This window comes from Oryx dammah, unplaced genomic scaffold (assembly GCF_014754425.2).
Source record: "Oryx dammah isolate SB20612 unplaced genomic scaffold, SCBI_Odam_1.1 HiC_scaffold_11, whole genome shotgun sequence".
NCBI lineage: Eukaryota > Metazoa > Chordata > Mammalia > Artiodactyla > Bovidae > Oryx > Oryx dammah.
Genome location: NW_024070195.1, coordinates 26159566 through 26303202, shown reverse-complemented (window position 1 = coordinate 26303202; position 143637 = coordinate 26159566). Strand labels below are relative to the sequence as shown.

Here is a 143637-nt window from a genome sequence, read left to right as displayed (position 1 = left end):
ACCCTCCCTGTGGACTCAAAATTTCTCACCAGAGTGAAAGCTCCCTGCCCTGGAGAGCAGTTGATCTCCACCCGTCACAGACTAAGATGTGTGTCGTTCCGCCACGGTTCTGTGGGTGTTTTGGTGAGAGTTCCTCCTTCCACCCTCTGCACATCACAGACTGTGACAGGCATCGGTGGAGAAACTTCCTGCAGTGCTCAGGCCCATCCTGACAGGCTGGAAGCCTGATCCTTTCATGTATGTGGCTCCCAGGTTCTCAGCCTGTGGAGGAAACCCCACTGCTCCACTCACTCATTTATTGCTTCTTTTTTAAATTGGCATATAGTTGGATCAGTCCTGAGTGTTCTTTGGAAGGAATGATGCTAAAGCTGAAACTCCAATATTTTGGCCACCTGATGCGAAGAGTTGACTCATTGGAAAAGACTCTGATGCTGGGAGGGATTGCGGGCAGGAGGAGAAGGGGATGACAGAGGATGAGATGGCTGGATGGCATCACCGACTCGATGGACATGAATTTGAGTGAACTCCGGGAGCTGGTGATGGACAGGGAGGCCTGGAGTGCTGCAATTCATGGGGTCGCAAAGAGTCGGACACAACTGAGGGGCTGAACTGAACTGAACTGAACTGATTTATAATGTTATACAGCAAAGTGAATCAGTTAGACATATATCCACTCTTTTAGGTTCTTTTCCCATATAGGCCATTACAGAGTACTGAGTCGGGCTCCCTGTGCTATATAATAGGTCCTTAGTGGAAGTCACTCAGTCGTGTCCGACTCTTTGCGACCCCACGGACTGTGCAGTCCATGGAATTCTCCAGGCCAGAATACTGGCGTGGGTAGCCTTTCCTTTCTCCAGGGGAATCTTCCTAACCCAGCGATTGAATCCAGGTCTCCCACATTGCAGGCGGATTCTTTACCAGTTGAAGCACCAGGGAAGCCCTTGTCCTTCTCAGTTATCTATTTTATATATAGTAGTATGTATATGTCAACCCCAACCCCCCCGTTTATCCCCCTCTTCGTTTTTGCTTCTTGATTCACATCTATTACAGCTTGAATTATGTCTCCCACGTATAACTCCCCCAAAGATATGTTGATGTCCTAATCCCCAGGATCTCAGAAAGCGACCGCCTTTGGAAGTGAGAGCTGCAGATGTGAGTGATTGGGAAGTGATACTGAAGTAGGGTGACCCCTTAGCCCAGTGTGACTGATGCCCTTATAGAAGAGAGAGACACGGAGAGAAGGTGAGGATGCAGGGCCCCGGGATGGAGCACAGAGACACGCGGGAGGAGCAGCGGAGATGACGGAGGCCGAGGCTGGAGGGGTGGTGGGAACACCCAGAGGCCAGGAGGGGAGGGGCGACCCTGCTGGGACAGTGATGTCTGACTTCCGGCCTCCAGAAAGGTTGGAGCATAATGTGTGCGTTCTAAGCACCTCGGTTGTGCTGCTGTGTGATGGCTGCCTTAGGATGTTAACACCTGTTCAGGTGATCTCAGCTTTTACCTCTATCAGCTGACACAGTCTGGCCGCCCAGTGGCGTGGATCTCTCAGCTCAGCAGGCTCGGGAGGGGCTGGGGGAGACAAGAACAGGGAGAACCACCCCCCCTCGCCACCCACACCCACTAAAGGAAGGCGCAGATCTGTAGTCTCACGTGTAAACTCAGTGGAGATACTCTGGGAAGCTTATCACGCGTGTGGTGGGAGGATAAATACAGAGAAGACATTCCGAACAGCCGGTCCCAGTGCTGCTAAAGGAGTTCCCACGCATCCGACCCCAGCCCGGTGAAGCCAGGGCACCTGGGCCACCTTGGCGAGTTCCCTCTGGGGTCCTGGCCTCTTCTTATCTCCCACAGCCACCCATCCACCTGCCACGGCTGCAAAGTCACAGCCTACTCACCATCCCCGTGGTGTCAAAAGGAGGTGGTGACTGCGGGAACTGAACACCGGTCCAGGGCGCTGAGGGAGACCCTGATCCCCGGCCTCCTCCACAGCACACAGGGGAAACGGGTGCCTTTCCGTAACCCAGACTCAGAGTTTGGGGTCCCTCCTACCTGCTCGAGGGATGCGGGATGTGTAGGTGTTTGTGTGTGTGTCTGTTCTGTGTGCATCTGTCCATGTGTGTATCTGTGTGTCTTTGTGTATCTATGAGATGCTTTTTGAGAGTTTGGCGAGTCCAAGAGGAAAGCGGAAAGAAAGACGTAATAGCTACCAAGCTTCCTAAATGTTACACAGGCTTTAAAATGCCTAACACACGTGCCCCTCTCTCTGTCTTCAGTTGATAATCCATCATTTTTCCAGTTCCCTGTCTCTCTCCAAACAGACCATTCAGAAGAGTCCCCCAGACCACACGAATGGCAGTCACTGGGCACTTCCCACAGATCTCAGAGCTGGTAAGTGGTAGAATCAGGGCCCAGCCCCAGGCCATCTGGCTCCAGAGTCCATACTTTTTAAAAAAAATTTTAACTTTTCATTATAGAAAATTTCAATATATTCAAAAGTAGACAGAAGTATTTAGTGAAGTGTTTAACCATGTCAACAAAGGTCAACTAATGGGCAATCTGGCTTCATCTACCCTGACTCACTTCTCACATTATTTTAAAGCAAATAGCAGACATGTTATCATTTTCTCCATCATACACACTTGGGTATGTATCTCTAAAAGTTTTTAGAGAAGATGAAGACATTCTTGCAAAACCACCATACCAATCATTTCTAAAATACTGGAGAACAATTCCTTAACATTCTCATGTTCAAATTCCCAGCAGTCTCATTAATGCCATCGTTATTTTTAAAGTGCATTTGTTTACATAGAATCTCAACAGGGCCCACACATTGCAGCTGGTTGATTTGTTACTGAAGACTTTTAATCTATTGGTTTCCCTTTCCCTTCCATTTCACTCTTTGTTCCCTTCCCTGCAATTCATTTGTTGACAAAAAAGGGTTGTCTGTTCTGAAGAGCTTTCTACAGTCAATACTTTCAACCAACACATCGTTCTGCTTCCGGGGAGCTATGATACGGACTCCTCCTTAAGTAAGATTTCAGAGAAGGGACAGCTCTAGACCCGAGACCCACTGAGGCTCCCAACTCCATAAAGTCATAGCTGAAATCTATACCTGTGAGTGTGTGCTTTTGGGGAAGGCAGGACAGCTTTTGCTAGGTTTTCAAAGCAATTAATGATCACTAATTCTGGCCCAGCCTTCTCAATGTAGAGATGGAAAAAACCAAAAACACATGTAAGGGGAAAAAACTCATGTAAGTTGTCCAAGTTCATAGAAATATTCATGACTCAGGGAGGATGTGAACGTGGCTCTCAGCACTCTCAACACGGCTTGTTACTTTCCGTCTCATGCTGCGTACATTCTGTTCCATGCTGTGTACATTCTGTTCCATGCTGCACATGTGAGAGGAGAGAAAGATGAAGAATGGATCGAGATGTTGAGTGGGAGAGGAGGAGCCAAAGACATCTCCCCACGTTCAAGGTTGCCATTTACCTGAATCAGCGGATTCACGTCCTGTCTGCATTTGGAATTCAAACCTGTAATCAACATTACTGTCCCATCACTCTAACACATCTCTTTCTCCATCCTGTGAAATACCAAGGCAGAGAGGTCTCAAAAACAGGATGCCAGAATCAATGATCCCTCACTTGCTGAAGGAGGAATATCTTTCCCAGCTGTGCGAGGATTGGGATTAAGTGTAAGAGATACCCACTTAGTAACCAGTCATTCACCCATGTTTCCTTAATCTCTTTTGACCTGGGGATTTTGCATCAGTAAAATGAGGGGCTGGGTGGTGTTAATCACTTTCCAAGTTTTTTGACTCTGACCACAGTAATACCCACAATACCAATGGGTGTATTTAAATACATCTTAAAATGTTTTTCCACTGAATTTCACCCATTCAACATTTGATGCATCCTGATGATTAATATTCTATTTCTTTTTTAAAAATAAATTCTGGTTGTCATGATCATTAAGATGATTTACAGACCTAGTAAAGGGGATACACTGGCAGTTTGAAAAGTATTGGGTGATTTTCAAGTATTCATTTACTTGGTCAATCATTTTATAACTGTTTACTGAGTATTTATGAGGTGCCAGACACTGATGGAAGCTGAGAAAATGCCACTGAACAAAGGACTTATCCTTGGGAAACTTACATACTGTGGAATCTCTAACTCTGTGAAGTTGTGTTTGATAGAATTTTTCATAGGGAAGGGAATTCCAAGTGAATCAGTTAAGATAATAGAATGGGTTTGACTTAGAGGAAAAAGCATCAGAAGCACAATTTTTTTCAACCCTCTAGAAGGAACTCACTGCAAGACTAAAATAGTCTAAACTTAAATTGTGTGATTTTTGTGTCAAATGAAGATTTCCTGTGTGTCCTAAACCTTCAGAATCAGCTTGGAAATCACTGGGTGTGTTTCACTCTTTTTTTTTTTTTTTTTCATACTTAGCAAAGATCAAAGTGGTTGACCAGAATGTTTTGGTAGATTCCAGAGACCATGGAGTGATAGAAATGAAGGATAGAGAGCATCTGACCGAGGTACATGCCCTTGCAAGATGTCACCTCCATCAGTTCAGTTCAGTCACTCAGTCGTGTTCGACTCTTTTCGACCCCATGGACTGCACCATGCCAGCCCCACTGTCCATCACCAACTCCCGGAGCTTGCTCAAACTCATGTCCATTGCATCGGTGATGCCATCCAACCATCTCATCCTCTGTCATCCCCTTCTTCTCCTGCCTTCAATCTTTCCCAGTGTCAGGGTCTTCTCCAAACAGTCAGCTCTAAGCATCAGGTGGCCAAAGTATTGGAGCATCAGCTTCAGCATCAGTCCTTTCAATGAATATTCAGGACTGATTTCCTTAGAATTGACTGGTTTGATCACCTTGCAGTCCAAGGAACTCTCAAGAGTCTTCTTCAACACCACAGTTCAAAAGTGTCAATTCTTTGGCGCTCAGCTTTCTTTATAGTCCAACTCTCACATCCATATATGACAACTGGAAAAACCATAGGTTTGACTAGACGGAAACTTGTTGGCAAAGTAGTGTGTCTGCTTTTTAATATGCTGTCTAGGTTGGTCATAGCTTTTCTTCCAAGGAACAACCGTCTTTTAATTTCATGGCTTCACTCACCGTCTGCAATGATTTTGAAGCCCAAGTCATCTCCGGGGCCACTCACTAGCAACACCACCAGTACTTCCAAACCTCACTGAGTTTGCTTTTCACACACCATGCTGTACCTCTTTTATCCAGCAGAGGGCAGTAGTGCATCACAGTTATTGCAGAAAGCCTGCTGGATATTAATCCTGTGATGTTAGGTACTAAAAAATAACGATGTCCCAGGATTGTAAACAAATTCTGGGTTAAAGCCAGCTCTGGGCAAAATGCTGGAAAAGGAGATTTATTTAGGCAACTGCTTTGCTCTGCTGTCCAACCTCTCCCATCAAGAGTCCCTGAGAGATGTCATCCTGCCCAAGATGCCCTCTTTCAGCTTTGGCCTCCTGGGAGTCTGATCTTCCCTAATTTTTCCATCCCCCAAGTTTCGTAGCACCCTGTAAGGTCATGCAACATCCTCGTGGCCTTCTGAGTCCAGGCTTTATGTTCAGCCTTCCTAACACAGCACTTTCCACTTTAGCTGCCTGGGATGGTCAGGCTCCGACCCTCTCCTGTATATTCCACAAGGTGAGAAATGATGAAGGCAATCCATGCTGAATCATCATGTTTAGGAGAAATGGGATATAAACTCTTAATCACACCCCACCTTTCTCAGGTTTCATGCAGTTTTCTGAAGCCCTGTCTTACCTACTCCTCCCAACCTTCTTCACAGACCTGTACCTGTGCTTCTTAACACAGATGCAGTACTGCCTAGCTCCACCTCCTCAGAGGTGAAGTCATTTTTATGAGGCCACAGACCAAGAGAAGTTTCCTTCACCATGCATGTCTAGGTCTGAAAGTAGTTAAAACACTCTATTAGGGGTATCATAGTGTGCCCTTCTGGGAAAGAAAGGCATTTGACCAGAAGGCACTGCCCCAATAGGAACAGATGCCATAAAGGATAAGAAACTTAGGAAGGATTCACCCTTTCCAAGCCCTGTAGGCTCTTTCCCTACCCAGCCCAGGGAATACAGACCCAAGTGCAACTCTGCAGAGTCCAGGGGGGCTCTTCCAAGTGTATCCTAATGCCATGGGTTTACTTTAATTAAGAGAAAGGGTGGTGGCAGGGTTGGGGGGATGGATCGTATAACTAGAAACAGTGTAAGTTTATCATGAAGAGTCAGCAAGGATCGTGGTTTCCAGTGATTCTGAGGCTGAACTTGCCATCTTGAAATATTCTCCCAGTGGCTGACTTCTGTCAAATGAGAAAAAAAAAAAGCAAAACCTAAAAGTTGAGAATTATGTTTTATTCGGTGGACTTTTTGAGGACTCAAACCAGGAAGACAGCCTCTCAGCTCCAAGCAACAACCATAAAGAGGTAAGGGAGGAGCCAGGAGCTTTTGCAACAAAAAACAGGGGTTCAGAACATTAAAAAAAAAGTACTGTTAATTAAAACCAGACATCTCAAGTTAATGAATGAGTGCTTTTCTTTGTATAAGAAGATGCAAGAGTCTGGGCTCACTGAACTCATTCCTTTGATAGGCGCCTTACCATCCAGGACTAGTATCCTGCTTTTCTCCATCCTAAATCCCCTCAGCATGCACAGCTGTGGATGACTTCTGTGACTGATGGCTTAATGGCTGCAACATCTTTTCATTTACTGATATGGCAGGTGACATCCTTTGTCCACACTGCCCTTCTAGGTCAGTGGCTAAGATAAAATGTAATGGTCAGATACTTGTAAAGTCTTTAGTGTCATTACAATGCATTGATTCAAAAAATGTATTAAACACCTACATTAGGGCACTACACCAATAAAAAATAAAAATCTGGAAAGGTGAAAAAAGGAGTGGGGGACAAAAATGGGAAATAGAAGTAGTTAGGGGATAGCAAGTGTTATCAGAAAAGAAACTCTGGGCAAGGTGTGGAGACAGCCACCAATAACTGCTTCACTGCCACTAGTGGACTGATGTCCTGGGCCCCCTGAGGTTTATGCCTGTTAGTGAAACCCATCAGGGGGATTTACTCTGACAAGCAGCAGTAAAACTAAAGCCTTTGTCTGTATTGGCAGTAAACCACCCATGACATGGATGCCTTTGGCGTGAAGCTTGCTACTCTATTGCACTCCGTTAAACTGGCTCATTCTCAGAAACAGCTGTTATAAAAATCAGATGCCTGGGCCCCATTTCAAACCCAGTGAATCCAATGTCCAGGCATCTGGGTTTTGTTTTTCTTTTTAAGCTCCTCAGCGCTTCTGATAGCTTGTTTTTTCTTTCTTGAAGATGTTTCAAGAACAGGATTACATTTTTTTAAGGGATAATAATTTAAAGTTTTGTAAAAAGAGTACCTACGGTTTTGACAATTTATCACCGCACTTATTTGCTTTTCTCCTATGACAAATTTTTCTTGGCAGATGTATTTCCCCTCGTGGGTCTGATCTTTTTATTGCAACTGTAGGTAGTGATACCAGAGACTCGGAGAATTGACAGGGCGCCGTGTAGCTGTCTAGTCAACAAATACCGAGTGTCCTGCGGTGAATATGTAAGAACCCCCGCCCCCAAGGCCTGTGAAGGAGGGTGTAGAAATAGAATGTGCTGCGCTTAGTCGCTCAGTCGTGTCCGACTCTTGGCAACCCCATGGACTGTATGTAGCCCGCCAGGCTTCTCTGTCCATGAGATTCTCCAGGCAAGAATACTGGAGTGGGTTGCCATTTCCTTCAAAGGTAAAGTAGGAAAAAACTTGAATGAGGTAGTTGGAGGATTAGGCACCAGTCAGTTGCTTCTGTTTATTGAACATCATGAATAATTCTCAGTCCCTGGCCCCAGGGAAGCATGGGTTCAGAAGTAACACTTTCAACCGGAACCAACCAGTGACACTTCCGTGTGAACTGGCACAACAGCCTTTTTCCCACAGGTGGGAGAACAGCGAGCGGGCAGGGCGAGGTGAGGTGAGGATTGGGATGGAGCGAAGGAATGACCTTTCCCCTGTAACTGATCTAAGGACCCGCCCGAACCCGGACCCTCAAGAGGAGAACCATCACGTCATCCCACAATCACCTCGTCCCGCCCCGCGTTCTCACGTGACTGCGAGGGGCGGGGCCAGCTCCCCTCGGCCACACTCCCGCGAGAACGTCTAGTCCACGGGCTGCGCATGCGCAGGCCGGGCACGCCTGCGTCTCAGGCCCCGCCCCTCTTCCGCTAGCGCTCGGCGTGTTTGGCGTTACCATGGAGCTGCCGGGCCGCCCAGAACGCCGCTGGTTCCCCTGGCAACCCGGGAGGACCAAACCCGACCCGGTGGTTGCGGCAAGAGCGGCCGCTATGGTGTCTAACCCCGTGCATGGCCTGCCTTTTCTCCCAGGCACGTCCTTTAAGGACTTAACGGTGAGGACTTCTCCGGCCAAACCCCTGTCCCCACCTCCTGGCAGCCTCGGAGAGGTCGCAGCAGGTTGCGTCTCTGCTCGTCCACGCGAGTTTGGCCTTTTCCCCCCACCCTCACCCTCTTTCTCCAGTTCGCTCTCAGCCCATCCCTCCCTGGTTTTTCCACTCCATCCTGGCAGTCTGCTGGCCTCCCAGCGTTCTTCCTTGCTGCTCTGCTCTTGCTGGTTTTCCCCACCTGGTTCCCGAGCTCCCTCGGCCTTCTCCCTAGCTCATTCTCCCTTCTGCATACCCCTCTCTGCCCAGTTCCATCCTTAAACTCTTCTTCCCTCAACCTGGGCCCCTTCCCCAAGTCAATCTCTATACGCCTTCGCCCTTATTTCCAAAGCCCCATCCCGCTCACTCTCCCCAAGCCCATCATTGCCGCCCGCATTTTCCTCTTCTGAATCCTAGACCCAGTAATCGCTCCCACTCCCAACTCCATTTCCATCTGTTGGCTTCTTTCTGTCAGGTCCTTTTCCTCGGTCTCATTTATGCTTCTACCAAGCCCCATCTCCTTTTCTGTCCCAGCACGTCGACTTTTTCTGCAGTCTTGTTTAATCTTTTCCCCAAAATCCTCTTGCTTGGAAAGTTAAATTTTCAACACTTGGCCATCTTCCTCCCAAATCATCCTCAGGTGCTTTATGGGAGATAATTGCACTCTAGTTTCCTCTGCCACAATTGATGTGTTCTTGTTTTTTCTTCTCTAGCCCTTTTCTTTTCGCTTGTAACATTTTTATAAAAGATTCCTGTTTGGATTTTGTTTCACTCTCCCCCTACCTTAGGTGTTGTTAGTTGTATCTTCTAGACAAAACTGAAGGGGGAAAAAAAAATAGGCTTGTGGTTTTTTTCTCTGACACAGTTTAGCCCTTGACAAAATGATTTTAATACTGAAATTTCAGGGTTGCTGAAATATGTGTTGGAAGGTCAGCATTAAGATTCAATAGGCTGATTTTCAAAGATGAGACAATAATCATTTATGTAGTTTAACAATTTAAAACAATAAGTTCCTCTCCTTGGTCGTGAATGTAAGGTAAAAAGACTGGAGACGACTGCTCACTTGGCTCTTCCTTTCCTGTTGAGGGGAAGTTGTCTCCTGGCACTGAACAGTGCTGGTTTGGAGAATGGGATGATGCAGACAAAATGAGGTAGTCTTCCTTCTTTTCTTGTACGAATATCCTTGGTTTTTTTATTCCACTGTGTTGCTGAAACCTACTACATGGACCTCTTCCAGAGCTCTTATTTGTGGATAGCTGTCTGACGGTTGATCTTTGTGGAGTGGTGGGGAGGCTGAGTCCCTGTGCCACTGTTTTGATCTCCTTCCTTCAAAAATATTTCCTTTTCACTTTTTTTTAATATAATCTTTTGTTTTTTCCAGTTATCAAAAAAAAATGTGTTGATTGTAAAAAAGAACAACAACATGATTCAGAAATGTATAGAACAGAGAACATTCTCCAAAGCAGTCTTTTTGTGCACGTGTTTGCACGCTTGTAATTGTAGTATGTGTATAATTTTATAAACTGCTTTTCTGGGTTTATTAAATCATAAACATTTTCCCCAGATTGCTACGTGGTCTTCAAAACAAGTATTTTAATAGCTGCATAATAGCCCATTAAGTGAGCTTTCCATCATTTGCTCCTGCTTGTCTTTTAGATTGCTTCTCATGTTTTGGTATATTGTAATTAACATTGTAATTGTCAGCCTTAGGCATATTGTTCTTTCCCATGATTTTGGATTATATCCTTAAAGGATGGAGGGTGGAATTATTGAGTTTGACTTTAAATCCATAAAATCCATTTGCTTTCCAAAGAGTTACAATGAATATATTAGTGTCACTGTAGCAAGAGGGCCTTTCATTTCAGGTAAGAATTCATTTCACGGATTTGGATTGTTTTGGTTCCGTGACTTATGACCACCAGATAAGAGTACAAAGTTAGGAGTCTACATAAAGATATTTTAGGTTTTTGTGGCAGGTGAGCTGATAATTAAAATTGGATGCTCAGTAACAGGGCTTTAAATTTTATTTTAAGCTCAGGCTGCTGCCTCCCTCCTTGTTCCTGGCCACGTGTTTTAGCTTAAAATACAAGAACCTTCTCATGTAGGTAAAATTTTTGATACAGGGTTTGTGGATGTTTGTAAGTAAAGGTCGAATCTGATACCTTTGGAAGTTAGCTCTTCTACCTAACAAATATTTGTTATATCATGACACACTTCTTTTTTCCTTCAGAAAACAGCATTTCATAGAAGCCAGACACTGGGCTACAGGAATGGCTATGCAGTTGTTCGACGTCCAACTGTTGGGATTGGTGGGAACAGGCTCCAGGTCAACCAGCTGTCCCAGGCTGATCTGGACGAGCTGGCCAACAGCATCCCAATCCTCACATATGGACAGCCCAGGCAGGCCCCGCCTGCAGCGTTTATTCCTGCTCATGTGGCTTTCGACAAAAAGGTATCATCTGGGATCAAAGGGTACCCCTCAAATTCAGATTTCTGAGAGCCAGCTGTTTGCAGAAAAGTCAGTAGTAAACCATAGACTTTCCAGATTCTCTGAGGAAAAAAATTGTTCAAATGCCTCAACCCTTAGTCATAGACAGCTGGACTCAGGATTGAAAGACTCTTTCTTTATTCAGGAAGCTGATTACAGAAAATAATTCCCTGTAGATGTCACTGAAATATTTTCTAAATACTGTTTTAAAAAGTTGGATGGGGTGGTTTTGAATTCTTGAGTTCATATTGCTGTGTTTACCTGTTTGATGTGTTTTCCACATTTTAAAAGTCCTATATTCTGCAGTAATGACAAATTCTTAATCTCTGTGAAATACAAAATATCATGAAAATGACTTCATCTGTTGTCGGTTTTGTCTAGGCTGTTTCTGTAAGTTTTTGTTTTTCAGGGAACATTTCAGCTTTGTCATAACTGAACCAAAGGGTAGTATAACATTTTTGTTTTATTTATTCTCATGCTTTTGTAATGTGAGTTTTATTTCCATCTATTAACATTTCCATATCATTCTTGATTTTCCTTATCAGTGAGCTTTCTCTTTTCACTAAAGTAAGGTTGTCCTAACCCTGGCCATGCAGCAGCATTACTGACGGGACTTTTAAGAAACTTGGGTGTCACCCCAACCCTTCATTGATTCTAATTTCCCAGTGATGTCTATATATAACTGAATGTGACAACTACTAATCAGGAGTTAACTGTCTTACTCGTGGCCTATATTCAGTTCAGTTCAGTTCAGTCTCTCAGTCATGTCCGACTCTTTGCGACCCCATGAATCGTAGCACGCCAGGCCTCCCTGTCCATCACCAACTCCTGGAGTTCACTCAGACTCATATCCATTGAGTCAGTGATGCCATCCAGCCATCTCATCCTCTGTCGTCCCCTTTTCCTCCTGCCCCCAATCCCTCCCAGCATCAGAGTCTTTTCCAATGAGTCAACTCTTCTCATGAGGTGGCCAAAGTACTGGAGTTTCAGCCTTAGCATCATTTCTTCCAAAGAAATCCCAGGGCTGATCTCCTTCAGAATAGACTGGTTGGATCTCCTTGCAATCCAAGGGACTCTCAAGAGTCTTTTCCAACACCACAGTTCAAAGGCATCAATTCTTCAGTGCTCAGCTTTCTTCACAGTCCAACTCTCACATCCATACATGACCACTGGAAAAACCATAGCCTTGACTAGACGGACCTTTGTTGGCAAAGTAATGTCTCTGCTTTTGAATATGCTATTTAGGTTGGTCATAACTTTTCTTCCAAGGAGTAAGTGTCTTTTAATTTCATGGCTGCAGTCACCATCTGCAGTGATTTTGGAGCCCCCCAAAATAAAGTCTGACACTGTTTCCACTGTTTCCCCATCTATTTCCCATGAAGTGATGGGACCAAATGCCATGGTCTTCATTTTCTGAATGTTGAGCTTTAAGCCAACTTTTTCACTCTCCACTTTTGCTTTCATCAGGAGGCTTTTTAGTTCCTCTTCACTTTCTGCCATAAAGGTGGTGTCACCTGCATATCTGAAGTTATTGATATTTCTCTCAGCAATCTTGATTCCAGCTTGTGCTTCTTCCAGCCCAGCATTTCTCATGATGTACTCTGCATAGAAGTTAAATAAGCCTATATTACTTGTCTGTTTTCTTGGTCTTACAGAGTACTTATTGAAGCTAGAGGCAGAAAGGTACAAAATAATCTTGTGGAAATTTGTCATTTGCACTGGTAATCACTTAATTAGAAGCAAGTATTTTTTACTGTATCAGCCATAATCTGTATCATCTCCCCTTCCCCATCTCAGCTAACTCATTTAATACAAACACATTAACATGTGCTTTCCTAGGTTGAACCTAAACATCCATTATCAGTGATACATGATTTTGTATGTCTTAACTTTGTTCTTGTGTCTCCTGTTTATTTACAGCTGTGATAGGCACTGCAAAGCCAATAGAAAAGGGAGAGGGCTGAAAATACAAGGGAGGAGTGACAGGCATTTTTAACAATTTGTGCTGTGTTAAGTCGTTTCAGCTGTGTCCGACTCTTTGTGACCCTATGGACTGGGGCCCACCAGGCTCCTCTGTCCATGAGATTCTCCAGGCAAAAATACTGGAGTAGCCTGCCATTCCCTCCTCCAGGGGATCTTCCCGACCTAGGGATCAAACCTGCATCTCTTATGTCTTTGGCATTTACAGGCAGGTTTTAACAGTTTATCAAGATATAAATGGTTATGTTCAGTTTTTACTGAAAACAATAGCAAATAACTATTGTAAACTAGAAAGTGAAAAAGTATTAATGAAATTCAAAGAGAGAAAATTGTGTCTAATAGGAAATAAGCTTCTTATTTTTTGTTTTTCTATGTAATTTTATGCTAATTGTCATTACTTAATTTATACTTTTTAAATACTACAATTCATTTCTTTTTTTTTAATTTTACTTTTACTTTATTTTACTTTACAATACTGTATTGGTTTTGCCATACATTGACATGAATCAACCACGGGTGTATACAAGCTCCCAATCCTGAATCCCCCTCCCACCTCCCACCCCATATCATCTCTCTGGATCATCCCCATGCATTTCTTTAAAGATAATTATTGTGAAAAGAATATTTGCATTTTTCCTGTTTATGTTACTTGGATCATCATAATTTCTTGATAAATAATTCTTACCATAGATTATGAAGTAGAGTAGTTCAGTGCATGGTTTTGAACCTAAGGTGTTTTTTTTTGTTTTTGTTTTTTGCAGTAAGGAAATTACTGGTTCTGTGAATTAAATCAGAGTTTAAATTTTTTGAGAATACCCGGAAATCCACTTCATAGCCAAGATATGTGTCCATATTTTGGACATTCTTCATGCCATTCCTCATGATTAGAATATAACTGAATATAATGATCTCTTACATAGATGATAAAGACCAGGACTTCTCCAGGGAGTGCCTGCATCTTCCCCTTTGCTCCTGTACCATTTTCATCATTCCCCAGGCTGACTTCAACTGTTTGTGGTGTTCTTCTTTCATCTTTTTCATCCTTCATCCTACTGCCGTTTCATTCAGGGGACTGCTTCTCTACCTAGGGTCATACCATCCTGTCTTAAAAAAAAAAAAGAAAACCTGCCTTCTTTCTGCTTGGTTTATTCCTCAAAGCACAGCTCTGAGAATATCACTTCTTTAGGAAAATGTAACCACTACCCAGCTACTCTAGCCTACAGTGGTCACAATTCACAACTGTAAATGCACAAAGATAGATTAGGATTCGTTTGTACTGATCACGTGACATAATTTTATAAGGTTTGCTTTTAAATAACTCATTAACTTTTTTAAAAATAGAATGCATAAAATCCTGATTATTTGAGCCTTTAAAATGTGGGGTGTGTGTATGTATCTTTTTCCTGCCTCCCATTCTGAGGCCAGCTTTCTGTTGCCAAAGCTATCTGTATCCCCTCCACCATAGAAGACAGATGGCTTAGGAAGCTGGGTATGCTCCAGGGTTCAATATTTGTTCTTCTCCTTTGTCTTTGCTCACTCCTTGACTCCAGACTCTCACCTTGAAATGTTCTTTACATGATGAACTGTGTCCTGAATTCTAGATGAGTTACCCATTTGACATCTCCTCTTAAATGTTTAATGAATATCTCAAAAGTAAACATGTTCAAAACCAAACCCCTAATTTTGTTTCCTCATCCCCAAAATATGCTCCACTACAGTCTCCCCCATATCAATTTGATTGTAGTTCCATTTTTTTCAGTTGCTCAGGTCAAAATGTTTGAGTCATTTTGATTTTTTTCTAATGCTGACTTCTTTCCCCAAACCCAGCTCTACATCTCAAGTCGCCTCCTTTGGTATTAACTGTGCCGTCACTTAAATTCTGTAAGCCTAAATTCGAGCCCCCCAAATAAGGCTAGTAGAGTTAAGTCTTTAAGGAACACATTAGTAAACTGTCTACCCCTATTTTGAGTATTTAGTTCAGAAGTCAGCAAGCTTTTTCTGTAAAGGGCCAAATAATAAATATTTGGGGCTTTACGACTGACTTAGTCTGCTTGAGCTGCCATAATAAAATACAGACAGACAGGTGGCTTAAACAGTAGAAATTAATTTTCCCACAGTTCTGGAGGCTTCACGTCCAAGATTGCTGTTGATTTGGTTTCTGGTGAAGGCTTTCTTCCTGCCTTTCAGACAGCTGGCTTCTTGCTGTGTCCTCGTATGGCCTTTCCCTAGTGCATATGTGCTGAGAGGGAGGGAGAGAGCTCTCTTCCTCTTCTTAGAAGGCCACCAGTTCTGTTGGATTGGGGCTCTACCCTCAGGACTCATGTAATCTTACTTAGCTCCTTAGAACCTTATCTCCGAATATAGTCACGTTGAAGGTTAAATTTCCAACACTGCATATTGTGGAGGTTGGGACATAATTCAGTCCATAGCAGCAGTCCAACTTCTGAACTCTGCCCTTATCATGGGAAAGCAGCCATTAGCAATTTTATGTTGTATAGTTCCCATGTGTTTTGAAATTTTGTTCTCCTTTTGATTTTTCGACCATTTAAATATATTAAAACCTGTTCTCAGTTGTGGGTTCTATAGAAATAGACAGCAGGGGTAGATTTGTCCCATGTTTGTAGTTTGGCAGCCTTGGAATTACAAGGTGGGAATGATGAGTATTTGAACCTCCCTGAGTGATTCTCGGCATGAGAAGAGACTTGTTATTTTTCGATGAGACACTAACACACCATTTCTCCCACCCTTCTGTATTACAGGTGCTTAAATTTGATGCCTATTTCCAAGAAGATGTTCCTATGTCAAGTGAGGAACATTACAGGATCCGCCAAGTACACATTTACTACTATCTAGAAGATGACAGCATGTCTGTCGTAGAGCCTGTTGTGGAAAACTCTGGGATCCCTCAAGGAAAGTTAATCAAACGCCAGCGCCTCTCCAAGAATGACCGGGGAGACCATTACCATTGGAAGGACCTAAACCGAGGGATAAACATCACAATTTATGGCAAGACTTTCCGCATTGTTGACTGTGACAAGTTCACACAGGTATAGCATGTGTTTTTGGAAGTTTGGGTGTCTGAGGCATTGTTCTAATCTGTGAGAGAATACATGTCACTTGTTAGGGTAAGAGGAGGGCAGTGATCCTCTGTCCTGAGTGGGTTAATATGTAGGTTAACTTGGCATTTGTGTATGTCATATGTGGCATCGTGGGCTTCCCAGGTGGCACTAGTGGTAAGAGCCTGCCTGCCAGTTCAGGAGCTGTAAGAGATGCAGGTTCGATCCCTGGGTTGGAAAGATGCCCTGGAGGAGGGCATGGCAACCCACTCCAGAGTGCTTGCTTGGAGAATCCCATGGACAGAGGAACCTGGCGGGCTACAATCTATAGAGTCTCACAGAGTCAGACACGACTGAAGCGACTTAGCACATGTACCATCACTGCATGGTGACATCATTTTTTTCATGATGATATTGGTACATATCCTAAACGGATATTTGAGTAATAAAGTTAAACTCCCATTGTGGCTGAATCATTTGGTTAGAAATCAGTTCACATGCCAGTTCAGATAGAGAGTAGTGGAGCTGGGACCCTTGAAGGGATAGAAATAAGAAAGAGACCTTGGGCAATTTAGCTTAAGTCTGAATTTACAAAAATAGCACTATCTCTACTAGCAGATATGAGCCAAAAGTTTTTTGTGCAATTTGTATTTTTTTGAAATTCATACTTGCTATATACTAGGGAAACTTGCTATCTAAAAAGTGCTGGAATAAAACCATTTTTAAAGAAAAACACATATTGGGGAAAATCTTCATTTCTCTATTTCGTATGTAATGAATTTTTGACAGCTTTAATTGTAGAGAGAGGGAAAAAAAGCGAACGAGAGCAACTTCTTTAGCACAAAGTGTAGGAATTAGTAAATAATTGCAAATTTGCTTTAGCAAAGATACAGTTACTAAATTTTTTATGCCTTTAATCCCATGTGACATAATGCCAAATGTGATTAAGTTTTACCATGCACCGAGCCCCTATGAGTTCACTCATTTATTATTTTTTTAATTAGTAATTTATTTAGCAAAATGCCTGCTGAATGCCAGGCACTGTTCTAGCTGCCAGGTATAAAGATTTGCCCTTATGGAACTTATTACATTCTGGTTGGAGGAGACAAATAATAATCAAGCAAATGTTTGTCAGATGCTGCAAAGAGCTATGGAAGAAACTAAAGAGGGCAAAGGGGTTGGAGTTGGAGGGGGTGCGGTATGTGAAGGCTGGCCAGGGAAGGCCTCACTGATGAGATGTCTCAGGGCCAGGACCTCAGGGCAGTGAGGGAGGGAGCCATGACATCCGTGCTGCCCCGAGAGCAGCCAAGAAAACCGTATAGAAGGTGGAGGTACCAGACCATCTTTGAGAGACCGTCCCCCTCAAATGGGTCTTGATATCTCTTTTTAGGTTTTGAAGTCCTTTTTATCATAGGCAGTTCCAGGATTCTGCCACCAATGAAAAATTATGACGTGTTGTATGAATTTGAGGTATCACAATTGTTTTTACAGTCACATCTTTACAGTTTGAACATGTGCAAGTTGATCCCTGAGCTGTTGATCTAAGCCAGTTATAGTCACTTCTTATTATTAATGGTAGTTATGTGCAGTACAGTCTTCACAGACACTGAATTAACAAATACTGAACCATTGCTCCTAAGAGAAGTGCAGAGTTGGGTTCCTACAAGCCTATGGTCAAAACATGGTCTTGTTCTGTGCGTTGTTTCTGTTTACAGATTACTGTTGATTCATTAATATTGAGGTCATGACCAACAGCGCTGTAAGTCATGCCTGAATGAAGCTTGGCTGACTCTTGTAATTTTTCCTTAAGGTACATCACAGCTGCCTTTTGTTTTTTTGTGGTAAAATGTAGGTAACATGAAATTTAGCACTTTCACCATTTTCAGATGTACTGAGTACTTAGCGATCCTCTTGTATTGAGAACGTGAGACAGCACCGTAGCACTAAGGTTGGGGGCCACTTCAAACTGCAGAATCGCCTACAGAAAGCACATAAGTGAGAAAAAGTGGCTGGCTCCAAACAGACTGAAAAGGACGCTCGAGGAAAAGGACTGAAACAGGCAGAACTTCCCAGTGTTCGACCTCAGCTGAGAGTGTGCATCAGACAACTCAGAATCCCCACTGCTCCATGCTCGGCTGAAAAGGACCACAAAAGCTCCACAAGGGTTGATTAAGTTGATAAGGTTGAGCAGGTAGACAAATTTGCAAATACAGAAATTTGTGGAAGCTGAAGATCTAATGACTGATAGACAAGAGCTGAGTGTTTCAGGCATTGATGATTAGATTATGCTTTCAATAACTGATCTGTTAGAAGTTGGCTCCTATAATAGTTTAAAGTTTGTCCACATCTTACCTAATTTGATGGTTTTTGCTGCGGCTGGACCTATGAGTGAATAAGAAAGGAAACTGTCTTTGCAGTGTGATTTGGACAAGGCACCATCTCTATTCACACACATCATCATCACCATCCATTCTCACGCCCTCCTCAGGGATCTGCAGAAATGGCCCCATAGACAGAGTGAGCTGCACATGAGATTCCGGGCCCTAGGAATAGCAAGGAAGCAGCAGCATTCCCAGACCTAACGGGGTCATCCAGGGTCCACAGGTTGTCTGGTGACCAAGGGCACTTTCCTGGAGCATGGTGCCGAGTAAGAGACTAGACTCTGAACTCCTGTGTTGGCGGGCTGCACCTGGGCTTCAAGCATCTGTGCAGAGACGTGGCGAGCCTTGCTCTGTTCAGGCCCACCAGTCTGTGTCTTAGTTTCCTGTCTGGGGGAATTCCCTCCCCCACTTCTCTCTTCTGCTCTCAGACACTCCCTTCTCTCTGCTCCTCCAGGGACACTTTAGAATAACCACTTCAAAGAGCTTAGGCTTTTTTCTAAGAGACAGGAAGAATAGACAACTTCAGGAAGCTTCTACATTCCTGCCAAAACTTTAAATACTGAGATTACAAGCTAGTTAGCAGAACTGATACTAGAGCCCATATATTCTGGCCCTGAATTCTGTACATTTTGTATGGAATTGTCCAAAAGCAAACCACACAATTCCCCAAAGAAACCCACATTAATTTCCAGTTCCAGAATGTAAACAGATCCCAGGAAATTGTTTTTGTGTGTGTGTGTGTGCTCAACAAAAAAGTTAGTTTGTTGTGCTTTTAAGAAAAACTGAGTTGCATTAAATATATGGTGACTTAAAATAATACATATTTGCTCATAATCAGCAAAGAAATTCAAGATCACATTGAGTTCAGATGGCTTTCTTTAACTTTTTCTAGTGAGATTTGAGCCCTTGATTCATCTTTCCTGTTTGATTGAAATATTTTTTGGTCTGAAATAACCAGTGGGTTTGCTTTCTTTTCCTTTTTTTTTTTTTTTGGTGGGAAGTACTTAATCATATATTTGTTTTCATTGAGGTGGAAAGCTGGGAATTTGATTTCAGCTTAACTTTCCCTTGTGCAGCTTACTGCCATGTGCTCTATGATGGGCTCAGTCCCGTCCGACTCTCTGGGACCTATGGACTGTAGCCCCAAAGGCTTCTCTTTCTGTGGAACTTTCCATGCAAGAACACTGGAGTGGGTTGCCATTTCCTACTCCAGGAGATCTTCCTGATGCAGGAATCGAACCTCCGTCTCTTGGGTCTTCTTTATTGGCAGGCGGATTCTTTACCACTGTGCCACCTAGAAACCCCAGCTTGGCCCCATACCTGACATGAATTACATACTGTTCAGACTATGATTAGGTTTCCAATGTGTAAGCATTATATAAGTGTGTATAAGCAATCCTAGTTTTTCCTCTGTTCCTGGGCACCTAAATCTAGTTGATCTGAATTCATATTTGGAGCCAGTTACCTTGCCACCACGTCTTCCATTTTTACTTAAGATAATTGTCAGTTGTTGTCTGCATTACAGAATTGGGTCAGTCGGAGGCTTGGTACTGCTAAGACATGCTCAAGCTTTAAACTAATGGTTAATGTGGACAGTGGCTTAGAAATTCTTATTATATTAGTGTTTATTTTTACAGCATCACTTAGCACTTACTTTAAGAAGCTTCAAGAAGGATAATCATTATTAATTTTGAATTACATAGGTATTTTTGGAAAGTCAAGGAATTGAGCTAAATCCCCCAGAGAAGATGGTGCTCGATCCTTACACTGAACTCCGGAAACAGCCTCTCCGTAAATATGTGACCCCAAAGGACTTTGATCAACTCAAGCAGTTTCTCACCTTTGACAAACAGGTAGGTGAGTGACCCAGTAAGTTTGTTCCCAAAAGTGGCACTGCTTATTAACAAGCTGTCTTGGTAGGTGTGTATTGTGAAACATTACATCTGTATTTTGCCTGGTCAGGTACAGTGCTGTCTTTCTGGGGTTACAGGTACAGGAATCCCTAAGTTTCATGTCAGAGATTCAAAGAAGATTGTGAAGTTAAGTCTTGTGAGTTCCACCAAACTTCTCTCTTAAAGTAATTCCTGAGCACCATCTGCTCCCTAACTTTACATTTCCAGCCGCCCACTTCTTTTCGTAAATATGAATTAATCTCCAAGAATCCTTTGAGAAACCTTGAGTGAATTATATTGGGATGTTTTAAAGCCGTTGCATATATGTAGGTTTCTAATGTTAAAATAGTAATTTCAAAGCCTTCCCATTGCAGATGCTTCCTTGTTAAATGTTATAATATGTTGATGTTTGAGTACAGAATGTTCTGGGTATTTTCCAACTCTGTTCCAGCCTGTCTTCCCCCTTGTGAGATGGTGTATAGAGCAGATCCGAGTCTTGTCTTCTCTGTACTAAAGGGAAACAGAAAACAGCGAGATCACCCTCAGTGCTTCTCTGCTGCTGTTTCTCTCAGAAATGTAATTCTGTTTAGTACAGAAAATTTTACCTAGCACTACCAAATTCTTTTAAGAACATCCTTTAAACCAGTCATATGACTGTTACTCTTTTGTAAAGATTCTGTTTTTGAGGTTGAAAGAACTAAAATACTGATTAATAAATGAAAATTCTTTCCATACTAATTATATACAAACCATTCACGTGTATCTTTATTAATACGTATAAACCACTGAATGAAGGGCCCACTGCTCTTTTAATTCAGCTTCTCTTTCACTGACTAATATTTTGGATCAAAATGAATCCTTTCTCAGCACAAGCTTATAAGCCTATTACTTAATACTTTCCAGCTGTTGACATCTGGCTTATAATTTCAGATGTTTTTGTATCTTTGGTGAATACTTTTTTTTAAAATAACCATCTGAGATTACTTCATAGTCTTTCTAGCTAATCTTTTCATCATTGATACATAAATGCCAAAGTAGCTAAGTTAAACTCTCCCCTTGTGGAATTTTTTCTTTAAGTCACTGCTTTGGGTTCTTGAAAGGTTCTTCGATTCTATGCCATCTGGGATGACACAGGCAGCATGTTCGGTGAATGTCGGACCTACATCATCCATTACTATCTTATGGATGACACGGTGGAAATTCGAGAGGTCCACGAACGGAATGACGGGCGAGATCCCTTCCCCCTCCTGATGAACCGCCAGCGCATGCCCAAGGTTTTGGTGGAGAATGCAGGTATGTGTGATTCAATTTATCCTCTATTAATGGGGACCTTTCCTGGATCTCAGAGGAGTTACTCAGCCACGTGATCATTCCCTTTACACTTGGGAGGTGCCTGCTGGGTTCTGTAGGCTTTCCCGTAACTTCCCTCCGTTACTGGCCCCTCAGTCCAAGCTAGTCTCTGAAATGGTCTGGCAGAGATGATTGATACCCAGATCAAGGGACCAGAACCAAAACAGCAGTAGGAGATTTATTTAAGTGTGGAAGGGCAAGGCTCCTGAACCATTTCATGTCAAGTTTTTAGAGCTTTTCTGAAACAGTCTTGTTTTCATTCAGAGGTGCAGCTTACCATTTCCTTATGTGTGCTTTGGACTTTGCTTCTCACCTCAACCACTTCCTAATCAATCAGGAAGTTTCTGTGTGGAATAACTTGAGGTGGTAAAGACACATCTGTTATTCGTAAAGGTGGATCCCCATCTTACCAGCCCCTGGTCTGTCTTTGCTCGTATAAAATAACCTTGTGAACTGGAGTAAGAATGCAGACAGAATGCAGCTGAGACATGCTGTCTGTCACTACTTCTCTGGAATAAGTGGACTTGCTTTAGTTATTGACTTAAGAGTTTAAGAATGTTCTCTTGCAAGAGTGTCATCTTGGTCACATGTACTGACCAATGTTTGGATGGATGACAGAACTCTGTAAATACTTTCATTGTTTTTTTCTTTTTTTAACTCTGTTTTTTTGGAACTCAAAGATAAGAAATTCCAGGTATTGAGCAAGAGGTTTGTATCAGGTTATAAACAAATCAGCCATCTGAAAGCTAAATCCAGCCCACCCACATGTATTGCTGGGTCTGCGGAGTGTGTTTTAAAAATGCAGAGTTGTTTAGGGGCAAGGAGGTAGAGATTTCCATCACTTGGAGAGCGAATAGTCAAAATGTGGTGAAAATACACCTTGATAAATAGGTAGTTGTTAGAAACAATAAACAAAATATACAAGAAAGCGAATGGGTGCATCTTAAATGCATACTGCTGTGTAGAAAAAAAAAAGAAACAAGATGCATAGTGCAATACCATTTACATAAAGTAAAACACAAAACAGTGTAAACAGTACACACAAAACCAGAAAGCAGGACATTAGAATGGTTGCCTGGGATGCAGAGGAGAATGAGATTGGGGAAAGGGGGATAAAAATTGTCATCATTTTTAAATTAAGAGTTAACTTTAAAACCCTCTTATCTTAAGAAGTGAGAATAAGTGCTTTAACAGCTTCCATTCTCAAATAGCAATAACTGGATTGGTGCCCTTGTTCAGCTTAGTCCAGCTGCTGCCTGCTCTGTTCTACTTAGCTCCCATAGAACCCTCCTAGGGTTCCATGACAATGCACTGTGTACTAATTTTGGCCTTCCAGGTGCTTAAATGAGCTGAAATGCCTGCCATCTGGAGCTGACAAGCGTTAGAGTTATGATTGAGAGGAAGAATGGGAATGTATTCAGGGTGGCATGAAGAAGGGTCAGTAAATCTCATGAAGTCACTCTTAGGTTCCTTGTTTGTCTGCCTTATCAATGTGACCTATGTTTAAACTTTTCAACATGTAATCATCCTCTCCTATAACTTCCCAAATTTTAACAAAATTTCCATCAGAGGTAGATGGAGAGGTAGCCAGGTGACCTATGTATGGTCCTTTGAAAAGATAGGAGATATATGTTTTTGTGAAAGTTACAATTAGTCTTGTGGTAGCAGGACAGAAAAAGCTAAGCTCCCATCAGCTAAATAATTTATTTAACTGGAAAAAGAGATGGTGTTAAAGCATATGATCGACTTCCAGAGGCCTTTATCTAGTGGGTAGTTCTTGTTGAATTCAGTTAAACAAGAGTTAAATATCTGCTCTGAGAACCATGTCATGTGCTAAGTGCTGTGGAAGATAAGATAAAGCTGCTGCCAGACCTAGAATGCCTGTCCTTCAGTCACTTTCAGTGGCTGGAGAGACAAGTCATATACACATTCAGAGTGCTTAAACAGTAACCCAGGTGCACCAGGTGATCTGATTCCTGATTCGCGTGTCATGTAGACAGAGCTCAGAACAACGGGTGTGAGCTAGAAAGACCGAAGAAGCCTTTACAGGAGAGCCTTTACAGGGTTAGGTTAGTAAGACCTACCCCTAACTTGGAAAAATCTTGTATACAGAAAGAAAATGATTCCAGAAGTAAAAATCTGAGATGTAAGAAGCAGTAAAGAAAGAAAATAGTAAAATGTAGGTGAATCTAAATAAACATTGACTATACAAGTTGAAGGAATAATGTTGAATTTAAAGTGAAAGTGAAAGTTGCTCAGTTGTGTCTGACTCTTTGCGTCCCCATGGACTGTACAGTCCATACAGTTTTCCAGGCTGGAATATTGGAGGTACTGTTCCCTCCTCCAGGAGATCTTCCCAACCCAGGGATTAAACTCAGGTCTCCTTCATTGCAGGTGGATTCTTTACCAGCTGCCACCAGGATTGAATTTAAGGGGGTTAAGAATATCAAGGTAAAATTAAAGTGTATTACAATGATGATATTGGAGCAGTGGTAGGATTAAGAAAACAACAAATTTTGAAAAGTGGGTATTTTTGTGGATTATTTATTTTCATCAAAATAGAATTAACTTACAGTACTGTGTTGGTTTCAGGTGACCTGATGCTTGTATACATTACAGAATGATCACCAGGATCTGTCTAGCTACCGTCTGTCACCATACAGACTGATTATTGACTGTATCCCTGTGCTGTACATTCCATCCTGTGACTCAGTTTACAGCTGAAGTTTGTATCCTTTAGTCTTCCTCCTCTGTTTTACACTCATCCTATCACCCCGCTCCCCTCTGGCAACCACCAGTTAGTCCTCTGTATCTCTAAGTCTGTTCCTGTTTTGTTAAGTTTATTCTTTTATTTTACTTCTTGTTGTTGTTGTTCAGTCACTGAGTCTTGTCCAACTCTTTGTGACTCCATGGACTGCAGCACACCAGGCTCCCCTGTCCTTCACTATCTCCTGGAGTTTGCTCAAAGTCATGTCCATTGAGTCAGTGATACTGTCTAAACCTCTCATCCTCTGCCTCCCCTTCTCCTTTTACCTTCAGTCTTTCCCAGCATCAGATTCTTTTCCAACGAGTTGACTCTTTGCATCAGGTGGCCAAAGTATTGGAGCTTCAGCTTCAGCATCAGTGCTTCCAGGGAGTATTCAGGGGTGATTTCCTTTAGGATTGACTGGTTTGATTCCTTGCAGTGCAAGGGACTCTCAAGAGTTTCCTCTGGCACCACAGTTTGAAAGCATCAATTCTTTCGTGCTTGGCCTTCTTTATGGTCCAACTCTCAATAGCTTTGGCTTTATGCACCTTTGCTTTCTAGGTTTGTCATAGCTTTCCCTCCAAGGAGCAAACATCTTTTAATTTTGTGGCTTCAGTCACTGTCCACAGTGATTTTGGAGCCCAAGAAAATAAAATCTGTTACTACTTCCCCATCTATTTGCTATCCGCTGGATCATGGAAAAAGCAAGAAAGTTCCAGAAAAACATCTCTTTCTGCTTTATTGACCATGCCAAAGCCTTTGACTGTGTGGATCACAATAAACTGTGGAAAATTCTGAAAGAGATGGGAATACCAGACCACTTGACCTGCCTCTTGAGAAATCTGTATGCAGGTCAGGAAGCAACAGTTAGAACTGGACATGGAACAACAGACTGGTTCCAAATGGGAAAAGGAGTACGTCAAGGCTGTATATTGTCACCCTGCTTATTTAATGTCTATGCACAGTACATCATGAGAAACGCTGGACTGGAAGAAACACAAGCTGGAATCAAGATTGTCGGGAGAAATATCAATAACCTCAGATATGCAGATGACACCACCCTTACGGCAGAAAGTGAAGAGGAACTAAAAAGCCTCTTGATGAAAGTGAAAGAGGAGAGTGAAAAAGTTGGCTTAAAGCTCAACATTCAGAAAATGAAGACCATGGCATCCAGTCCCATCACTTCATGGGAAATAGATGGGGAAACAGTGGAAACAGTGTCAGACTTTATTTTGGGGGGCTCAAAAATCACTGCAGATGGTGATTGAAGCCATGAAATTAAAAGACGCTTACTCCTTGGAAGAAAAGTTATGACCCACCTAGATAGAATATTCAAAAGCAGGGACATTAGTTTGCCGACTAAGGTCCCTCTAGTCAAGGCTATGGTTTTCCTGTGGTCATGTATGGATGTGAGAGTTGGACTGTGAAGAAGGCAGAGCACCGAATAATTGATGCTTTTGAACTGTGGTGTTCGAGAAGACTCTTGAGAGTCGCTTGGACTGCAAAGAGATGCAACCAGTCCATTCTGAAGGAGATCAGCCCTGGGATTTCTTTGGAAGGAATGATGCTAAGGCTGAAACTCCAGTACTTTGGCCACCTCATGTGAAGAGCTGACTCATTGGAAAAGACTCTGATGCTGGGAGGGATTGGGGGCAGGAGGAGAAGGGGACGACAGAGGATGAGATGACTGGATGGCATCACGGACTCGATGTACGTGAGTCTGAGTGAACTCTGGGAGTTGGTGATGGACAGGGAGCCCTGGTGTGCTGTGATTCATGGGGTCGCAAAGAGTAGGACATGACTGAGCGACTGAACTGAACTGAATGGGACCAGATGTCATGATCTTAGTTTTTTGAGTGTTGAATTTTAAGCCAGCATTTTCATTCACCTCTTTCACCCTCCTGAAGAGGCTCTTTAGTTCCTCTTCACTTTTGACCATTAGAGTGATATTATCTGCATATCTGAGGTTGTTGATATTTCTTCTAGCAGTCTTGATTGCAGCTTGTGATTCATCCAGTCTGGCATTTCACATGATGTACTTTACATATAAGTTAAATAAGCAGGGTTCCAGTATATAGCCTTGATGTATTCTTTCCCCAGGTTTGAACCAGTCAGTTTTTCCATGTCTACTTTTTAGATCCCACATGTACGTGAAATCGTACCGTATTTGTCTTTTTCCAACTTAATTCACTTAGCCTAATAACTCTTTAGGTCTCGCCATGTCGTGGAAAATGGCAAGATTTCATTCTTTTTTATGGCTGAGTATATTCATTGTATGAATGGATAACGAAAGAGAAAGACAAATATCATATGATATCATTTATATGTGGAATCTAAAATAAGACACAAGTGAACGTATTTATGAAATAGAAACAGACTTACAGACATAGTGAAGGCTGATTCTGTGTTTGGAAATCTGTTGATTTTCCCGGATGAACAGAGTACTGGAACCATCCACACTGACAGTCCCTGCCTTCTGCCACAGGATCACACTGGCCTCATAGCATTGATCACAATTGTAATGAAACCATTTTTTATGTGTTTAGAGTGTTGCCCCAAACAGTGTTGCCTCCATCAAGCCAAGAATTTTATCCATATTATTAACTGTGGTCACTAATAATTTGTTAGATGAGTGGATAAATGAGTGGGTGAAAGTGAAAGTTGCTCAGTCGTGCCCAGTTCTTCGGGGACCCCATGGACTATAAAGTCCATGGAATTCTCCAGGCCAGAATACTAGAGTGGGTAGCCATTCTCTTCTCCAGGGGATCTTCCCAACCCAGGGATCAAACCCAGGTCTCCCGCTTTGCAGGTGGATTCTTTACCAGCTGAGCCACAACAGAAGCCCAAGAAAACTGGAGTGGGTAGCCTATCCCTTCTCCATTGAATCTTTCCAACCCAGGAATCAAAGTGGGTTCTTGTGCATTGCAGGCGGATTCTTTACCAACTGAACTATCAGGGAAGCCCCCAAATGGGTGGGCAGTTGAACTAAATGACTTGGATCCCCCCCACCCTAGACCCAGTACTCTGTCTTTATAGAAGGATGTTTATTCTTTTCTCTTGTGATGATTCCTTCCAAGCCTGAATTCTGCTGAGACTAGTGACCCATGGACAGAGGAGCTTGCCTGTCCATTGGGTTGCAAAGAGTCAGACACAACTGAGTGACTAACACACACCCAACAGGGATATTGGAAGCCTAATATGGGAGAGAGACTTTACAGAAACCATCTGGGCTATTATTTATGGGTCCCTTTCACAGATAGAAATACACAGCCCTGTGTTCTGCTGGGAGCGTGGAGGAGTCACTGACCCTCCGTCAGAGCTGAAGCCCACACCCGCTTTGTTCTCAGGATTGCCTGGCTGTTGTGTGCCTATCTTTCTTCCCATCTTCACTCCTTTTTCTCTCTCCTCTTTCTGCTGTTTTTTGTTAGAGAACTTCCCTCGGTGCGTGCTGGAGATCTCCGATAAGGAGGTGTTGGAATGGTACACGGCCAAAGACTTCATCGTCGGGAAGCCGCTCACTATACTCGGGAGAACTTTCTTCATTTATGACTGTGACCCATTTACTCGGCAGTATTACCAAGAAAAATTTGGAGTCTCCGATTTACCACGCATTGATATGAGCAAGAAGGAACCCCCTCCTATGAAACAGGTAATGGGACACTGGCTCTGAGGGTAGTGAGGGAGTTCGTCTTCTGATCGAGGACTTCAAGGACAAAAAGGGCTCTTATATGAACACCCAATTAAAAATGGGCAAAGCATATGCAATAGAGCAGTTCACAAAAGCAGAAATACAAATGGCTAAAGAACATATGGAAAGACCCTCAACTCATCATTGAAGAAATAGAAATTAAAATACGAGGTTTGGGATTTTTGATTTAAAAAGACTCAACAGCATCCAATGTTTGCCCTGATGTGATGAAATAAGCTTTTTGCTGGACTGCTAATAGGTGACCCAGTGAGGAAAGCTCTGAAAGACCGTTTGTTATCATTTTAACTTTTCCAAAATAAAATATTACCTATCTCTTGACCCAGAAAATCTGGTTTGGGGATTATAAAAAGATAGGTGTAAGGACCTGTATTGTAGCAATTATTTATAATAAGGTGTTAGAACATTGGCTGAATAAATTATAATATATCTATCCATACAATCAGAAGACTGTAAGTCTCGTTAAAAAAAGGAGGAAGTCTGTGCATACTAGCATGGGAAAAATGTCCATAACGTTTTTAAGGGAGTGTGAATACATGATGTGGCACTAATTTCTGTAGATTACTATATACAACATCTGCTTCCGTCACTGAGGAAAAGACCTGGAGGAATGTTTCCCCAGACGATCTACAGTTGATAGTTCTCCAGTGGGCAGAAGGGAGGGAAAGAGGGAAGTGGGAGATGACCAGGGACCTGTTTTTTATACTGTGTGGTTTTAATTTCACTTTCTATACCAAGCTGTGTATTACTTTAATAATTTTTTTAAATTTTTGATTAAATTCCAGACCCCTAAGGCATTTCTTTCTTTTTATTTTTTAATTTGCCTATTTATCAAACCTTTCACTTAAAAAGTGATTGAGAGCAAAAAAAAAAAAACCCTAATTAATTGAAGATGTTGGAAGATGGTGTTCTTTAATTGCAGTATTGCTGTCCTTAAAAATCAGGCAGAACCCCAGAATTCAGTTCTGTGCACCTCAAAGCCCACTGTGATCTGAGAGTAAGTTCATGGTGTCTTTAATGCACCAAAATAGTAATCTAGTAAACTTGGGCCTTCAGAATGGCTTAGCCACGTATTTTAGAGTTTGAAGTAACAACTGCATGTTTTCAGAATTACACAGCCACTTCCAGAAGCATCTCAGGTATCAGGGCCCACAGTGTCATAGACCAAAGGCACTGGTGCTATTACACCTGTCTAGGGGAAGAACAATTCACACAACCTCTTTGTGTGTTGCTTGTGTATAAAACAGTGTGTGAGCATCCAAGGCCCATCTTTATTTTGCCAGCATGTATGTAAAATTTGTCAGCGGCCTCTTTTCAAAAGACAATGATTGGAAAGATGAAATGATTGAGTTCCTCCAGCCTGGCCCCGACTTTACCCACATCTCTTGGCCCAAGCCGCTTGCATATCTGCTGAGTTACAAGGGTTCTGTGTCCTGTTTTATCCCCCGGACTTCTGCTAATGCTCCTTCTCCTGCTTGAACCACTTTTGTATCACTTCTTTACATGGCTCTCTTACTTCTCACAACTTAGTGTAGGCCTTCTTTCTTCCAAGAAGCAAGTACCTTTAAGCTCTCCTCAGTCATCACCCCTTGGCCGTCGAAACTCTACACAATGAAGTGGGGACACAGGGATGGGAGGCTAGCAGTTTCTAGAGGCACCAAGCCAGAGTCAAGCCAATGGACAGGGACAGAGCTGGATATGAATTGCATATATTTGATTTGAGAATCATGACCCTCAGATCAGGAGTAAGTCCACATGGATCCAGAGGCCACATGAGCTAGATCTCAGACTCGTTCCATCTGGAGACATGCTGGTAGGGAGGAGGAAGAAGCCAGGGCCAGGAGGGCCCATCTGCCATGGAGCTAGCCTCTGAACACAGCGTTTAAAGGATGAGGGGCTCTCAGACTTTGTGTATGTATGTGTACATGTTAAAAAAAAAAAAAAAAAAACACCCTGGGCAGGAACTCTGGAGCGTAGGTCATTGGAACAGGGGTATCTAGGAATGGTGATGTCCACAGAGGAATCGCTCTAGTTTGGAACAGGACCCATGCAGCAGCTTGGTGTATAATGGAGTGTGAGAAGCATAGTACCAAGGCCCCAGGCAGAAGGGCTGATATTTAGAGAAGGCCTGCATCCCAAGAAGGGAAATGAGATTCAATTTGAGGGAAATAGGTGGAAGCCTGTTAAAACACAAAAGGAATTTGGCAGAAAGGTGCTCAGAAGCTTACCTCCCTATTTCAAAACCCCTTAACCTCCCCTGCTCCCCGCCCCCCCAACCAGGTTGCTCTCACTGTGTATTGATATTAGATTGTGCCATTGCATTTCTGCTGCTTACAGGTAAGTTAGAGCTTAGCATGTGGGCAGTGCTATGGGCAGCTTAGCATGAGGGACTTTCAACCAGAGTTTCTCTGTCCATGGCAACTTACGTATTCCCTGCCTACTGGCTTCGAATTTGGGACAAACTAGTCATTGTCCATCTACTGGATCCACTAATCACACTTTCTTGGTGGCTCAGACGGTAAAACCATCTGCCTACAATGCGGGAGACCAGGGTTCAATCCCTGGGTTGGGAAGATCCCCTGGAGAAGGCAGTGGCAACCCTCTCCAGCATTCTTGCCTGGAATATCCCATGGATGGAGGAGCCTGGCAGGCTGCAGTCCATGGGGTCGCAAAGAGTCGGACACGACTGAGCAACTTCACTTAACTTAGTCACATCCCAGCCATGCAGATCATATTAATCACATACAGCCCAGAGGTGGGTGAAGGATCAGTGTTCTAAGCACTTCACCTTGAATGAGCATAACAGAGTCCATGGTTTTTGAGGGAATCCCCATTATAGATGGATCAGGGCTCATACAGACTAATTTGTTAAACTTGCTGAATACAATATGTTTGAAGATTTGGGGAAGGTATTTACAGGTAAAAGCATGGTACGAGCAAGTTTGCTGAGAAAGCAGCGCAAAAAGGATTCAGAGAAAAAGAATTCAGCTGCAGTCTGCCTGGCATTGACGAGAGGGAGGAAACCTCTGAATTATTAATACTTAGGCTTTTGACAAATCCCTGCATCCTGTAGTGGTACCTGCAGCCCTTTATGGAACCTAAGTTCATGACAAACGTAAGTTCACCCTGTACTTCCGCACTCCCCGAATAATCTTTGCATCTGGAATTCAGCTCCCTGAGTTTACTTCTTCACCAGGAAAGGGGAGTCCTGTGTGGACACTGAGGGTTCTGAGTTCTCAGTAAAGTATGACTGTCTTTCAGTTCAGTTCAGTCGCTCGGTCGTGTCCAACTCTCTGCGACCCCATGAACCGCAGCACGCCAGGCCTCCCTGTCCATCACCATCTCCCGGAGTTCACTCAGACTCACGTCCATCGAGTCCGTGATGCCATCCAGCCATCTCATCCTCAGTCGTCCCCTTCTCCTCCCGCCCCCAATCAGTTTTTTCCAATGAGTCAACTCTTCGCATGAGGTGGCCAAAGTACTGGAGTTCCAGCTTTAGCATCATTCCTTCCAAAGAAATCCCAGGGCTGATCTCCTTCAGAATGGACTGGTTGGATCTCCTTGCAGTCCAAGGGACTCTCAAGAGTCTTCTCCAACACCACAGTTCAAAAGCATCAATTCTTCGGCGCTCAGCCTTCTTCACAGTCCAACTCTCATATCCATACATGACCACAGGAAAAACCATAGCCTTGACTAGACAGACCTTAGTCGGCAAAGTAATGTCTCTGCTTTTGAATATGCTGTCTAGGTTGGTCATAACTTTTCTTCCAAGGAGTAAGCGTCTTTTAATTTCATGGCTGCAGTCACCATCTGCTGTGATTCTGGAGCCCAAAAAAATAAAGTCTGATGACTGTCATTACTATGAGGCAAAAATCAAGAAATAAAAATATCAAAAGTCTGGAGGTGAACAGGGAAAAAAAGGAGCATGAACCAAGCCCTGACGCCTCCACTCCAGCCCAGGTCCGACACACAGATGTGCACACTGTGGGTGAACTGAGAAAATGGTTTCCAGATCTACCAGGTGGAGACCTACACCCCAGAGCAAAGAAGTCACAGGCCCCTGGGCCACACCATGCTCCAAATCCATGAGTACCAGGGCTGGGGAGCAGGGCAAGGCTCTGCTGTGGTGGTAAGGGGCCAGTGGAAGTCAGCGATGTCTCAGTCCAGTCTGGAGGGTTACTTTGTAGCATCATGCGTCACTTGTGTGAGCAGTGACTAAGGGCGTAAAATCTATAAAGAGGAACGGAATATGTCTGATATGTTGTGCTTTCCGATTGCATTTGAATATGTAGAAGTTACTTTTAAATATTTTCCAGAATGTATGGTGGATTCATGTTGATGTATGGCAAAACCAATACAATATTGTAAAGTAATTAGCCTCCAATTAAAATAAATAAATTTAAATTTAAAAAAATAAAAAGAAACTTACAGTTACCTTTAATGAAATTTTAAAAACAAGCAGCATCTGCTTTAATTCTTGCTTCCTTTTTTTCTTCAGGAGTTGCCTCCCTATAATGGTTTTGGCCTAATTGAAGACTCTGCTCAAAATTGCTTTGCTCTCATTCCAAAAGCTCCCCAAAAAGATGTTATTAAAATGCTGATGAACGAGAACAAGGTGCTTCGTTATTTGGCCACGATGGTGAGGACAGTTTTTCTATCCTGAGATTCTGTTGTGTCTCAGTACTGTGCACAGTTGTCCATTTTGTCTGTAAGCTAGAGAGTAACAGCTGTCGGAGTTACATTGAACTCCAGCCTTCAGGCAGGGTGGATGACCTTAAGCATGGTGCTCCCAAACCAAGACCTAGCTCAAGTCTGCATTCAGAATCTCTCTGAAATCATTAATCTCTCCTCTCTAGCCCTCACATTTTGACCGACTGGCCTTTTTTATTAAGCAATTATGAAAGCTTTGACTTATATTCAAAGTATCTGTCTCTCTGTATGCCTTTCCAGTGAACTGTCATTTTCTTGACAGTAGGGACCATGTCTTTTGTATTCATTAAATGTAACAAATGGAATTGTACTAATTTAATAGGTAACTTTGGGAGGTCATATGTTTAGTGGCTAAGAGGTTTGGAAAGAGACAAATTTAGATCCTGAATGTTCCACTCAGTGGCTGAATTGCCTGAAGCAAATTACTGATAAGAATTCAAAGGGTAATGTCTTTAAAAATAGAAAAAAAAAACAGAAATAGAAATATAAGTATTTAGAAATGTAGACATAAATAGCAGAAATTGACATGTTACTCTGGCAATAGAAATGTGTTTGAAAAATGAGAACATAGTTAACTGATATATTTTTTGAAATGTTGAACAAAGCTTTGAAATGAGAGTTCTAGCAAATTCTAGGCCAATTAGAACACTCCACACCATAAGAATTCTGGTAGGGCAGAAACCAACACAACATTGTAAAGCAGTTTTCCTCTGATTGAAAAATAAAAGAATTCTGATTAATGAAGGTTTGCATTGTTGGCTAAGTTCTTTGAGTTACTATTAAAGTTCAAGAGGTTTGTTGAATTATAACATAGTAATTGTGAATTCCTTGAGGGCAGGGGTAGTGTCTCTTTAGACCTTTGTAGGCACTCGATAATTATTGGTTGAGTTGGTAAATGAATTTATTTACACATACACTGTCCGTGAGTCAGGCAAAATAATGTTATACTCATTTTATGTTTTGAAATATAAGAATCAGAGGTTAATTGGCGTGTCCCAGGTCTTAGTGCTTAGACAGAGGCAGAACTGGAACTCAACCTAATGAAAACTCTTAAGTTGAAAAGATACATGCACCCCAGTGTTCATAGCAGTACTGTTTAAAATAGCCAAGACATGGGAGCAACCTAAATGTCCATCAACAGAGGAATGGATATAAAGAAGCTGTGTGGAAGGGGGTGTGTGTGTGTGTGTAAGGAAATATTACTCAGCCATAAGAAAACTGGAATAATTTGCAGCAACATGGCTTGACCTAGAGATTATCATATAGTAGAATTTCAGTGAACAAGCCTGGAAGAAAAGAATGAAGTAGAAAATTAGCATTATGCACACACCACAGTAAACTTGTTGCTGACCAGATCCATCAACAGATGCTAAAATTAGTGGGAAACCCTTTGGGGAAAAACACGATTTCCATAGTTTGCAAGCATCTCCCTCAAAATATTTATTAACTGCAGAGGGAAAGATGGTGACTTCCTAGGAGAGAAACCTACCAGGCATCTTCTTAACCAAGTGATCAAGATCAGCGTCACCAATAAAAAGATGTTTTGACATCATGGACTCCTTGATACGCACAGAAAACGATCTTCATAAATTTTCCTCTCCTTTAAAATTTTCTTTTTTTAAATTATATATAGAAATGGATTTGTGTAAAGGCATAGACTTTGCATAGTTACTTTAGTGTCCTTGAAGCTGAACATAATGTCAGCTGAGAGATTTCAGACTAGCCACCTTTGGGTAGAATATAGCCCATATGTTATCTCTGGCCTGCCTGGTGCTTTTAAAGAGTTGAAGTCAACATGTTAAAGTCAGGGATTTAATATAGTAATCCATATTTCTATCTTCTCATGAAAAATTGGAAGATCTAGCAACATTGGGCCTGCGTTCATTCCCACAGGCAACAGTCAACTGGTGTGAGTTGGGGGAGCTTCCCTTAGGTGAAATGTACCCTGTCCAGGCCTCCAGAGTCCCCCTCTACTGTTCACTCATGTTATATTCCATATGTTAGGTTTATATTGTAGCCTAGTCCCCGTAGGTATTTTAGTTGGCAGCATCTGCATAGATCGTGTATCTTCATAATGTCCTCTTTTCTTCACCTTTCCAGGAATCCCCCATCCCAGAAGACAAAGACCGCCAGTTTGTCTTGTCTTATTTTCTAGCCACTGACACGATCAGTATCTTTGAGCCTCCTGTTCGCAATTCTGGTATCATTGGGGGCAAGTATCTCAGCAGAACTAAAGTTATCAAACCAGGTTCCTCGGTGGAAAACCCTGTCTACTATAGCCCCAGTGACTTCTTCATTGGTGCTGTGATTGAGGGTAGGTCTCAGCAGAGTTCAGGCTTTCCTGCTGGCTTTATTGGGGATTTAACTGAGTGAACACTTAGAGAAGGCATTAGTCTGCAGTCCAGAAGTACATGTGGTTCAATGTCTTAATGTCCTCCTTTATCAATTAAACTGTAAATTGGTTGCATTTGTTGGCTGTAGATGGAGACTCGGAGCTCCCTAAGCACTGAGCAAACTAGTGCATATTAGTTTGGAGAGCTATTTAAGGTTCATTAGTCTAGGTCATAAATACATGTCTGTGAATTTTTACTCTTGGTTGCCTGATAAAAACATAACCAGGCTAAGGTATTTCTACCTTCTCCCCAGTGTTTGGCCGCCGGTTCGTCATCCTTGATACAGACGACTACGTTTTGAAATACATGGAGAGCAACGCTGCCCAGTATTCACCAGAAGCACTCCTGTCGATTCAGAACCGCATTCAAAAGCAAGAGGCTCCCGCACCAGAATTGGATGGGTATGTCTGACCATCTGAGATCCATTTTGGCTTTGGCATAATGGGATATTCAGGAAACAGTTCTTAACAAAATGAATGGGTAATCACATTTTAGCTTTTCAGGTTTCCCTCACCAGTGGAAATTCTTACACACGGGTGGTGGTGGTTTAGTTACTAAGTCGTGTCCTACTCCTTTGTGACCCAGGAGCCTGCCAGGCTCCTCTGTCTGTGGGATTTCTCAGGAAAGAATACTGGAGTGGGTTGCCATTTCCTTCTCCAGGGGATCTTCCTGACCCAGAGATGGAACCTATGTTTCCTGCTTGGCAGGTAGTTTACACAGGTTACCTAGGTCTAATATAATAACTTGGGTTTCCTTGGTGCCTCAGTGGTAAAGACTCTGCCTGCCAATGCAGGAGACACTGGTTCAGTTCCTGGGTCGGGAAGATCCCCTGGAGAAGGAAAAGGCAACCCACTCCAGTATTAATGCCTGGAAAATCTCATGGACAGAGGAGCCTGGTGGGCTGCAGTCTGTTTTGGGTCTCAAAGAGTCAGACATGACTTAGTGACTAAACAACAATGATTAAGACAGTGGCTATAGCGGAGATGAGAGGAGGAGGAGGTAAGAATGATGAATGTTTTTGACCTGAGCAGCTGGAAAGGAGGAGTTGCCGCCAGCTGGGATGGAGACGTATATTGTAGGTAGAGGAGGGTTTTTTGGAGGCGGTGGGGTGGTGGAGATGTTTCAGTGTTGGACATACTAGGGTTTAAGATACCTTTAGATATTAAAGTAGAGTGATCAAACAGGCGGTTGGACATATAAATCTGGAGTTCTGGTGAGAGGCCTAGGCTGTGGGAGTTGTGGGCATATAAATGATATTTTAAGCCACGAGACTGGGTGAAATCTCTAAGGTAGCAGTTATAGACAGAGAAGAAAGAATAGCTCCAAGGATTTCAGTGTGGAGTCCTCCAGCAGTAAGAGTTGGGAAGAGAAACCAGAGAACAGCTAGTGAGGCAGGAAGAAAGCTAGGCAGGTGTGGTGTCCTGGAATCCAAGTGGAGGGTCCAGGCATCCCCTTTTGCCCAGAAGTTTATAGTGGGATTATAAATGTGACCACGCAGACAATCTTTGTGCCAATGGGAAAATTCACTCTTGTTCTGCAACTTCAAAAACTTTTTGTCGAAACATGAAAAACCCTGATGGTTACAAATGTATAGGGAGATTAAAAAATAGTGAAATTGATTTTTATTTAGTCCCCTGTAGTTTTAAGACATTGCCAACGCTGAGGATTAAAAATGTTTCATTTCTTTGTAAAGAACAATTAAGAGTAGTTGGAATAGTGCTTGCCTTCTTGTCACACAATCTGTGATTCAGAACGAGTATCTTTTCTGTGCCTCCGCAAATCATCAGATTCTTTTCCAAGTTTGAATCAACTTCCAGTGTTTTTTTATTTTCACTTTTAGTGTTGTGAATACATCCTAGAGTTCCTTTAATGACAGTGAAATATCTCAGAGTCCTTTTAATGTGAAGTTTTTGAGCTTCCCAGGTGGCTCAGATGGTAAAGAACCCGCCTGCGCATGGGAGACCTGGGTTGGGAAGATCGCCTGGAGGAGGAACTGGCATCCCACTCCAGTGTTCTTCCCTGGAGAAGTCCATGGACAGAGAAGCCTGGCAGGCTGCAGTCCACGGGGTCACAGAGAGTCGGACACGACTGAGTGACTTTCGCTTCATGTCTTGCTGGCGTCTGGGATATCATGATTCTTTTTGTCCTGATCATTTCCTCCTTTTGCATCAGTGAGCTGGCCTTTGCTGGGGTCCTCTGGCTGCACATCGAGTTTCTCGAACAGCAGTGGTATCCACATTCCCACAGTCAGCTAGTTCTTCTCTAACTCTCCTGTGTTTGACCTGAATTCTCCTTTCTAGCTCTATCACTTTTGGTTTTATGCTGCACTCTCATCTTTGCTGGCCAGAGTTCTCTCTTTCATTGTCCATTTTTGCAAACAGTCACTTGAGTTTATCCTTTAGAGAAAAGGAGGCAATGCAGCTATAGACTTTACTATCTGTGTCTGGCTTCAAAAACACATGCCTGGTTACTAGTTACTGACAGATTTTGAAGAGAAGATATGCTTGTCGTTGATTGTGACACACATCTGCTATTTATACAGTGACTTGTGGGCTAGAAATCTGACAGTGAGTTTTCACTTTAGGCAGTAATTCACAGTTAATGAACTGTGGTAACTGAAAGTCGAACCATGTTGTTGAAGGACGGGTTATTTAAACAGTAAACTGTGGTAACTAAAATTCATGCATATCTGAGCCATGCCAAGTCGTAATTGTCTGCACATCATTGAAGACAGTGATTCGCTGTCTCAGGTGAGGATTTAGCAACAAGTAGGGGGTACTGGAAGAAGCACAAGCTGGTATCAAGATTGCCAGGAGAAATATCAATCACCTCAGATATGCAGATGACACCATGCTTATGGCAGAAAGTGAAGAGGAACTAAAAAGCCTCTTGATGAAAGTGAAAGAGGAGAGTGAAAAAGTCGGCTTAAAGCTCAGCATTCAGAAAACGAAGATCATGGCATCTGGTCCCATCACTTCATGGGAAATAGATGGGGAAACGGTGGAAACAATGTCAGACTTTATTTTGGGGGGCTCCAAAATCAGTGCAGATGGTGACTGCAGCCATGAAATTAAAAGACGCTTACTCCTTGGAAGGAAAGTTATGACCAACCTAGATAGCATATTCAAAAGCAGAGACATTACTTTGCCAACAAAGGTCCGTCTAGTCAAGGCTACGGTTTCTCCAGTAGTCATGTATGGATGTGAGAGTTGGACTGTGAAGAAAGCTGAGTGCCGAAGAATTGATGCTTTTGAACTGTGGTATTGAAGAAGACTCTTGAGAGTCCCTTGGACTGCAAGGAGGTCAACCAGTCCATCCTAAAGGAGATCAGTCCTGGGTGTTCTTTAGAAGGAATGATGCTAAAGCTGAAACTCCAATACTTTGGCCACCTCATGCGAAGAGTTGACTCTTTGGAAAAGACCCTGATGCTGGGAGGGGGTGGGGGCAGGAGGAGAAGGGGACGACAGAGGATGAGATGGCTGGATGGCATCACTGACTCGATGGACATGAGTTTGGGTACTCCGGGAGTTGGTGATGGACAGGGAGGCCTGTCGTGCTGTGATTCATGGGGTCGCAAAGAGTCGGACACAACTGAGCGATTGAACTGAACTGAGGGGTACTGGTGACTTCAGTGAGGACTTCCACTGGAATGGGGGGGTGGGCTTAAGAGATGGGAGGAGAGGAACTTAAGGAAGTTGGTGCAAAGGGGAATAGGGAGATGGGGAGTAGCAGGCAGAGGAAGTGGAGTTGAGAGAAGGCTTTTTGTTTTGCTTATAAGAATAAAGAGCAGCAAGTTTGTATGTAAATGGGAATAATTCTGTAGGGAAGGAAACATTGATAAATCTGTGAGAGAGGGGAGATTTCTGGTGTCTGTGAGAGACGGTGGGGTATTCAGGACACAGGGGGAGGAACTGGCTTTAGACAGAAGTGAAGTGAAGTGACGTCGCTCAGTCGTGCCCAACTCTTTGCGACCTCGTGGACTGAAGTTTACAAGGTTCCTCTGTCCATGGAATTTTCCAGGCAAGAGTACTGGAGTGGGTTGCCATTTAAGCATCTGTCATCCATCTCGGGCAGTGGTTCACCAGTGTTCACATTTAGGAATGTTCACATTCAGAGGTCAGAGAGCAGCTCTGACCTCGCAGACTTCCACGAGGGTCTCAAGAAGCTCCCAGGGTCCCTGGATTACTCTCTGAAACCATAATGTGTGTGCCAGGCAGGAAGGCAGGGTGTGTGGGTGCAGGTGCTGGCGGGTTGGTTGAGGCGTCCACACATGGTTGAGGGGTCCTTCTCATTGTTTTGCTGTTTTCACTATAGAAGTGCAATAGGAAGAATGCAGATGTGGAGACGTTGGAGATTCCGGGAGAAGAAGTTGGGAAATGTTCGATTGACTCTACAAATAAATAAAATGAATATAAAAATAAAGTGAAAATAAATACATACCATCCTTTTACCTGCTACTAAGAAAGAAAGACTGTCAGTTATAATTGAGACTCACCATCAATTTTAAAATGCATCCTGATTCTAGAGATGTGAAAAATATGAAGGAAAATAAGTCTCTTTGGCTGGTGAAACATGGTAGCCATCTAGGAGAATGGGAGGCAGATGGCACGAGGGCCATAGTTTGGTGGCTGGGCACCAGGAAGGAAGGGCCAGGTTGAGATTCATGGTACACATTTAACTTGAGTACTTCTCAAAAGCTTTTTTCTGTAATTTCCCCATTTCTCTGCAAATACCAGGAACACTGGAAAGCTTCTTGCTTTGGCATACTACAGGTGGGCTGTTTTCTCCCCCTTTATTTAGTAATGAGGAAAAGATAGTATCCGGACACTTAGAGTAAGATACGAATAAAAATAAATTGAAATTCTGGGTTAATAGATCCATGGCTATCCTCGTTCTGACCCTCACCTTCGTTCTCTTCTCTTGTGATGAGTCAGGGGTAAATGAGAGAAAATGCTCAAAGGTGCTATGAACCCAGGTGTCTTATAGCCATACTTCTTTTGGCTCCTGACTCCACCCATCTGGTAAAGAATCCCCACTCTAAGGAAACGCAAACCCTGTATTTGATCATTGCTAAGAATAATGAAAAGGGTTTCTACTTGTCATGCCCAAGAACTTTTTATGTCCAGTGTTGGCTACTGCTGCTGCTGCTGCTGCGTCACTTCAGTCGTGTCCGACTCTGTGTGACCCCATAGATGGCAGCCCACCAGGCTCCCGTCGCTGGGATTCTCCAGCAAAAAATACTAGAGTGGGTTGCCATTTCCTTCTCCAGTGCATGAAAGTGAAAAGTGAAAGTGAAGTCGCTCAGTCGTGTCTGACTCTTCGAGACCCCATGGACTGTAGCCTACCAGGCTCTTCCGTCCATGGGATTTCCCAGGCAAGAGGTGTTGGCTACTGGATGATGAAATTTGGAGCTAGCCATCTTCTTTCTCTGAGCCATAAAATTAAAACAGTGCCCACGTGATTGGAGTATTGACTTCATCTGAAATTCTATTCAGGCTTAGGTCCCTGCACTGGCAGGTGGATTCTTTACCACTGAGCCACCAGGGAAGCCGTCCACATTCACTCTGCAGTTGGTCTCAAGTAGATCCAGTGTGAGTGGGTTCCATTTTCCTTCTCTCTGCCTTGGACTGTTTCTTTTCTGAGCTCTTTACCTTCTTGTGATAGCTAAGTAGCTCACATTTCTCCAAAGTAAATTCTTTTGCACCTGTCACTGCCTCGTTTCTGACTGCGCTAGTATTAGTATCCAAATACTCTCCAGAAGTTGTTTCTTGAGGTCACTGATTGTTTTCAGATGTAACGGTCTCTTATCACTTATTCATTAATTCAGTGATATTGGAACTTGCACCACGTGCCAGACCTTAATAAACACTCAAGGCAGCCAGATGAGAGAATAGGAGCTCATTGTCTAGGGCAGAGGTTGGCAGACGCTTTTGGAAAGAGGAGTAAATAATTTAGGTTTGTAAGCCATACCAGCATCTCTGTTGTAAACTACTCAGCTCTGCCTTTGTGGGGTGAAAGCAGCCGTATACAGTGTGTAAATGAATAGGTGTGACTGGATTTCACTTAAACTATTTAGAAACACAGGCTGCCCACTGGCTTTGGCCTCTGGGCCAGCCCCCCTGGTCTAGTGCTCAGCCTTTTGATCTACAGATAATGTAAACTGATTTTTACCACAGTGCCTCTGACTCATCTGCCCACTGCCATTGTCTTCCTTAACCCATCACATCAAGTTACCAGGCCGCGAGTTCTCATACCAGTCATGCTGGAGCTTGACTCCAAATTCATCACACTAGTTTTCCTCTGCCCGTTGTATTGAAGTATTATAGACAAAACTGTGTAAAGTGTACAATGTAATCATTTGATGTACATGTACATTGTGATGTGATTACACAACCTAGTTAGTTAACACATTCGTCATCTCACATTGTTTGTTGTTCAATCACTCAGTCATGTCCAACTCTTTGTGACCCCATGGACTGCACACGCCAGGCTTCCCTGTCCTTCACTATCTCCCTGAGTTTGCTCAAACTCACGTCCATTGAGTCAATGATGCCATCCAACCATCTCATCCTCTGTCGCCCCCCTCTCTTGCTCTGAGTCTTTCCCAGCATCAGGGTCTTTTCCAGTGAGTCAGTTTTTCACATCAAGTGGCCAAAGTATTGGAGCTTCAGCTTCAGCATCAGTCCTTCCAATGAATATTCAGGACTGAATTTCTTTACAGTTGACTGGTTTGATCTCCTTGCAGTCCAAGGGACTCTCAAGAGTCTTCTCCAACACTACAGTTCAAAAGCATCAGTTCCTCAGCACTCAGCTTTCTTTACTGTCCAACTCTCATATCCATACATGACCACTGGAAAAAGCATAGCTTTGACTAGTTGGACCTTTATTGGCAAAGTAATGTCTCTCCTTTTTAATATGCTGTCTAGGTTTGTCGCATCAGGTGGCCAAAGTATTGGAGCTTCAGCTTCAGCATCAGCCCTTCCAGTGAATATTCAGGGTTGATTTCCTTTAGGATTGACTGGTTTCATCTCCTTGCAGTCCAGGGAGTGCAGTCATCTCACACAGTTAGCATTTATTCTTGCGTGTGACTGGTGGGAATGCTTAAAATCTACTCTCTAAGCAAATTTCAAGTATAGAGTCCTACTAACTATGGTCACAGCTCATTTATGTTGTCACAAACGGCAAGACTTCTGTTTTAAATCCATTCATCTGTCAGGGGAAACTTTGGTTGTTTCCGTATCTTAGCTGTTGTGAATAATGCTGCAAAAAACAGGGGAGTACATGTGTCTCTTTAGTAGAGATACTAATTTTGTATCCTTCATAGAGATAAACCCTGAAGTGGGATTGCTGGATCGTATGGTCATTCTGTTTTTAACTGTTTAAGGAACCTTCACACTGTTTTCCATAGTGTAAAATATTTTCCAGCTTTTATTTTCCATAGTGGCTGTGCCAGTTCCCATCGCTGTTGGTGGGAGTGTAAAGGGGTTCCCTTTTACATCCTCACCAACTTGTTCTCTCTTGTCTTTTTGATAATAGCTATCCTAACAGCTGTGAGGTATCTCCTTGCGGTTTGATTTCCATTTCCCTGATGATTAGTGACGTTGAACATCTTTCCATGTACCTATTGCCATTTGTGTGTCCTACAAAAATAGATATTCAGTTCTGCTCATTTTTAAATTATTTTTTTCTTTGCTGTCGACACATGTGAATTCCTTATATATTTTAGATCTTAACCCCTTATCACATCTATGGTTTGTGCTGTGGTTTGAATGTTTGTGTCCCTCCAAAATTCATGCTGATACCTGATGTGATGCTATTAAGAGGTAGGACCTTTGGGAGGTTATTAGTGGCTATATAAAAAAGGCCTTAAAAACTCACTAGCCCCCTTCCACAAGGAAGGAAGGACACAGTGAGAGAGCTGTGACCCAGAAGAGAGTCAGCACTAGCTGCCATATGTGATCTGTGGCACCAGGATCTTGGACTTCTAACCTCCAGAACTAAGATAAATACATTTCTGTTGTTTGTAAGTGATCCAATCTCTAGTATTTTGTTATAGTAGCCCGAATAGATAGAGTTTGGAAATGTTTTCTCCCATCCTGTTGATTCTTTTGTATGTTGGTCATTTCCTTTTCTGTGCAGAACCTTTTAACTTTTATGTAGTCCCACTTGTTTGTTTTTGTTGCCAGTGCTTTTGGTGTCATATCCGAAAAATCATTGCCAAGAACAAAGTCAAGGACCTTTTTCCTGTGTTTTCCTGTAAGAGCTTTACAGTTTTCAAGTCTTATGTTTAGGTCTCCAGTACTTTTTGAATTGTATAAAATAGGGATCCAGCTTCATTCTAATTATATAAAATAGTGGATATCCATTTTTCCCAGCAACAATTTGTTGAAGACTGTCCTTTCTCCATTATGTATTCTTGGGACCCTTATTTCTGGGCTCTCTGTTCTATTCCATTGGTGTATGTGTCTGTTTTTAATGCAGTTCCATACTGATTTGATTACTATAGCTTTACAATACAGTTAGAAATCAGGAAGTGCCGTGCCTCCTGCTTCACTGTTCTTTCTAAGTTTTGACTGTTTGGGGTTTTTTGTAGCTACATACAAGTTTTAGCATTTTGTTTTCTATTTCTGTGAAAAATGCCACTGGAATTTCAGTGGGGATTGCATTGAATCTGTAGATGGCTTTGGGTAGTATAAGCGTGTTCAGTTCAGCCGCTGTCACGTCCAGCTCTCTGCGACCCCATGAACTGCAGCACGCCAGGCCTCCCTGTCCATCACCAGCTCCCGGAGCCTACTCAAACCCATGTCCATCGAGTTGGTGATGCCATCCAACCATCTCATCCTCTGTCGTCCCCTTCTTCTCCTGCCCTTAATCTTTCCCAGCATCAGGGTCTTTTCAAATGAGTCAGCTCTTCAAATCAGGTGGCCAAAGTATTGGAGTTTCAGCTTCAACATCAGTCCTTCCAATGAACACCCAGGACTGATCTCCTTTAGGATGGACTAGTTGGATCTCCTTCCAGTCCAGGGGACTCTCAAGAGTCTTCTCCAACACCACAGTTCAAAAGCATCGATTCTTTGGCACTCAGCTTTCTTTATAGTCCAATTCCCACATCCATAAGCATGTTCAGTTCAGTTCAGTTGCTCAGTCATGTCCGACTCTTTGCGACCCCATGAATCACAGCACGACAGGCCTCCCTGTCCATCACCATCTCCCAGAGTTCACTTAAACTCACATCCATTGAGTCGGTGATGCCATCCAGCCATCTCATCCTCTGTCATCCCCTTCTCCTCCTGCCCCCAATCCCTCCCAGCATCAGTCTTTTCCAATGAGTCAACTCTTTGCATGAGGTGGCCAAGGTACTGAAGTTTCAGCATTAGCATCATTCCTTCCAAAGAAATCCCAAGGTTGATCTCATTCAGAATGGACTGGTTGGATCTCCTTGCAGTCCAAGGGACTCTCAAGAGTCTTCTCCAACACCACAGTTCAAGAGCATCAATTCTTCGGCACTCAGACTTCTTCACAGTCCAACTCTTGCATCCATACATGACTACTGGAGAAACCACAGCCTTGACTAGACAGACCTTTGTTGGCAAAATAATGTCTCTGCCTTTCAATATGCTATCTAGGTTGGTCATAACTTTCCTTCCAAGAAGTAAGCATCTTTTAATTTCATGGCTGCAGTCACCATCTGCAGTGATTTTGGAGCCCCCCAAAAATAAAGTCTGACATTGTTTCCACCGTTTCCCCGTCTATTTCCCATGAAGTGATGGGACTATAAGCATGTTAACAGTGTTAATTACTCTAATTCAGGAGCATGAAATACTTTCCATCTGTTTGTTGTCTTCAGTTTCTTTCATCAATGTCATAGTTTTCAGTGTATAGATCTTTCACCTTGGTTACATTTATTCTAAAGTATTTTTAAATGCTATTATAAATGAGATTGTTTTAATTTTTCTTTCAATAGTTGTTAGTGCATTTCATGTTGTTTAGTTCCTAAGTGGTGTCCAACTCTTTGTGACCCCATGAACTGCAGAACACCAGGCTTCCCTGCCCTTCACTATCTCCCTGAGTTTGTTCAAACTCATGTCTGTTGAGTCAGTGATGCCATCCAACCATCTTATCCTCTGTCACCCCCTTCTCTTGCCCTCAGTCTTTGCCAGCATCAGGGTCTTTTCCAAAGAGTCAGCTCTTTGTATTGGGGCCAAAGTATTCGAGCTTCAGCATCAGGCCTTCTGATGAATATTCAGGGTTGATTTCTTTTAGAATTGACTGGTTTGATATCCTTGCAGTCCAAGGGACTCTCGGGAGTCTTCTCCAGCACCACAGTTCAAAAGCCTCAGTTCTTCAGTGTTCAGCCTTCTTTATGGCCCAATTCTCACACACATAAATGAATTCTGGAAAAACCATAGTTTGACCATATGGACCTTTGTTGGCAAAGTGACGTCTCTGCTTTTTAATACACTGTCTAGGTTTGTCATAGCTTTTCTTCCAAGGAGCAAGTGTCTTAATTTCGTGGCTGCAGTCACCGTCTCCAGTGATTTTGGAGCCCAAGAAAATAAAATCTGTCTTTGTTTTCACTTTTTCCCCATCTATGTGCCATGAAGTAATGGACCAGATGCCATGACCTTAGTTTTTTTAATCTTGAGCTTTAAGCCACCTTTTTCACTCTCCTCTTTTACCTTCATCAAGAGGCTGTTTAGTTCCTCTTCACTTTATACCATTAGGGTGGTATCATCTGCATATCTGAGGTTGTTGATATTTCTCTCAGCAATCTTGAGTACAGCTTGTGCTTCATCCAGCCCAGCATTTTGCATGATATAGGGTGCATAGAAGGCTAAATAAGCAAGGTGACAATATTCAGCCTTGACGTACTCCTTACCCAATTTTGAACCAGTCTTTTGTTCTATGTCTGGTTCTAACTGTTGCTTTTTGACCTGCATACAGGTTTCTCAGGAGGCAGGTAAGGTGGTCTGGTATTCCCATCTCTTTAAGAATTTTCCAGTTTGTTGTGATCAGAGGCTGTGGTCAATGAAGCAGAAGTGAACGTGTTTTTTTTTTTTTTGAGTTCCCTTGCTTTTTCTGTGACCCAGTGGATGTTGGCAATTTGATCTCTGGTTTCTTCACCTTTTCTAAATCCAGCTTGAACATCCGGAAATCCTTGGTTCATGTACTGCTGAAGCCTAGCTCGAAGGATTTTGAGCATAATTTTGCTGGCATGTGAAAGTTGCATGAGTGCAGTTGTGCAGTAATTTGAACATTCTTTGGCATTGCCTTTCTTTGGGATTGGAATGAAAACTGACCTTTTCCAGTCCTGTGGCCACTGCTGAGTTTTCCACATTTGCTGGCATATTGAGTGCAGCACTTTAACCACATTATCTTTTAGGATTTGAAATAGCTTAGCTGGAATTCCATCACCTTCACTAGCTTTGTTCATAGTAATGCTTTCTACGGCCCACTTGACTTCACACTCCAGGATATCTGGCTCTAGATGAGTGATCATACTGCTGTGGTTATCTGGGTCATTAAGACCTTTTTTGTACAGTTCTTCTGTGTATTCTTGCCACTTCTTCTTAATCTCTCCTGCTTCTGTTAAGTCCATACCATTTCTCTGCTTTATTGTGCCCATCTTTGCATGAAATGTTCCCTTAGTATCTCTAATTTTCTTAGTCTTTCCCATTTTATTGTTTTCCTCTACTTGGCATTGTTCACTTAAGAAGGCTTTCTTATCTCCCTTTGCTATTCTCTGGAATTCTGCATTCGGTTGGGTATATCTTTCCCTTTCTCCTTTGCTTTTGCATCTCTTCTTTTCTCAGATATTTGTAAAGCCTCCTCAGACAACCACTTTACCTTCTTGCATTTCTTTTTCTTGGGAATGGTTTTGGTCACCACCTCTTGTATAGTGTAATGAACCTCCATCCATAGTTCTTTAGGCACTCTGTCTACTGCATCTAATTCCTTGAATCTATTCATCACTTCCACTGTATAATCTTAAGAGATCTGATTTAGGCCATACCTAAATGGCATAGTGGTTTTCCTTGCTTTCTTCAATTTGAGTCTGAATTTTGCAATAAAAGGAGCTCATGATCTGAACCATAGTCAGCTCCAGATCTTTTTTTTGCTGATGGAACAACAGACTGGTTCCAAATAGGGAAAGGAGTATGTCAAGGCTGTATATTTTCACCCTGCTTATTTAACTTATATGCAGAGTACATCATGAGAAACACTGGGCTGGATGAAACACAAGCTGCAATCAAAATTGCTGGGAGACATATCAATAACCTCAGATATGCAGATGACATCACCCTTAAGGCAGAAAGTGAAGAACTAAAGAGCACCTTGATGAAAGAGGGGAGTGAAAAAGTTGGCTTAAAGCTCAACAATCAGAAAACTAAGATCATGGCATCTGGTCCCATCACTTCATGGGAAATAGATGGGGAGACAGTGGAAACAGTGACAGACTTTAATTTTTTGGCTTCCAAAATCACTGGAGATGGTGACTGCAGCCATGAAATAAAAAGATGCTTACTCCTTGGAAGGAAAGTTATGACCAACCTAGATAGCATATTAAGAACCAGAGACATTTCTTTGTCAACAAAGGTCCATCTAGTCAAGGCTATGGTTTTTCCAGTGGTCATGTATGGATGTGAGAGTTGGACTATAAAGAAAGCTGAGTGTTGAAGAATTGATGCTTTTGAACTGTGGTGTTGGAGAAGACTCTTGAGAGTCCCTTGGACTGCAAGGAGATCCAACCAGTCCATCCTAAAGGAAATCAGTCCTGAATGTTCATTGGAAGGAGTGATGTTGAAGCTGAAACTCCAATACTTTGGCCACCTGATTTGAAGAGCTGACTCATTTGAAAAGACCCTGATGCTGGGCTAGATTGAAAGTGGCAGGAGAAGGGGCCAACAGAGGATGAAATGGTTGGATGGCATCACCAACTCAATGGACATGAGATGAGTGTGAGTAAATTCTGGGAGTTGGTGATGAACAGGGAGGCCTGGCGTGCTGCATTTCATGGGGTCACAAAGAGTCGGACATGACTGAGTGACTGAACTGAACTGAAAGACTATATGTTAAGATCCTGTCATCTGTAGACTGAAACAGTTGTACTTCTTCCTTTTCTCTTTGGATACCTTTCATTTCTTTTTCTTGCCTAATTTCTCTGGCTAGGTCTCTGTAGGGCTTTCCCGGTGGCTCAGCGGTAAGGAATCTGCCTGCAAGGCAGGAGACACAAAAGACTCTGGTTCAGTCCCTGGGTCAGGAATATCCCCTGGAGGAGGAAATGGCAACCTACTCCAGTATCCTTGCCTGAAAAACTCCATGGAGGGAAGAGCCTGGTGGGCTACAGTCCAAAGGGTCACAAAGAGTTGGCCACAACCAAGTGGGCACACAGGTCTCTGTTGAGTAGAAGTGGCAAGAGTGTGCACCTTTGTCTTGTTCCTGATCTTATAGAACGGGCATCATCATCTTGTTCACTACAGGGTATGTTATTAGCTGGGGGCTTCTCATGTATGGCCATTATAATGTTGAGGTACATTCCTTCTCTACCTAATTTATTTGAATTTTCATCATGAAAGGATGTTGAGTTTTGTCAAATGCTTTTTCTGTATGTATTGAGATGATCATATGATTTTTATCCTTCATTCTCAGTGTGTATTGATTTCTATATGTTGAACCATACTTGCCTAGTCAGAGTAAATCCCACTTGATGGTGATGTACAATCTTTTAAATGTGCTGTTGAATTCAGTTTGCTGGTATTTTGTTGAGGACTTTTGCATTTGTGTTCACCAAGGGTTACTGGTCTGTAATTTTCTTTTCTTGTAGTGTCATTTTTTGGATTTGATGTCAAAGTATGCTGGCCTTGTATGAATTTGGGAGTGTTTCCTCCTCTTCATTTTTTTTTTTTTTTTGAGGAGTTTGAAATGGATTGGTATTCTTCCTTAAATATTTGGTACAGTTCACCATGAAACCATCTGGTCCTGGGAATTTGTTGGGGGATTTTTGATTCCTGAGTAATCTTCATATCATTGGTCTGTTTAGATTTTCTATTTCTTTGTGATTCAGGCTTGGTAGGTTGTTTATTTCTAGGAACTCATCCATTTTTTTTCCAGGTTATCCAACCTGTTGACAAGTAGATTGTTCATAGTAGTCTCTTCTGATCCTTTGTATTTCTGTGGTATTAGTTGTAATGTCTCCCCTCATTTCTGATTTTGAGTCTTTTTTTTTTTAAAAATGGTCAAATTAAGAAGTTTGTCGGTTTTATCTTTTGTTTTAAGTCTCAGTTTCATTGATCTTGTCTATCATTTTTCCAGGATCTCTTTCCTTTCTTTCTGCTCTGATCTTTCTTCTGCTAACTTTGGACTTTTGTTTTTATTTTTCTAGTTCCTTGAGGTATAAACTTAGGTTGTTTGAGATCATTCTTCGTTCTTCTTTTGGGCTGTACTGCATGGCTCGTGGGATCTTAGTTCCTTCCTCAGGGACTGAACTTGGGCCACAGCAGGTGAAAGCACCGAGTCCTAACCACTGGACTGCCCGGGAACTCCTTCTTTTTCTTTATTGCTGTAAACTTCCCTCTTAGAACTGCTTTAAAAAAAAAAAAAGAAAGAAAGAACTGCTTTTGTTGTATCCCATAAACTTTGGTATGTGGTACAGGGGACCAGTGAACAACACAGGTTGGAACTGTGTGAGCGTACTTATATGTAGATTTTCTTTTTTTTTTTTCAGTGAATATGTATTGCACTACTACATAATCCTCAATGGGTTGAATCTGTGGATACAGAACCACCACACATTTGGAGGGCTGACTATAAGTTATACTCAGATTTTTCACTGTGTGGAGGGCTGATGCCCCTAAACCCTGCTTCTGTTCAAGGGTCAACTGTATATCCATTTTTGTTTGTTTCTAGATATTTTATTTCTCTTTTACTTTGATTTCTTCATCACACTACTTTTAGGAATCTGTTTCTAAAAATGTTCATTTCTAGGTGATACCACACAGATGATGATAATCATGTGACTCCCACAGACGCCTGACTTGGAGGTGGCCTGCAGTGGTGGTAGGTCTGGCTTTTTGTGGTGCAAGTATTTGACAGATGGTAGCGAGGGAGGCTGAGCCACAGACATGAACAGTTACTGATCAGCTCAGCATCAAAACCGTATCATTAGAGGCTTCCTCAGCTCTAATGAGAGCTTCACCATGAGAGAACTTTGGTCACCGAGATAAGACCGTTGGAAAATGAACACCATGTCCAGCCATTTCTTTCCTCTCTCCACAGCCAGCAAGTAGAAGAGGACCCGGGTGTGCGGGCCATGGAGGCCCTGATAGACACGATCCAGAAGCAACTGAAAGATCGCCCGTGCAAGGACAACATCCGCGAGGCCTTTCAGATCTATGACAAGGAAGCTTCAGGATACGTGGACAGGGAGACATTCTTTAAAATCTGTAGCTCTTACCAACTCCCAGTTGACGACTCCTTGATTAAGGAGGTGAGTAGGAGTTACTTTTCCGGGCTAATTGCAGAGGCTGGGCACTGCTCACTCACTCCCAAAGGCAGCTGCATTTGTATTTTAACTGGGGAAGCTTTGGGGTGCTCAAATCGGATCTCCCGTTCAGTCCTGATTATGGCATTTGCCCTTGACTCTTAGCATTGGTTGGTCATTCCTAATGTTGTTGTAGGGCATCTCTTTAAGGGGGCAGCGTTCAGAGAGCAGAGCGGCCAGTGAGCCATGTGGGTGCTGAAGGAGGGCAGTCGCCAAGGGCAGGTGGCAAAGCTGGACTGAGCAGGATGATGGGAGCCTCTGCTACGCTTGTCCATTGGTAGGGCCGGCATGGGAGAGGGCATGACCACTGACCCAGGTCCTTGGCCAGCTGGACATTCTCCTCTTAGAGTTTCCATGAGGGAGCTGAGAGGGCATTTCATGCCTCTTTCTCTTCATAAATCCCTTTGACCAAGTTCAGGATGTCTATCAGGACTAGAAATTAGGACAGGCTTTCTCCCTCAGTTGCCAATGACAATGGCTGATATTATGAGACAGTCTCACTGATGAAGAGCATTGTGGTTCTGCAGTCCTTCTTAATGACACTTTAGCACAGTGGGATGCTGGGAAGTTAAGAGTCATTTAGGGAAAGCTTTTGTTTGGGATTGGTGTGACTAGCTTAGAGACAAGAATTTGTCAGACAGGAACCTTAGCAAGGAGTGAGGAGGCAGGTGGAAGGATAACATCAGCTTTTCCCTGCTTTTGGACTCAAACTGAGATGTCGGCTCTTCCTTGGTCTCGAGACTGCTGGCCTTCAGCAGTCTCACGTGGGCAAAATGCCCATCTGGCTCCCCAAGCCTCAGACCAATAGCATGTCCAGCCTTTGATTTTTACATCATTTGTGTCGCCTGTGACCTGACATGGGAGCTTCATCAGGGGGTGGGGTAGGGATGGGTCTGCACACATCTTTTAACCACAGTGGATCAGTGTACTTACTGCCACTCACAGATGAGTTTCAGGAGACCTGGTGTTAGCAGTGACATAACTGTATTTTTCTTTTAGGCTATAACAGCAGCCCTGATGGATAGTCTTGTAACTGAATATAAGAACAAAAATGCTTTGAAAATGACAGTATTCTTATGTTAGACCTGAAACCTTGGGCAGGCCATTTATACCATCTGAGCTTTCTTTTCATGAAGCGTTAAGATTGGGGAAGGCGCCCAAGATCATTTCAGATCAGTTGAGGGTATAAACAGTTGAGCTGTTATACAGTGTGGGGGGCGGTCACTAAAGAGGTTCTGCTGCGGAGCTGAAAGCAGCCTCCTGTCTCTCACCTGCAGCTCATCAGAATGTGCTCTCATGGAGAAGACAAGATCGACTACTATAACTTCGTCCGTGCTTTCTCCAGCTGACCTGCTGAGAACAGAACGCAGCACAGTATGTTGACTTTGAGCCTCCATCTACCTGTACACCTCATCGAGGCATTTACAGCCTTCTTGAAATTCCATTTCTCTTTTGGTTCTTATATTTCACTACCACTGAAGTCTAAATTAAATTGGATCTTGTAGGAGGCTAAGGTTGGTGTCTTATTTAGGGAAGGGGACAGGGGTGTTGTGATGGTTAATTCTGTGTGTCAGCTTGACTAAATATGGGTGCCTGGACATTTCTGGGTGTGTCTGTGAGGCTGTTTCTGGATGAGGTTACCATCCGAGTTGGTGGATGGAGGAAAGCAGCACATGGCCCCCAGGATGGGAGCCCCTCACCCCTCACTAAAGGCTTGAATAGAACAGAAAGGCTGCCTCTACCCTGATGAGAGAGGACTCCTCCAGGCTGCCGTGACATCAGCTTTTCCCTGCTTTGGGACTCAGACTGAGACGTCAGCTCTTCCTTGGGCTCAAGGCTGCTGGCCTTCAGACTTAGTTCTCAGCAAGTCTCCAGACTGCTGACTACAGATACTGGAGCTTGTTAGGCTCCACAGTTACAAGAACCAGTTCCTTATAATCAGTCCCTTTCTCTCTATAGAACCTGTTGGTTCTATTTCTCTGGAGAAAGAACCCTGATTAATGCAGGAGTAGAATGATTAGGAGCAGGACGGATAGAATTTACTCAGAAAGACATCATGTGGGGTGTGGTATTGCTGCCAGACCACCCCTCCCCCTAGCCGGGTAAAGAAGTATACACCATTTTTCAACTGCAGTTCTAGGCCCCTTAGTAGACCTGCATTAAAAAAAAATTAGATATTAGGTTGGTGCAAATGTAACTGCACCAAATGCAGTGACAAATGCTTTAGACCATGAATTTTAAATCATTGTAACAAGGCTCTGCTGCTGCTGCTGGTGCTGCTAAGTCGCTTCAGTCGTGTCCGACTCTGTGCAACCCCATAGACGGCAGCCCGCCAGGCTCAAACACATCAAATAAATATAAAATAAACAGCAAGTAATAAGTCATTAGCAAAAAAAAAAGCAACAAAGCAAGAAATGTGGATTAAAATGGTGTATAACATAACTACATTTATTTAAGAATGTATTCCGACATCAAATGACAAAGTTCAACCATGCCAAACCGCAATTACTTTTGCACCAACCTGAAGAAAGCTGAGTGCCGAAGAATTGATGCTTTTGAACTGTGGTGTTGGAGAAGACTCTTGAGAGTCCCTTGGACTGCAAGGAGATCCAACCAGTCCATTCTGAAGGAGATCAGCCCTGGGATTTCTTTGGAAGGAATGATGCTAGAGCTGGAACTCCAGTACTTTGGCCACCTCATGCGAAGAGTTGACTCATTGGAAAAGACTCTGATGCTGGGAGGGATTGGGGGCAGGAGGAGAAGGGGACGACAGAGGATGAGATGGCTGGATGGCATCACGGACTCGATGGACGTGAGTCTGAGTGAAATCTGGGAGTTGATGATGGACAGGGAGGCCTGGCGTGCTGCAATTCATGGGGCCGCAAGGAGTTGGACACGACTGTGCGACTGAACTGAACTGAAGCAAACCAACCAGCCAACCACCTCCCCCAAAACACCGAGCACAGGTGAGCGAGCCAGCTCAGAAAGGCCGACCGCTCGGGTCACCCAGCCCATCCAGCTGAGCCCCTGGCTCCTGCGCCTTCGCTTCAGGTGCACGGTTCCTCCTTGGTCCTCACAGCCCATGCGTGTCCCTCAGCCAACTGCACCCATCTCCTAAGCTCGCTCTGGAGATGGGCAACAGGCCACCTGACTGTGCCAGCTGTGTCCCTTGCCCACCGCTAGTACCAGCACTCAGGCAGCATCTGTTCAGCACTGACACTGACGTCTGGTGGCTCCTCCACAGACTCAGCCCCATCTTCTTTTAGCCAGGTGACGCCATAACACAGTCGCCCTCCCTTATCCACACCTTCACTTTACAATTACCACGGCAAGCCATGGTCTGAAAATATTAGATGGAAAGTTCCAGAGCTGCTTTGTAAGTTTTAAATTGCGTGCCATTCTGAGTACTGTGCTGACTCTTGCACCATCCCGCTCTGTCCCACCCGGGATCCTCAGCCATAAATGTCGAGATCCAGGATTGCCCCAGGCAGGTGCGCTTCCTCCTGACGTGTGGTCAGGTCAGCGGTAGCCCAAGGCTCCATCATGTCTGCATCATACAGCTCAGGTTACCTCACGTCATGAGGAGGGTAAGTGCAACACAGTTAAGGTAAAATTTTTAGAGACCACATTCACATAGCTTTCATTATGGTGTATGTTTGTAATTGTTCATCTCTTACTGTGCCTAATTTATAGACTTCACTGTAGGTTGGTAGGTATGTATAGGAAAACACAGTGTGTACATGGCCCGGTCCTGTCTGGGGTTTCAGGGATCCACTGAGGGTCTCAGAACACACCCCTGTGGATGACGGGAAGCCGCACAGCAGCCATCGGGCACAGTGCAGCACCTCCTGGAGCTGCCTCACCACCCCAACCCCACGCTGGCACACTCCTGTCCACATTTACACCTCCTGTTACAGGCGTAAGTGAAAGAGGCATTCTGCTACCCACCACTCAAAATAACTGACTTGTTCTCTGTCCTTAATTCCAGCTCCCTTACTCACATGACCACAACAAACAACTATCTCAAAAGATATGCAAGAAATTACTAACAGTGAAAAACATTAGAAATGAGGTTGAAATGGAGGCAAACTCATTCTTCATATAAAAGCACACTTGAGAATACAAATTTAAAATTACAGGTGGTGCAAGTTCTTACAAAAAAGAAAGTTGCCAGCAATATCACTATTTTCAAACAATCTTAGTTTTAACCTTTTCAATCTTCAGGGGAAGAAACATACTCTATAAATGCATTGAAGCAACACCCTAATCAATTCCCATATAGCCATCTGACTTCGAGGTGAAATAAAATAACAACTGCAACTTTAAAAAGCAAACGTGAGCATCCAGGAAAAAGGAATTATACCTGAGACAATTAGACTAATAATTCTATGCCTTTTATTCAGTTATTTCAAAAATATTTGATCATTTGTTTCAAAATGTACATTAAAAAAAATTCATACAAAACTGTAATTTGTTTTAAAATCGGACAGAAACAGTGGGAAAAGGATTTGGAAAAAAGTTCACTGAAAATAAAAAGAGCCCCCTCAAAAAAAAAAAAAAAAACCCTTTTACATGAAAGCATAAATACGGCAGGTACAAATTTTCCTTGAGTTCCTTGTTGGAAATTTGGTCCATAACATGAACAGACTGAAGTGGAAAAGTGAAGAGATACTTCGTCCACATCTGTATTATGAGTTTCTCAGGGCACCAGCAGCCTCAGCTCATCCTTCAGATGTTTATTAAACAAGAGAAACTGAAAAAGATGAGGTGTAAAGTCTCGTCACAGAAACACTCGACTCTGTACCCAAGGAGACGGTGGCACTTACCACCGGTCAGATGCGATGGGGTGACCAGGGGCGTCCACACACGGCTGATTCCCAGGAAAACCTCCCTCCTCTCCACACAAACTCTTGAACACTTTCAGCGAAGTGCTGGTGATGCCTCAGGTGTCTCACAGATCTTATTCCCAGATGCTAACCTATTAATGCCCCATCATGAGGATGGTTTTTTTTTTTTTTCCTTTTTAAACAGTTTAAAAAATACAGGGACTTCTAAGACGATTCTATAATGTTCCACTAGAGTGCCACCAAGGTCACGAGAACGACAACAGAAGGAGCGTGGCTACCGTTTCTTCTGTGGGGATGACGACCACCCTCCCATGGGTTCCGTCCTGCCCCAGTGGCCGAGCACTGGAAGGGACAGACGGCCTGTGGGAAAGACCACTGGCTGGGAGAGTTATTGCACAACCCGGAAGAGTGAGGAGGTGGCGGGGAGGGGCGGGCGAGGAGGAGCTGATGCTCAGCAAGGTAACACTGCGAGGAGGGGGCGTCTGCCACAGCCCAGCAGGACCCACGTCAGACGGGCAGCTGTGATAACACTTGTGACCGGAAGTAGTAAACACCTTCCTGCATAAACTTTGGGTCGAATGGGAAACAGATGAGAAGAGGCTACTGCAAGGATACCTTTTCTTCTACACGTTGGGGAGCTGGATGAACAGGGTTCAGCACATGGGCCAGAGGTGTGGTGGCCTGGTGCCCAGGGAGCCCCGAGCTTCCCTGATGGGCAGGTGCCTGCAGAGGGGCCCTCACAAGCACCTGGACTCGAGGAGGGACTGGAAACCACCAGGCCCTGACAATGGGCGGGGATGAGGCTAAGATGAATGAGGGGAAACTGTCACAGTCCGTGTCCCTTTTCCACATAGCTGTACTGCGGCCGGGGGCTGGCCACGCAGTGCAGGTGGAGGCCAGGAGACCACGGCAAGTAAGGCACTTCTGACAAAAAGATACAGCATCAGCTCAGGGCAGAGAGAGGCTTCGCAGAGCCAGCACCCCCGCACTTTCTGGGGACCTCCATAAAACAGAGCGAGCTGGTAAAGGTAGGCGGCTGGGGGACCCGTGGTCTTTCACAGCCTTCTGAAAGGAATTACTCCTCATGCAAGAACTGACAGAGAAGTTGGTGAAGGCCCCTCCCTGAGCCAGCCATACCAGGGGAGAGACTCGACTTGGGTCCCAAGTGATCTGTCAACAGCCCAGTTGTGCAGTCGTGCCTAAGCCCTCCTGAGGAGAGGGCTGCGAGCTAGGAGGGCAGTGGGGAGGGAGAAAGACCACTTGGCAGTCCTGACTCACAAGCCTATGGCCACACTCCACGGGGTCAGGCCGTGACCCCCAGGAGAGGGGGTCTGTTCACTGGGACACGGGGGCCCCTGCAGGCACGTGAGTCACGTGCAGACCTTCCAGCCTTCTTGGCCCCCTGGCCTAGGACAGACCAGCAGGGAGGCCAAAGCCCAGGAAAGAACCCAAAAGGCTGCAAGGAGCAGCCACTTCAGACTTGAAAAGGAACCCGGGACAGAGGCACACATCCTGCCCCTACTTCCTCCTCAGCACTGAGGAAACAGTCAAAGGCGACTGAAAGAAAGAAGGCCCCCAGAGCAAACCCAGCTGCGCGCATCCTGGAACACCCGGCCCAGCTCCAGGGCTTTCCAGTCAACAGCAGCCTCTGCAGAGGCGGTCAGGGCAGGGATCTAGTCTGGTTTCTGAAGTGTGGTAGCTCCGCTTGGGACAGAAATGGGAGAGGTCCTCGTTGGGAAAGGATGCAGGTCTGCAGAGACACATGCAGGGCTAGGACTGACCAGGCCCAGCTCGGCCTGCTCCTGGGTCCCCCAGAACTGCCCTGCCTTCAGAAGGGGCACCTATAACCAAGGAATAATATGCAGTTATCAGAACCTGGAGCAAGATAACAACTTCCCATCACAGAGCCTCCAGGGAAGGTTAGGATCGCCACTCCAGGGCCTCCTCTCGCATGCTACCAGATGCCCCCACGCACGCCAGCCAGCGATGCTGGGGTGGGGCGGGGCTGCTGAGGTAGATAAGTGTCTGCTCAGCTCCTGCCAGATGGTGCTGAGCAGCCTCTCAAACTTGGGGGTGTCTGGCCGGGCCATCACAGAGGATTTGAGACTGAAGAACAGAGCCAGAACAGCCAAACCAAGACAAGGCAGCCCCAGTTCTCAGGACCAAGCGGAGCTGAGATCTTTCGGCCCCTGGCCACACACTGTGAGGCAACCTGCCACAGGCCTGGCTCTGCTCTGAAGCAAATGTGCCAGGCATGCCCGGGGTGACAGGCACCTAGTTATCCTCTCAGCCTCCCCTCAAATCACTCCTGAAGCTGGCGGGTGGAACACTTGCCTCCCGTAATGTTCCCAGGGGCTTCACATGGTGAGGAAGATTTCCCCAACTCTCACCGGGGAACCGACCCCATCGTTTAGGACGCAGGGAGAGCTGGCCCGGCCCCGGGCTGGTGGTACCACCGTGAGGCACACGGTACCGTGGAGACCAAGGGCACGCCAAACACCTGTGTTCTGTCCGTGATCACCTTGGTACCCAAAAAGGGACGCTGCTCTGGGCAGGGCCTCAGCTGCGGCTCCCTCCTCCCTGGCCCAGGGAAAAGGCAGGAGGCTGCAGGACTCCCCAGCATGGAGGGTGGCCTCCAGGGAGCAGTGCCAAGGCCAAGGACACCTAGAGAGGACTGGGCCGGGCATGAGGCCAGCAGGGGCTGAGGAGGCCACAGGCTGACCTGGGCTACATACACAGCATCCCCGGGCAAGCAAGAACAGAAACTTGGCTACAGCCACGAGGCGGGGAGGGGGCACTATTTGAACGGCTGAGGGCATTCTAGACTTGGTCTGTTCAGTTGGTACAAGCCATCCTTTCACCAACATTCTCCCTTACAGCCCAGATAAGTGTCAGGGAAGGAGAAGATGGGAGAAATTCACGTCTTCACAAGCATTGTCCCTCTCCTAATGGTAATCAAGAGAACCCCTTCCCCTCTCCAGGGCCTCATCCTGAGCAGAGAGGCGAGGGTCTACCAGGCTGTCAGGAAGCAAATCCCAGGCACTGGGAGGTTAAAACTTCTCTCTGGGGCAAGTGACCTGGAGAAGGAAGCTGCCTTGATGGAGAGACCCATCTCCCCCGCGCTGGGTAATAACTCAAGGTTTACTTTCTATTCTGATGTCAGGAAGAGCAGCCCCTCAAATGGCACTAACATGCCTGCTCCCACCAGCTTCACACGGCACTCGGGCCTCCTCCTGAGAGCCTCGCTCCCTGCTGGAGTCCCCACAAGGCACTGTGAGGCCTGGAAGCCTTGTCTTTGGGGGGTTGGGGGGGAACACGTGGGGGGAAGGTGCAAAAAGACTCCCGTCAACAAGGCAGGGTCTGCCCTCCTAACCAGCAGAGTGATTCTGAGTCAGCCTGGGTTTATACCGTCTACAATGCTGTGGGCGTGCTCAGCAAACAGCAGCAGACGACAGTAACTCCAAAGGACAGTCAGCAAGTGAAGCGCGCAGGTGAGGGGCCCAGGTGACCCTCGCTGGGGCACCAGGGGTCACCGGGGAGCTTAGTGTTCCTGCAGTGGGAGAGAGGAAGGCAGGGGCAAGGCCAGCCCCCAACAGGCAGGGCTGCTGGGTTCAGAACCGGCATGTTCCCCGCCGGGCTGTTTGTTAACTGCTGTTTGGTTTGGTTGCTGGTGAATGATGGGAAGCGCAGTGCAGCTGGACGTGCCGCAGAAGGCCAGGTCGACACCGTTGTTTCTGCCACGTTACCTCTCTGGAGGCGCCCACCGCGCCGGTCACTTTGCTCTTGCTGTAGAGTGGGATGACTCGTCCTCCTCTAGCAGGCCCCCAACAGAGAGCAGGGGTGGCTGCCGATGCATGACCGACCACGGGACCCAACTCAGTCACCACCGTCCTTCTGGAACGCGTCGTCATGTCCCAGAGCCAAATGCCTTGGCACTTAGGACTAGAAAGGGCCCCCGGGATGGGGGCGGGGGGTGCTCAAGATGGCACGTGCAGAACCAGAATCATACATCTCGTCAGTTCATCAGCACCTAGAAGATGATGATCCAAGAGGGTCGGTCTCTCCTCCTGCTGCCCATCCGCACAGAGATCACCGAGGGGCCACTGCCGGCCTGGCGGAGGCTCCATGGCACGGGGTGGCTGACTCAAGTCCCAGGGACTGGGTGTTGGATGGCCAGCACTGCAGGCTTAGCCTCCTCTCGTTGTAAAAAATCAGACATGGAGAAATTGCACGATAAGGTACACTAACGAGTAGAAAGAGAAACAAGCCATGAAGGAAGAGAAAGAGGAGGCCAACAGAAAAGCAACCGAGAGAGCCTGGGCTTCTAGCAAACCCCACCCAGGACAGAGGGGAGGAGGTGAGGCGGTCTGAGGAAGGGAGAGAGGGAGAGTTTTGGTTTTATTGAGAACGGTTCATGGAGGAAGAAGAGGAGACAGCTGAGACATGAGGAAGAGGAAAAGGCCCTGTGTGAAGGCAGGATTGTGCTGTTTGAGGCGGGGCGTCTGGAGCTGGAAGGCGGGTGGGGGCGCTCCCTGCTGGCCCCCACGAGAGGATCCCTGTTCTCAGCACTTTGGCCTTAAGGAGACTTCAGTTTCTTAGTCCGTGTGGAGGTTCCATTCTCGGCTTTCACCACCCCATTTTCGTGGTAACCTGGGAATGAAAGGAGATGGACATGGAGTTTCTGTTGCGTCTGAAACAGGAGGCTGGGGGTGGGGGTGGGGGTGGAAGGGTGGGGAGAGACCTGGCAGCCCTGTGGCTCTGCACGGGACAAGCCGAGGGGACCCAGGCTGCAGCCCCCCATGGCGAAGGACACCAGCAGGCCACTTCCGGGGGCTCCTGATCCCCTCTAAGTGGGTGGTCTCTGTCCTTCAGCAGGAAGGGCTGAGGTGACACACAGTCACTGAGGCCAGCCTAGACCCTCCCTGAAATCACTCCAAGGCTTCTGGAGTCCTCAGCTCCCCTCAGGCCCCTGCAGGGCACTGGCCGGCTTCAGCAAAGCTTCAGGGAAGCTGACCGGCCAGACAGGAGGAGGTGGAGAGGCTGCAGGGACAAGGCCGTACCCTCTTGCCTGATGCTCCCTCTGCCCGAAAAAACTCCGCTTTTCTTGTCAGCAACACCCTAGTCTCCTTGCTCAGAGTCAGAGGCTCATTTGGCTGCAGCCTCGCCCCATACCCACCCCTGCCCCCAGTGGGGCCTGACTCCTAGCCACACCCAGCCGCACACGTGTCTGAAACACACACAAGCCCTGCCAAGCAGGCCACACCTGGAGAAAGGCCGGTGACTCAGAAGACAGAGCCTGGCGCAGACAGGCCCCCAGGCTGCACGGAGAGCATGGGGCTGGCAGCGCCCCAGGACCTGGCAGGGGCCAGAGGAGAAGGGGGTGTCCCCCATCCGCCAGCCCCTAGCGCTGTCACCTCGGGTCACCCCTGAAGAGAGAGGCAGAGCCAGTATCCTGGCAGACAGCCAGGTCGAGGTGCAGAGCAAGGGGGCAGGTGAGGACACGAGGGCAGGCAGCCGCCCTTGATGGGGTCCCCAAGGCCAGCCTGAAGGCATGCTTCCTGCCAGGGCTCCCCACCCCACCGCCGCCCTGCCCTCTGCGGCCACAAGGGCCCCTGCCTCACCTGCCTGCCCCTGCCCCCCTGACAAGCCATCTGGGCCCAGCCACGTGCCAGTCAGGCCCCGGCAGGAGCCAAAGAGCCCCCTTTGGGGAGGAGCAGCAGCAGGTCTGGTCCAGGGTCCTGGGGGAGTCCACCTGCCCCACACAGATCCACACTCACCTGACTCCCTCTTGATGAGCCTGGCTGCCAGCCTGGGGGCAGCGGGCACCCTGCGCTTGGCGCTCTGCTCACTCCAATACTCGCGCCAGTGCCGCAGCTGTGAGTGGATGAAGCGCCACATAAGCCAGGCCTGGGCGGCACACACCAGCAGCAGCACGCACAGCCTGCGGGGAGAAGGGCCAGGTGGGCTTGAGCGGAGGCACAGGCAGGACCCCGCAGTGCTCGGCCTGCCAGCCCTCCGGGAAGAACGTAGCCAGTGCTGGGCTCAGCTCCAGGCGTGTGGCGGGGGAGGGGGGTGTGTGCTGGCAGGGAGGAGATGACAGATGTGATTCCAGCTCCTGTCACAACTCCCCGTGCCTGCCTGGGACCTGCTGCCCAGAACATGGCACATATAAGCTCCATATCATCGCAGGGTGATGGTTCAAGTGAACTGAGGTACGATACAGCAGAAATCATTCTAGAAGAGCGAATTCTCACCCGGCAAGCAACCCAGACAAATCTCTGATCTCCCCACCCCAGATCCCGGGGGTCATGAGGACTGTGGCCTCCTTGCTGCCCTCCTGGCCGCTTGGGAGAACACGCTGTGAAGAGCCCACAAGGGGTCATGACGGACAAATGAGAGGCTGTTTGTGAGCCCAGCACCCACCGTGAGGCATGGGCCGGCAGGGGACTCTTGACACTGGGACCTGGCCTGCAGACTGATGGTCTAGGGCCAGGCAGGAGAGATGGCTGTGACGGAAGCAGGGGGGTGGCATCTCTTCTCCCTTCCTGGCCGGATGTCTGAGATTCCCCCCTAAACATCAAGGTGCAGGAGACCTGGGGGTCTGTCCCCTCCTGACCTCCAGCCAAAGTTGGGCTGAGTTCACAAGGCTCTTGGCCAGCTCACCTGCAGAGTAACGTGTTGAAGTTCCCTTTCTCGGGGTCAAAGGCCTGGTTTTCCACGCGAGCGAGGCCGAAGCCAATGGCCAACACGGCGAGGGTGAGGATGAAGAGGCGGGTGACTCCAAATACGGCCGCCCAGGCGTTGAATCTGCCCGCAGGGAGGTGCAGAAGGTGTGTCAGCCGTTGGGGCCCAAATGGGAAGAGGGTTCAAGGGTGGTCTGGGAGGGTGCTTGATAACTGAGGTGTCCAAAATAAGATGCTCCAGGAAAAAAATAACCCCAGGGCTCCACCTAACCTCAGGGCCCTCCCATCCCACCCCCCGCCTCAGCCCAGCATCACTCACAGCTTCTCGTTGTTCTCGTCCGCGAAGTGGCAGAGCCGGGCCGTGTGGAAGAGGAACTCAGTCGAGTACTGCAGCAGGAGCAGGACAAGGCCCAGGCGGCTCAGGCTGCGGAGACACAGGCGAGCCTCATAGTCCCCATGAGACACCCATCGCCCTGGGGCCCTGCCTCACCCCGCGATGCAGCTCTGCTCCTTCCAGTCTCTCCCCACACCGAGCCTGGCCTTTCACCTGCTGGGCCCGCTGCCCCCACCTGCTCCCCCCGTGGACCTGGCTGACTTCACAGCACCCGTCACCCTGCGTTCATCACCTGGCCCAGGGTGGGGCCAAGCACAGAAAAGGTGTTCACGGCGAGTAGCTGAGCTGTGCGTGTGCAGAAATACGGGGGAGCTGGTGGGAGGGAGACCCACTGCCCGATTTGTCATCCAAGTCTTTACGGCTAAGAGGCGCACGAAGAAGCAAAACTCAGCACAACATAAGAACACGTGTGAGTGAACCGGCCTCTTAAACCACGAGTTCTCTGGATCCTAAGAATGGTCGAGAGCATGACTGAGGGTGGCCAAGGGTCTCCACACAGCTGAGGCTGGCCAGCAGGATCGTGCCCTTGGCCATCACAAGCCTCACTTCCCAACCCCGCTCCCACCTCAGGGCCCTGCTCCTGGGGTCCCCTCTCCTGCACAGCAACCCCCCCAAGGTCTCCACCTGTCTGACTCTGCCACTCACCCCCCACCAAGTCCCCTCCTCAGAGAGCTCTTCCCACCACAAAGGGGCCACCTTCTCACCCTGCCCACCATGGGAAACTCTTTCCTGATGGACACTCCTTCCCTTCCTTCGAGCGGTCCTGCCTGTGCACCCTCAGCCCATCCTCGCCTTACTGCTTGGTAACCGCGGGCTGGCTTGCTCAGACCTGCCCTGCACGCAGCACCAAGAGCAGAACAGGCCCCACACGGCCTGTGCCCTTCAGAGGCCTGTCCAGGCATGGACGCTGCTCCCAGCCTCCAGACAATAAAGCGGACCTGGCTCTGGATCGCCCTGTTTGGTCATTCTTACAGGAGGCTGTAGTGCAGACCCAGGAGACCCCAGGGCCAGGACCCCCGGGGCGCCTGCGAAGGTTACACAGCACATTGCTTTCCTGTCCCGCTAAAAAACCCAGCCCGAGAAAACTTCAAACTAGAAGACACATCCTGCCCAGCGGTGATTCTCGTCACTACAGACACACTCGGGGTGACAGCCACACTTCTGACCTCGGGACAGCCAAGCAGTGCCTACTCTACACTTCACTGCGGACCAAAGGGAAGTCCAGGGCCACGAGCTCTGGCAGCGCCCCCACCTGGACGCGTGGGGCGGGAGCCCCGCTCAGGCTGCCGGCAACCTGCAACGCCCTGGGTCGGCAGCTGTTTGCCTCAGATCCCTCCCAGCTCTGTCTCGGGTTGAGGCGGTCACTCCTCTGGGTTCCCGTGGCAGGTGGTCCACGTGGTAGCACAGTGTTCATCCCACTTATCTTTGTAGTTTCCTCTCCTACTCGTCGGAGAAAAAATCCGGTAAACATAAAGGAACCATCCACTGTCCATCTATGTAGTCCCAGGTGTCAGCATGGTGCTTGGCACACAGAGTGTCTGATCAGTGCCTCCTGATTAAACGATGGTGTGGGGAGGGGCACAAACATAAAAGGGCGGGGAGACCTGGCCCGCTCTGGGTCCCACTCACTTTAAGAGGTATGCGCCTGCTATGTGGGCCAAGTAGAGGCAGATGTACTGGAGCTGCCGCGGGATCTCCTCCTGCAAGACAGAGAGACAAAAGGCACATGTGCTGACTCCCTAACCTGAGATGCAGGAGCAGGGGAAGAAGGTGCAGGCAGAGCTGCAGAGCAGGCAGGAGGGGTGCAGAACCGTGCTGCTCCAACACAGGCAGACTGGGGTGCCCCCAGAGACCCGTGCACCAGGCTGTACAAAGTCTGAAGGCAATGCAATGGTCAGAGGGCGGGACTGGGCTCAAACAAAAGAGATAGGGACTGGCGAACAGGGCTTTTGGAAATAAGTCAGAGGGAAATTAAAAAAAAAAACTGTGGAAAAGGCAAAGACCTCTCCATCAGCTCCCCTGAAGATAAGTCAGGTTTCCCCCAAAGTTGCATGTCCTCTAGGGGAGGAAGAGGCTGAACTCGCAGCTCCTCACTCCCTCCCCGCCCCAACAATCCTAGAGGACATCAGGGAGACTCTGACAGGCGCTGGCTCAGTATCTCACTCAATACACCCCCATCTCCACCATGAGTGGGCGGCCAGAGGGAGGAACAGCAGGAGGGTGGGGGGACAAGCGGTGTCAGAGAGGAGCAGCGAGTACTCACCTTCCGTACCTTCTGGAAGTAGAGCTCGGGAAGTGCGTGCAGCCAGTAAGCCAGCTGGCACAGGTAGAAGAACTTCACCTGGAAGCTGGAGACAAGGGGGCCAGTCACCCAGAGGGATGGAGAGAAGCCCCTGCCAGGGTGGGCGGGAGCAGGCGGTGTGAGGAGCTGGGCTGAGGCTGGGGCGGGTAAGGGAGAGCAGGGCTGTGGGGAGGGGGGTGGGCAGCTGGCACACACTACTAGATCCCTGGGCCGGGACACTGCTCCACATGCGGAGGGACACAGGAAGCCCATGGAAAGACACAAGGATGAAAAGAGCAGAGGATGGGGGTCTTCAGCCCAGAAGAGGAAAGGCTAAGGAGGGGCCTGATTCCAGAGCCCTGTCAGGGAGGAGGTAGTGGGCAGCAGGCACATGCCAAGGAAGGCAGAGGTCTCAGCTGCAGAGGATGGATCTAACTCCGCTAAGTCTCCAGGGCTGCTGTTCTAAGGGTCTTAGGAGAGGCTGAGAGTCATTTCGGGAGCATGCGGGCCCAGCTTTGCCCTCCTGGTATCCCACTGGAACAGGAGCGGGGAGGTGCTGCGTTTGATGGAGCTCAGATAGACGCAGGTGTGGATGTGAGCAGGTGCCAGGAGGCGCAGCCCACGGGGCTCCAGGCAGTGGCTCTGCTTCCCCCTCCCTCCCGGCAGTTTAGGAACCCGCTACAGACCCAATGCTTATGCCCCCTACCCTTGAAATTCACATTTGAAATCCTAACCCCGCAGTGACAGGGTACCAGGACGCAGGGCCTCTGGGAGGTGATGAGGGCACAGGGGTGGACCCTCCCGAGTGGGATTAGGGCCCTGGTGATAAAGGCCCTTGTCCGCTTCTGCATGTGAAGAAGATGCCATCTGTGAAGCTGGAAGCGGCCTCAGCAGACGCTAGGTCTGCCAGCCTCCAGAACTGCAAGGAAGGACTGTCTGGGGTTTATAAGCCCTCTGGACCCCCGCCGTCTGCAGTGCTCCCTGACGGCAGCCGGGCGGAGACCCTGCACCCGCGCTCCTGCAGGAAGCACCCGAGCTCCGAGCACTGGGGGAGGCAGCAGCTCCCAGACCGGCCTCCACGACACTGGCCCCAGAAGGCTTGGGGGGGCGTCCGGGCTTCATGCCCACTGGCCCATGTTCTGGCCAGTCTGGGGCGAGAAGCTGGCACACCCAGCCCGCTCCGCCCTGGGGACAGAACGTGACAATACTCACGGGAGGTACACATGCGGGTAGTCTTCCCAGAGGCTCCTCGGGTTTGTTAAATATCCTTCCTGTCATGGGCGGGAAGAGACTGCGTTTAGAGACGTGACTGTGAGGCCAGCTGGGACCAGGGGTCAGACACACACCTAGTCCCCAGATGGCAGAACGAGGCGGCCACGGGAAACGTGAATACGGAGGCCCTCTGGCACTTGGCCGGTCTCTCTATTATAAAAAGGAGTTATGATGCAGGAGGAACAGCCCTGCTCTGAGGTCTGACTGACTGAAGACCCGAGTCTGACTGTGGGTCTGACCCTGACTGGCCGCATCCTCCGAGCAAGTTTGTCTCCCTGAGCTTCAGCTGGCTTGTCTGTAAAATGAGGATAAAAATACCCTCCCAGAGTTATTGTTAGAAATAAATGTGACAGTTTATGTTTATGTGACAGTGTCGAGTATTATGCCTGGCATGCAGGCACTCAGGAAATGCTTGCAGGGTGAATAAGCAGATCAACTCCAGAATCACCGTCCACTGGAGAAATGAAAAGCCTCCTCTGGTTTTTCACAACGCTGTGAGTAAAAACAACGGCAGGACCCCACAGGCCTCCCCAACGGTGTCCTGTGTGACACTCATCACACAGTGCAGTTCCTGTCCTGGCGCCAGGACACCATGGGCCTTCTTTTCCAGCTGTTTCTTTTTTTTCCTGGTTCTTTTCTAGCCCTTCTTTGCATCTAGCCCAGGACCTCTTACAGAGTAAGGGGAGGCAACCTGAACACCCTCCGATCAGAAGACACCTGGACATGCTGCATGAAATCTAACAAGTGTTCTTCCGGATGCAAAGCTGAGCTCACAATAAGAAAGGCAAAACCCCTAGGGCCCAGGAGGGCAGAGCAGAGGGCTGAGGCTGTGGGACCAGGGCACATACACCCACATGGGGACAGGAAGACCCTCAAACGGGTACCACTCCAGAGAAAGGGGAGACTAGAAAGGATCTGACAAAGAACAGAGGGAGAAGAGGTCGATGTCTGCTCACCCTCGGCTCAGTATGGAAACAAAAAAATATGACCTCCTGAACATCTGTAACCTCAGATTCACTTTCACGTGGGTTTGGAGCACACATGGACATCACCTGTGTGTCCAGGAGTCCCCACCTAAGAACTCAGCATTGGCGGTATTGCAGACTGGTGAGACCACCGGGACATACTCTTGTCCAAGGATATACAGGATTCTGACACGCAAAGCCTTGCTAAAGATGACTTTATTATCCAGGATCACAAAACATACAAGGAAACAACCCACCAAGAGCGAGGAGGCCAACGGGACGCTCAAAGAGGACAGAGGTGATGGCAGCCTGACCTCAGTTTAGAGAAGGGCAAGGAAGGAGCCCCGGAAACGAGGTGGCTTCTCAGCAGTACAACTGAAATCTGAGCTGCATCCCCAGCCTCCTGGTCCCGGCACCCCAGGCCTGGTTGCCCGGTCCGTCAGAAAGAAACGAAGCTAGTGCCTTGGATGAGGAGGCCGAGAGTTTCAGATGTTCCCACCAGGACCAAGGACCAGCTGTGCCGGGGAGAGGAGGCCCAGTGGCTCACAGGGGAACCTCCAGGTGGCTACAGGAGCCTCAGCCTTATTTCCACGGGAGGGCCAGTCTACCCCCACTTGAGTCACTAAACACCTGAGGACATTTCAGGTATGGCCCATGGCCCCAAACCCACGACCAGGGCTTTATTAACACAGCTTCCCAACTGATTGGGTGCCCTCAGGCACAGGCCCAGGGCAGTCATGGTCTCCCCCCAAACCCTTCCGGCCTCATTCCATCTTCCTCCTCACAGTCCGGCAGTAGTGGGAGGCTCCAGGGCGAGCTGGGTGAAGAGAGGGCTTTTCTGCATTGAGGCCACCCCTCACTGCCACCCACAGGCCACCTGCATCAAGACACCAACCCTGGGCACAGAGGTTCACAGCCTTCCACCCTCCCTTCCAGGAAACCACAGCAGGCAGGACATTCCTTCCTGGAAGAAGCACCAGTGTACTTAAGGAGGAAAATGGTACTTCGAGGACTGAGGTGGGAGAACTGCAGCCAAAAAAAAAAGACTGGCCAAGAAAAGCAGCATTGACAGAAATTTAAAGCCCAGAGAATCCTGGGATATTAAACAGGGACCCTCCCGGCTTGGCCCTTCATTTAGGAGACAAGGAAGTCAGAAAAGCAACCGACGGCAGAGAAAACGTCCCACAACAATGCTGCCTGCCTGCGCAGGGCAGGAGGGAGGCGCACGGGGCAGCCGGAGGAAGAATGACTCACTGCTCTGAGAACAGTCTTTTCCAGACCTCGGGCCAGGCAGCCGCCCAGGGAGGCCCAGGCCGGGACCCTCGGAGCTCAGCACATAGAGTGTGGGCTCGCCACCCCCAGATCTCCCTGCTGCCGGGCATGCTGTCTGGGGGCCTTTGGGGTCCTCTGTTCCTTCCTGGTTCTACAAATCAACTAGGCAGCAAGGAGGCCCGCCGAGCCTCCACACTCCCTCCCCTCCCCCACAGCCAGAAAGCACCAACGGAAGAGGAGAATCCAGTCCAGATACGGCCAGCTGCTCCCTGGACCCACCGGTCCTTCAGGAACACCACTGTGGAGGTTCCGCTCCAGGCAGGCTGTCTGTCAGGAGGCGGCAGCCCTGTCCTGCACACCTGCCCTGAAGGTGCTCCAGGGCAAGGCTCCCGCTGAGCGCCCAGCTGCAGGCCTACACTAGGAAGGGAGGCGTCCCTGGGAAGCCAGGCAGGGGGACCAGGCACCCACCCAGCCTGATTTCCACAGTACAGTTCTGTTTCTTTGCCCTGAACGATGAACAGCAGTTGGGCTAGATTAAAGGTAGGAGGTTGACATTACATGATCAGTTGGCCCATCCACAACCCCATCACACTGCCTACATCAATGCAGAGAGAAATCTGAATCCAGCGCCAAGATAAAACTGGTTATTTTGTGGGGGAGGGATTTAGGATCAATTTTTGCTCTCTTTTTATAACCTTTTATGTATGGCTCATGTTTAAAAAAAAAAAAGATCTCTGAATTCATAAAAACAAGTGATTGATTACTTTAAAAACTGCTGAAAGCTGGAACAAGAAGATACATTTGCAGTTTATTCCTTCTCACAACAGTATTGAGAGAGCACTCTGTACATGCTGTACATGCTGGGAACACACCGAGAACTGAAGTTGGGGGCCAGCTGTGAGTACAATTCTGGGAGCAGTGCTAGGCAGAAGCAGGCCACAGAGAACACCCATTAACAAGCAAACACCAGAGTAGAGGGCAGAGTGCAGCAGATACAAGAGGACGGGCATCCTCTGTGGAGGTGACATTTAGGTGGAGAGCTGGAAGGTATGGGATGTCAGGGGATAGAGCGCTGCCTGTGAAGCCCAGGAGGCAGGAAGGCCAGGAGAGAGAACGGTGGGGCCTGGGGCGAGTGAGAAGAGATGGATAACGCCGGCCCAGAGCTCAGGAAAAAGCACAATTTCCCTACAAGTGGGACAGCGGCTTTGAAAGCAGAGGGTGCATGACTTGGATTACATTCTATGAAGATCTGTCTGGCTGGGCAGAAAATGGATAGGGGCGGGTGGATGGAAACAGGAGTGGAAACAGCCTCCTTCTACAAGTGGTCCAGCGAGGATGCTGGTGGCCTAGATTACAGATCAGGGCTGCCCAGCTGTGGCACTAGTGAAGCCCAGGGCCAGACTGGTCTTTGCTGTGGAAACTCTCCTGTGCACTGCAGGACACTCAGCTCATCGCTGGCCTCGACTCACGAGATGCCAGGAGCATACTGTCAAGTGTCCCCTGGAGAGACCCACCGGCCTGGGGGCAGAGATGCAGGCAGAAAGCAGGGGACAGGCCCTCCACGTTCTGGTGGAGGCAGGGGGCCTGCTGATGAACTGGCTGGAGAATGAAAGAGAAGAATTGAGAAAAAAAGTTCATCATAACAGAAACATATGATTTTAAAACCCTAGCTGTTTTTACTCCTTTTACACGAGGACCCTCTCTTCTTCAGTCACTTCCACTTGGAATGGCGTGGAGGGAGCACGTGAAGGCTGAGAGCCACATGGGGGTTAAGGACTGGGGTCACTGGAACTTTCCAGGGTCTCTATCTCCAGCTGGAGACGCTGAGTGGAGGCCTGGCTGTCACCACAGAAAAAGCCTGTTAGGAGTGAACGCAGGAAAGTGCGACCGCTCCAGACTGACAAGCCTCGCTTCCAAGCCCTCGACAGGCCCGGGAGAAGCAGGGACTTGGCGTGGAGCCTTGCACACTCTGGAGGGGGTGGGATATCCCCTGGGTGAGTGGCTGGGTCACAGTTCGGGTGGATGGTGGGGTGAGACTGAAAAGGCAACAGTGATTCAGAGACGAGGCAAGAGCAGTGAGGTATCTGAAGGACCCCAGGGTTGCTCTGCCTCAGGGGAGCTCCGGGTCTCCAGAGGCTACGGGACCCAAACAGCCAGCAGCAGGGAGAGATCTGAGCCCAGTGGTGTGCACACTTCCTGGGGCTGCATCTGCGCTGCACAACAGCAGGGGGCACTACTCGCACAGACCACACCGGAAATCGGCCCCAGGGCCTGCTCCGCAGCACAGAGGCCTGGGGCCCTGGGTTTCAAATCCCTAGTGTTCAGTGGTAACAGAAATACAGGCAACATGCTGAAGGACATGCTGAGTCCTGCTTTGAGAACATGGGCCCAGGGTTCAGACCAGGGACAGAGGGGTCCCGAAGATGGGAGAGTGGGCCACTGTCACTAAGGAAGAGGAAGGGGGTGAGGGGTCAGGGGAGGCAGGGAAAGAAGCTCCTAAAAGATCACAAGGTTGCAGAATTTTCCAAGCCCCTGGCCTGGATTTCTCACAGGACGATTCTAGCTCATGAGGAAGACACCCGGTTACAGACAGGAGGTGCTCCAGGCTGTGGTTGGGGAATTAAAAACTTCCTAGCACAACCGGCTTGTTAGAGGGAACCTCAAAGGACTGTCCACATTCTGCTGTACAAAGTAATTTTGCTGTGTCAAAGGTTGCTTAAGAGTCGTATTGTGCAAAGAGGGAAGGCAGGTCAGCTGCCTGCTCCTCCAGGCATTTGATGGGGGCGGTGCTAACTCTCGGGGGCCTGATGTGCACACAGCAGGGCTGGCCATGCCCTGGGAGGCCAACGTGGTGAATCAGAAGCAGAGCCTCAAGTCCTGTCCGCTGCAGAACCACATGACCGGAAACCTGAGCTTGGATTCCTTCAATCCATGACCCAGGTGCCAAGGTGAACATAAACCTCAGCTCAAGGGACAGCACGGTGCGGGGGCCCTCAGAGGAGGCATGGAGCTATGGAGCTGTACGCTGTCATCACGGTGACATCTTTTGGACCAGATGATGCTCCCCGGCTTCACACAACTCCTAAACCGCTGATCCCTCTTCCACCACGATACCACGGCTGCCCGGGCCCCAGCCGTCAGCAGTCACGAGGACCACTCACCGTCACCACCACGTAGAAGCACCAGATCACCGAGCTGAGATGAAAGACGACCAGCTGCCCAGATTCGTTGAACTTGCTGTGCTTGACTTTGGAGAGATGAAGCCGTTTGCTGATTTTCTAAAGGAGAGAGAGGGACCCGCGTGTTAATATATAAGTGTATGGATAACGGGCAGGTTTCAAACACCTCTGCTCTCCCCGCGAAGGGGCTGAAGCTATTTCGTGTGAGTGCTGAATGTGCATGCAGCGTTGAGCTGAAGGCAAGCACCCTGAACAAGCGGCGAGGTGGATGTCTTTAGCCGAGACGTAAAGGCAACATCCCCGACCCGTGCGGGGTGAGCCCCAATGATGCCGTGTCGACACACTTCAGGCAGCTCCCTCCCGTGAATAAACACCGCTACTAGGAGGCGGGGAGGGGGACCACAGTGCGGTGTGGAAGGTCAGCCCCCCAGGGCCAGCTGGAGCCTGTGAAAGGGGATGGAGGCCTCCGAGCTGCGGCCGCTCCCCCCACACGTCCCCTCAGCCTCCCACCTCCAAGCCCAGGCCCGGCACTCACGTCTAGTATGTACTCCTGCACCACGGCGTGCAGGATGATGGCGATGAAGATGTAGAACAGGACAGTGACCAGGTCTTTCGGGCCGTAGCGGTAGTGCACCGTCTCGCCGTCTGCGGAGGCAAAAGAGCCACGTCAGCAGCCCTGCAACCCACAACTGACGGGACACTGGAGCGCAACGTGCCATCAAGGGCTTCCCTTTGGCTGTGACGCCAGCCTGAGAAGAAAGAGTTTACTCCGGAGAACCCACCCACCCTCCGGACTTGGGCCCCGGGAGCACCAGTGGGGAGGGGTAATGAGAAGCCAGCCCATGGCATGCCCTGATTTGGGCAGGAGGGCTTGGTGGCTGCAGCTAGGGGTTGGAGACAACCAGCTTCCATCACTCCCTGGCTGTGTGACTACAGAAAAAGTGACCAACCTCTCTGAGCCATAATCGCCTCCTCTGTAAAAACGGGACTGCAGATTATAGATTTCATTGAGAAAGCACGGGGTGGGGTTCAGAGTGCAGGCTCAGAAACCTGAGCTCATATCAAAACTGTCATTTATCTCCTCCCCCTTTTTGCTTTTTGGCCACACTGCGCGGCTTGCAGGATCTCAGTTCCTGACCTCAGGTGATGGCAGCGAAAGCCCGGAGTCCTAACCGCTAGGCCACCAGGAAACCCACTCCTCCCTCTTAAAAAAAAAAATCTCAAGTACAGGCGACTTATAACATTGTTTTGGTTTTAGGCACACAGCAAGTGATTCAGTTATATGTAATTTTTTTCAGATTATGTTCCAGTATTGGTTATCACAGACACTGAATATGGTTCCCTGTGCTATATGTATGTAATTCCCTGTTGCTTATCTATTTTATATATAGTAGTGTGCATCTGTTAATCCTATCTGTCAATCCTAACTTATCCCTCCCCCTACCTTCCGGTTTGGTAACTATAAGCTTGTTTTCCATGTTTGTCTGTCTCTGTTTTGTGAATAGATTTATTCACATTATTCTTTTAGATTCCACATATGAGTGACATCATATAATACTGGTCATTGTCTGACTTACTTTCACTTAGTATGGTCACCTCTAGGTCCATTCATGTTGCTACAAACTGCATTATTTCATTCTTTTTACGGCTGAGTAATATTCCACTATATATATATATAACATCTTTATCCAGAAAAAAAAAAAAGAGGAAAACTATAATTCGAAGAGATACAAGCACCTCAGTGTTCACAGTAGCACTATTTTACAAAAGCCAAGACATGGAAGCAAACCTAAGTGTCTTTCAACAGATGAATGGATAAAGAAAATGTCATTTCTTCCCAGTGTAGCTCTGGGGCACCTCTATGTGTGACCTTTCTGGGCCTCAGATTCCTCATCTATAAAATGAGGATAATGGAATTCTTGTACTATAGGATTTTTGTGAGAATTAGGTGACTTCAAAAATGCAAAGTGCTTACTTAGAATAGTATCTGCTGTATAGGAAGTACTGTACATGTATCTGCTATTATTTTTGTTGTTGTTTTGGTTACATGCAAGATGCTTACCAGTGCCTATAAACATACACTAAAGTTATTAAAAATAGTATTTGGTAGTGATAAATGAGAGGCAATTCCAGATATCTTAAGTCTTGCAAAGCTCTGCTAGTGCCACCACTCCCTCCACGGACAGAGGAGGCTCCTGCCTTCTGTCCAGTTGGCAGACCTGCAGGAGCTCAGGTCCCAGACCTGGATCCCTGGTGCCCCGTGGCCCGCCCTCCCCCAGGCAGACACACTGGCCACCTCTCCAGCTGTGCTGCCTTTGCGCTGAGTCACACACACATGAGTCATCTCTCTCTGCTGGGATGCATTTACCAGAAGGTAGGCCAGGGTGAGTGAGTTTCAGGGTGGCCACAGAGCCAAGCAGAGCTGACTGGGTCACTCTGGGAGCCAACCCATGACCCCGCCACCCTGGACCGGGAGAATGCACTGGTGGGTGGTGGAGGGGGTGGGGAGTGGGCTGGGGAGGGCGCAGGAAGACATGAGCTTTGAGATCAGGCCAGCTTTCCTTCGTCCTCTCCCTCCTTGCTTCCACAAACACCCTACTCTGTGAGAGCCACTGAGCTGACTGCTGAAACACGGAGACCAAAGACACTGCCTCAGCTTCGGAGAGCACAGACCAGCTAGGAGACTGACAAATAAGTGTAGAAAGACCTACAGACAGGCAGGCAGCCACACGGCAGCAAGAGATAAACACAGCCACACAGGGAGCCAAGGCAGGTGAGGGAGACTCCAGCCGGGGTGAGGGAGACTCCAGCCGGGGCGGGGGAGGTGGGGCAGCCTGTCAGGATAAATGGGATGATATAGAAGCTTGAGAACAAGCAGGGGTAGGCAGGTGGGGGCGGGGGGTGGGGGGGAAGAGGGGCGGTGGAGCCTCCTGGGCAGACGAGCATCTGCTAAGGATGCAGGGAACGAGGACACACTGCTGAGGGCGGCCAGGGTACCACATAAAGGGTGTGGACATGATCCTGAAGGCAACGTGGAAACATCGAAGAATTAAAACTCAATAGGAAAATGCGGAAACTGGGTTTCAGACAGTCTACTCTGGCAGCAGTGCTGCATAAGCATTGGGCCTGGAGGCAGATGCTAGTGAGACAGGTAAGGAACCAGGGGGACAGGAAGTCAAGTGGAAGAGGAATCAGGGAGGGAGGAGGGCCATTGGTGGCCGAGACCTGTCAGTCGAGGTGACTGACGGGGGCAGGGGCTGAGACGCAGGAGGGGAGCTGGGACGGGGGGTGGGGAGTGGGGGGGGGGTGGGGGGGTGGGGACAGGAGGAAGGGAAGAGGCGGGCGTGTGGGTCAGCCTATGCTTCTGCCCTTCCATTTGCAAGGCCGGCATCACCCTTTCCCAGCCTTTGTAATGGAGGATCAATGGAGACTAACTAGTTTGCAACATATTTTGAATCTATAAAATAATACATGCAAAGTTTCACCATTAAGACCAGCCTTATTAGGCAAAACGGCACTCAACCAAAAAAAGCGTGGCCCCAAAGTAGTTGAATAACACATGTCAAGGGCTTCCCTGGTGGTCTAGTGGTTAAGAATCCACTTTGCAATGCCGGGGACACCAGTTCGATCACTGGTTGGGGAAGATCCCACATGTCACAGAACAACTAAGCCCGTGAGCCACAACTACTGAGCCAGTGCTCTAGAGCCTTCGAGTGGCAACTGCCAAGCCCTCAGACCGCAACGAAGGGTAACCCCAGACTCCCACAACTAGAGAAAGCCCGTGCAGCAACAGAAACCCAGGGCAGCCAAAATAAATAAATCTTTAAAAAAAAAAGTCAAGACTTTGGATTATCCATCTTAAAGCCTCTTCAAATTACTTCCATTCATCACCCCATTCACTATGCTTCCAAAGAGATGTGACCAGAGCCTTAAATCCTTCTTGAAACAAGAAGGGATGCGTGGACTAACATTCTTTTACTCCTTTGCTGATAAGAGCTCCATGCGTATTTGCTCAGCCACCAATAAACCACAAGCAGGGCTCCATGCTGGACACTGGGGCATGGCAGGGAATGAGGTGGGCATGGCCCTGCCCTCTTGCAGCTTAGCAGCTACACACCAAATTCTCTATACCCAAAACCAGAGGCCAACAACGACGACAAAAACAAAACAAACAAAAAAACACAATTAGATTGAAAATTGGGCAAAGACTTGGAGCAACAGGGAAGGACCCAGAGATGATCAAACTAAGTGAAGTCAGTCAGACAGAGAAAGACAAACACCATGTGATATCACTTATAAGTGGAATCCAAAATAGACACAAATGAACTTATCTATAAAACAGAAACAGACTCACAGACACAGAGAACTTATGCTTACCAAAGGGGAGAGAGGTGGGGGGAGGGGGTGCACAGAGAAAGCAGGAGTTTGGATTAGCAGATACAAACCACTATACACAAACTAGATAGACAAGGCCCTGCTGTATAGCTCAGGGAACTCTATTTAATATCCTGTAATAAATCGTAATGGAAAATAATTTTATTTTTAATGGGCAAAGGAACAGACATTCCTCCAAAGAGGACACACAAATGGTCAACCGGTATATGGAGAGACCCTCAACATCACTATCATTAGGGAAATGCAAATCAAAACCACAATAAGGTACCACCTCAAATCCATTAGAATGGCCACAATTTAGGAAAAAAAGAATAAGCGCTGGTGAGGGTGTGGACGAATTAGAACCATATTTGTGCATTGTTTTGAGAATGCAAAATGGTATAGTCACTATCAGAAACTGTATGATGATTCCTTGGAAAATTAAAAATAGAACTACCAGATGATCCAGCAATTCCACTTCCGGATACAGAAGAAAAAGAACCGGAAGCAGGATCTTGATGGGACTATCTATAAACCCCATATTCACAACACACATCACAAGAACCAAAGGTGGAAACAACCCACGTGTCTATTCACAGATGAATGGAAGAACAAAATCTATGGTCCATACATAAAACAGACCGTGAACACTATTCAGCCTTAAAAAGGAAGGAAAACCTGTCACATGCTACACAGAACCTTGAGGGCATCATGCTAACTGAAATAAGTCAGTCACTAGAAGACAAATATTGCATGATTTCATTACCGGAGGGCCCCAGAGGAGAAAAATTCAGAGACACAACAAGAATGGTAGCTGCCAGGGACTGGGGCAGGGGAGGGATGGGGGGCCGCTGTTTCATGGATGTAGTTTCAGTTTTGCAGGATGAAGCATTCTGGAGGTTGTACCAATAGTATCAGTGTGCTCAACACTACTGAACTGGACACTCAGAAACGGGTAAGATTGTACATCTCATGACAGGCGTATTTCATGACCCCCCCAAAGAAAAACAGTGGCCAGGTGTGATGAGTGCTAATGACATGGGCAGGAAATGATGAGGGCAAGGCCCTGGGGAGGAGGCGTCACTGAGGTGTGACGCTGAGGTGTGCCAGTCAGAAGTCTGGGTAGAGGCGACCAGGGAAGATCCCGGTGGGCAGAGGACTGGGTGAGCTGGAGAGCAGGGGTGAGCAGACCATGGCACACCCCAACCCCCACCCCTGACAAGCATCCAAAGGCAAGGGAAGGTTCTGGAGCACTGAGCCACAGACAACTTTTGTAAAGATCACTCTTCCTGTCAGATGGAAGGGTTAAGTGGGCTGGAATAGGGCCAGGAGAGCGGTCAGGAGGTGCCCACAGGAGGCCAGGGTGGGGTGCAGGGGTGCCCTCCACTCGGAGGGTGGCAGCGTGATGTCTGAGAAGACAAATTCGGAGAGATGTGGGCAATGGACTCACAAGGACCAGTTGGTGGGCGGGCCGTGCGGAACGGTTCTCAAGTTCCCTCTGGAATCTGTCCTCTGGTAGCACCCACAGTTTCAGAATGCGTCAACCTGCTGTCTTGTTTGGTCCTTGTCCACATCCATGGAGAAGCAGAGTGGATGAACCAGCAGGCCTCACAGGGTTAAGGGACAGGGCCATTTCTCAGGTCTCCCAGGGTCCCACAGCCCAGCCTGGCCCCCAAAGCCACCTCGGGTCAACAGAAACCCCCTTCATGACCCTCGCCCTGACCCCACACCCTGACTGGTGAGAAGCTGATCCTTGGACTTCTTTCTCTTACCACAGAGCAAGGAGCATCACACAAACACTCACGAGCTGTGCTCTGATTCACGCACAGCATCTCCACTGCTCTCCCCTTATCTGCTACCCTCCTGCCCTTAATCAGAGCAGGAAAGGGGACTGGTTTGGCCCCTTCTGCTCACCAAGGAGCAATGGAGGTCGGAAACCTGTTTTTCCAGGAGGTTATAAACAAATGGATTTTTTTTTTTCTTTTTAAATGTTTGGTTGCTAACAAATTCTTAAAAAATCCTCTCCCCAACCATGTTAGAGCTCTGACCTTTTAAGCAGCACCCCCACTCTGTATGAGCTCTCAGAAAAGAATGGCAGCAGTCTGGCAGTGGGCTACTGTGATTTTTTAAAATTAAAGTTTAGGTCTTTTTTTTTTTACCTTTTTATCTTGTATTGGGGTATAGCCAATAGGTCCCTTTTTAAAAGAAAAGAAAAAAAAAAAAAACCTTTCTTGGCTTTACTGCATGGTATGTGGGACCTTACTTTCCCGACCAGGGAACTAACCCACGCTTCTTACACTGGAAGTGCAGAGTCTTAGCCACTGGGCCACCAGGGAAGTTTCTGAGCTGCTGTGATTTTTAAGAAGAATATGTTTTGGCACATCTGAGCTCTTAGACCAGAGAGGTGATTCCAACCCAGAGTCACAGCAAACATCCGCAGAGACCAGGCGGCGAACGCAATGAGCAAAGTGGTCCAGGCGTCTTCAGGTAAATCCTTCCAACCCAGGGTCTGCTTCACTAGCAGTCTTCAGGACCACAGAGCTCCCCACCGTTTCTCCCCAGCTGTAGGGCCCTCCCGGCCTGCCTTTCACATTTCCACTTTCAGAGAGAAACAAGTTTAAAAAAAGAGTGACATCCCTTTAAACCTTGCTAGAAGTAAAACAACAATTCACACCAGGATACACAGTGGCTGCCAGGCAGTCTCGGTGTTGGGGGCACATTAGAGAGAGGTGGCGACTGTGGTGAAGTGTAGAGCGTCTGCCCTGAGGGGGTGAAGGAAGGAGGGGCAAGGCCACTGGAGGGGTGCGGCCCCGTATTTCAAAAGCAGAGAGAGAGAGAGGTTCCCTACATGAAATCATCTGATTTTAAAATGCTAGTGACTAATTCCAAAATTGTAAAAACACTTTATGGTCCAATTACCAAACTGGCCAAAGAAAATACGCATATAAGCCAGCTCTGACCACAGGCCACTGATTTACAATCCCCAGCCCAGATGCCTCCTGACACCTCCCAACGCCCATATTCCAAGTCCTCTTCCAGCACACCACAATGGAGAAGGTCAGTATATCCCCCCGGAGGGGTTAACCTCGCCCTGGAAGAAGCACCTTCAGTAATGACCCTCCCTCTATGAGTGACTCATCCTGTCTGCTGTCAAAAGTGGCACTCGCTTTATCTCTGATCACAGTTTAAAAGTGAAGGACAGGGAAGCCTGGTGTGCTGCAGCCCACGGGGGTCACAAGGAGCTGGACACGACTTAGCGACTGGACGACAACAACAGTTTAAAAAGAGAAACAACGTGATCAGTAAGAGCCTGGCTGTCCCGACAACCTCGGGTGGAGCCGGCCCTTTCGGGAGCACCCTCTCACCTCCTGCTTTGTTTGCTTCCTATGACTAACAGACATTTTCCCGTTTTCCCTGGTGTCACCTGGAAGCAGCTTCTCCCGCCTGCCTCCACAAGTCCCATCTTGTCTGGACACAGCTGTGCAGTGTCTGACCTCCTCCCAGGGACCTGAGCTGGCCAGTGGCCAGCTATGGCTGATGCCCCATCCGCTCTTTACATCCGCTTAAAGTCCAGGCACCGCCAGCAAGGGTCCTGCCTTTGTCCCGAAACCTGGTGCTTCAAAGAACACCACTGTACAACCTGGATGCCTCTTTTGCTCCAAGCTTCCTTCCTCACCCTTGCAAACCTGGATTTGAGTTCCTTTCTATTGGTTTCTGTGCTTGCGGGCAACTGTTTCCTCATTATTCTGAATCTTCTACATAATCAATAAATCCAGAACTCTGACATGACACCAAAAGCAAAATCAAGACGCAAATGATGTCTGAGGGGAAAATATTTATAATTCGGATTAGAAACAAAGGTTGATCTTCCATTGTATGAAGAGCTCCTAGAACTTGAGAATGAAAAGGTAACAAACCCAGCAGAAGAATGGGCAAAGGATTTGAACAGACAATTCACAGAGGAAAACAATACAGATGGCCCTTTTACATTTAAAAGGATGCTCAACCTCACTGAGAAGAGAAACAACTACAGACACAATGAGATACCATCCCACCCCTGTCAGACTGGCATAAATCCAAAACTGGTCGCTCACTCTTACTGAAGCTATGGGAAACCAGGCTCTCACCCTGCGGTGGGATGCGAAATGGACCACCTCTTTGGAAAGGCGATTTGAAAATTTCCAGAGATTACAAACCATTGACCTTTGGATATGGCAATTCCCCTTCCGGGGATCTGTCGTATAGCCGTATCTGCCATGTTCAAAATGACTCCTGCAAAAGGTGGTGCACGGCAGCGTGGTTTTTAACAGCACCCTCACGAAAACAACCCAAGTAGTTTTCATCTCCGGCTGCCTGGGTTACAACGTCTTATAACACACAGTTGTAACGAGGTACCACAATACCTCCCCAGGGAGCCCAGGGGAGCACGCTGCTGCACGTCCACCCCAGGGCCGGTGAATCAGAAACTTGGACATGGCCCAGGAATCCATGCTTAACGTCACCAGGGGATCCCAACACATTGTCCATATAGACAATGGAGCCAGTTTTTAAAAAAATCAAGGAGAAATGAAGGGCGAGAACAGGAGAAACTAATCAGAAAACATGAGGGCAGACAGTGGTTGCTTTGGGAGGGGGCGCTCACCGGAGGGGTCTGAGGAAGCTAGGAGCGCTGCCGCCTGCCCTGGGGGATGGGTGCATGGCACACGCAGGCGCAAAAACTCATCCCACTGTGCCCCTAGGTGTCTGCATGCTTTACTGCTGTTCAAACCACCCAGTCTGTGGTGCTGTATCATGGCAGCCTTAGCGAACTTAATGCATACACACACACTCTCTCTCCCAGGCTGTTCAGAGAACGAAAGGATCTTCAAAGTCACCATTTTAACTGCAGACTGCACCATTTGTCGCAATATATTTTTCTCCAGTTTCACTGGATGTAGGAAGACAAGGATATTTTTATGATACAAAAATGTAGCAAAAAATCAGAGACTCCTTAAAGAGAACCTGCAAATAAAAGTGTCCAGCCTCTGCGTGGTTTTCCTGGTGAACCATTTCTTTCTATAAGGCTGTAGAGTTCTGCCTGAGGTCTTCAAGAAAGAAATACCACAGGCACACACTCAGCCTCACTGTGGTTCACAAGTCTGAGGCCTGGGCAGAAACTCTGCGGTCCTTCAAGAGCGCCTACCGAGGGGACAAGGTGAACTGAGGGCCATAAAGAAGAAACAACTCAAGATCATACACCAAAAAAAATGTCTAAAATCTCAGCCTTGTTTTTAACTTGGATAAAAATATCAGGTTCACTGTTTAAGGACAAAAATTACTTCAGTAAGAACTAAGCAAGAAAGAAAAAAAAAAACCAATCCTGGCTAGATAGGAGAAGAAAAGATTTGCTCAGGAGAAATGGCCGTGTGGGGGAGGGGAGGCAGCTATTCAAAGATGCTGCCGGTATGCTGCCGGCTTGGAGGCTTCAGGCTGGTTAACAATTAGCCACAGCAACTCAGCGGCCCCTGCTTAAACCTCAGGAGCTCCACGTGGCATAAATTCTCTGGGCTGTAACAGGGGGACTGGATAAAAATACAGTCTAGGCAGGAAAGGGACACACTTCTGAGGGGCTGTTACCTAGGGCTGATCAATGACTGTGCATCCACTTTTCTGCACAACCGTTACACTTAAATAATAAGTGCTATGATCTGAATGCTGGTGTCCCCCCTAGAGTTCACGCTGGACTCCCAACTCCCACAGATAGATGGTATTAGTGGGTGGAGCCATTGGGAGGTGTTTAAACCCTGAGGGTGCAGCCCTCATGAATGGAATTAGTGCCATTCATGAAAGAGGCTCCAGAGTGCTCCCCTGCCCCTCCCACCACGTGGGGACACAGCAGGAAGCCTGCGACGTGGGAGAGGGGCCTCACTCGACCAGACTGCACCCAGATCTCGGACTCCAGCCTCCAGGACTCAGAGAAGTAAATTTCTGTCGTTTATAAGCCAACTGGTCTGTATTTTGTTACAGCAGCCTGAACAGACTAAGAAAGTTTAATAAGTTAACAACAAAAAAAGATTATACCCAGGGCTGGCTATAAACTCCGCTTCTTCAGATGCCAACCAATATGGTGAGGGCAGTGAAGACTTGGGTTTATTTTCATTTTCTCTTATTCATACAGACAGGACCTCAGGGCAAAAGGGGATCTTGAAGCTGTTTGGCCAGGGGGACTAGGATGGAGCCAGCTCTCTGCCGGCCTCGATGGGCCCCCTGGAGCCACACCCACCACCCCATTCGAATTCAGGGGTGTGACAGCCCAGAACCGCTCTGTCCTTACTGGTGTATCCTTAGGAACTTCCATCATCTCTCTTCCTTGTTGTAAAAGGACAAGGCCAGACTCTGAGTCTCAAGTCTCCTGCAGCTGGACAGACCACAGGTCCTGGTTGGGCAGCTTCCGCCTGTAGTCAAGTCAGGTTTCCACTTCCAGAGTCACTGTCGCCCACCTGTCTCTTCCCTCTTTGTCTCCCACAAGCTCATCTTACAAACAGGGGCTCCGTTTGGTATGTGCCGCCAATCTCCTAAGTACGTGATACAAGCACAGGGCTAACTCCTACCGGCTAGCAAGGGAACAAAACACACTCTTGTGCCCTGGACAAAGGCTTTCAGCTGAATGAGGCTTTAAAACCATCTGTCTGAGGTTGTTTTGATGGGGCCATGTGTCTCGCCCTGGGAGGGCTGTGAGAACAAGGGCCACACTATGGTGCGGGGGAGGGGCCCTGGGGGGTCCCTGGGCTTTTCATCTCCAGCTGTTAAATGCTACGTGGCAGCTGGTGGTGATAAAGCCACCAGGACCAACAGGGAATGGTCCTTGTCCTCCTTCCTCACTGTGAAACCAGCCCTTCTCTGGAACAGGCCCTGTACACCCAGCCTTCTCTCCCCAGGGGCCAGGAACACCGAGGTGCCCTTGACTCCTGCAGTGGGAGCCCCAGCTCAAAACCAAATCCACCCAACAATAGTAACCCCCCGCCTCCACTCCTCCGACTAAAAACAGTCCTAGAAAAGGCAAAATTGGATGAGAACAGAAAGATGCAAATGAGTTCCTGGATTTAGGGGGTTTCCCTCCCTGAACTTGGGGGCTGGAGCACAGGGTCCTCTGAAAGCCTACTTAGCGGGTTCCACCCAGAGCATGGGGAGCAGCACTTCAGACCCCTGGGGGTCTCATTACCACGAGGGATCCAGGGCGGGGCCTGGAGTCTGTGTTTCTAACCAATTCCCAGATGGTGCAGGTCTGTGACAATCTGGGGAGTGAGTGCCTCCTGGATCCCTGTCTTCAGGAGGTGCTGGGTGGAGACAGTGACCATCACCCTCAACTTGACAGATAGGGATGGGGACCCTGACACCGCCTGGTTTGCCCAAGACAGCTCAGCAAACTCTTGGAACAACTCAAAAGAAGCTGGTACATTTCAGCCTGTGTGGGGTCCCCTGTTTTACATCAGAAGGAGGTCAGGAAGCCACGAGTCTGTCTGTGGGGGGACTCAAGCCTCTGTTCTTTGCTGACCTTTTACAGTCTATATACTTCTGGCCGTAATACCAGATACTGTAGGGTATTTGAATCAGAAAGACTCTGTCTGATGGTTAAGACCAGAAACATGACATTTTATTCCTTGCCAGAGCTGGGTATATGGTTGCAGATAACATACATGATGGTCAGTTAAACTTGAATTCCAGATAAACAAAGACTACTTTTCTAGTATAATTATGCCCCATATAGTCTTTGAGATATACTTACACTGGAATTAAAAAAAAGAAAAGTACTGTTTCTCTGAAATGCCAGTTTAACAGTCCTGGATTTTTATTTGCAAAGTCTGGCAACCCTGACAGGTGGGAACGATGTGACAAGAACACTTCCTGCTTCATCACTGTTGACCTTAAAGAAAACCCCAGGGACACGGACACTGTCCCAGGATGCACACGTTCTGACTGCAAGGACTGTGCCATCTTCTCTTTTAGTTCATTTCTCTGAATGAAGCTTAATCTTCTTAGCTAGCTTAATACAATAGGACAGTCATACATTTTTTAGCCAGCATTATGAGTTGAATCGAGCAAAACTCCTGTGAAGTCCAAACTGCCAGCACCTCAGAACGTGAGCTCATTTGGAGTCAGAGTTATTGCAGATGTAAATGGTTAAGATGGGACCATGAGGGAGTAGAATGTGTTCTAATCTGATATGACTGACGTCCTTACAGAAAGAGAAACTGGACGCAGAGATGGCTGCAAACACAAAGACTGGTGTCCCGCTGGTCCAAGCCAGGGAGCACAGCCCTGCTGACACCTTGATCTTACACTTTTACAGTACATGTTACATTTCTGTTGCTTAAGCCACTCAGCTTGCGGCATGTTGTTCTCACCGCTGGCCTATAAACACATGCTGGGAGCTGGAAAGAAGAGAGGAGATGGAGGAAAGGAAACTAAGAAACTCCTCAGCGCTCCCACTGGCTGTTTCCAACCTGAACACCTAGGCTGAGGGAGGTTAGGGATTTAGAATCAGCAGGCCAGTTATATGAAAACCGTCACTGGTCTCCTAAAATCCACATGTTAAACACTGATTTGAACAAGTCACAAGCCACTGAAAGAAGAAACCTTAGAAATCAGAACTGACCCTGGTTCTACAAATAGGACTCATCCTCAAGAAGCTGCAGGCTGGAAGAGATGTGAGTAGGAGGGTTTTTAATTTTTTTTTTTTTTTAATTTTTATTTTGATGGCCCATGGGTTTAGTTGACCTCACAGCATGTGGAATCTTAGTTCCCCAACCAGGGATCAAACCCGAATCCCTGCATTGGAAGGTGGGTTCTTAACCAGCGGACCACCAGGGAAGTCCCAAAGAGGGGCGTGTGGTGGTGGTTTAGTTACTAAGTAGTGTCCGACTCTTGCGACCCCATGGACTGTAGCCCGCCAGGCTCCTCTGTCCATGGGATTCTCCAGGCAAGAATACTGGAGTGGGTTGCCACTGGTGTGGGGTTTAAATCCGCAGCTTCAAGGGCCCTCTGCCCTGGGTTGCGAACTGCTTCTTTCCAGTGAGAAGCTAGCCCTCCTCTGCAACTTACAAACCAAATACCACCACACTGGTCTGGTAACCAAGGAGCTCAAAGCAAAATTAGGCAGGCTGCTCTAACTGCACTCTCTCTCTGGGTGATGTGCCAGTCTTATTTTGAACAGCCCCAGTGGCAAGATTTAAACAAAAGCCAGGCTCTTCAGCAATACTTTATCTCCTCTGTCAGTACATCCCTCCACCTCTACCCAGGCCTTATTCTGGCTTGGATGGGGATTCCAGGACACAATTGCCCCACCTGAGAAAAATGCCAAACTTCACTGGCTCCAGACACACTGGCCTTGGTTCAGTTACTAGAACATGCCGAGGTGTCTGTGCCTCACCTGGGGGCTTTGTGCATGCCAATCCATGTCTGGAATGTTCCTTCTTCTGTACATACCCCCCTCCCCAACCCCCTTCACACCAGCTGTTTACCAGAAGTTCAAACAGCAGTTTCCCAGAAACATCTGGTAATCACCCTTTGATGTTTCCTTATCGCACAACCTGTATGCTCCTTTCGACACCCATATCACATCTGTAATTATTTATTGTTTGCTGTGTAGTACCCATTCCCTCCCTAATAAACGGTTAAGTTTCATGAGTCAGAGATCAGACGTGTTTCATGAATTACTTTACAGTCCGGGCCTGGCACACAGCAGGCACACAAATATTTGTCTGGATTAATCAATTAACTAATTAGTTAAAACAAACAAATGAGGGCAGGATAGGAAGCACCTCCTACTCAGGAGCTCTGGGTTCGGCCAGGGAGCAGGAAGCCTCGCTTGTTACCCTTGCTGTGAAGAGGGACGCTTTTAGGGTATCACTTGTCGCCTAATTTCTCCTGGAAAGTTTCAGACTGAAACAATTAATCCCCTGGTCATGATCTGGCTTTACAAACAGGCCCTTCCTACAATAAAACCACATCCCACTCACACATGCTTCAACCACGGTACGTTCTCCCAGTAATGAACAAAGCAAGGCTGGGCTAGGATCTGGCAGGCAGCCCCTCTGAAGTCGATTTTGGGTAGAAAGGTAAAGAAAGTACAGGCACCACCTCTGATAGGTGCATATCTCTTTGCTGTATCTCTTTGACTTAGTTGCTAGGTCGTGTCCAGCTGTTGTTGTTTAGTTGCTAAGTGGTGTTGGACTCGTTGTAACCCTATGGACTGTAGCCCACCAAGTTCCTCTGTCCGTGGAATTTTCCAGGCAAGAATACTGGAGTGGGTTGCCATTTCCCTCCCCAGGGGATCTTCTTGAACCAAGGATTGAACCTGTGTCTCCTGCATTACAGACGGATTCTTTACCACTGCATGAGCAGGGAAGCCCCTGGATATCTCTTTACGAATTAATAAACTGGCATTCTGACATTTTTTAAAAGCCTATGCATTTGGGCTTCCCTAATAGCTCAGTTGGTAAAGAATCCGCCTGCAATGCAGGAGACCTTGGTTCGATTCCTGGGTCAAGAAGATCCACTGGAGAAGGGATAGGCTACCTACTCCAGTATTCTCGGACTTCCCTTGTAGCTCAGCTGGTAAAGAATCCATCTGCAATGTGGGGAGACCTGGGTTCGATCCCTGGGTTGGGAAGATCCCCTGGAGAAGGCAAAGGCTACCCACTCCAGTATTCTGGCCTGGAGAATTCCAGGGACTATACAGTCCATGGGGTCACAAAGAGTCAGAAACAACTGAGTGACTCTCAGAAAAAAATGCATTTGATGCTATCTATAAAAAACATGATTTATGAGTCATAAGAATAGATGCCTGAGGGTATTTGGGCAATACATATATAAAAACTTTATAATGTACATACTACTTGACACAGAAATTCCAGTAATAGGAATTTATCAAAAAAAAAATCATGAATGCTGGAAGTCACAATGTTTACTGTAGCACTATAAAAACTGGAAACTTAAATATCCAACAATGTATGACTGAATACATAACTGCGGTAATCCTTATATTAATAAGTTTTCTGTAGTTTTTGCAAATGCCTAATTGAATGGAAGAATAATGGATGACATAGGGAAAAGGTTAATCATATGCTAATAGCAGAGAAGTGCGTTATATGAATCAAGATTACAAAATGCTAACTAGTCTTTGGGTGGTAGAGTCAAGTATGACTTTTATCTTATGTTTACCTGTATTTTATAAGTTTCCTGTGAGAGTCATAAATGTACTTTGGAAAACATTTAAAACTAAATTGTAACCAATCACACACAAAAAAATACTATACGACTCTACTTATAGGAGGCCCTAGAAGAGTCAAATTTATAGCAACAGAAAGTAGAGTGGTAGTGGGCAGGAGGGGGCAGGGGAGAATGGTGAGTCATTTAAGAGCTACAGAGTTCAGTTTTGCAAGATGAAACAGTCCTAGAGATGGACGGATGGATGGTGAAGGAACTTCATACCACTGAGCTGGTACACTTTAAAATAACTAAGATAACTAACAACATGTGTATTTTACCCCAATTTTTTAAAAAACCAAAATACTTTTTAAAATGCTAAATGCATAAATCATAAGTATAGCTGGGTCCAGAGTTGTCCTAGTTATTACGATTTTCAAAAGACATAGGTACAGAAGGCCAAATTTGACCCTGGACCACATGGCAAGGAGCAAGATGGTCTGTGTGCCCACCAGGCTGGTATGTGCTTCGGGATGAGCTGGCTGTGCCATTTCCTATCTCTTCTGTCATAAGTATGGTGTTTTCTCCCTCTCCAACCAGCTCTGATTCTAGATGAAGGGCTGAGTAGGCCGTCCTCAGGGTGTGACATCCCCTAGAGCCTAGCTACAGGGACGCAGGGGCAGGCAAATCTGGGAGAGACGCCAGCCATGTCCTGCAGAGGCCATGGGTTAAGAGTTTTGCCCCCAGTGCCCTTCAGGCAGCCTCTGGTGGAGCCAAGCCAAGAAAGGAATCTTACCTCCATGTCCAGACAACTCACCTCCTCACTGCAGGATGAAGAGGGAGGACTGGATTCAGGGAAGAACATTTCCCCTTTATTCACAGGAGGGCCCCAGAGATGCCCACCCAGTTCCTGGAGGTGGACCTCAGAACCCCAAGCTTGCAGAGCCCCTGGCTGAGCACTGCACATGGCCCACACCTCTTCAGCAACAGGAAGTCGGATGCTGAGTCTAGATATGCAAAATGATCATACATGGCACAGGAAAAGGAAGTTTTTCCAAGAACTTTTGGGTTAACAGGGCCCGAGAAAGATAGAGATCAGTGCTTTCCTTACCTGCTGTAGGCATGCTAACATTGTACTGAGGTAAGATAAATAGGAAGGCAGTCTTGGCGGTGACCTGTGAAACAGAGGGAAAAGTTCCAAGTTAGATTCTTGGCCACATTAAAAAAAAACAAAAACCCAACCAGCAAAGCCTGCGACCAGTCCTGGAGTCCATGCCTTTCACATTCTCGGACCCACAGGCCTCTCCAATAAAGGGTTTCACCTGGAGCTGAGTTAGCAACGTTTGATTTTCTCGCCCATTTTCTTTAATGACATCCCTCCCAATACCTGCACTGAAAACAAACGAAACCACCCCAAGTCCTCGATGGTATCTAGACTTGTGCTTGCTGCAGACAAAATGCGACAAGGTGTGCTCCACCCACCGGCAGAGAGCTCAAAAGCAAGGGATACACATTTGTCTGCGCGTCATTCATTCATTCATTCATTCACTCAACTGTTTATCAAGTTAATTCTAAATACCCAGCACCAGTGAAGACAGGAACTCAGGACTCAGGACCTAGCTGAGGCTCCCCAGCACACTGATTAACTGCACAGTGGGCAGCAGCCCCCCAAATCTAAACCTGAGCCTCAGAAACAGAGAACTCCAGCTGCTAATTTCACATTTTCTCTACCCCGGGGGGTGGTAGGACACAACACCCCCTACTGTTGGTCTGTTCATTTCAAAAGCTGCCTTTCAAATCTCAGTGGTGCTGTGATAAAACCGTGGCTGTCACCTGGGTTATTAACAGCCCACTCAGTCCTCTTGAGGTTCAGCCTGCCGGGGAGAGACTGTAAGATGAGGGGATTCGACGCTTGGACTCTAGAACCGACTGCCTGGGCTCAGATGCGGCCTCTGCATTTGCCTACCTTGCAACCGGGAGCTACGATCTTACACCTGGAGTCTCACTTCCCCCGTCTGTAAAAGGCAGGGTATTTGCGGTGCCCTGGCTGGTCTGGGGGAGGAAGTGGGGGCAGCGATGGCCCAGCTGTCAGTGTCATTTAAAGCCCCCCAGATGTTTCTGATGTGCTGATGTTTCTGGAGCAGGTGCAGAGGCCAGGTGTGGGGTAGCCAGACCCCAGGCCTTTCCAGGCAGGCCCCTGGGGACACTTCATCAGCAGAGTTACTGGTTTGCCTCTGAACAGAAAGATGTGAAGGGTGCCCCATGGGTGTGGGGGAACACGGGTTTCTGTGGCAGAAACAGCAGGGAGATGGCTGAATGACGCCCTACGGCCCCTCAACCAAACGCTTTGTACTTAAGGCACAGTCTCCTCCAGTGTCACCCAAGAAACACACTCGCCTTTTAAGCTGGTGGGCTGAAGTGGACCTCAGTGTGGTTCTGGCTGACCAGGACCCCCTGGCCCCTGCCCAATGGCACCGACATTTCCTGAAGAGATACCTCTCCCCACCTGAGTTGTGATGACCCCCGTCCTCCTGGAAGGATGGAGGGGGCAGACGCTCTCCCCAGCCCATCGGACACCCTCTCCCGGGCTCTGAATCTTGGGCGGGGATGGAGGAAAACCTGGTCAGTGGCACGTGCCTGCCAGACTCTCCTGCTGGGGTTCCTGAAGCTCTGCCCTGAAGCAGAGACTCACAGCAACTGTAGGAACCCCCAGGAAGTCCCTTAAAGTTGGCTCAGAGTCCATCCTAAGATATATCAGAGTCTCACGAGTAACCGCATTGGGGTCCAACCCAGGCGGCATGTTCGAACCTCTGGGGGAGCTTCTAGAATCCTGATTCCTGGACCACCCCCAGTTAACCCTACACCTTGGGGGTATCAGCAACCCACCAGGCTCCCCAAAGCAGGCCAGGTGCAGACTGGCCTGGGAGCCCCTCATGGGAGATCCACCCTCCCCAGCCTTGCAAAGCACATCTCTCTGGCCAGTTTCTGTCTGTGTCCTCCATAGAATTCATTCCATGTAATCAGGTTATGTTTTAGGTCAATTTTTAACTTTAAGAGAAACACACATACTTTAAAAACTGAAACAATTCAGAAATGTAAAACTAAGGGCTGAATATTCACTCTACATTCTTGGTTTTCCTCTCTCCCCACTTGTGTGGGGTCAGTTTTCTGAGAGCTTTCCTATGCACCTATCCACTTGGAATTAATTTCATTTTACTCTGACATCATAACTTAGGCTGTGTTTATACCACCTGACACAAGGGATTAAATTTAAAGAAATTTTAAAAGAGCTTTTAAACTCCACCCCCCCCCCAAATTTTTAACTGAAGTATAGTTGATTTACAGTGTAGCATTAGTTTCTGGTGTACAGCTCTAGTGCACCAAATTCAGTTATACACACATATATTTTTCATATTTTCCACTATGTTTATTCCAGGATATTGAATATAGCTCCCTATGCTATACAGTAGGACCTTGCTATTTATTTGGTATATAGTAGTTTGCATCTGCTAATCCCAAACTCTTAATTTATCCCTCCCTGCCCCCCTAGCTTTTCCCTTTGGTAACCATAAATTTGTTTTCCTTGTCTGTCTGTTTTGTAAACAAATTTGTTTGTATATTTTAGATTTCACATATAGGCAATATATTCACATATACCAATACTACATGGTATTTGTCTATCTCCTTGACTTACTTAGTAATAGAACTTATTAAATACTGTTTAAGTCACTTTCTTAGCTCGGTTAATCAAATGGTTGTCGCAGGACTGTACAGACCAAGGCCCAAAAACATTCAGCATAGATGAAAGTAATCCAAGTATGGTGACACAGAATGTGTAGCTTGACTTTTTCTTTACTGATGGCAACACAGAGATAAGTGGCTATATAATAAAAACTTTCTATAAATACTAGGCCTTTTCATTACTGTTTCCCATGGGGTTACCCCTAAAGTTTTAGGCTGAAAAGTTTGGCCAAATAAAATGGCCTCTCTGTGGAAGTGTATACAGATGGACTTTTTTTTTCATTGAAAAAAGATTTTAGAAAATGACAATAAAGGATACAAGTAGAAAACATAGACAAGGTAGAACTAAGCATGCCACTGGCTTAATTGGTTAAAAGCACAAAGTGTAACAGGCAGAAAGTCTATTTTAAACTAATTAAAAAGCTGTGCTTTCAGACACAGAAAACAAACTTATGGTTACCAAAGGGGAAAGCTGGGGGTGGGGGATAAATTAGGAGTATGGTATTAGCACTTACAAATGGCAGTATATAAGACAGATAAACAACAAGGACCTACTGTATAGCACAGGGAACTATATTCAATATCCTGTGATAAACCATGATGGAAAAAATATGAGAAAGAATAACCTATCATGGAAAATCTGAAAAAAGAATAAATATATATAACTGAATCACTTGGCTGTACACCTGAAATGCCACATTGTAACTATACTTTAAAGAAAAAGCTGTGTTTCTATCTCAATTAGCTCCAATACACACATCCACAAAAATGGTGTGTGAAGGAATGCTGTCCTACACAAGAAGCTGTACCCTGAAGTAAGGGAAACAGCTATTGACACAGGAGTTAACACCCAGAGCATTAGCCTCTAACTGGTGGATGGATTATCCCACTTTGCTTTAGGGACGACAGCAATCTGGTATATGGGCTGTACCAATGCCCTTGGCCTAGCCCTGCATACCCAGTCAATTCTTGTTACTGCTGTTCTGCAAAATCACTGTGATCGCAGCAACAGTGGACCACTCACTGCTCCTAGGGGACAGGGGATCAGACTCCTACAGGCCTCTGAGCACATTTCCATCAGCTGATCAATATGTAACCTTGGTTTACACGTGTTCCCTTTGAGAGAAGCTGCATGGAACACACTGTTGAAACATGAACCCGGAGCTTGTGGCTTGAGCCTGCGGAAGCTTCTCTAACACATGTACGTTCTCTGCCAGGCCCATCCCGGCCTCTCCATGCTCAAAATGCCCAGATGGCACCCTGGCACCCCATGTGAGGGCCACTGTGAGCAGCTAAGCCACCAACAAAAGCCATGAAGATGCAAGACTGTGACACTAAACAGACAGCAAGACCACTCACTCACAGCAGGAGCTGGATCGGGATGGCAGAGCGTCACCCAGTTCCCCTCCATCCAGGACGTGCTCTTCGAGTGAGCAACACACCCCACCACCCTGAGCATGTCCACAGACACCGCCAAGTCGCCTGGAGGTGGGGTGCTGGGGTCACAGGTCCACGTCAGAACACAGCAGCAGTGCACACGTGAGAGGCACCAAGAGTGAGGGTGATCTGTTCTGGGGTGAACCCGAAAGGTTTTCTCTTTTTTAACTTTTATTGGGGTGTAATTTACGCACCATAAACTTCATCCTTGATAAGAAGCCAGCTTTATAGGGCTTATCTTTCCTTGTTTTTAAACTCTCTCTTCACTGGGATGTAAATTCTATAAGAGGAGGGGTCTCACTTTGATTATCTTCAATCTACTGTGGCAACAGTGCCTAGAAACAGCCTGCACTGGGCAAGCGCTTGTTAAATGCAGACCTGATTAAGCAGGGGAGGCGCTGCTACTTTGTCACTTGCCCCTCAGCTTGTCCTCTGCCCTCATTCCCCTGTGCATGTCCCCTCTCTCTCCCTGGGGTCCTTCCCAGTGCTGGGCATATAGTAGATCTCTCGTAAATGCCTATTTGATGAGCGAATACTGCAAGAAGCTATAGTATTTAGTAACCACAGACAAAAGTTTAACAGATGCTTTCTAAACATTATTCTAAGAGGAAAGGATCTGGGACTCTGCTTAAGGCAAAAAGTTTGAGATTCCTGTATTTTTCCATCCCTACGCCCCTGGTCAAAACAGCAGAAACCATTTCAAGCCACGCATCCTTGTCTGCAGCAGCCAAGCTTGCCTCCACGTTACACGCCTCAGCAAGATAACATGTTTTCTCTGCTTTGACGACAAAGAGACTACACCTGAGCCACAGAGAGGTCCCCGGTCCACCAAGACCTCACAAGTTTACAAGCAGAAAAGGCAACACTTTGATTTTTTTTTTAATGCATTTCAAAAACAAATTTAGGAGACATACAACATGGCACATAAAATAGAATGATGACATAAAATAGGAGGAGAGGATGACCAAAAAATATATACTGAAGGCAAAGAGAAGGAGCAGTGATGAGGCTGATCCACAAAAACTCACTTCAGAAAGTCTCAGTGGCTTAAGGCCCCCAGAAATTTGGCCTTAAGCTTTCTCAAAGTCGACGGAAGGAAGAGGATCATCAGCTCCTAGATTGATCATATCCATTAATTAAGAAGACAAAAAAGACGCCCCGCCAAAAGCAACTCTACTTTTCCAGCACACAAAAAAGGCAGCTCTACTTTTCCAGCACAAGAAACTTCTGAGGTCTTCTGGCACCCCAAAGCTTCACTCCAAACTTCTCCCAACTTCAGAACAAGGATGAAACAGCCAACAAACCCCCCTGTGCCAGCACTGGCTGGCTTCATTAACACAGAGGGCTAAGAAACAGGAACCTACTAAAAATGTCATTCCGTGTTCTATTAGGGGCACACGAATCTGAGCTCTCAGTTGCATTGAGACAAGGATGCCAGTAAAACAGCTGCCTCCAGAGAAGCATAATGGACTTGGGACTCCAGTCCCAGTCCTGGTGTGGGTGACCTCAGGCAAGACATTTCACCTCTCTGGACCCGTCTATTTATCCGTGAACAACAATGGTGGCGAATGTTAGGGCTTACTCAGTGCGACGCATGGTTCTAAGGGCTTCACAGAAATTATTTCCCGTAATTCTCACAACCACCCTGTGAGGCAGATACCCATAATATTCCTATTTTACAGATAAGCATAGAAAGGATTAGGTATAAGAATGCATGTCCTTGAAGGTCCACTCTCCACCTTCAGCTCCAAAAAGTTATTTCCTGGTTCCACTTACATCAATGCTAAAAACATAGCCTTGGCCTACCTTGGTGGCTCAGTGATAAAAGAATCCGCCTGCCAATGCAGAAGACACAGGTTTGATCCCTGGTCCGGGAAGATCCCACATGCTTCCGAGCAACTAAACCCGTGCACCACAACTCCTGATCCTGCGCTCTAGAGCCTGGGAGCCGCAACTACTGACGTCTAGAGCCCGCGCTCCACCACAGGAGAAGCCACTCCAATGAGAAGCCAGAGGACCACAACTAGAGAAAATCCTGCACGCTAAGAAACACCCAGCAAGCCAAACACACACACACACACACATTTAAAAAACAGCTTCATGCTGACAGCTTGCTGAGAGTGTAAAATCTACTACTGCATTCATCCTGAGAAGACGAGGCCCAGGTGTCACCTGTAACCAACAGCAAGAAAACAAGGCCTCTTGGGTCAACCTGCCAGGCCCACGTACCACGTACACCTGGGCTTCCCAGTGCCCCAGTCTGCTCTCTTTCACTGCAAGCTGATGTCTGGACAGCAGAGATAAGAGAGGAGAGATGCAACGAAGGCAGTCTCCTGGCTTTCCTGGTAAGCAGTATTTGACCTTCAGTTTGGTTTATTGTTTATTTCTTGGCTATATCCACACACTGGTCCTTGAATGGGGCTACAACCACCAAGGACAGGAGATGGGAGGGGTCCTGCTCTGAATGAAGGTCACCTACCCAGGGGCTGAACCGCAGCCCATGCAGCCGACCTGGAACCTCTGGGGAGGGATGCTCACGCCCAGCTCCTCAGGAGCACAAGTGCGCCAAGTGACCTGTCCCCTTCTCATGCCCCAGCCTGCTCTCCGAAGCCACATGATCTCCACTTAGAATTTCCCAAAACTGCTCTTGCATCTTCCTGCCCAGGTGGTGCACAGAAAAATTTTAGTCCGAAAAACATTTAAAACTCACACCCCTCACAGATACAGAAAACAAACTAGTGGTTACCAGTAGGTGGGGGGAGGGGCAATATAGGAGTAGGGGATTAAGAGGTACAGTTATGTATAAAATAAGCTACAGGTATATAGTGTACAACATTGGGGATATAGCCAATATTTTATAATAACTATAACATTTAAAATTGTGAATCAGTATACTGTACACCTATAAGTTATATGATATTGTACAGCAACTATACTTCAGTTTTAAAAAACTGCAAGAAAAAGTAAATAAGTCATGCTCAACTGATGAGTGTTTTTAATAAGTCTTTTAGCCTTTCTCTCCTAGAGTGAGTCCAGCTGGTCACCTACATGCACTGTAATATGGCTGGGACTCAGTGAAGGAGGTTCGAAGCCCCTCTGCCACTCAATAAAAGGCAGATACAGCTAAGACAAAAATGCTTGCCACACTTGCTTTCTGAAAGTTTCCATCCAGATGAGCAGGGGCTGGCAGGGAGGGCCGAGTGCCTGCAGTCAGGGGCAGGTTGCTGATGGTACCTTCCGTGTGGCTTTTATAAACACCTGGAGACTCAGTTTTCTCACCTGAAAAACTGCCTTAATGTAAGAACAAGGCAAAAACTACTCAAACACACACAACAGATTCTCTACAAGCCTGTGTTCATTGTGCTGAAAAGACTCTCTGTTAACAGTCATGATCATAGTCCTATATCAAATGAAAAAAATGACACTGTATATTTATGAGAAAAACCCATCATCAGAGCAGCCATGATACAATGATAGCAGGGGCTTTAGGCCATTCATTAATTCCAAGCTCTAAACTTTATATTGGGATCAAGAGGAATTTAGAAAGGGCCATTTAAACAGTTTCTAAAATTTTGAAGTTGAGCTTTTAAATTTTTTTGGCCACGCTGAGCGGCTTGCAGGATCTTACTTCTCTGACCAGTGACTGAACCCCAGCCCTTGGCAGTGAAAGAACTGAGTTCTAACCACAGGACAGCAAGGGAATTCCCAAGATGAGCTATTCAAAAATAGAAAAAAAAAAAAAAAATACATATGAAAACTGAATTTGAAGTTAATCCAGTACTAAAACACAGGAGGTGGTCTAAGGTCAGCTCTACTTCCTTTACAGCCATAACTGACTGATAACCTTAAGACTGCATATTCATGCAACCTATGCTGTACAGAAGGAATTCGACCCACTATGTACCTTACAGACAGCCTTGGATGAAATACCTACATCCTGTGTAATTATATTTCTTCTCTGGAGGCCTTAATATATACACACTCTCATCTGCTCCCTCCCAAAAAGAGCCCTGAGCCAATATTTTAAATAATCTTGGTTGATTACATACTTCACCTCCCGTTCATCCTCAGCAGCTCTCCCCTTATTTGGGTGGGTCAGCATACTCAGAAACCATTCCTCACAGAAGCTAAAACTATATAGAAATAAAGAAGGGCCTTGTTGTTGTTGTTTAGTCACTCAGTTGTGTCCAACTCTTTGGGGACCCAGTGGACTGTAGCCCGCCAGGTTCCTCTGTCCATGGGATTCTGCAGGCAAAAATACAGGAGTGGGTTGCCATTTCCTTCTCCAAGGGATCTTTCCAACTGGCAGGAGGATTCTTTACCTCTGAGCCACCCAGGACACTCAAAGAAGCACTTAGTCATTCAAAATTTAAAAATAACAAAATAAGGAAGTGTGTACACAGAATACCTTTCTAGCATGTCAATGTACTTAAAATGTGCTTCTCTTGCAGGACATGGCAGAGTTCAGATTCTCTGTGGATATTCCCAGAGCACATTCATGAGAACAAACTATTTTTATGAGCAAAAGCTACTTGTTCAGATGCAATATCATCTTTAAAATAAAAATCAACACAGAAAAAAGAAAGGGTTGTGGAGTGCAGAATTTTAGGCTCCAAGTGATTTTTGGGGGAGGGTTCAGATTAAGTAACATCTTAGACTTGACTGCAGAAAAGGAACTCTGGCACCAATATATCACAGCGTCCACCGAGCTGCAGTTTCTAGAGAAGCTTTAGCTCCACAAGGCGGGACACACAGGGAGGGGGCAATTCTGAAGGCACATGTGTCTGCGGCAGCCAGTCACTACTCACTGGCCATCATCACCAGTGGCTGCCAGCAAGAACCAGCCCCAAGGAGCTCGTGGCATTTCCTCCTGTTTGGAGGAAGTAGAAGGATTATTCGCTGGTGGGGCGGGGAAGGGGGGTGGGGCGGGGAACCGGGCGGGGCCCAGGTGGATCTGCCTTCATTTGCTTGTTTACAATGAAGGAAGGAAAGAGCGGGGTAGACCAGGGTCGAAGGCCACCCTTTTAAATGATTTTCCACCGTCTGGAAAGTTTCCTACTTAAACCGTCAGCCAGGCGTGGGGAGAGCCAGGCGTGGGGAGCGGGGCTTGCTAGAGAAGGGAACTGGGGAGAGCGATGAAGCTTCTCTGGGGCCCATAGACCAGGCCTGATTCCCGTGGGAACCCTCGGATTCCTTTTGGGCTCCAGTCGGGCCGCCGCGAAGAGAGGCCCTGACTCAGGCTGTCCACCTCCACTCACACGCGAACTGAGCGAACGAGGGCAAAAAGGCAAATAACTGAGCTCTTACAATCAGCCGTTCCTCTGCAATTGAGGATGTGCGTTGTCTGTCGTCTTGGTCTCATGGGTTCCAGCGGGTCCCCGTGGTGCCACCTAACTGCAGGCAGCGCCTTACCCTCCACATTCGAGGCCGGCGAGCACTGCTCTGCGCATCGCACCTCTGAACCGCCGCTCTTTCCCGCGCTCACTGCGCCTGCATTATACCCGGCTCTGGATCGCCCCCAGCCTACCCAGCATGAGTCCAGAAAGGCCTGCCAAAGACCACCCGCAGGAGAGCACCTGAGAGAACTTCATGGATGATGACTTGGTTCAGGTAAATTAAATCAAGGCCATCAAGGTGAATGAAAAACACCAGGCACTCAAACATCCCTTGTGTGTCTGCAAATAATATTCACAGAGGGATGTTCCAAATCGTCTTCAAAGTGGAGAAGGAAAATAACATGAAAGGCAAGAGTTTCCAGAAAAATGTGCTACAGACAGACAGAATACACAATTCTAACCCCCAAGGCACCACCTGAGGTAGACACTACCCACACTCTGCCACAAGAGTCCCTCCGTTCACCTAAACAGAATAAACAGAGCCCAGGCAAACACTAATATCTAGGTTACATGCTATATTCCAACATACACACACCCCCACTCAAATAAAGCAATACATGTTAGTGCAAAATCTCACTTTACTAATTCAAAGCAGTTTTTTAAATGAGATCTAAAAATGTGTGGTGCTTTTTCTCTGCTGGGGAGGCCAGCTTCCATCACAGTTTCTCAGCAGCCCAGGAGGGCTGCCTGTGACCTCACACAGGTGAAGGCAGCCCAGGAAGAAAACCACACCTCAGAGGGAGAGGTTGGACCGAGGCTGAACTCAGGGCAGGTCCTCAGAGGCAGACAGGCGGCGGCAGGCACCCTCATCCAACATCCAGTGTGCAAGCCCCCGACCACCTGCTGGTGAATCCAGGCCTGGGAGCAAGGGCCAGGGGCCCAACTGGGCAACTGTATTTTAGAGGGACTTATGTCCCTCTGAAGGAACAGGAACCCCTGGGGACACCAGTGACCTTAAGTTTTGGCTGAGAAGCACGGATGAACTCCACGCAGAGCCACCAACCACACAGCAAAGGTGGAGGAGGGGAGGTGCCAACGGGCACACACAAAGGGGGGCCTCCTTGCCAAGGCCTCGAGGGGGCCAATGCTGCAGCCACTGCTCTGCCCCCTCTAAGACAGGAGCCCAGGCCATGGGCTGCAGAGAGCAGGTCACAGAGCTAGCCTGAGTGCGGTCTCACCCTCTTCCCAGACTGCACTGGGAAAGACCAGGATCGGTCTCCCTGAAAACACCACAGGCCCACTCCACAGTCCTCTGGGACTCCTTAGTGCCTACAAAGGAATCAGGCCCCCTCCTGGATCCCAGGACACCACAGGTACCCCACCCCACCTTTCTAAGCTTTGCCCCCTCAACTCCCAGACACAAGAACACCCCCACCCCAAACACCATCCCAGGCGGGAAAGGCACTGCCCAAACCTGGAGCCCAGCCAGATAAAACAGCGTGGAAAAGCTCACAACACAACCTCATCATTTTCAGACGGTACACACAGCAGTTCTGGAGACCACAGGGCAGCTCTGCCTGCAGTGAAGAACTGAAGGGATGGATAGGCCAAAAGCAGGCAGGAAGCGGGTTGCACGCTCTCAGAGACACCAGAAAAATATGACTCTGGGGAAATGAATGGTCTGTGTGTGGAAAGTGATGAAGCTGGAAGGCTGGCAAGAACCTGGTCCCATGAAGGACCCTCTATAGTGGGTATAAAAACTGGACTTTTTGCTCCCTGTGGGAGGCTTTAAGCAGGGGAGAACACAATGAGGTCTCCACTGCAGAGAGCATACCCGCTTGGGGCGCAGAGGAGGGGCTGGGGAAGGCTGGGGGGCAGGAAACCAGTTTGAAAGGAAGGATAACGCAGACCTGAACGAAGGTGATGGCCATAGACACAGGCAGCGTGGGTCATTTTCAGAAGATTCGATGGCACAGTGAATTCAGATGGAGTATCCAACAGCGATGTTCCCATCTGGTTCAGGAAACGGCCGGTGAAACATACAACTTCAGTAAGATGTGCTTGGTCTTAGAATGGTAATGCGGAATGCTGGGCGGGTGGTGGGATCATCAACTGAGAGAGAAGACAGCTATGGTCCAGGGCTGGGTGGGGGAGGGAAAGGAAGGGGGGGCTGAGAAGGACCCACAAGAGAGGCAGAAGGAACAGCAGCCAGGGCAGAGGGCATCAGGAGGAGTCTCGGCTCCAGGGAGGACCAGCCAGCCTGGGATGGAGATTCTTGCTGCAGGGGGCAGTGGTCTTAACTTTTTTTCTTCTGATGGATCCAGAGCAGCTGGAACAGAGCTCAGTACACACTGGGACCCCAATAAATATTTGCCGAATGAATGAGTACATGAACAGTCTATGAGATTTGGGGACGGGAAGGTCATAAAGTCATTATTTGCTGAGTATAATGTTGCAGAAACGGAGGTGGCCGAAGCTGGTGCATGGGATGAGCGTGAAACGTAGAGAGAAGGGGAGACAGGTCTGGACCGCTTGTTCCGGTGGCCAGGAGGTCAGGGAGGGATGGAAGAGTTTTCAAACCTCCGTGTGGTGAGGAGAAAGTCTACGGAAGCTGAAGTGACGGGGGAGCTGGAAGGAATATATCTACTCAGGGGGGACCTCTTGAGGAAATGAGATCCAGGACTGCAGAAGAGGGGTGGCTGAGGGAGCACCGGCCGTGGGCAGCTCCACACGATTGCTGCTGCCTCTGAAGTTCTGACCTGTTCAGATCCGAGAAGATGCTCATTCAGTCTGCCTTGAACTGATGTAATTCAAGAGGGAAACAAGAAGTCAAGAGGACTGGGGAGGATGTCGTGGGGGAGCAAAACCAAAATTATAACAACACCCCCACACCATCACGCTCAACAGGGCTGGCAAACGGTTTGGCCTGTCAGTTGCTTCCTCTGGCCCAGCACTGCACGGCCACTCTCTGAGGCCATCAGTTCACCTTCAGGAGTGGCCCGAGAGGGAGAGGCAGGGCTGCCTGCATGGACTCACAGGAGGACAGCTGTTCCGCCAGTTCCGGGGGGGAGCTGTTAGGGTGCTGGCCAGAGGACCACCAGGAGGCCTCCGACTTCCCATCATTCCATCAGCCTTCACTGTCTCTGGTCGGGAGTGATGGGGCTTGGAATCAGAACCCTCAGACACACAGATAAGGTCTGGCTGAGGCCGGGGTCCGCGTTGCCCACCACAGCTGCAGGCAGGATTCTGGGGCCTTCTCCTGGATCTTATAGTGGCCACACCGGGCTTTCTAACGGTTGGGTCAAGGAAAGCAAGAGAAGCGTGTATGTGTGTGCGCATGCATGTAAAACAGGCTGGTAAGAAAGACAACTCTCACTCCCCAGAAACATACCTCTGCTTAGAAGTGGAAAATCTGAAAAGTTAAAGAACATGTAAAACTTTTAAAAATATAAAATCAATCACAAAATATTTACTGAGTGCATGCTTTGTGCAAGGCACGATGCTACTGGAGAGACAAAAATTTCTAAGATCTACTTCCTTCCCTCAAAAGCTCAGAGACCAAAACCAGAAGCTACAGGCTGTCAAGCCAGTGCAACTCCTTAATTTCAGCCGTGGTAAAACTGACCGCCCTTTACTGAACATTTACTGCCAGCTGGGCCAGGTTGAGGCATTTATGTGATCACCTCACGTAACCCTCAACAAGCCTGTAAGGAACAACAAAGAATGTGTGAGATCTCATTAAATGCTGGGTCCCGTGGTAAACAGCAAACAGGATCACCCCATTTAACCTTCTGTTGTAGAAACTCCTACTGCTACGAACACTGCCTCTACTATTACTTACTATTCTCCTACCATGTGCCAGGAATCGCTGTAAACACTTACCAGAAATTATCTCATTTAATCCTCCCACAAGCCCTATTATACAGAACAAGTGAGGCTCAAAGAGCTTAGGAGGGTTGCCCAGAGGCACACAACTAATAAGCCCCAGAAATGGGACTGGAACCCCAGATCTATCAGACTGTGACGTGTGGACTCTTAGCCACGTGCATTCCTGAACAATGAGCCTGAAAACTAACGACGGAGGTTCTGTCGCACGCGAAGTTATTTGTGAGACAACAAGAAAAGATGCCATGAATCAGGACATGACGAGACAGGACAAGTGGGGGTCCTTCTATCTGGGGCAGAGACTGGCTTTATTCATCTTTGCACCCTGAGGGTCCTTGGCACAAAGGAGCGACTCCGTAAATATCAGCAAGTGCTCTGGGCTTACAGCCTATGGATCTCCTTGGGGAAGACTCCTGGGAGGGGGTGAGCTCAGCCAGAAAGATGTACAGATTGTGGATAAGTAGAGGGGAGGGGCGAGGGTGAGAAGAGACACAACTGTGCTGAGACAGTGCGGGAGGACCCAGATGGAGCCAGCCAGCTCAGTGCACCAGGGCAGCTTTGGTGGGGTGGGGCAGGGAGGTGGATGTACGGTGTGGGGCGGCTTTGGGGGCATCTACTATGTTGGGCAACTTTGGGGGCACCTACTGTGTGGGTCAATTCAGATCAGCTGAATACCATGTGTTTCAAAGAAGCTAGTCTAAAACAGGAAAAGGAAGGGAAATCTGGCCCTCAGACCCCTTAAAGTTCGCATTCATTCATTCAAGCATTCATTCATTCATTCATTCTAAAAGCAACCTGGCTCCCAAGTCAACTTTTTACCTACTGAATTCATCCATAGAATGTTGTCCATTCCCACATCATGGGCATTTCAACATCTTGCTTCCCCAAAGAGCCAAGCACAGATGAAAAAATAATTGCTTCCCTCAATTAGGGAGGCAACGCTGTCACATAAAAATCCGAACTCTACTTCCAGACACAAAACTTGACAGACCATCCTGCATTTCAGTTTGCCAATTAAATTTTATCAGTTCTTTAACGGTCTAGTGAGTCTGAGCTTCTCCACGTGAAACCATCGAGGAAGTAATTTCCTGTTGGATACCGATATTCCAAGGCGAGTGGTTAACTGGACACATGATAAGAATCCCATGTACGTTCCACTGGAACCTCTTCTTGGTCCCAGAAGGCCGAGGGTGCAGAGCATTGGCAGAGAAGGAAACAGGCTGAAGTAGTACCTGAGCATTATCTGAACTGGTTCAGGAGCCAGGGCGATCCTGGTCTCCCCAGAGATCAATCAGGGTAGTCAGTAGCTTACAGTAAACGTGTTTAGGATTTGAATTATTGCAATCAGGAAACATCTGCCCCAAAAGGCTGTTGTCAGAGTTTACAGTATTTCAGGAGTACCAGTGTCCCTCTGCCCCCCTTTCCAACTCCCCGTGGGCATAAAGGAGGCAGGATTCAAACAGTAGATAGAAGAGAATGTGCAAGTGCTAGTGGTCTGGCTGAGTCTCCATCCTGCCCTGGGACCCAGAGCAGAGGGCGTGACGACCTTCACCGAGTGCATCAATGGGCTTCTTGGAGCCCTGGCTTCATCTGAATCCACAGGAGGTGAGAGGACACCAGGAGGTGCCACTTCCTGGTGCCCTCCCCCCGGGTGACGTGGCAGTGACTCGATCACATACCAAAGGTCCAGCCCCCTCCTTCAGCCACAGCTCCCACGGCCACCAGCTCTCCCTCTTCCTCCCTCTCTCCCTCACAGCACAACCTCTGCACCCACTCCATCCTCCGTCTCTTCAGATTTGGGGCCACCTTCCATGATCGAAAGCCCTGGGGGGGTTTACCAGGTCTTGTCCATTTCCCCTCATCCTGTCTGTCTCCACCTGTGTTAACAGCACCTTCAATCACCTCATCTGTTTCCACTGGGACCTGGACTGAAACTGTTATGCTCTTCAAATAAAAGGCTTACTACTAATACCACGTAACAATAATTAACCTCATCTATACAACTGCTGGCAACAGGGCATATCACATCATTCGAATCCTCTCCCATCCGTGTATGCTGGGAGCATTTACCAGGAAACTAGCGGGAAGGCGGACAGACGGCTGCTCCGAGTTCCGATGACCAGCGATGCTGACAACCAGCAGAAACCACTTCCCCTGGGCAAGATGCCTTGGGACTAGCTTCTCACACACTGTCGTCAACACAAGCCCCCGCTTCAGACCAGCGACCTGCGTGTTCAGGGGCCTTTTCCGAGGACACTACTGCCCTCAGGCTGCAGGAGGGAACCCCAAGCTTGGCTTCAGGAATATTTGATCACAGAGCTTCCAGCACTGATTTTGGAAAGTCACATCCACTCTGGAGACTGACTTTATACTGACAAATAACAGCTTTGAAATAATAATCTCATCTGCTCCAGCAGGCAAGTGAAAGGCTCTTGGCCTGTTTAGGCTCCAAGTGGGTGGAAGGGGTAAGCCAGGGAGACCTCAGCCCAGCACCTCCTCAGACATGGGGGGATTTTTTCCCTTTTCCTTTTCAGGGACAGAGCAGGCCTGGGAGGTGGTGGGGAAGAGAGAGCCTGCAGACAAACCGGGCCTCAGCTCTGGGACGTCCTTCCACCTTTTCCTCCAGCTGAGCAGCCTGGGGGCAAGCTGTCTGCCAAGCTTCCCCGTGTAAACACTCCGGCACCAGCTGGGGTTTGGAATCCGCTGAGTCTCTGCCAGCTGGCAACCTGGAGATGGGCCGGATTAAAGGAATGCATAATGAGTGGAGGGGTGGGAGGCAAGGGCTGTATTTACCCAGAGGGGGTCTGCAGGGGTCACTAAGGCTCTGACTAAAGGCGGCTCTGGAAGGGGAAAAATCCGAAGGGAAGAGGAAAGGAGTTGCATAGTGCCCCAGTGTCCTGCCGCACCCCACCCAATGGCCCAGGGCTGTTATGCTCATTTATTTTTTTCCTTTCACAAACTGGCTTCTTTGTCCCCATCTCGGTGCCCCCACCCCTTCCACATCTCCTGCGCAAGTTACATGCGGCCCTTTGAAAGTTCTGCAGCTGGCTGCTCCAGAAGGCTCGGCACGACCAGCCAGCACGACACTCGATCCTCTGTGATCCCGATTTGGGAACGTTAACACGGAAACCCAAGCCACGTGCTGACAAGCAGGCCCCGGGCCACGCCGGGCCCCAGCCTCAAATACGGAGACTTCAGGCTCCCCCAGGTGAAGTCCAGAAGGCAAGGATTCAGGGGAGATGGACCGCTGGGTGGGCCCACAAGACCCTCACATCCTTCCGCCACCTGGCAGAGGGTTCGGGGGACAAGAAGTGACCCAAGTCCAAAGTCCTGGGGGACACACCTGACAGGAAGCCGCCTGCAGCCCTCCTGTGTGCGCACACGCTCAGCCGTGTCCGATCCTTTGTGAACCCACAGACTGTAGCCCGCCAGGCTCCTCTGGCCATGGGATTCTCCGGGCAAGAATACTGGAGTAGGTTGCAGTGCCCTCCTCCAGGAGATCTTCCCGACCCAGGGAAGCAGCCCTCCGTGAAGCACCTGTAAATATCTAACCCTGACGTGATATTTATCACTAAGCAGAAGAGGCAGACAGCCCTGCAGAATACAAGGGAAACAGCACCCGGAGGACGCAGCTGACTGTTCTTAGAAGCTCAGCCACAAAGCGGCTGTGGAGCCTCAGGCTACGAGCCACCGCCCACAAGGCCTGGGGAGTCACCTCTTCCAAAGGGTTTTTCCCTGCAGTCCCTTTGCTCCCTCGGATTCCTCCACACACTGACGCTTCCAGGACAGAGACTCACCCCCAGGTTCAGGGTTCAAGGCTCGGCCCTTGTTGGTCCTTTAGAAATCCTGCCCCAGTGGCTGCCTCGAAGCCAGTGACACTCAAATCTACTTTTCCTACTCAGATCTTTCTCCTGGGGGACGTTCCTGCATCTTTGCCTAAACAGCATACCACTGACCCCATTCAGCATGCCAAAACTCACACTACACATCTTTATTTCAAAAGCTGGTACCCAAGAGACAGGCCCATATCTGCCCATGTCCTAGGCTGCAGTCAAGGGCTCCCATGGCCCTTACAGTAACCTGTTGGCTTTATTATGTAATTAAACCCACTATTTCCGCTCACACCCTCATCTCTCACCAGCCTACAGAAGAGGGTTCTAACTGGAGTCTCTGCCTCAGGACTGTCTTCCTTTCTCTTCTCTGGCCATCCTAGCTAAAACAGCCATGCTCTTCCAAGCTCCCCACTGCTTATAGGAAAACGTCTAACCCTTCCATCTGACATTCCTGAATCTCCTTCCCTCTCCGCCCTTGATTACCACAACTCCCTAAACTCAGTACAATAGCCCTGGATACCCTAAAGAATATTCTAGAATATCACTGCATGAAATACTCTCCAAGGGCAACAAATATGTTTGGGATGCAGGTATACAAGACTCATTATGCTCCGTTAAAGGCTCTGGTAAGTCCTGCAACAAAGAAACCTGTTTAGCCTATCATTTCCCCAGCCTACGCAGCCTAGAAACTTCTGCAGCATTTTATCTATTAACGGCTCCCTTCAGTTCTCTGCACGACTTCTCTTGCCTGGAAGATCAGCCCTCCGTTCTGCCTTCCATTTGTGTCTCTGCCTCGATTTCCCTTCGAGGGCCAGCTCTGGCCGCCCCTTCCCCAGACTCCCCCTCCTGCCGTCCGTGCCCACACTGCTTCCTTGCCTCACCCCGAAGCCCATGCTGCCTACGGGCCTTCCTGAAATGCAGGGGAGCACGGCAGTGAAGAGCCTGGATTCTGAACTCAGAAAGATGGTGTTAAATCCCAGTCCTGCCTTCAGCAACTCTGATGGAGCTGCTTAGAGTGCTCTGTGTATGGAGAGACAACAGGACGTAATGAAGAGAGCTGCTGACAGGGTCAGTGCAATCAGAAGGGCCAATCCAGCGCAAGGCTGGGCACATCACACTCTCAGTAAGTCATCATCAGCCATTTTTCTTCCAATTTGTTACCGTTGCTTTGCCATTTATCATTTTCTGTGTATCTTTTCGATAGGAAACCACAGAAAGCCCCAAGGCTGTTCCTTCTCCCACTCTTCCCTCTACACAATCAGGTTTAACAAATAATGTGTTGATGCGATGGCTCAGTGGTAAAGAATCCATCTGCCAATACAGGAGACTCAGGTTCGAGCCCTGGGTTGGGAAAATCCCCCGGAGGAGCAAAGGGCCACAGTATTTTTGCCTGGAAATCTCATGGACAGAGGAGCTTGGTGGGCTACAGTCCACGAGGTCACAAAGAGTCGGACACGATTAAGCGACGGAGCATGCACAAAAGCCACCATCACAAACAGCAGGTGGGCACACACCTGGGCAGGGAAGTGGAGTCAGCAGCCCCAGGCTATTAGCATTGAGCAAGGCGCTGTGGATCCAAAGATTCTTCAAGCAGTCAAGACCCATACCTTCACTGAACCCCTCCCCCAGAGAGTACCATCCAGCCCTGCCCCTACCACCTGTTCACCCGCTACAGCCCTGGAAGGGTAAAGAGGTGCTCAGGAAACCAAGGTGGGGTGGGTCTCACCCCAAAATGGACAAGGTGGCTGGTTTCCACAGCCCCACACTGGGCCACAATGACCTGCTGTGTTAGGATTTAACTTGAAATTTTCAATTGCTGTTTCTAAAAGCTTAAATTTTCACCACAGGCCCTTTCATTCATGTTCATGTGACTTGCTTGGTTAATAACTGAAACTGAGAAGTTTCATTTCCACTTCTGGTCCACCCTGACTTGCGTTTTTCCTGATGTGTCTGTAGTCGCTTCTCTGAATGGCTTGAAACACCCCCGGTTTCACCCTCTGAACCTCTCTTCAAAAGGCTTCAGAAAGATTTCCCTGGTGATCTGGTGGCTAAGACTCTACACTCCCAATGCTGGGGACTCAGCTTCAATCCCTGATAGGGGAACTAGATCCCACACGCTACAACTAAAGATCTGGAGTAGCCAAATATTTTCTTTAAAATAAAAAAGGCTTCAGAAAAGCAAACTCTTATTTACATCAGGTGGGAATGACGTCTCTAAGATCCAGGGCGTGAGCTTATATCTACAGCATCTGGAGCTCCCTCTCCAGCTCCCCCACCCAACACACCCGAATTCCCACCCCACCTCCAGCTGCTTTCCCCATTCTCCTCTCTCCATTCATCTTTCCTGTCCCCAAGCAACAGGCTCTGCACCAATCCAAACTTTCCATCTTTCCATCTCCAAAATGGTAACAGCCTTAATGTGCCTTTTCTGCTTAGCAAAACTATATTTCGTTGAAAACAATATATGTATGATATATAGAAGCATGGAAAAAATTAAATTACAGTTGTGCCACACATAGAAAACACCACCATCGACTATATCTTGATAATTATCCTTACCGCTGTCTTTTCATAAAAATAACACAAATCCAAGTTTTTAGAGAGGACCACACTGACATTACATTCTATAACCTGATTTAAAAGGAAACACACACCCATAGGCTATGGACAGCCTTCTGTGACAGTTCATATCGATTTATGTCACCATTTTCAACTGATCTAACCAATCCCTTACTGGCAGGCATTCAGAAACATCCTCAACTTTCAAAAATGCTAACATCTCAAAATACTTGGATATACCATTTCCTGGGGGGGGAAAGGTCAGAATTTGGTCTGTGCATTTCTATTACAATCATGAAAAACCACAGTATCCAGGTGTCTCACTGGTAAAGGATCTGCCTGCCAATGCAGGAGACGCGAGTTTGATCCCTGGGTCAGGAAGGTCCCCTGGAGTAAGAAATGGCAACCCACTATGGTATGCATGGACAGGGGAGCCTGGCAGGTTACAGTCCCTGAGGTCACAAAGAGTCGGACATAACTCAGCTCGCGCGCACACTGGGCAAACAGAGTAAACCTTAAATCAACTGTGCTAAGCGGGAGGGCTCGAAGAAATCTGTTTATAAGAGTGGCATTCAAACAGCGAAGAAAGTCACTCAATAAAAGCAACTGGTAAAATGCAAATACCATATTATCTTTAAAAACGCTATGATGGGCTGTGCATGGGAGCTCAGCCGCTAAGTTGTGTCTGACTCTCTGGGACCCTACGGACAGCTGTCAATGGGGTTCTTCTCTAGGCAAGAATACTGGAATGGGTTGCTATGTCCTCCTCCAGGGCACCTTCCCGACCCAGGGATGAAACTCAGGTCTCCTGCACTGGCAGGCAGATTACCACCTGAGAAGCTCATGACAGGCCACACCATAGTATAACATAGTTCAGGAAGCAGATCTCCACTTCATTGGACCACAGAGTTTTCTTCCTAGGGGGAGAAGGAGACAGTGGTCTGAAGTCATAGGATCTTTGAGAAGGGGAAGAGGTGAGAGGTAATTCTGAGGCTTGATCACTTGAGGGAGCCCAGTGAACCATGGGCTCAAGGAGAAAACCTCAGCAAACATACCCCACTTCCACATTTCTTAGCAGTCTTGGTGGCCCAGGCAGCAAATGGTGTGTCTGGTGTGGTGTGGATACATCAGGATGATATATAAATATATATGAAAATGAGAGACAACAGAAAAGCAGCTGCCTAATGACGGCTTGTGATGGTCACAGAATTAATCAGTATTCATGAATAATGAACATCGATGGAGTCCTTGATATCAAGCTCTATGATTAGCTCACAAAAAAACTCAATGAGATAAGCACAATTATTTTCATTCCCATTTTACTGAGCTTATGTGGGGCACAGTTGAGGATCTTAAATTAGTGAAGTGGAGGAGCCGGTAAAGAACCAGACAGTGTGAAAGCAACGCCTGCACTCCCAAGCTGTACATGCTCTGGGGTATGTACAAGCCCGGCACGACCTGGCAACATGATGTTGGGAAACGGGGTGCCCACCCGGATGGCAAGGGCAGCCGAGCCTCACACCAGCAGTCTGTTTTCCAGGAGAAGGAGAGCCTGGGAGTGAACCATCCTAATAAACCCGCACAAGAACACCACGACTGCCTTTTACTTCCCGGAGGTCTCCATGGAAATGCACAGAACCAACTGCGCCCTGGAGCCAGGCCTCTCCGATCTGTTTGGTTTTACACGTGCCCCTCGTCTGGGACTTTGGCCACGTCACCATGGTCTTTTTTTTTTTAGCAGTAAAGTGGAGCGAAGGCACTTGGGACTAATCACAGCTGAAAGACCGTCTATTTAGCTTCAGCGTGCTGGGCGGAAGGACAAGGAGACTATATTTGGGCAAACTGTTGATAGGGGCTTCGGTGGAGCGCTGGCTTGGGTGGCAGCTCCCTTCTCCCACCCGCGCCTGCCGCCACCCAAGCGTGGCTCGAGCACTTGGTTCTGACACAGGCCCATCCCTGAATCCTCCCTGGGGCTCCCAGGAGCAGAGGCGGCACCACCACTCCAGGAAGTGATGCAGTGAGAAAACCAGCACGGAGCCAACAGGAAGCCAGGAGGGAGCCCTGCAGCACAAGGTGGTAACGTGGCCCCTCCCCAGGTGCAGAAGCCCCCCAGCGATCGAGTTCAGACAGAGCCCCTCACAACTCTGGCCACAATGAACTGGAACCACTGGTTTTCCTATCCGTCCTCCACATGAGTCTCAATCATCTCCAGGTGCCTGGCACCTTCAATCAGCAGGGGCTCAATAAACATTTGAGCTTCCCTGGTGACTCAACAGTAAAGAATCTGTCTGCCAATGCAGGAGACCTAGGTTTGACCCAGGTCAGGGAGATCCCAGATCGGGAAGATCCCCTGGAGGAGAAAATGGCACTCTACTCCAGTATTCTTGCCTGGGAGATCCCATGGACAGAGGAGCCTGGTGGGGTCTCAAGAGTCGGACACAACTTAGCAACTAAACAACAGTGACAAATTTTAAAGAGTTCTGGTGATAGCTGTACAACAATGGGAATGTCCTTAATGCTATGGAACTGTACACTTAAATGGTAATATCAGGGTAGGGGGCTAAAAGGGCCATGGGATTATATGAAGTCATGTGTGTGAAACTTCTGAAAATTGTAAAGGACTATGGAATTTAAAGAACCTTCCATTCAATTTAAAAAATTAAAAGTTGTAAATGGTAAGATACTAACTAGTATGTTATGTATAGTGAAAGTGAAGTTGCTCAGTCGTGTCTAGACTGTAGCCCACCAGGCTCCTCCATCCATGGGATTCTCCAGGCAAGAGTACTGGAGTGGGTTGCCATTTCCTTCTCCAGGGGATCTTCCCGACCCAGGGATCAAACCCAGGTCTCCTGCATTGCAGGCAGACGCTTTAACCTCTGAGCCACCAGGGAAGCCCATGTTATGTATGAAGTGAAGTGAAGTCGCTCAGTCGTGTCCAACTCTTTGCGAGCCCATAGACTGCAACCTGCCAGGCTCCTCTGTCCATGGGATTTTCCAGGCAATTGTACTGGAATGGATTGCCATTTCCTTCTGCAGGGTATCTTCCCAACCCAGGGCTCGAACTCGGGGCTCCCGCATTGTAGACAGAGGCTTTACCGTCTGAGCCACCAGGGAAGTAGGTATATTTTACCACAATTAAAAAAAAAAAAAACAAAAAAACACGTATCACAGAAAAATAACAGGTGGTGACACTCAGATACTTTTAATACCCATTGTATGAAATGTGGCATTGTGTGCATTGAATAATTTGAGTTTAACAAGTATGGGGTGGGTTTAATAAGGTAACAATTAACAGTGAACCATGATTTACTGAAACAAAATGTCACAGAGGTGGCAAACAGGACACTCAGTAGGTCTTTCCAGGTATCCTAAAGCAGGAAGAGTCAATAAATGTGGAAGGGGTCAGAGACAAAGCCCCACATCCATCCAAGAAACCAGACTCTTCCCCACACACTTTCAACCCCAGACCTGAGAGCTGGCACTCCACGGGTCACAGAAGCGGGAGCTGTCCACACAGCTGCTTCACTCCCAGCTCCTTGTAACAGGATGGGAGGGCAGCGGTCTACAGAGCAGACCTCTGTGTGCGTGCTCAGGGGCTCTGCTGTGTCCAACTCTGCAAGCCCATGGACTGTAGCCTGCCAGGCTCCCTCTGTCCATGGGATTTCCCAGGCAAGAATACTGGAGTGGGTTGCCACTTCCTCCTCCAAGGGATCTTCCCCGACTCAGGGATCGAACCCTCATCTCCTGAGTCTCGGAAGAGTTTCATGTATCCCTCTGACCCAGAAACTTCCAGCCTCCTGTCACCACGCTGGGGATTCCAACAGCCTGGAACTCGAATCAGGAAATATCAGTGTGAGTAGATGGATTATTTAGAATATCCTGAGTGCATACCTGGCTCCCCAATTTACTAGCTGTGTGACCTCAGGCAAATTATGTGAATTCTCTTGGCCTCAATTTTCTTCTTTAAAATGGAGTCAGAATTCGGGCTCTGAAGTCAGACAGGTGGGCTGTCAATCCTGGCTCTGGCCTCTTGACCAACGGAAGCCTGGTTAGGCTCCCTGGTCTTTGCAGACCTCAGTTCCCTCATCTGTACTACGGGAGCAACCACGGTACCCACCACGGTACCCACCCTAAGGGTGGCTGGGAGGGCGGGATAACGGGACCCAAGGAAGGTGCTCACAGCAGTGCTTGGCACAAGGTCAGCGCTCAGCACACTTTGTCCTTTGACCCCACAAGCTGTAGAGTGCTACCTGAACGTCAGCATCCTCTGAGGCTCCAGCCAAGTCCCACTCTTCTCTGACGAAGCTTCCCTTGCCGGAATCTAAAAGCTTTCTCAACTCCAGGCTTACACAGTGGCTAAAACCACTGTATTCACAAATGTATTCAGCATTTAGTTATAAGCTGATATCTAGCACTACTTCCTACACTTGATATCTAGTGATTCAGATTGAATTCTTATCTCATTTCTTTTTTTCCAAAACAGAACTGGGAGGAGTTAGATGAATTTAAAAGCTACATACACCTACTGTTAGAAAAAAAAAAATTAAGGGAAAGATAACACTGAAAACTAAAGTCTTCCATGAGCTACCTGGGAGAGACATAATCGATGTTGACAGTTTGCTATGATTTTTCCGGATTTTGCCTTTGCATATACAAATGTTTTTTAGTATTATTAAAATGGACTCAAGCAATGGCTCTCTGTTCCCTAAGCTGAGGAGCAAATCCAAACGCTGGGCGTCCACGGCCCTGAGACCAGTGCAGACTCATCTTCCATAACTTCCTTCCTGAGCCACCTCCCCGACTTTGGCAACCCAGAGCCACTTCCCACTCCCTAACCTCTCTGTCCTTTCCACACATCCTCTCTCTGCCTGGAACACCTTCTCCCAGGCCCATCTGCCAGGCCAGCGGCCCTCAGGCCTTGAGGCCCAGCACACACATCTCCTGTTTACAGTGACTCACTCTGTACCTTTGCACACAAGAGCACCAAGGATACTGCCCTCTCCCAGAGGACTCTGGGCCCTTGTGACAGCAAGACCTTCACCTTTCCATCTGTGACCCACTTGGCAGAGAGCACACGCCTGGTCTGAGTTGGGTTGAATGAACAGATGAGAAAGGCCAAGGCTGGCAGTGAGGAGGCGTGAACCGTTAGAGGCTGGGAGAGTGTTCAGAGCAGGTGGTGCTGGTATGACACGGGAGGTGACATCTAGGGAGAAGCTAGAGTCAGTCAACAAAACGGGAGAGAGGGGGCGGGGAAGGGGTGCATACAGAAAGCAGGAGGCAGGAAAGAGGAATGTTCAGGAAGCACTAGGGTGGTTTGTGATGAGGGGTCAGGGCATGAGCAGGCTGAGCTTGCAGGACAGGATGGTCAGACTCCAGGGGGCCTGGAACGCCACGCTGGGCTCCCCAGACTTTAGGTGGGCACCACCAGAGGCCTGGAAGGGAGAGAGACCCAGACCCAGCTCTGAGCCAGAGGAAATCCGTGGAGAAGGGACCACAGCGGAGGCCAGACAGGAGGCCGAGGACCAAGCTGGGACTCACTGTCGCCACTCAGGTGGGAGACGCCCAGGGTGTGAGCAAAGGTCGAGGGGCAGTAAGGGTGAGCAGGGAAGCGGGGCAGCTCAGAAGGTCAAGCCAGCGGGACTAACAGACAAGACGTGGGCCAGTTCCAACAGATGCACCTGCTTTATTTTTACATCGCTCTGCTGTAGACCACGTAAACTACAGGCACTGGGGGCCAGGGCTGTTTAGTTAAGATGACGGGTGATCACCAATGGGCCTTGGGAAGAAGACCCCCACGGTTCCACTGCAAGAGGTCAGACAAGGGGCCGACCCCCTCGTTTTGTCTCCAGGGGCCTGGCACCAGCACAGAGATGGAAGACACATGTCAAAGATGATGACTGACACCCATCAGCACCTACCGCCTGATGGACGGAGCGCAGACAGCTCCTTATGTACAGTGAGCGAAGCAACTTCGTGAACAAAACGAAGCTGTGCACAGGCCGAGCGTCTCTCCTCCCCTCCCCAGTCAACCCCATCCCCCACCCCCGGGAAACCTCCCCAAAGGGCTCCCTCGCCCTCTGCCTCCTCTGACACTAGAACAAACCCTGCTTCCCTGGGTCAGGCTGCTGTACTTGAACATAAGCCCCTTCATGGCTTATGTAGCGAGAAAAAAAGGGAGGGGGGTGAAGATGTTCCATCTGGCTGAGGCCTGACTTCTTAAAAAATTAGAAATCGCGTTAGACGCAAAACATACTGTCTGAGTAAGTCTGAAGGACACTTCAGTGATAAGGTCACACAAAGGCAGCGCCAGACAGTGGCTCAGAGCAACACTAGTGTTCAAGGGCAACTCTGCACCGGGGCAGCCAGGTCACAGCGGGCCCCACACAACTGCCTGGTCACAGAGAGTGTCTGCCACACTGGGTGGACGGGGAGAGTCTCTGAGTGGACACCAGAAAGTTCAGATGTGGGGGTCCTAAGGAAAGTGGGGGCCCGGGGCGTACTTCCCGGTTGGGGTGGAGACTGAAATTGTATTAGGAGGTAGGGGGAGTTCTCCTGGGGAGTCCCTGCCACAGCCTTCTGATCAGACTCCTCGCCTCCAACCCCACCCCCCAGGGATCAACAAAGCAGAGGACAGAGTCTCAGGTCACTGCCTTCCCAAAGCTCTTCAAAGGCCCCCATTACCTCCAGGAGAAAGTCTCAGGCTGGCGGCCACCACCTACCTGCCCACGGTTGTCTATCTGCCCAGCCACTGCTCCATCTGAATTTGTTCTTTCTTCTGTAACCTTGGATCACATACCCACACTTCCTATAACTGTACGTGAAATGAGTGCAGGCGGCTGCGCAAGGACCTGAGTGACTGCCCGGTGTGGAGGTCACAGGACAGGGCACAGGGCTGACCTCCCCGCACACCCTGTTCCCAGCTGCGTTCCGAATACCGAGGGAGCCGCAAAGGGGAGCCCCATGAGCCAAGACATCTCTCCAACACCTCCCGAGAGCAACATGAAGAATAGGGCACACGCACTCAGCTAATGCCCTGCACCAAGCCATCATCTAAGCGCTGTAGCTATATCAACATTTCACCTTTTGTGCTGATGTTTCTAATCCTCCCCACGACTATCAGATATAGTGTTACCCCCATTTTCCAGATGAGGAAACTGAGGCATGGAGCGATGAAATAATCTACAGAGATGACACTGCTAGGACAGGGAAAACCAGAATTCAGACTCAGGCCATGTGGCTCCAGGCCCATGACCTCAGCCCCATAATTCATGCCTCTGACAGTCCTTAACAGAACCACACCTTAAAGACCCCCCCCCCCCATTTCACATTACTACACAAAAACCACAAAAAACAAATTCTCAGAAAGCTACACGAAGATCAGCATGTCCAACAGAACTTTCTCGAAATGTGGCGAGTGTGGCTGAGCAACTGAACCTTTTGTATCATCTTGATGAGTTTACACTGAAACAGCCCGGTGTGGCGTGTGGCTGCCTACTGGACGGCACATGTGAGGCCTGTGTTGGCTGAGTCCACAACTGTGGCAGCTCAAATGCTAACCGTAACAGATAATCCCTCCTCGAAACTAGGCTTCAGAAAGATGTCACCAAGTGCTGATGCCTCTCTTTTACAACATCTCTCTACCCCTTTAATTAACTTGCTCTTATAATTTCAAGGCAAAAAGCATGCCCCTGGTCAGAGGAGGTGAAGAGGCCTTGTAGATGGAGTGGGATCCTACCAGCTGGCGGGCAACGCCTTAAGAACGCTGCTGTGGGTGTGGGGTTAGGGTGGCTTCAGACTCTAGGTTCACCCCACTGATCTGAAATAGAGAGGCCACAGGTGGGTGGGTGGGTGGGTGTGTGGGTGGGTGTGGGTGGGTGGGTGTGTCTGTGTGTGTGTGTGTGTGTGTGTGTGTGTGTGTGGCATGTCACTGAATATGCACACACACTCCAGCCCAGGGCCCGGGACCACCCTGAGCACCCGTGTGATGAACGCTGGGCGGGCAGGACAGACGCTGGCCATTCTGCCCAGGACAGTGGCCTCTTCTTGCTCTTCCCAGGTCCCCCGTCAGCCTCTTTCAAACAGCAGTCACAAAATCCATATCAACAGTTACTCCTTGCCCATCAAGAACCACAGTTACTGAGCCAAGGCCCTAGAGCCCAAGAGTCACAACTACTAAAGCTCCACTCACTCTAGAGCCCGTGCTCTGCAATAAGAGAACCCACTGCAAGGAGAAGCCTGCGCATCACCACGAGAGAGCAGCCCCGCTCGCTGCAAGACACAGTCTGACGGCAGTGACCAAAGCCCAGTGCAGCCAGAAAAGGAAAAGAAACCCTCTTCAGAGGTAGGACAACCGAGGCTCTGGGGATGACGTCCTTCTCACCCCTACCAACTCAAATCATGCTGGGGTTTGATGTTGAAAATCTTAAGAAACCATATGGAGGAGTTCTTCAAACCTCAACCAAAGCTCCAACCAATGAAGGCCTCCGCGTCCAAGAAATCACACCTGCATGCACGCACACACACACCCCGCCTTCGGTCAGTTCACTCATCCATGAAGCTGTGTCATACACAATGCCTAGGAGTCACTGCCACACCTGTCCTCTGCTCAGGGTGTTGGGGCTCTATTCAATAAATCCCCTCTTTCACCAATGGCAGTGGCTTGAAGGTGAGGCCCAATCATCTGTAACTCTGTAAGTTGCACCTGCCGCTTTCATCAAATTCAAGACCTTACTTCTATCTGCAAAACAGACTATCAGCTTCAAGCTACCACATCATAACCTCCTTGGAGAGGAGGTCACCGTGTTCACATTCATCCCGAGAACTCCACACAGGCATACAGCAGGCACTCAGTCAGCAATGAGGTGCCAAATAAATGCATGCAGCGCACTAAAAAAAGATCTATCAGTCTCGAGGCTTCTGCACACACAGTTGCATTCAAAAGCAGCGTCTGGAAAGCCAATGAGCAGATGTGTAAAAACACCCTGGACCTGAGTCAGATGACGTGGGTTCAAGCCCTGAGTTTGCCAGAAATTCACTCGATCGTCCTGGGCGAATCACTCAACCTCTGAGGTCTTGTTTTCCTCTTCTATAAAGGTAGTAGATGATGTCTAGGTTTTCCTTTAGCCTCTGGGCTTGTAAAACATGAAGAAAAGCTGTGCCCTTGAGCAGTGACCACGATATTAACTTGATGAAAATGCCAATGAAGATGTCAAAGCCAGAGTCAATGATTCTCACGCAGATGTGGGCCAAGAGCAGGCAGTGACTTTAACAGGAGGTAAAGCTTCTGCCCACTCACCCTTGGTCACATATGACACACATATTCGGGTTACTCTCTGGAGTCTCTATCAGGGATATGCAAATTGCAATGACTGTTCCAAGAAGAAAAGTCTCCACATGGAACAATGACCCCCAGACATTACTTCCAGGTAATAAACAGATTCCACTCAGACAAAGAAAAATAAAGCAGCCCTTGGCTACATTCCGTAGACGCCCCATTCGTGTAAGCATCAGAGCTGAGCTCTAAGTGTGAGCCAGACGGGGCTGACTTCTTGTCTTGGCTCCGACTCAGGGAGGATGGTCCTTGGCCAAGTCTCTGCTCTAGAAGCCAGGCTCTGGATGGGTATGACAACCCCCATAAACCATCCAGATTACAGGGTGAGGCCAGTAAAACATTTCACAGATGGAGACTGCTGCCAACCCCTCGAGACAGATGAGGGAAGCCGTCGAGAGGCAACGTGGCTCGGGTGGAGAGCCACAGAGAAGCACCTCACCTAACCCTGCAGTCCCCAAATTCTCTCCAGGGGCCTCCCAGGCCCCCACTCATGATGACCAGGCTCCGTTCCTTCGTGCAGGAAAGCTATGCGAACCTGCGCGGTCCAGGAGACCCACTTGCAAAGCTCTTTAAACCTCACAGTCAACCCCCAATGTTAACCAGCTGTGAGTAAGCTAGGCTGGGTTTCTTTCCACCCGGGACACCTGAGACGAGGCAGCAAGTCAAGGCTGTATACGAGATAAAGGTGTGCTCGTGAAATGAGAAGGGCTGTGTCAGGAGCCTTGGTGGTAGCCTTTACTGTTTTCTACCCCCAGCTTTTTTTTCTTTAACTCCCTTTTCTTTAACCATGAGGTACCAATGGACACCAGATACACAGAGCTGGATAAAAAGGTTACGAGATCATATCAGTGAAGTTTCCCACCACGGCCTGCTAAAAGCACTCTAGTTGATTAGAAAGCACTTCTGTAGTTTGGGAACTCTAATCCCCTCTTATCAACCCTTCAGCTTAGGCATTTATCAGGGTGGGAACAGGGGATACATCTGCCATAGAGTGATTTCTGGGGCCCCTGCCCACGATGAAGCAGATCAAAAAAGGAGCTCATGCCTGCCAGACTGAAGTTTTCTCCATAGCAACACATAGGACTCTGCAAACAGGCAGGACTAAGGCACTCTGTTGTGACTGGGCTGGACAGTGCTCCGGAGAAGCAGCAGCTGAGGGTGAAGACACAGAGCAGGCGAGGGGGAAGTGGCAAGGACGGAGCTGGCAGGGCAGCTGACAGCCACATATCTGAGACCCTCTAGCACCCCCAGCCCACCTTTCAATAAGACGGATGGAAGAGGGACAACTGATGTCCTCCGGGGAAAGAGGCACCTAGGGTACTGTGATTGTCCCCTTTGGGGCAGACGGCTGGCACTAGAGAACTCAGGGGGAAAGGTATCACGGAAAAACAGGTCATATCTAAATGGAAATCGGGGCCAGTGTGATGGCGGAAGGTGTGCTCACACACCCAACTGGAACGCCAGTAACAGAGACCACCAGCGTAGTTGCTGAGACCATCAACTGAGTGCCTGCACGCCAGGCCCAGTGCGAGACATTTACACATTATCCTGTGGTGAGAGTTAAAAACACACTCACTGATCAACACCTCCTTTCTGGCCATCACATTTTTGCCAAGGGAATAAACAGGGATCACTGAGGTACCCTTACATCCCACAGGAGAGGGTTTGACGCTTTAGGTAGACCAGGAGGAACACTAGCTCCAAATCTCTGGTCTGTTGTTCAGATCACTGAAATGTGGGTAGAAATCCAATCACAGAACAAGGGCACCCCAGAGACAGCCCTTCTCGGCTTCCCCTGACTCATTTCTTTAGAACACCACTGATGGGCCACGTCAGAGGCAGGAGAGGAAGACGCGTAAGTCAGGAACTATACAAGCTGGCAGAGGAACGTCTTTAAAAGCACATTAGGAGTTAGTCAAAGAGGCGACACATGCCCACGGATGAACATCTGTGCCGTATACACAGCTCTTCGTCTTAACAGAAGGGAGGCAGAACTGTCTTAGGGCACTCATGAATGCTAAGAGGCAGGACCGGCAGCCTCACTTCGGGTTGCGGTGCCTACGGGGATGCCTGGCAGGATGTGGACTGGTGCCACGGGACCCGTGTCCTGCCAGGTTGTAACACAACCGGCTCCCACTGCAAACACATCACCCTGACAAGCTGACCGTGGCAACCAGGAAGAAGGTGGTTCCTGGGGGCAAGGTGGTCCTACTACATCTGTCTCCAAAACAATCTGAAAGCAAAAGCCAGCCACTGCCCTCAAAGTGCTGAGTCCAAAATTCTTAAAGTCTTCATGGACCAAAACAGAAGCCCAACCTCCAAACGATGGGCCCAGAATTTCAGAACCGTTTCCATGCTGCAGACCGGCAGCGCCTGTAAATGAGCTTGGGCAACAAACAAAAGTTTCTGTCTCAAAATGACTTTAGAGGTAATATACGAGTGGCCTCGTCTCCGCTGGATGTGCCCCCCTCCTTGTTCTCATTCTCAGATCGCTAATGAGCGCCTTTTCCTCTCTCTTCCCCTGCCTGGTTTGGTCTGAAACGTGGCACCAAAGGAACAGGACACTGGAAAGGGAAGGGAAAGGGGAGGGAATGCGGCTTTCAAATCGGACACACACCCCACTGGCTGCCCACACCCTGAAGGCCGCTGGGGCCGGACTCCACCTAAGACAGGCCTGAAGGACCCAAAGTGTGGAGTAGAAACCCCCCCTTGCACCATCTCTCCCCAGCAGAGTCAAGAAAGAGAGAGCTGGAAGGGAAGGAGGGGGAAAATAAAGCTCCACATTCCTGACATTTTTTAGCCGAGTGCCGAGACTGCACAGAACAGCTCTATTCCAAACAGCCCGCAGGATGGAAAGAAAACCTGGGCTCAGGGGGGAAGAGCCTGTCCCCCTACCCCAGCCTCAAAAATGGGAGAAGGAATTTCAAGAGGGTTCAAAACTGAGCCAGATGGAGGTGGGAGGGGAACTCTTTCATGTGTGTTCTCAAAGGAAGCGATCCCAAGGGAAGGAACTTGGAGTCAGCATCTCCCAGGGGACAGAACTAAGGTCCTGAGGTCCCTGCTGGGGAACGAGAGCCCTTCTGAATGCTGGTGAGTTGACCAGTGAGTTGGGGAAGGGGCGAGGCACAGAAGAGGTGGAGACCAATTAGGAAGCAAGAGCCCTGGCTGCCAGGGTAGGGGGAGAGGGCCTCAGCTCATTGGCCAAGGTTGGGCAGGGGACCCTAGAGGAGGGAGTGGCCAGGATACTCACTCTTTGTGGAAGAATTATAATTGAGTTTTCCTGACTCAGCTTCTGAATGAAGGCATCCTAGCCCTGCCCCAAGTTAGAAACCCAAAAGCCTGCAGTCCCCTCACCCTGCCTCCCCTTTCCATCTCCTCCCTCTTCAGTCGGCGGCGTTAAGTGCTGGCCTGCCCCTGCACTCTGACCCACATCCCTACCTACACATACAGGCACAACACCCCTCCAGGGGAGAGCCCAGATGGCCCCGAGTGACAGCAGGAAGTCCCCGACGGTCTCCCCTGTGAGGGAGCCCACATGTGTTTCTTGGAGGTCCCTAGAAGACAGTGAGTTGTTTCCACTCTCATTAGGTAGTTCTAGAAACCTGAGTCTCCCCAAATACCTATCTCCGTGGAGCATCAGCTGGTAGATACAATGAGGACCTTCTGTGTGCCTAGCACAGCAGAACACTCATGCTTCGTAAGGGAGGTTGGGGCATGGCCCTCCTCCTCCCAGGCCAGCCCACACTGACCCACATCACACCTCAGTGCACCTTTCCCAGGAGACAACCCGCCTGAAGGCATGGATGCCACTGGACTAAGACTCTACTGGAAGAGGGTGGTGGGACGGACACAGGCATTTCAGCCACGATCCTTTCCACATTTCCCAGTCCAATCCCAAGATGGGGAGGACAGCAGGGCAGTCTTTTCTCTGTTTTTTCCCACCCTGGGCCTTCCTTCCTCCTCTTCACGTACGGGATTAAGGACTCCTGGAGCTCCCATAGGCGGCCAGGTTTAACCAACAGGACTTTTCACCAGACCACAGGTGGCAAGGGAAGGAGGTATCCGGAGTTTAAATGCTCGGCAGCTCTTTTGGAGCAAAGACAGAGTAGGTAGAGTCATCACCCTTAATGAACGCCAGAGACACAGCAGAGGCCCACCAGGCTGCAGAGCGAGCATGTGGCTGTGAGTGCTACAGCTGTCACGTGTGTCTCTCCAACCACACCCTCCAAGACTGGTGACAAGGCATGGGGAGGCCTCTCAGAATGAAGGACAGCAAGGAGATACTGAGGGCATCTGCTGGAGCAAACAAATTCTCTATCCCATAGGCTATTTTTATGGCCAACAATAAAGGTTCAGGCGCAAATGACTTGCTTTTATATTGGTAGAAGCTGTTACTGCGTTTGCTGCTCACATGATCTCAGTTAAACCTCACAATAACCCCCAGGAGAAAGACAGGTTTTTACAAATCTGTACTAATGGGGAAACTGAGGCTGCAGCTGTTGGTTTGTTTGTTTGTTTGTTTTTATTTCATCAGATTAGTGACCAAGCAGAGACGGCAGCACAGGAGATGACCCTGGCCTGACAAAGCCCTTGCCGCGGATATACCACGAGAGTTGTGGGGGTTGAGGGAAGAGTAAAGCAGGCCTGCAGACCCCAATAGTAGTCTCCAGTTACTTCCAAGAGACCCTGAAGCCCAGCCAAGGACACGTGCACCCATCCAACCTTGGCTCAGCCACCACAAGAACATTCCCACCTTGAGGGCAGCTTCCCTGCCTAGCAGGGCCCTCGTCATCCTGAGAGAGGAGATAGGAAACTCAGACACAGAGGGACACGCAAGAGGAAATTAGCCACACCAGGAATCTTCCATATCCAAGGCAACTGATAGATGGTTACAGCTTCCCAGCCCGTTCCTGAGATGCAGATAAGCTGCCGATGAAGCTGCACTCACCTTGAGACAAGGCAGACCAGGGCAAGTCCTTCACTGTTTGCCAGTTCTCCCTGCTTGGGACTATCACATTTTTCTGGCTGTCCGGAGCAGGGAGTCTTCCCATGAGCCCCCTTGGATTCCGACCCCATTCGAGGTAAGTCGGTGAGGCCTGCCCCAGCTGTCCCCTACCCGCCCCCAGTTATGGTAGAATCACCTTTCTCCTAAAAGCAGAGGGTATGCCTCGCCTTCACCTTGCTCCTGTCACAGGGAGAAGCTCTAGGTCCACCACAGATGGAGTGAAGGAACAGTTCACAGAACGTTATGTTCACAGGGTATATGAAAACTGGCCTTTGGGGCAAGAGCAAAAAAAAAAAAAAAAAAGGAGGGGTGTCAGGAGGACCGCAAAGGGCACTGCTGGAATGGGGTTAGGGCCGTACCCCGAACACCCCCGCTATGGCCCAGTATTGAGGATGCAAAAGACACCGAAAATCAGGTGGGAAGTGGAAAAGGGCCGGGGTCCCTCCCACTGGAAAAGCCTGGAGGAGTTGGCAGCTAGGGCTAGGAAGGGGTAGTTGTGCAATGCCTGCGGGTCTGGGAGTCTCCGGGCTTGGCTCCTGGACACCAGAAAGGAACCTCCGCTGGGCGGGCCAGGGCCGCGTCGGTTCGAGGCCAGGGTTGAGAGTCGGGGCTGCAAAGAGAGCTGCAGGGTCCAGTGGGTACCCAACGGGGCGGCAGGGCTGGCGGGCACGACGCGGAGCTGGCGGCGGTGTCTGGGCTGACTAGGAGGCCGAGGGGCGCACGGTGCACAAAGCCGGGGAGATGCGGGGGACCGACACGGCGGCCCGGCGCCCGGGCGCAGACCTCGGGGGACCCGTAGGGGGACGCCGGGCGGAGCGCGAGAGGGACGCTCCCCGCCCCGATGTCGCTCACCTCGAACATAAGCCCGATAAGGACGCAGAGCACCAAGCAGAAGCCGATGTCCGCATGGTTGTGGATGACGAACTCCTGGCTGAAGAGCGGGTAACTTTTCGTCCGCCGGCGGAAAGCCATGGCAGCGGGCGCGCACGGCCGGCGGGGCCCGCACCCGGCGCTCAGGAGCCGCCGTGCAAACTTCTCGAGCCCCGGCCCCGCTCCACCCGCCGGCCCGCCGCCCGCCCGCTCGCTCACCCTCCCGCCGCCGGCCCAGCGCCCAACAACTTCTGGGGCCCGCCCCCTTCCTCCGCCCGCCCCCGCCCCCGCCGCCCGGAACCGCCCCCGGCGCAGCCCCCTCGCCGCCCGCGGCCCTCAATCCGCGCGCCCGGCTCGCTCGGGCCCCGCCCCCCGCGCGCTTAACCCTCTCGCCGCCGCCGGGGACGCGCGGGGGGCGGGGCCGGGGCCGGTGGGGGCGGTACCCGCGGCCGGGTCCTTCACGCCCGGCTCCCGCACCCAACTCCTTTCTCCTGGGCTGCGAATCTGGAGTTTCCAGCCGAGGGGCTCACGGACGCCCTGCCCTGCCCGGACAGGAAGTGGGCCCGGGTTTCCCTCTCTCCTCGGCTACCGCTCCTTCCTCCACGGGAAGGGAAGGGCCGCAGGGCCACCGAGAGGTGGGCCGCGCCTCCGGGATTCTTCCGGGGGTGCGAGCTGTGACCCTGGGGGGTTGAGAGCAGCGCAGGTTGGGCGCAGGAAGGAAAAGCTGCAAGCCGGTTTCCTTGATGGCCCGCGCCCTGCACCGATGATTATGAATGGACGGATAACCAAGTGTTTGCTGAAAGCTGGAGAGCGTTAGGCACGGTTCAGAATGCTGGGAATATGCGGCAAAGACCTTGCCCTCGGGGAGTTTGTTTTCCAAAGAGGGGAATGGATGAATTCGTGCAGGTTTGCTCTGACATTTGAGATCTTTATGCCACTATCAATGAGTTTCACACCTTTTACCCAAATATCTTCGGTATTAATCTGAAAAAGTGGAAGAATAAACACTGAAGAAGAAAAGAAAGAACTTTCACATTGAAAGTTTCTGTTCAGTATTAAGTTTTAGAAATACTCCTGGAAATGACAAAAGGTATTTTTCATAAATTAATTTATATTGGCAAATATTGGATTTATTCCTACCAGTAATGAAGGAGTCAACTAATCACCTTCCAGATATACAAAAATACAAAAATGAGCAAAGAACTATTTAATTCCTAGTTCCTTTTTTATTAGGTCCTCAGCTATTTCACTTCTAAGTAAATACAATTTCTTAGAAACGGCACAGTGTAGGAAATGGAGTTGAATCTGGACTTAGCTGGAGTTCCAAGATAAGTTTTCCATCTTAAGTTTCTTGAATCCAGTATTTAGTCTTTGTTCTTTAATTCCTTTATCTGACTTAAGGAAATGAAACCTAATTTAACTTCAAGACTCACCTTTCTTTTAGTTGGACCTCAGTCTCAGGAATAGAAAGATCCAGAACTCTGGAACATCTCAATTTGCCATCTGTGAGGAGGTGTTCAAATCTTCAAACTGCAGACATATATCTATTAGGTTGAAACCTATGGAATTGATTTCTTTATAAGTCAAAACTGGAATACCAGTATTTCATATGGTTTAATCTGATAGTTCCCTTGTGTTTAAACATGACCATTTCTAGTGGATGCGGTGGTGGGGATTTCTTGCAAAAGATGAGATGTTGCCAACCTTTTAATATTCCCAAGAGTTTAGTTGGAAAGTTCTGGTACACAGTTAGGTACTATAACCTCCACATTTATAAATGAGAAACGTGATATATAGGGGATGACTTCTGGCTCAAATTGATGAGTGCCAACTCCAAACGTTTCCAAATATCACTGAACAACTAGACTTGAGGCTTAAGTTTAGCTGTATGATTTGTATGTCATTACCTTTGAAACCCCAACAAGGAAGTCTTAGATGCCTACTTCAACTGTCACAACCATCTTTAAGTCCTAGTTTCAAGACCACCTTCAACCCCAAATGAATCTCTTCCCAACCCTTCTCATGTAACCAGTCATGGAGTCCCATGAATTCTTACCTCAGAATCTCTCCCGTCAGCTCTCACCTCCACCATTCTTCACCTGGACCACACTAATTACCTATATTATAATGACTCCAATATCTCCCCCCTTCACACATTATTCCACTAGAAATATCTACTGAGCACCTACCAAGTGCCAGAAACTGGGCTAGTTACTGAAGACAGAAAGATAGGACAGCCCTTGGTGGTGGTTTTAAAATATGTCCTCTAGTTCTTCCGTATCTCTCCCAAAAAGAGATGGTGATTAATTCACCTCTCCCCCTTGTGTGTGGGCTAGATTTGGTGGCTCGCTTTTAACAAACAGAATAAGTGATGCTCATAAAGGCATTTTGGTTTTCTTCTTTTTCTCTTGTCCTGGATCACTTGCTCTGGGGGGGAAAGTGGGCTGCCATGTTCTGAGGATACTCAAGCAGCTTTATGGAGAAGTCCCTATGGACAGGAACCAGGACCTTCAGCCAACAACCAGGGCTAACTTTCCAAGCTTCTGCATGAGCCCTGTTGGAAGCAAATCTTCCAGCTCTGATCAAGCCTTCAGATGACTGCAGCCCTGGCTGACCTCTTGACTGCAACTTCATGATACACCCCTAGCCAAAACCAGCCACTCCCAAATTTCTGACACACAGCAACTGTGAAATAATAAACATCTGCTGTTTTAAGTCATTGAATCTGGTTGTCATTTGTTATACAGCAAGAGGTACGCTGCAGCTTACAATCTATTAGAAGAAACAGAGGCATCATTACAATTCAGTGTGATGATGGTGGCTCTAAGAGCAGTTTGAAATATATACCCGATGAGGACAAAGAAAAGGCAACTTAATTCTGGTTGGGGTATTGGGAAGAGGACGTTCAGGCTGGACCTTTAGTAGGTGCATTCTCTATTTTACTAATAGAGAATGCAGAAGAGCAATGTGAGATAAATTTTGGAGACTTAAGATGGAGCTGGATTGTAATGCATTTCAAATGCCATGATAAAGAATTGTACCTTTCAAGGTATACATTTATCAAAACACTGTGAATATCTTACAATTTTATTTGTCAATTATACCTTAGTAAAACTGAAAATTAAAAAAAAGAGAGAGAGAATTGTGACTTTACTCTGCAAACAGTGGGAAATTTTTTTAGCATAACTGAATCTCTCTTTAAAGAGAGAACCATCAGGAATACAAAGATCATTTTTATTTAAAAAGAGTGGTATCTGGAAGAGCAATTGAAAAACTATTATAACAGCCTAGTCAAGAGAAAAAAAAAAGGAACCCTTCTCAATAGTGATAAGAGTGAAAGGGCAGTGGATGATTTCAGGGACATTGCAAGGGTTAATTCATTGGATTTGGTGTTTGCTTTAATATATGATGTATAGAAGTTGGAGGAGTGAAAACTTTAGGCTCTGGTGCTCATGCTCAGTTGCTCAGTTGAGTCAGACTCTGCGACCCCATGGACAGTAGCCCACCAGGCTCCTCAGTCCTGGAATTTTCCAGGCAATGACCTAAATGATAGTGGGACCATTAAAAAAATGTATATGGAACAACAGAGAAAGAACAGTTATAAGAGAGGAAAAGTGAGCCTCCCCTTTGCACAAGCTGAGCCTGAGGAGTCCTAGATGCTTTGACAGGTCAGTTGGAAACCATTGGATTGGATTAAGGGAGGGAAAGCCAGAATTAAAGGTATTTGTGCTTCATCTCGGAGAAGGCGATGGCACCCCACTCCAGTACACTTGCTTGGAAAGTGGCGTCACTAAGAGTCGGACACGACTGAGTGACTTCACTTTTACTTTTCACTTTCATGCATTGGAGAAGGAAATGGCAACCCACTTCAGTGTTCTTGCCTGGAGAATCCCAGGGATGGGGGAGCCTGGTGGGCTGCCATCTATGGGATCGCACAGAGTCAGACACTGTGTCAGACACTGAAGTGACTTAGCAGCAGCAGCAGCAGCAGCAGCAGCAGCAGCAGCAGCAGTGCTTCATCTGCAAGGGGACTGTTGAATCAATGAGGTTAACCAAGTGTTCCAGGAGAGTGTGTTGAGTGAGGAAAAAGCCCAAACTCAGAAGAATCTGAAGGACTCTCAACCCTAAGAAGAGAAGAGAAGGAAAAGGAAAGGGTGGGGTGGAGGAAGCTGGAACATAAGCATTTCAGCAGGACAGGTTAAAGCAGGCAAGATGAGAAGAGGATGAAGCCCCTAGATGTAGGCATTACAGTCTTCAAGAGCCTACTTAAAAAAAAAAAATTAATTGAAGTAGAGCTGATTTACAATGTTTCAAGCATACAGCAAAGTGATTCAGTTATATACATATTTCAGATTCTTGTGCATGCTGCTGCCATGGAAGCGCAGTCTTAGCCACTGGACCACCAAGGAAATCCTTCCATTCTTTTTTAATGGCTGGTTAATATTCCCTTGTGTATATGTCCCTTGGACTGCAAGGAGATAAAACTAGTCAATCCTAAAGGAAATCAACCCTAAATACTCATTGGAAGGACTGATGCTGAAGCTGAATACTTTGACCACCTGGTGTGAAGAGTTGACTCATTGGAAAAGACCCTGATTCTGGGAAAGATGGAAGTCTGCAAAAGGAGAAAAGAAGAGCAGAGGATGAGATGGTTAGATAGCATCCCTGACTCAATGGACATGAATTTGAGCAAATTCTAGGAGATAGTGAAGAACAAGGAAGCCTGGTGTGCTGCAGTCCATGGGGTCACAAAGAGTTGGATACAATTTAACAACTAAACAACAACATTCAATCCACACAATTTATTGTGTATCTGAATCACATCTTCTTTATCTATTCATCTGTTGATGTACGTTTAGGTTGCTTCCATGTCTTGGCTACACCAACAGTATAGGAGGGTTTTGAAGCCCACTCTTAAATGGATATTGGAGTGGACATAGTTAACATTGGGTAGGAGATAAGAAAAGGAGATGAGAAAGTAGTCTATTCTTTTAAGAAGTTTGGTGAAAAAAGAGGAAAATGGATGGTGTTCTTGGGAGATATGGAGGATCCAAGGAAGGGTCTTTATTTTTTAAGATCTGAGATTGTTTGGAGACAGAGAAGAAACATTCAGGAGAAAGAGAAGGAAATATAAAATACTAGAAATATGGGAGATCATGGATGAAACCAAGGAAGAGGCATGAGGGCCGCTCCAAAAACAAAAGCAAGAAGGAAAACTCTTCTGAGCCTAGGACAACAACCTAAGATGGGTGAATATATAGTTAGGCCTGGAGGTGGAGGAGATGATAACCTCTCACATTTATATTGTGCTTACAGTTGCCCCGTAAGGGATCAAGATGATGATTACCAGCCCCTTCTTATAGCTGTTCTGAGACACATGAACCAAGGGCCACATAATTAGCAGGTTGATGAAACAGGACTCAGACCAGAGGTCAGCACCGGGTCCCCTCTGCCTGCCCAGACTGGAGCCTTTCAGGCTTCCTAGAGCATGGCACTGATCAGGTAGGGGCCATCTCTCTCTCTCCACCAGTCCCATAGTAAAGCATTAGTTACCCCGTCATGTCTGACTCTTTGCAACCCCATGGACTATAGCCCACAGGCTCCTTTGTCCATGGGATTCTCTAGGCAAGAATACTGGAGTGGGTTGCCATTCCCTTCTCCAGGGGTTCTTCCTGACCCACAGATTGAACCCAGATCTCCATTGCAGAAAGATTCTTTACCATCTGAGTCACCAGGGAAGTGGGGACTGATAATTCTGAACACCAATTCCTAACTAAACTGGAATAGCCCCTCTTTCTAGACCATGGGACTCATGGCACTCTTGCCCAAAATGAGTCCGGCTTTCTGGTTTCTGTACAGTAGACATATGAATTTTGCAAATGTCACACACCTATCAGTCACTGTTGAAGCGTCTGGCTGACGGAGCTCCAGATTGACAAAGTGAAGTATTGTTTCTCTTGGAGTCTAGCATATTAAAACAGACTCCATACCACCTTTTGCCAAATGACGAACCATCTGATCTTGCCTCGTACCCCACAGCGGTGTAGTGGAATCAGTGGTGTACCAAGGTCAGGGCAGTGGAAGCAGTTAGCCCTGGGGGCAGGGACAAAGGGGTTGCATGATCTATAAAGAATTTTAAAACAATGAAAACCTTTAAAGGCACTGTGGTATCCTGGATTGAACTCTGGAACAGAAAAAGGACACTAGTGAAAACATTGCTCAAATCCAAACACAGAGTATAGTTTGGTTAATAGTATTGTACCAATGTTAATTTCTGTTTCAAAAAATGAACCACAGTTATATAAGCTGAGTGAAAAGTTTTATGAGGACTATCCATAATATTTTTGCAACTCTCCTGTAAATCTAAAATTATTTCAAGGTTAAAAGAATTTAAATGAAAAAAGTGACTAAAAATTGGTGTTTCTTTTTTTTTTTAATATCACATGGCAATTCTAAGTGATGTTCAGTTCAGTTCAGTTGCTCAGTTGAGTCCGACTCTTTGTGACCACATGAATCACAGCACAACAGGACTCCCTGTCCAACACCAACTCCCGGAGTTCACTCAAACTCACGTCCATCGAGTCAGTGATGCCATCCAGCCATCTCATCCTCTGTTATCCCCTTCTCCTCCTGCCCCCAATCCCTCCCAGCATCAGAGTCTTTTCCAATGAGTCAACTCTTCACATGAGGTGGCCAAAGTACTGGAGTTTCAGCTTCAGCATCATTCCTTCCAGAGAAATCCCAGGGCTGATCTCCTTCAGAATGGACTGGTTGGATCTCCTTGCAGTCCAAGGGACTCTCTAGAGTCTTCTCCAACACCACAGTTCTAAAGCATCAATTCTTCGGCGCTCAGCCTTCTTCACAGTCCAACTCTCATATCCATACATGACCACAGGAAAAACCATAGCCTTGACTAGACAGACCTTTGTTGGCAAAGTAATGTCTCTGCTTTTGAATATGCTGTCTAGGTTGGTCATAACTTTCCTTCCAGGAAGTAAGCATCTTTTAATTTCATGGCTGCAATTACCATCTGCAGTGATTTTGGAGCCCAGAAAAATAAAGTCTGACACTGTTTCCACTGTTTCCCCATCTATTTGCCATGAAGTGATGGGACCAGATGCCATGATCTTCGTTTTCTGAATGTTGAGCTTTAAGCCAACTTTTTCACTCTCCTCTTTCACTTTCATCAAGAGGCTTTTTAGTTCCTCTTCACTTTCTGCCATAAGGGTGGTATCATCTGCATATCTGAGGTGATTGATGTTTCTGCTGGCAATCTTGATTCCAGCTTGTGCTTCCTCCAGCTCAGCGTTTTTCATGATGTACTCTGCATATAAGTTAAATAAGCAGGGTGACAATATACAGCCTTGACGTACTCCTTTTCCTATTAGGAACCAGTCTGTTGTTCCATGTTCAGTTCTAACTGTTGCTTCTTGACCTGCATACAGATTTCTCAGGAGGCAGGTCAGGTGGTCTGGTATTCCAATCTCTTGAAGAATTTTCCACAGTTTATTGTGATCCACATAGTCAAAGGCTTTGGCATAGTCAATAAAGCAGAAATAGATGTTTTTCTGGCACTCTCTTGCTTTTTCGATGATCCAGTGGATGTTGGCAAGCAATGTTAGAAGTAAAAATACCTCCCGCTTGCCCAAAACTTCTGCTATAAGTTCTAAACAATTGTTGTCATTGCTGTTAAGTTATAATAATAAATATGTAAACTACCTCCTTCTTGCTCAAAACTTTTGCTCTAAGTTCTAAATAATTGTTGTTGCTATTGAGTTTTAATAATAAATATGTAACTTAGCCCATTTTTATTGCTTATCTTTTAATAAGCATTGCATCCTTATGTGAAGTTAATTCAGCTCTCATATATACCGCTGGCCCCTAATTTACAGGTTCTCAGATGCTCACATTTGTTTCAAGTAAGTTCATATGGGATTGGAATCAGAGGAGCTCAATTCCTGCACAGCCAGATCTCCACCCTCTAGTGTAACAGAAGCTTGCATTTGAACCACAAATTGGAAATAAACAATGATGATGATTTTACAGATGAAGAGACAAATTGTTGCTTTAGTTCCGTCATTCTGTGTGACCACTTGCAGATCTTATTTGTGTTTTAAAATTTAGAACAGTGAGACAGAGTACAAATACCATTATTATTTTTTATTATTATTAATTTCATGTAATGTGTCATGATTAATTCTGGTTTTTGTTTTTTGTTGGGGGGAATGGAGCAGAGTCTTTAAAAAAAAAAATGCTAGCTCACTATTAAATATGCTAAGTACAAGAGAAGGTAGAGTTAAGAGTCCAGGTATTAAAAACTACCTTAAAATAGCCCACTCCCCTACTTTTAGAGACAATGAGAAGAAAGCCCATAAGACTGGTGAGTTGGGGCGAGGACAAGGCCTCCCTTCCCAGCCTGGAGCTCCCAGCCCAGTCTCAGTATCCCATGCTCACTAGTCTCTGGCAGACAGGCAGTAACTCAGAAAAAACAAGTAGCTCGTCCAGTGGCAGCTAGTGACTCAGTGGCAGAGTAACACGGGAACCAGGACTCCTGACCACTCAGGGCTCTAACCACTGCCCTCTATTTCCTCTTTCCAGCTCTCATTCAGCTGGAGACAGATTTATTCCAGACGACTAATGAATATGCCACCATTCAGGAGGGAAGTGGGGGGCATTTTTAAGAAGAGACGCAACTCAAGTTAACACTAGAAATGAATACATTGAGGTCAGAATTCCTGCAACCAGAAAAATAATTTGAATACAACATTTGGGGAGGAAAGGAACAATTTCAGATTTTGACTTCCACTGAGTTCTCCAATGTGGGAGGCATCTTTAGATGGAAACTATCTGGGAAACTTATCCTTAGTTTGTTTAAAAAGAAAGCAGTAACTATCAGAGCAGTAGCTCTGTTATGCAGTGGGCGTCACAGTGAGGAAAAGCTCAATGGAAAGATGGCTTATAGGAGCCACTGCCTTCCCCAAGCAGCTTTCGCCCAGACTGGGGAGAAAAGGAGACATTGATTACATTTAAGCACCTCTCTGTGGACCTTTGGTACCAGTCCATGAAATCCATCCAATCTTGATTCTCACATCACAGCCCAGGCTTCAGGAACCATCCACTTGTGAGCTGTCGATCAGAAACACTACATACAACCACTGGGTCTTTCTTTGTACAGTTCCCAACCACAATAATTGTTTCTGGGTTCCTCGATCCCCACAGAGCAGATAATTGACCTCCTGCTGTGTGCTTGAATGGTTGATGGGTGAGTCAAAGGGTGGGTGGGTGGATAGGTGAGTGGAAGGGAAGACTGGTGTATGGTAGGATGGTTGGATGGGTAGGTAGTTGAATGAATGGATACATAGGTTGAAGGTAGGTGGATAGGTGAATGAAAGGTTGGAAAGGTGGATGATCGGATGTGTGGAAGAGTGCATGGTTAACGGATCAACATGAAGGAATCTGGGCTTCCCTGGTGGCTCAGCTGTAAAGAATCCAGCTGCCAAGCAGAAAATGTGGGTTGGATGCCTGGGTTGGGAAGATCCCCTTGAGAAGGAAATGGCAACTCACCCCAGTATTCTTGCCTGGGAAATCCCATGGGCAAAGAAGACTGGCAGGCTACAGTCCATAGGGTTGCAAGAGTTGGACACAACTTAGCAACTAAACCACCACCATCATGAAGGAATCCATACTATCCCATATTTATATCGGTGCCCAAGGTAATTCCATAGTGAAGGAGCCCCAAGGGGAATCTACTTCCACATAGGAGGTGTGTTCAAGAACAAAGCTATATTTAGGTTGGATAGAACCTTGAGGTTGATTTTAAGACCCTGAGAGATTGGAATCATAACTTTTCATGTGTGCCTTAGTATTAATAACCACCTAATTCTCTGCTACAGAATAGGTGCTAAGTGAATATTTGTTGACAAAAATGAATGAATAAACTCTTTGGGAAACACAATGAGAGCTCCCCCTGACTCTGATATTCATCCTCACATTCTGATTCTCTGCAATTATATCCCAACATGAAAAGTTCATTTCTTTGTAAATCAAGTAAGTGTCCAGAAAGTGTCCAGTTATGATGCAAAATATTCCTGGATGCTAAATACATGAAACCCTTTCCATCTGTTGTCTCTTTGGCAGGAATGAGTGGGTCACATTGCTGTTTTGCTTGATTCTTTGCTGGGCAAGCCCAGAGGTTTCTCTGACTGGGTTGAAGGACTCATTGACGAGTGGGAGAGGGCCCTTCACTGGGCAGCACCAGGGTTCTGTGGAGGGAGACAAGACCCCCTCTCCTGATCTTGGCAGCCAGCTCCTGGCCACTGCCCCTTCTCAGCAGCCCCTCCCCCTGATAAGAGAAGAATTCCTTGCTTTGTCCTCTGGGTTTCCACAAGCTGAGTGGGGCACTGAGGTGAGGAAAGAAAGAAAGAGAAGAGTTAAGAGTGAGAGCAAGAACGTAAACACCAGAAGATGGGAGGCGTAAGACAGTAAAGAGAGAAGAGAGGAAAGAAAGAAAGCCGATAGGACATAGCCAGCAGGTGGGAAAGAGAGAAAAAAAGATAGATTCTCTTTGCAACACAGTGCTTCTAGTAATAATATCATCATTATCTCGCCTGAACAAATGTGAGAGGACTCTCTCTACTCATTATACAACGTGAAAATGGAACGCTCTTCCATCAGCCTCATCAGAAGTCTTGGCTGATACTGTCAGAAAGTGGTGCTGCTTCTGAGATGTGATTTTTCAATAGCAGATAGCATACTTTTTGATTGGGGTTGGGAAAAAAGAGGAAAAGGGAGTTGATCTGTGGGTTGTTTTTTTTTTTTTAATCTTGAAAATCTTTTCCCCAAGGAGGTTTAGCCCTAGCCCACATCGAGCTCCTTGGAACAGCCACGTCAGCATGACCAGTGGTCCGGGGCTGACCTGCGGTCTTAGGCCCAAGCCAGCCCCTGTGCCAAGGCCTGTTCCTTTGAAATAGCCTTTCTGCTTAGTCTCCAAGGCCCACCCTGTGAGGCCCTGACCTCCCTTACTCCCCACTCTTCGTAGTTTCCAGTCCCCTCTTCCACTTCCGCCCAGACCTTGGTGTCCCTGTCCTGAACGGAGATGTCTGAAATGGACGGTTCAAGCAAAGAGCATTTTGTTCCAGGCTGAAGCGGGCTCAGGGAGCCCGGCAGCGCCAGAGGCGGGAGTGGGCACCTCTGTCCGCAGACTGAGGCCTCGCAGTGTGCGGGCTGCCCACGACCAGCACCACCTTTTCCTGGGAAGGCGGCCAAGGCCTGCGGCCCCGGGTAGGAAATCCCCAGTGAGAGGCCCTTCCTGAGCACCACAGAAAATGCTTCTTTTCATTGACTCCAGTCTCCTTCCTTTCTAGCGTGAAGGCCCAATCACAACCCCCTTCCTGGCCTTCCACACTCCACTCACATGCCAAGTGCCCCGCCCGGCGCCTGCTGGCTCCTGCACCCCTTCCCCGGCACCCTTGGCTGGGCGCCCCCAGCCCCTGGAGGGCCGCCTCCCTGCTATCACTGGGACCACCCACTCTTCCTCCAGCCAGCACCCCAGGACCTCCCAGCACACTCTTCCATGCTGCGACCTAACACCTCCAAGAGGCTCCTGTTGGGTTGGACAGAAAGGGTTTGTTGACTTTGCCAGATTAGCAAGGGGAGCAAATTCCATGGATGCCTCAGTCCCAGAGTCTCAAAGTTCAGACCTCCTGTTTGATAGCAGGAGCACGGTGATGGAGGCGGCCTGAAATCACAGGAAAGAATAACAATGACAGCCATTGCTCTTGATGGAGCAATTACCAGCTGGCACCCAGCTGCCTCTACCCTCTCACGAACATAATCCTCAGGTACTGCTGCTAGTCCCGACTTACAGGACATAGAAGCCCAGAGATACTAAGTAACTGGCCCAGGGTCCCAGGACACTAGGGCAGGGTGTGCCTGGGGATGGCACTTCTGTCCCTACCCTCGCCTCTCCGGACGTGCCCTGGGGGCAGGAGGAGACTTAGACTCCAGACTGGTTCTGCCACTCCCAGGATGGGGAACTTAGTCTAGCTACTCTCTTTCCTAATGGGAAAAATTAAAAGGAAGAGGTGATTTCTTGGGGCCCTTCCTGTGATGATGCAGTGACTTTCCCCCGTTACTTATAAAGGCAATCCAAAAGATCTCCAAGCTTTCTGGACCTGAGGTCAAGCACAGGCAAAGGGATGGAGTTGGTGGCAAAGGTGATCACTGGTGACCCCTCAGAGTTCCATCTACCATGTTTCCCTCTGTCTAGACCACGCCTCTGGAGTCCTGCTATGCTTCTGGGCCCCCAAATCCTTGGGTGGATGAAAAGAAGATTTGCTGTTGTTGTTTTGTTGCTAAGTTGTGTCCGACTCTTGTTTTGACCCCACGGACTGTAGCCCTCCAGGCTCCTCTGTCCATGGGATTCCCCAGGCAAGAATACTGGAGTGGGTTACCATTTTCTTCTCCAGAGGATCTTCCTGACCCAGGGATTGAACCCACGACTCCTGCTTGGCAGGCAGATTCTTTACCACTGAGCCACCTGGGAGGCGCCAAAGAAGGTGTGTCTATCACCTAATAAATCAAAGAATAGCAAGGAGAGATAAGAAAGCCTTCCTCAATGGGCTTCGGGATTGGGAACTCATGTACACCTGTGGCGGATTCATGTTGATGTATGGCAAAACCAATACAGTATTGTAAAGTAAAATAAAATAAAATAATAATAATAATAAATGGAATGCATGAAAATCTTAACAAAAAAAAGAAATAGAGGAAAATAATAGAATGGGAAAGACTAGAGATTCCTTCAAGAAAATTAGAGATACCGAGGGAACATTTCATGCAAAGATGGGCTTAATAAAGGACAGAAATGGTATGGACATAACAGAAGCAGAAGATATTAAGAAGAGGTGGCAAGAAGACACAGAACTGTACAAAAAAGATCTTCATGACCCAGATAACCACGATGATATGATAACTCACCTAGAGCCAGACATCCTGGAATGTGAAGTCAAGTAGGCCTTAGGAAGCATTACTACAAACAAAGCTAGTGGAGGTGATGGAATTCCAGTTGAGCTATTGCAAATCCTAAAAAATAATGCTGTGAAAGTGCGGCCCTCAATATGCCCACAAATTTGGAAAACTCAGCAGTGGCCACACGACTAGAAAAGGCCAGTTTTCATTCCAATCCCAAAGAAAGGCAAAGCCAAAGAATGCTCAAACTACTGCACAATTGCACTCATCTCACACACTAGCAAAGTAATGCTCAAAATTCTCCAAGTCAGGCTTCAACAATACATGAACTGTGAACTTCCAGATGTTCAAGCTGGTTTTAGAAAAGGCAAAGGAACCAGAGAACAAATTGCCAACATCCGCTGGATCATCGAAAAAGCAAGAGAGTGCCAGAAAAACATCTATTTCTGCTTTATTGACTATTCCAAAGCCTTTGACTATGTTGATCATAGTAAACTGTGGAAAATTCTGAGAGAGATGGGCATACCAGACCACCTGACCTGCCTCTTGAGAAACCTATATGCAGGTCAGGAAGCAACAGTTAGAACTGAACATGGAACAACGGACTGGTTCCAAATAGGAACAGGAGTACGTCAAGGCTGTATATTGTCACCCTGCTTATTTAACTTATATGCAGAGTACATCATGATAAACGCTTGGCTGGAGGAAGCACAAGCTGGAATCAAGATTTCCCGCAGAAACATCAATAACCTCAGATATGCAGATGACACCAACCTTATGGCAGAAAGTGAAGATGAATTAAAGAGCCTCTTGATGAAAGTGAAAGAGGAGAGTGAAAAAGTTGGCTTAACATTCAACATTCAGAAAACGAAGATCATGGCATCTGGTCCCATCACTTCATGGCAAATAGATGAGGAAACAGTGTCAGACTTTATTTTTCTGGGCTCCAAAATCACTGCAGATGGTGATTGTTGCAATGAAATTAAAAGACACTTACTCCTTGGAAGGAAAGTTATGACCAATCTAGATAGCGTATTCAAAGTGAAGTCGTGAAGCAGAGACGTTACTTTGCCAACAAAGGTTTGTCTAGTCGAGGCTATGGTTTTTCCTGTGGTCATGTATGGATGTGGGAGTTGGACTATAAAGAAAGTTGATCACCGAAGAATTGATGCTTTTGAACTGTGATGTTGGAGAAGACTCTTGAGAGTCCCTTGGACAGCAAGGAGATCCAACCAGTCCATCCTAAAGAAGATCAATCCTGGGCATTCATTGGAAGGACTGATGTTGAAACTCCAATACTTTGGCCACCTGATGTGAAGAGCTGAGTCATTTTAAAAGACCCCAATGCTGGGAAAGATTGAGGGCAGGAGGAGAAGGGGATGACAGAAGATGGTTGGATGGCATCACCGACTCAATGGACGTGAGTTTAGGTAAACTCCAGGAGTTGGTGATGGACTGGGAGGCCTCACATGCTGCAGTTCATGGGGTTGCAAAGAGTTGGACACAACTGAGAGACTGAACTGAATAAATCAAAGAACAGGTAGACCCTGCACATCAGGGTGGGTAAACCCAAGCCCCTTATTAATAAAGAGCTATCCTTCAAATGCATCCTCACTTGTAAAAGAGGTGACCAGTGCTAGTCAAAGGTGAGGTCAGCTTTCCCCAACTCTCTTGGGCAATAGAGGAGCAGTCTTTCATGCTCTGGTCTGAAACAAAGTTGTAAATTTGATTTCGGAAACTGCGGGCCCCCTTCCTACCAGGACCCCTCAGTGACTGCCCATTGCCCACAGGAGGAAGCCCGCATGCTTATGATTGACTTTGAGGAGAGCTGTAAGCCCACGCTCGCCCTCCCACCTTGGTCCCTAAAAACTCATGAGTACATCCCCTGCCAATTTTGATTGAGCTGGCAGCATCTTAAGAGTTAACTCTTGATTTTAAGATGCACTCTTTTTCTCACTTTAACACCTTACTCATTTAAACACTGCAATTTGTGGCAGGCTGCTGTATATCTGACAGCACTTTTTCTTTTGTTGGTTCATGAAGTAACAATGTTGCTTCCAACTGAAGGCATCTCAGGTTTGATGGAGTGTGGTGGATAGCATTTTCCACAGTAGAGCTCTGGAGACTTGTCCAGGAACTAGGAAGCTGCTTGCCCATTCTCTGAGTCTTCCCCCCAGACCCCCCACTAATCAGACCTGGGTGCTGGTGTAACAGGAATGATCTCTGGAAGCCTGTATGGACCTCTGCTTGCAACCCTGTGTGATATTTGAAATGTTTAGAGACTTGATCCAATCAAACACAGAGAAGGCAATGGCACCTCAGTCCAGAACTCTTGCCTGGAAAATCCCATGGATGGAGGAGCCTGGTGGGCTGCCATCCATGGCATCGCTGAGTCAGACACGACTGAGTGACTTCACTTTCACTTTTCACCTTCATGCATTGGAGAAGGAAATGGCAACCCACTCCAGTGTTCTTGCCTGGAGAATCCCAGGGACGGGGGAGTCTGGTGGGCTGCCGTCTATGGAGTTGCACAGAGTCGGACACGACTGAAGCGACTTAGCAGCAGCAGCATCAAAACAAAAGATAGGGACTTCCGTGGTGATCCAGCGGCTAAGACTGTGTTTCCAATGCAAGGGGCCCGGGTTCCATCCCTGGGGACTAGATCCCACATGCTGGAAATAAGACTCGATGCAGCCAAATAAATAAATAAATATTTTTAAGAAGAAGAAGACAGCTGAAAACCATTGGCATGTCTGTCCTGGAGCTTACTCGATCCCCACCCTGGCTGTGGTACTTCTTCCTGATTTTATGGACTATTGCCAGCACCCACAGGGAACTTGGTTTGTCACCTAGTCCCAGGGGAAAATCCCTAGTTTTCCCTAAGCCAGGGATAGTTAGCTCAGTCTCTTTTACCTTTACTGGCTTACGAGATGGGCAGGTGTATTAGTTTACTATTGCTGCCATAACAAATGAGCATAAAACAATACAAATTTATTTTCTTATGGCTGTATGTGTCAGAAGTCAGGTATAGATCTCACTGGGCTAAAATCTAGGCTGCAGGGCTGAGTTCCTTTCTGTAGCCTCTGGGGAAGAATTGGTTTCCTTGTTCCTTTAGGCATAGATAGAATTGAGTTTCTTGCAGCTGAAAGACTGAGGTCACTAGCTATCAGCTGGGGGCCTTTGTTAGTATCTAGCAGCCTCTCTCTTACATATAACCCCTGCCCCACACTACCATCTCTGTCACCCATCTGGGTTTATGTGATTATGCTGGGGTTTGTTTTTGTTTTTTTTTTTTTTTTTTTTTGCAAGGGTTTTGGCCACACAGGATGGCTTGCAGGATCTTAGTTCCTCAACCAGGGATTGAACTCATGCCCCCTGCAGTACAGGGCCACCAGGGAATTTCCATATGTGATTATGCTGAACATCCTAGAAATCCAGGATAACCTCTCCATCTCAAGAATCTACCTTTAACCTACAAAGTCCCTGTTGTTGTTTAAAGTAACAAATTTACAGGCTCCAGGGAATAAGAGTGTAATCGTCTTTGGAGGCCATTGTCTGCCTGCTGTAGCTTGTGACCCACTGTGACTGATGAGATACAGAGGAAATCTGCTGGGGCTTGGAGAAAGATTTTGCTTCCTGATACAACAACTTTGGGGCTTTCCTGGTAGCTCAGCTGGTAAAGAATCTGCCTGCAACGTGGAAGACTTGGCTCCGGTTCCTGGGTCGGGAAGATCCCCTGGAGGAGGGCACGGCAATGCACTCCAGCATTCTTGCCTGGAGAATCCCATGGACAGAGGAGCCTGGCAGGCTACAGTCCATGGGGTTGCAAAGAGTTGGACATGACTGAGCGATTAAGCACAGCGCAGCATAATGATTTTGAGGTTTGCCCCACTCTTACCTACTTCAATTGAGGGGTTGTGAGCTGTGGCAACCATCATACCATGCTTGGCATCAACACCAAGAATAAAAGCTGACACACTGAGAACAGTTGTGGGAATTTCAAAATGAAAAGTGTGCTTGGCCTTTGGATGATGATGTTGAGCCACTGAATCAACATAGCTTATTAACCTATTTCTGTTGGCCCTCTCTTTAGGGCAGGAGGAGGACCCTGTATTTCTGGTCACGGCTGGGGATCAGTCTTAGAGGAACAGATTGCCCATAGTCCACAATACCGTGTGCCAGACTGTACAGATATGAGAGTTGGACCATAAAGAAGGCTGAGTGCCAAAGCATTGATGCTTTTGAACTGTGGAGCTGGAGGATACTCTTGAGAGTCCCTTGGACTGCAAGGAGATCAAACTAGTCAATCCTAAAGGAAATCAACCCTGAATATTCATTGGAAGGACTGATGCTGAAGCTGAAGCTCCAATACTTTGACTACCTGATGCGAAGAGCTGACTCACTGGAAAGACTCTGATGCTGGAAAAGACTGAGGGCAGGAGAAGTGGGAGGCAGAGGATGAGATGGTTAGATAACATCCCTAACTCAATGGACATGAATTTGAGCAAACTCAATTTCTAGATAGTGAAGGACAGGAAAGAGTGGTGTGCTGTAGTCCTTGAGGTCCGGAAGAGTCAGACATGACTTGGCGACTGAACAATAACAACAAGGACTGTACATCCTGGTTGAGAGGATTGTCTGAATCGCACCTGAGCTTGCTGTGTCCTTCAAACCTGGTGACTTGGACTGCTGGTGACCCTCACCGCAGCTCAGTCTACCCAGCGCTGCTCCAAGGACTCTCAGCTTTTCCCTCCCTGTTAATCCTGTATTTTCAGATTCACATCTTACCTGCACTCTGCCCAGCTTGATACTTCCAGTGTATCGTAATATCCAGACATTCCCAGACTGCTGGCCATTCCCTGAATAGTCTTTCCACTTCTGTTTGCTTCTACACCATCCCTTCAGGCTGGTCCCTCAGTTGGAAATATTCTTTCTGCACTTGCATATCTTTACCATTAAATCCTTGCAACCATATTGTGATGCTATTATTCCCTGGCAAATGATTCAGAAACATCAGGTAACTTATTGAAGGGGACACGGCCAGTAAGTAGCAGAACTGGGATGTGGATACAGGTCTCTCCGACCGCAATGCCTGTGTCCTCTGACACCCTTCATTTGGGATTTTAGAGAAAACACGGAGCAGCTCAAGTCATGAAGGATTTGGACTTGCCCCCTTCCATGTCTTATAAGCACCCTGAGGGCAGGGAGTGAGTCATTTCTTATTGCTTCTCAGAGCTACAGTCAAGGTCAACAACTGCTTTGGGGGTTGGGGGTCTGATTTGTCATGTCTCTAGTGGTTAAATACCCCCGTCATAGCTGATTTCAACATCCCAGTGTGATCTTACTGAACCGGGATCTGGGAAGACTGAACAGTGTGCCGCATCATAGGATGTTTGCATTATAGGAGGTTTCCACCAACATTCCCTTCTCCGGGGGTCTTCTTGACTCAGGGATCCAACCGGGGTCTCCTGCATTGCAGGCAGATTGTTTACCATCTGAACCACCAGAGAAGGCCACAGATACAATAGATGTGAATAATCTCAAGAACACAGGGCCCCACTCCAGTATTCTCCCCTGGAGAGTTCTATGGACAGAGGAGCCTGGTGGGCTCTATAGTCCATGGGGTCACAAAGAGTCAGACACGACTGAGCAACTGACAGTTTCACTTTTTTTTCAACCTCAAGAACACAGATAACAGCAAACACAGTAAAATCCTTAGGAAGTGAATGAGTTTTGATAATTTCTTAAAGTTTGTTTTAAATCCAGTTGCGTGTATTTTACCTGTATATAAATTAATCTTTAGTAATTGTTGTGTTTAACCATAGGCTTGCAAAGTTCCTGAAAACTTAAATTAGGTTCACAACTGGTTTGAGCTAGCTCCAGCACGCCACTGCTGGAGTCTAGTCCCAGGCTTTACTTTTAATTGGTTCTAGAATGGTGGTGAGGATGCTAATAAAAAGAACGGGCTCATCTGCTAATGAGCTTTGAATAGAGCTGGTAACTAGACTTCAATATTTTTTCCCCTGTCTGACAATGTCTTAGTTCTCTCGCTCATACAGAAGGCCAAACAAATAAAAACTAGTTGAGGGTGGAGACCAGGGCACAGCCAAGGCTCCAACTAAGGTCTGCGAAAACTGGACTCTGCCCCATGCCAGGGTGGGGCCCTGAGACTGCTTCCAGTTCAAAACAGTCCAGGGCAACTGGGCTTGAGCAAGTAACTGTCCTCTCTCCTCAAGTTCCCTGCCCACACCCACAGCCAGAGCAGTAACTGAAGAAAAAGTACCAGTCGTGTCGCGGTTTTATCACATTCCAGAAGGGAAAGCGCCCCCCAGGAACTGGGGAGCCTGAAAAGAAGCAACAACTATATTGCTCCTTCCAAAGGCACAAAGAAGTGCTGCGAAGGGGGCCGCCTTAACCTTTTGTTATGGGTGCAGGGCTGACGTCACTGGAAACTGGAGTGGGCAGGCGCGGCGTGGGGAGGGAGAGGGCCTCTCAGCGCTACCCCTGCCCGAGCCCAGGGGTTGTATTAAGACCATATATGGACTCGGGCTCAGGCCGGCATCGGGGCTCCCAGAAAATTGCATTTTGGGATTAAGTCATTGCTACCAGCCAAAGGGAAGCCCCCAGAAAGGCTGGTCAGCATAAAGGAATCTGGCCAATTGTGGTCTGGCGTGGAATGATGAGGGACGGGGCGGGGGTGCGGTGGGGGTGGGGTGCAGACCCTTTCCAGCCAAGCTGCTCTTGGGAAGGAAGGCCAGAGCCTGAGAGCGAGCTGTGGGAGTGACTCTCAGCCACGGTACCAGGGGAGGGACTCCGCAGAGGAGCCGCCTCCTTTCTCGGACTCCTTCCTGCCTCGGAGAGACTGGAGCTCTAAAGGCTTTATCTCTGATTCAGATACGGGGAAGAACTCCAAAACTTCAGATGTGGGGGGCAGCCTCCTCGACTCTGGGTGAAGGCGGCTTTGACGCTGCTCAAGGCACAGAAACCCTCCTAGCCAAGTGAGGGATAGTCCAGGCCCCCAGTTACTCTGGGGTGGAAATGGGTTCACCCGGGGAAATCCAAGCAAGTGAACCCCCTATCCCTTCCCCTAAGTCCAGACTGGGTCAGCCCCGGGTGACATAACTGGGGCTTGGGAATCCAGGGAAACAGGAAAGGAAAGGGTGGGTTGAAAGTGATCTGAGAAAGTAGCTTTTAAAAGAGGGCCAATAAATTGGATCCAATTTACAAAGATCAATTAACTTGTTTTGCTGTTGTCTCAGCAATTGAGTGGCTTTAACTGTTTTGTTTTTTTAAAAGGACTAGCTTGAATTATGTAAGGACACTTCTTTCTCTGTGCATCTCTTGATTTGATTCAAAAGACCAGAAACACGGATAATTCTCTCGCAGTGAGAATGAACTGCTCCATAGGCGAGATGAAGAGAAATCTCACAAACATAAGGTGCAGAGAAAGAAGGCAGACACAAAGGAG

At 47.5% G+C, this 143637-nt stretch overlaps 2 protein-coding genes and 1 long non-coding RNA gene across 4 annotated transcripts; 2 read left to right on the top strand and 1 right to left on the bottom strand.

Annotated features, from left to right (window-relative positions):
* The first annotated feature begins 8280 nt into the window (after window positions 1-8280).
* On the top strand, window positions 8281-52257 carry EFHC1 (EF-hand domain containing 1). The gene is made up of 11 exons (XM_040249453.1): window positions 8281-8476; window positions 10737-10958; window positions 15734-16021; window positions 20115-20264; window positions 21404-21596; window positions 27828-28048; window positions 32604-32744; window positions 34916-35129; window positions 35462-35609; window positions 50485-50695; window positions 52027-52257. Exons 1-11 carry the CDS (start codon window positions 8321-8323, stop codon window positions 52096-52098), a joined length of 2016 nt encoding a protein of 671 aa, XP_040105387.1. The 5' UTR covers window positions 8281-8320; the 3' UTR covers window positions 52099-52257.
* A 2864-nt stretch (window positions 52258-55121) lies between these two features.
* TRAM2 (translocation associated membrane protein 2) lies at window positions 55122-123405 on the bottom strand. 2 transcript variants are annotated; one of them, XM_040249458.1, is made up of 11 exons: window positions 123183-123405; window positions 88315-88378; window positions 72178-72287; window positions 71625-71741; window positions 66167-66225; window positions 64937-65021; window positions 64303-64373; window positions 62599-62703; window positions 62260-62403; window positions 61374-61537; window positions 55122-60246 (listed from the first exon to the last, which is right to left on the bottom strand). In XM_040249458.1, the coding sequence occupies exons 1-11, from the start codon at window positions 123300-123302 to the stop codon at window positions 60173-60175; spliced, it is 1113 nt and encodes a 370-aa protein (XP_040105392.1). In that variant the 5' UTR covers window positions 123303-123405; the 3' UTR covers window positions 55122-60172. The 2 variants fall into 2 exon arrangements, with proteins under 2 accessions (XP_040105392.1, XP_040105393.1); XM_040249459.1 differs by lacking the exon at window positions 123183-123405 and adding an exon at window positions 122467-122613.
* Window positions 123406-123648: 243 nt separating this feature from the next.
* Window positions 123649-125919, top strand: LOC120870017. Its single transcript, XR_005722704.1, has 2 exons — window positions 123649-124290; window positions 125641-125919. It is a non-coding gene; the product is annotated as an uncharacterized LOC120870017 (long non-coding RNA).
* The last annotated feature ends 17718 nt before the right edge of the window (window positions 125920-143637 follow it).

Coding starts and splice junctions, on each gene's coding strand:
- EFHC1 (XM_040249453.1), top strand. CDS start 8,321: ATGGAGCTGCCGGGCCGCCCAGAACGCCGCTGGTTCCCCTGGCAACCC. Junction 32,745..34,915: donor TTCGTTATTTGGCCACGATG/GTGAGGACAGTT, acceptor TCACCTTTCCAG/GAATCCCCCATCCCAGAAGA. Junction 50,696..52,026: donor ACGACTCCTTGATTAAGGAG/GTGAGTAGGAGT, acceptor TCTCACCTGCAG/CTCATCAGAATGTGCTCTCA.
- TRAM2 (XM_040249458.1), bottom strand. CDS start 123,302: ATGGCTTTCCGCCGGCGGACGAAAAGTTACCCGCTCTTCAGCCAGGAG. Junction 66,226..71,624: donor GCTTCTACGTGGTGGTGACG/GTGAGTGGTCCT, acceptor CGCCCATGACAG/GAAGGATATTTAACAAACCC. Junction 62,704..64,302: donor GCAGGCGCATACCTCTTAAA/GTGAGTGGGACC, acceptor GTGTCTCCGCAG/CCTGAGCCGCCTGGGCCTTG.